This window comes from Neodiprion lecontei, chromosome 7, assembly GCF_021901455.1.
Source record: "Neodiprion lecontei isolate iyNeoLeco1 chromosome 7, iyNeoLeco1.1, whole genome shotgun sequence".
Lineage (NCBI taxonomy): Eukaryota > Metazoa > Arthropoda > Insecta > Hymenoptera > Diprionidae > Neodiprion > Neodiprion lecontei.
In genome coordinates, this window is record NC_060266.1 from 14,437,955 (window position 1) to 14,582,133 (window position 144,179).

Consider the following 144,179-nt stretch of genomic DNA (forward strand, 5'->3'; position numbering starts at 1 on the left):
TGACATGGACTTCCAATGAAAGGTGACGGTAATATAAAAATGTTTCCTAATCTGTCCTCTGACTGAAATGTTGCTGACTTGTTCAAAACACTTTTTTTAACATGGTCTAGTAAACCTTGATAACATTCAATTTGTAACTGTTGTTGGTTTCTGCGGAAAAAATCTAAGCGTGTACTTTCAACCATTATACATGCACGAATAACGTATTGTTGCGTTAAGCGACCACCTTTCAAGATTGGAATGAAGTGCTCGTCTGGTCTATAGGCTAAACGATAAGAATAAAATTGTAATATGGATAGACGCTTAAGGTTATTCGTCTGCTTCATTTCTGGACTCCACCCTAAATCGCCAGATGGGAAAAGAAGAAAGAACGTCATTGGGTCGACATAGGACGATAGTTTAATTGAAATCCGAATTGTCTTATTTTCCCTATCGCAATATTTAGGATATACGCATAATAGTAGGGGAGCCCAAGAGGGGATTTTGGGTTTTATTCAAGCGCGACAGAACAATATAAGGAAGGCAACCTTGCACCCTGTTATGAACGACCACCATATATGAACCTTTAATATACAAGGGTGCGTCTAGGGTAGCCAATCAGATTAGTAAAAAAAAATCGATCCTCAAATTAATTCGAGCTCGTCAGATTAATAGAAGGTAAGTTAATTACATGGAAAAAAGCGTCAATTTCAATATTCTGACGATTTGATCATGATATAAGAGAATAAGCGAGTAATTAGTTTGCAAAAAAAAAACGTCACCTGGAAGTATTCGAGCGCGGTTATTTTTTTTTTTTAATTTGAAGGAAATCATGTAAAAATTACGGATATAATATAATCTGACGGTTTCTACAACGTAAAAAAGCTAAAATTATTGATAAAGTGAGGTACGTGCAAGTGCTGAGAACTATGTATTTCCCACTCCGCGCCTCTCTCCCCTTCTCACTCTTTCTCTATTTCTCACTCTCTCGCACCGTCCCCCCACTACCTTCTGCGGCCATGATGCCATCTCAGCTGATGGCTAGTCGTACATTTAATATGTATTCCCTATCCGTAGTTAGAGTAGTTAGAGTGAGCATTTTATTTAATAACAGCCATATTTTTCTTAGGATTGTTTTCAAAAACTGAGAATTATTAATTGAGGATATAACAAGTAATTTTTTTCAAAAAAAACATAAACAAGCAGTATTTATTTTTTTGTAAATAACTTTTGAAGTTGGTGACTTGCGATGATTCACGTGAGTGGAAGTAAGTGAGCGATAGTCGGTAAAGAAAGACAGCACTAGTGAGTGAGAAAGAAAACAATAGCCATTGACTATTGGTGTCCTTTACATGTCACGGTACTACCTTAAGCTGTCAGAACAATGAAATTCCTCCACATAATTATCAGATTATAGGTTAGCACAACAAGGACATCGAGCTGAACTGTCTGCATATAAATCTGATGAGCTTGAGTATTTCAAGGTCACTATTTTTTTTTTACATTTTCAAAAATCGGCTGTGAGTTCTGACCGCATCCAAATCGTCAGTCTTTTGAATAGGATACCTTTTAGAGGTCACTTAACATTCCCCCTGAATATCTGATGAGCTTAAATAATTTTTTTTTTTTTCATTTTCTACCCCTTTGTGCTGCCACCCCCGACTTGTAAGCCGGCAGATTAATACTTCTCTGTTACCGGAAGCACATAGGGCGTATACGATATTAATGTCTGACGCACTCGAGTATTTCTTTATAATAAATTTCTTTTACATTTTTGAAAATTAGTACCTACTTCCCCCGGCAGTAAAAGAGCATATATCATATGAACTTTTTTTCTTTTTAGTATCTAATCTTTATGATCCAATAGGTTCTCGCAGCGCTAAAGTGACTTACCATTTAGCCTCTTGGGCTCCCCTACTATAAGTCGAAATGAGGAACAGTTCCGTCTTTAGAAATAATTAACGCTGCACATTCAGTAGCTGACGGTTTGTTATATCTACGCATGTCCACATTCGGATTCCGAATAAAATATAAACAATAATTTTCAAATTTTTTCGAGTATTGATGTAAAAGCTTATACTTTTTAACAAACTGATTAATTTTTTTCAACTCGGAATTAATTTTTCTCGTTGTTGAATATTTTAACTGAGGGTTGTTCAATAATATTTCTTTCACAGCTTCATAATCTTCGTAGATATGAATTTGACCGCATTTCGGACTTTCGTTTTTCTTTGGATATAAAGTAGTAGGTGCATAATGATAAACCTGACCCTGAATTTTCAGATTATAAACACCATGCCCAGAATTTTTCAAAAAGTTTTTTTCAACGTTGTAAAAGTAAATTTACTGTTATAGTAACGAATTGTACTCCGAAACACGATATCATCAAAAAATTTGCTTAACTTTTTGGGATACGGTGACAATGAAGGTAAAGATACTTTACCTCCATGGCAACAGTTTTTCTTCGAAAAATCGTTAATCCAAAGTACAGCATTGCAATACTCACAAACATATGCCATATCACTAATATTATAGTATTGACTATTGTTTGAAGCACCATCAAGGGCGATACCATTTCGTTTCCTAATAAGATTTCGGGTTCGTATTTCCATCTTTTTTTCCTCGCATGTCAATCCATTTGCGGTTTTGTTGCGTTTCAATTTCAGCAATGCTCATGTTTACGATACGTTTTTTCTTCAACATCATTTACCTATTTTCTTTACGATATTTGCGTTTACGTTTCAATTCCGTTGACCGATTTTGCTGTGCATATTTTTCTTGGCATTTGCGTCGTTTATCCCTCGAATCCATTTCGATGTTTTTTTTTCTTCAACACTATTTCTCGATTATTTTCAAGATATTTGTATAGCACGATTTTGCAGTCTATAATTTTTGACGTTATTTATTCCTCAAAACCATAGTAAAAATGTGAAATATGCAACTGTTCAAATTTATATTTTGACAAAGCTGCTTATCATTAATCAAATAACGGCCCGAAATTAGCGTTATATTGATTTGTTTCGACTTTCAATTTTAATTTACACGTCAAGACTGACACTATTATTTCATCCAGTTTCTGACAGCTTATATGACCGTTTTTATATACGGCCCGAAATCAGCGTTGTATTGATTTGTTTCGACTTTTAATTTCAATTCATACTTCAAGACCGACACTATTCATTTCGTCCAGTTTCTGACAGTTTATAGGACCGTTTTTAAATAATTTTTTTTTTTGTAAATTTTACATAATGACCCAATATGAAAATAAAAATGAAGAGTACGGACCTGGCTCAAGTCGCGAAAAGTGCGAAAAAAGTGATGAATATGCATCTACTTCAAAAGATAATTTAAAGAAAAAAAATGAAACACCCATACCTTTTTCGAGCACGGATTACTTGAAGAAAAGTAAAATTGGTGACAAATCTGTGTTAGTTTCATTCTGTCTTGTAAATGAAAAGTGCTCCTTTGATATTTTTTGAAATGAGATATTATATGTTCAAAATTAATTAATTCGTGATTTGGAATTCCGTAAAAAATTTGATTTGTAATTCTTGTTATTTCACTTTAATATTTAACATTTTAAGGAATTCTTTGTTATGGAAAATGATTTCTATCGTGTTAAATGAGATGCCAATTCCATATTCCAATTTTTTATAGATCTATAGTTGGGTACATGGAAGAAGTCGATCGACCGAGAAAAATCGAATCGAAAGATTTATCGAAACAATTTGAGGTATTTCAATTCATCATTAACAATTCCGAAAGGACCACAATTCAATGTGTCATATGGAACAACGATATTGAAGTCGTTTTTGGAAGAATAAATTTGAATGAGGTATTTATTGAAGAACCATTACAGTGTGACTGACTTGAAAATCGCGGATATTTATGATTTTTTTGTTTCGAGTAAAATTTGATAATCAGTTCGATTTTTTTTCCTTCATTCAAATGACATACCAAATGTTGATAAAAGTTCATATTTTTGGATAATGGAAAAAAAACGTTCCCAACAAATTTCACACTGAAATGGTCCCCTAATCGACACGATTTAAATATCAATTCCCATGATATTTTCAGTTCCCATAAACAATTATTTAGGTCGTCCTTGTCGAAACGGTAATTGCAAAGGAAACAAAATTTAACAATGGAAATGTTGCTTACGAACTTCTGGTCAAACCTTATTCAAAAATTACAAAATTAGATTCCTACGACGCCGAACCAGATCATGCAAAAATGATCACAACCGATTTAAAAGATATATTTACGACTTCTGATTATGTTCGTAAGTCATTACGAAATAATAAAAATAAAAATTGAAATACACGTCCTTATTAGCATCATACAAGTGAATAGAAAAAGATACAAAAACATTCATTCATCTATACAAATATTAATAGATACAGGAGTCAAGGGATACATACGGAATGAGTTTGTTTCAACAAACATTCGTAAAACGAATCAAGTTTTTGGGGCAATCACTGATGGCCGATATAAATTGGAAGTGGTAATATCAAATTATGCGAACGAAATTTCATTGGACAGAGGGCGAAATATTGAACTTATAGGCAAAATAGAAAACAATGGTAATACTTCAGAACATGTCTTATTCATTCTTTTTTACTATCTGTATTTTTCGATTTTTCGAAAAAAAAAAATTCGAAAGCTCCATGTGTATGCTTTTCGCCCGGTTCTTTCCAAGACTGCCCAGAGTATACGAATCCTTAGTTACGGAGGCGCAATTATTTTTACAGAGACAACGTATTTTGATGTCAACAATATGAAATGTGTAGAAAAATTGGATTCAGAAATGGCGTTGTTACGTCCAGCATACCACTTCTCTCTATTTTTCCTACTCGCTAACTCTCCCACAGTTCTTACATTAATCTCATGGTCGCTGTCCTGTCCTCTTATCTCTACGTAGTCTCACGCTATTCACTATCGCGCTTACTCATCAAATTTCATTCCCTACTTCTAGCATTGTCACACCTTTTCTGCACCCGTACGTTTCACGTCTCAAGGGACACTCCTATTCTGACTCTCGACAACCCCACATCTAGACTTCTTATATATCTTTCCGTACCACACAATTCACTCCTACCGGTATCTCAAGTTCTACGCAATAAACATATAATCGACATATCAACATACTCAAGTTTATTCAATCCTCATCCTGATTTCCGGTTGACCTGAAACGTAAAAGCGAAGCCAACCAGGTTACTCCTTCCGCTCAGGAGTAAACTCTACTCACGGACGTAACAACGTTAAAAAATCTTCTTCTGGGAAACGAACAACCGAAAAAAAAGCCACAGATAACCTTTCCACTGGCGTCTCAAAGGTTAAATAATGAATTTATTAAGATCTTAAGATAGGAAAGAATAATAAAGATATAATGATTTAATGAAAGCCAAGCCAATTTCAATCATTCAATTTTAGCGAACAAAACGGGGATAAAATGCAAGAAAAGCCCTCTCCCACACCACGGAATGCTGCTATACAATTCATCATCTGGTCTCCATCAGTCTCTCCAAATTACAGTGAAGTCCAACCAAAACAACACAAGTATCGCCCAATTGAACCCAAACAAAACCACAAAACAAAATCCAACCCAAACAACACAACGACTGACCCAAACGGCTAACCCAACGGCTGAACCAAACGGCTAACCCAAACGGCTGACCCAAATGACTAACCCAAACGGCTGACCCAAACGGTTAACCCAAACGGCTGACCCCAATGGCTGACCCAAACGGCTAACCCGAACGGCTGACCCAAACAATGATCAGGACCCGGAGGGAAACTATTCTATAATATAGTAAGATATATATTTATTTTAGATTCATTTACATAAATTATATTACTTAAAATGAGGTGTAACTGTAATTCGAAATATATATACACATATATATATATATATGTATATATATATATACAGGGTGTCCCTAAATTGCCTCCCACGGACTTGCCAGCATGATACCTCGTTAAAATCCAACCGAGAATTTTTTTTCCGGAAGCTCGTCCGACGCGTAGTTTTTGAATTATAAGCGATAGCGCTAGGCCAATCAGAGTGCACCATTTCATCTAGATTTGCCGCCACGGATATTGCTGTTTTGTTCGTCTGGGTGAATTATTATTATTCGTTTACAAATTAAATATCGGCACCTCCCCTCTCTCCCTGTTGTACCCCTTCTCGAGCGCTGACCTCGGTATTGTTGCCGCGGCATACGCTGCCGGCCGCACATCCATGGGCGCACACTTGTGTGTGTAAACAGAAGCGCATCCTCAAGCATAAGGGGTACAGCAGCGAAAGAGGGGAGGTGCCGATATTTAATTCGTAAACAAATAATAATAATTCACCCAGACGAACAAAACAGCAATATCCGTGGCGGCAAATCTAGATGAAATGGTGCACTCTGATTGGCCTAGCGCGATCGCTTATAATTCAAAAACTATGCGTCGGACGATCTTCCGGAAAAGAAATTCTCGGTTGGATTTTAACGAGGTATTATGCTGGCTAGTCCGTGGGAGGCAATTTAAGGACACCCTGTATATACTACAATAAATTCTATTCACATTTTTTTCTTCGCATGATATTTACATTTTTTTTTTTTTTTGTTTTGTTGAATTGGTCGAACGATTTCACGAGAGAGACCCCTTGCACTCCTTGACATACCACTTCTTCAACCGCTAAAGATTTGCGAAGGCACAGTTGTATCCCGTTTAACCGTTTTCATGATAATCAACGCACCAACCCGCCTCTTCCATATGTTTCAGTTTTTCCAGTGATGGTGGTGAAAAGTTGTAAATCTTCCATGTTTATTACTCGTTTTGCCCAGTCAAGGATCTTCGTCAGCCACCGTTTCTTCTCCTCACCTTCGACATATACATAGCATGCATATTTAACAGCCTTTGTTACAACTTTCTGCACCTCAGTATAAGGTTCGATTCCTGCATTCCATAGTATTCCCTGAAAATTGTGTGTTAGCCAAGCGTTAGTAGCTTTTTGTTCAGCTGGTAGATCTGCCCAAGCGTTCGGTGGTTTAAAGAGAATGCGACTCAAACCCGATGAGTTTATGTTTATGATGCAAGTTCCTTGGGTATAAAAATTTATTGCCGGGGCCAACGAAACTTTGAACATCCATGATCATCTCCATATTGCAAGTTGGAACAGTGTTTTTTGTTATGCTTTTGCTGACCGTGCTCATCTGTCACACAAAAATTCAAATTTGTTGTATTCGCTCCCATAATATTTTATTCGTGGAATGCCCTCGATTATCGTCTTCTGCATTCTGTTAAATTGCACCACTTCATTTTCCATGAGACTTACGATTCGAGGGGGTGCAATTATTTCGAATTGCTCATTTAGCGCGAGCAGAATACTCGTGCCGTACTTAGTATTGACAAGTCTTACCCCCGTCACGTTGTACTCCTTCCCAACCTCCAGTTTCGACATTCTCTTAGTGGGCAGCGTTTCCAGGCGACAGACGAGGTTGATTTCATTCAGATCCATCACGTTCGATGTAGATTTTATAAATTATACGTACTATGGATACTGAAGTTCACAATAGGAAAACTATGACAACAATATAACGTGTTGAATAAACTCGCAATTTGTATACCAACTAACCACACTCTCCCCCCGTAATAAATTCTTGCGCGTGAAAGTTTACGGGTCATCATCAACATTCCCAGCCTATCTAATTGCGGTGTCGCCATCTGGTCAATTAGCACAAAAGAATGTATTCGAAGTATGCCGAAAATATTATTTTTGAAACGATATATTCCGCCAGCCATTTTGCAATACCGCCCCATCATCCTGCATCGTCATCCTGCTTTGCATTCATGTCCGCCATGTTGTTGTTTACATGCGTTAGGCTGGGCTGGGTAAGGTTAGGTTAGCAACCTGCTTCGATATCATGTCAGCCATCTTGCGCCCCGCCATCTTGTTTTTCACATTGTTTAGGTGAAGTTAGGCTAGGTTAGGTCAGGTGAGGTTAGATTGGATTAGGTTACGTTAGGATAGGTCCCCCCCCCCACGTCGGTTGTCATCTTGTCGTGGTGTAGGGGCTTGATGGCCGCGATGAATCTTGAGGACCCGACGCCCCAGGACTTCAAAATCCCGGGGCGGGAGTGATTCGAGACGAGTGTCCACTAAGAACAGCCGGCCCAGCCCCCCTGGGGCTGGGTGTACGAATGGCGGTATGAATGGGCGATGTGTACATGGGATGCGGTTAGGGCCCCTGGGGCAATTTCTCGGAGACTAATCAAGGAAGGAGTAGTAGCCGACCGACCGGGGCTGCGGGTGAAGTCAGTACCTTTACCGTACCTCTGTGGCGTACTACGGGTAAACTTCAGTCTACGGAACCTCGGTTCCATGGCGAAGGTCCCAGAAAACCATATGCCCATCGTGGGAGAACCGCTCCCCGCGGCTGTCTGGAGCCAATCTGGGAGTCAAACCTGGTGCCCTGGGCGCATGCTTGGAGGATTATCTGGTCAATATTTCCTTATACCCGACGTCCGGTAGGAGGTTAAATCCGGCAACGTCTTACTGGGTCGGGGCCTACCCTGTTTCGGATTGACAGGGGAATCCCCGCCTGGCGACACTAAAGATGTAGGGATGGAGGGGTCGCGCGGATAGGGCAGACCATCCGACAAGTCGATAGCGGCTTCCACGAACCAGGAGATGGAGAGGAACCGCTCTTCACGGCATCGGATGCCACACCGCTTTCGCAAAGGAACGAGCGGAAGGGATAGGAGCTGACCCCACCGGACGGAAGCCCAGGCTCGGACGAAGAGCTGTTCCAACCGAGGCAGCTAGGGGGAAAGGCAGGGTGTGCACAGGGGGATGGGACTTCCCGGCAACCAGAACTCTCCACATCGGTGGAGGAGCTAAAGGAGGGGGCCTCCTCGGAACAGGAGGAAGAGGGAAGGGTGCGGAGGGGCCTGCGCCTCAAGGGCAAAAAGAGACGCAAGGCCATACCTAAGGTAAAGCCCAGCGAGGGGCCCGCGGGGATGGCGAATGAGAGACCGGAGTGGGACAAGCCGGGTCCGAGCACGAGGGCGGAGACGGGGCCCGCCCCGCCAACACTGACAACGTCGCGGCAACCAAAACCGCAGAGGAGAACGGTCGCAAGTTCGCTGAAGGGCTCCCCAGAGGGAGTAGGCCCAGTAGAATACCGGATCATGTTGTGACGTTGCACCTAGAGTGCAAGTCACAACAAACCCCAAACCCGCGGGGAAGAGCCGAACGGGTGAGCCCTGTCCCGTCGGGAAAGACCCGAACATCACCGAAGCCCCCCCGACGCTCGGCAGAGCCGAGCGCCAGATTCAGTACGATCACGGCCTTCCAAGCAGTAACCTCGAGGAGCCAGGAGAACGCGAGAGAGAGAGAGAGAGAGAGAGAGAGAGAGAGAGAGAGAGAGAGAGAGAGAGAGAGAGAGAGAGAGAGAGAGAGAGAGAGAGAGAGAGAACGAGAGAGAGACCCAGTTACACACCGCTACACACTGTTACACACACGCACACGCCGACGACCCCAGGTTAGCCTGCATTCTACCGCCGATCTGCTTCTCCCCTCGCAATACCACCCTGTCTACCACACACTCCCCGTCACTCTACACCACCCTCCCCTCGCCATATCAACCCTTCCGAACTCATATTCCCCGTCACCTCCCGCACTCCTCCCCCCCCCCCCCCCGCGCGCGTATCTGTAAGTTAGTATTAAGTAACGCTAAGGGCTGAGGCGTGATCAGCCACCGCTCAAGTCTACAACCCTTTTGTACCCCTTAGGTTAAGTCGACCCCCTGGTGCAAAAATACACACACTAAGTTTTACCAATTATATCCGCCCCGTCTCTAATTGTCTCCCCCCCCCCATATTATTCGTGCGGACTCAAAACCCGTCACAATGTCAGCGGCGGACCTAGGGACCCAGATACGGGAATGGCTGGAAGAGACGGATGCCATCCGGGTCAAGTGTCGGTCCATCTCAGGAAGGTTGAGTGGTAACATGAAGAAGCGACTAAGCTGGGCGAAGGAGGCACTGCTAACCCTCACAGGGAAGGCAGTATCGGCTTACGACCCTGCACCACTGAGGGCGCAAAATACAGAGCTCTTAGCCCAGCTCCGCAAGGCTGATAGGGAGAAGGGGAAGCGCTGCGGGAACTCGCGGAGGTAAAACGGGAATTGAAGAGAGCCAATGAACAGGCGGTCGACCGTAGTGTAACGACCTACGCCCTCGTGACCAGAGATGGGGGGGAAGGAGGAGGGGCGAGAACCACCTCACGAGCCGATAGAATGGGACAGGGCCGAGCGCTCACCCCGCTCATCATAAGGGCCGCTAAAAGCAGACACGAATGCCTCGACCCAGCAGCGGAAACGCCGGCGTCCGGCAGCGCCCCGGAATCCAGGCTGCGACTAACGGAGGACGAACTTGGGCTCCTCCCGGCCAGCCTTAGAGAAAGGGAGACAGCTCTTGAACGGCAGCTGACTTCCATCAGCGAGGTCTGGAAAGAATTGAGGAAGATGTTGCGACAGATCCAGCTTCTGGGGAACATGAACAGAGAGAGTCGCAAACACCGGGTGAGCCCGAACTCCCCGCGACAACAAGCGGGATAACCGAGACCCGCGGAGGAACAATCGCCACACCAAGGGAGGGTGGCGAAGACGTGTGGACAACCGTTGGTAACGGTAGGCGGAACCCAAGGAGGGACCAGGACGAGGCCGTCAGAGTGGAGCCACCGGCAGGTGCTCCCGCCGCGGCCCTGCAAAATGCCGCCAGGCCCACTGACGGACAGCAGCGTGAAGGAAACATCAACGCACAGGCGACGGTGGTTGCAAAGAACGCGAGTCGGAGGCCCCCGAGATCAGCCGCCGTGGCGATCAAGGGGACCCGGGAAAACGTTAACTACGGGGACATACTGCGTAGGGCGAGGAAGAAGATCTCTCTCACGGAGCTGGAAATGCCAGCAACAAAGATCCGGCGCTCTGCCAACGGTGGAGTACTGATCGAAGTAGCCGGCCCAGACGGAGCACAAAAAGCCGACGTACTGGCGGCGCACCTCGGCAAGATGACGAAGGGCGAATCTGGGGACGCGGTTCGAATCTCGCGCCCCATCATCAAGGGTGAAATCCGAGTCCTGTACATGGACGACTCCGTAACGGCGGAAGAGCTTGCCGCCATAATGGCTGCAACAGGAGGGTGCGGAATCAAGGCGATAAAGGTCGGACCCCTGTGGGAGATGACCAACGGCCTGCGGAGCGCGTGGGTCCAGTGTCCGCTGACAGCGGCCACGAAAATAGCCGCAAAGTGGAAGGTACGAGTAGGATGGACGACGGCGTGAGTCAACCTCCTCGAGGTCCGACCGCGGCAATGCTTACGGTGCTGGAAATTTGGACACATCGGGGCGACCTGCAAGGTACCCAAAGCACGCGGGGCGGCATGCTACGGGTACGGCGGCGAAGGGCACCAAGCGCGAGCGTGCACGGCGGCCCCCAGATGCGCCATCTACGCAGAGAAGGGCGGTAACAGTGCGCACAGAATGGACTCCGGACAATGTCCGGCAGTAGAGGAGCGGGGTCGGAGGCCCGCGGCGGTGACAAACCGAAATGGCTAGGCTGCCCCAAGCACTACGAATGTTGCAGTGCAACCTCAACCGTAGCTGGCGGGCCCGGGACCTGCTGGCACAACATACGACAGAGACAGGGACGGATGTGTGCCTCATCTTTGAGCCACTCACCGCCTCGGACTCGCCGCGCTGGATCAGCAGCATGGATGGACTGACCGCAGTAACCTGGGGGTCAGGGGACTTTCGGCAAGGTTGCCGCTGAGGTAGCAGAGGAGAGGGGTACGTTTCCGTTATATGCCTCCAGATAACGGTCATTTCCGTGTACATCTCCCCAAACATCACGCTGGAGGAATTCTCCGCACGCCTCGATGACCTAGGGGAGGCAGTTCGATCGGCAGACCGTATGCAGGGAGTAATAGTGGGCGGGGACTTCAATGCCCGCTCACCAGCGTGGGACCCCACAGGCGCGAACCGCAGAGGAGAGATTCTGAAGAGCTGGGCAGCATCCCTCGGGCTCCGCCTACTCAACAACGGCGCAACAGCGACCTGCGTAAGACCCCAGGGGTGATCAGTCGTGGACACCACCTGGGCCACGCCGGGCCTAGCCGTAAGAGTAATGGGATGGAGGGTTCTCGCGAGGATCGAGAACCTCTCGGACCATCGATACATCGCCTTTGAGGTGGCGGACCGTCCGCGGGCCGGTGAACCTCCCCCCCCCCCCCCCCCCAACAGAGGAACGACTAGGCGCCGATGGAACTTGAACAAGTTCAAGGAAGAGAGGTTCCACGAGTCCCTAGCGCCACAGCTGGCGTGGGACCGACCGGAACGGACCGCACAACGGCAAATGGGCTTGCCAGGTGGATCAGGCAGGCGATGGCAGAAGCCTGCGTCGCGGCGGCGCACAGGTCCCGCCCACCTCCGCACAGGAAATCCGTACACTGGTGGACGGACGAAGTAGCCGAGCTGCGCAGGACCTGCATCCGGACTAGGCGACGGATGACAAGGTGTGACCACACCCTGCGGGCGGGCTCGCTGTGGGAGGCGGAACACAAAGAAGCCAAACGCAGACTGCGAGAAGGTATCAAGGCAGCCAAGGCTCGGGCCTGGCAGGACCTAATCAGTGCAGTGGAGACGGACCCCTGGGGACTGCCGTACAGAATGGTGTTCAACAGGCTTCGGGGGTCCTCACCGGAACTGACGGAGACCTTGGACCCGGTCATCACCGGGCGGCTGCTGTCCTCCTTATTCCCGCATCGGGCTCCGCGCGACGAAGACCAACGGGAGGAGGAGGTGAAGGCACACGGAGAAAAGGGATGGCGAGACGAGTGGGCAGTGAGCCCGGAAGAGGTTCGCACGGCCCTCAAAAAGGGGGGGGCAAAGGAGCACGGCACCGGGGCTGGACGGGGTAAAGGGGAGGATCTGGGCTATCGTCCCAGATGGCATAGTGGCCCTCCGAGCGAAGTGCTACTCGAGGTGCCTGCAGGAGGGGGAGGTTCCCTGGGAGTGAAAGACGCCATGACTGGTGCTTATCTCCAAAGGGGGAGCTCGGCGGGGGATCCGCTGCCAAAGGTTAGGCCCAATGCCTGCTGAGCGAAATCAGCAAAGGCTTCGAGCGAGTGGTAGTCGAGCGGCTGAAAGGGTGGATGGCGGAAAACCCCGCGGCGGATCTCGCGGAGGGTCAGTACGGTTTCGGGGAGGGCAGGGCAACGTGCGACACGCTGCTGAGGGTGCGCGGCTTTGTGGCGGGTGCGTGGTCAAGGGGGAAGGGGGGGGGGGGGTGGCCATCGCGGTCTCCCTAGATGTAGCTAACACCTTTAACAGCGTACCGTGGGGGGCCATACTGACGGCCCTAAGGGACAGAGAGGTGCCGAGGTACCTCCGAAGGGTGACGGGGTCGTACCTGAGCGATCGGGAGGAACCTCTGCTTCGACGGGGTCCTTCGGGTACGCAGGGAAGAGTGGTGCGACGTCTTGTATTACGCGGACGATACGCTGGTTCTCAGCTCGGCGGGGCACATGGCGACCGCGATCGTCTTGGCTGAGGTCCAGGTGGCAACGGTCGTGAGGCGGATCAACCGTCTGGGGCTGACGGTGTCGGCCACCAAAACCCAGGCGGTTGCGTTTGCCAAGGGCCGGGAACGGCGAGGCTGGGCAACGCAGAGCCCATGCCTTAGAGTAGGGGGGGAGGCAGTAGCGATAAGTGCCCACATACAGTATCTGGGAATTACGCTGGACGCCCAGCTTAACTTCCGAGAGCACTTCGCGCGAGAGGAGACCAAGGTAGCCAAATCGACTCGCGCGTTATTTAGGCTGATGCCAAACCTGCGGGGGCCCACGGAGCAGAGGAGGAGGCTGTACGCGGAGGTGATCTACGCGATCATCCTCTACGGAGCCCCAGCGTGGAGCGATGCGACGTCCAACCGCGCCGTTAAGCGACGGCTACAACGGATGCAACGTAAGGTACAGATAAGGGTCGCATCGGCGTACCGTACCGTATTGCTGGTGGCAGCATCCATGCTGACGCGATCTCCGCCGCTGGACCTGGTAGCGAAGACGCGAGCCCGCACGTTTCAAAGCCTCCGGGAGCAACAAAGCGCGAGAAGGACCGACACAGCAAGCACGCGCGCCTTGGCGGCGTGGAACGGGCAGCTGTAGCAAGGGAATGGAGGGCGGACCTGAGCAGGCCCAACCTCCCTAGCGGGCGCCTCAGGGGTGCCATATTGGCGAATTGGGAGGACTGGTTCAGCGCAGAACACGGAGGGTTAACTTTCCACCTGACCCAAATCGCGACGGATCATGGATGCTTCGAGGGCTTTCTGCACAAGATAGGCAGAGCCGCGGACCCGGTATGCAAGCAATGCGGGGGGCCGTGGATACAGCGGAACACACGGTGGAGGCGTGCCCAGCCTGAGAGACGAAGCGAGAACTCCTACGCGGAGTCACGGGGGCGGACCTGACGCTACCGGCGTTGGTCAAAGCTATGACGAGGAGCAGGGAAGGGTGGGCAGCGGTCACATGGTTCGCGAACGCCGTCATGACGGAGAAAGAGCAAGCCGAGCGGATGCGCCAGCGGGGTTTGGCGCGCGTGGCGGAAAGAGTCTCCAGCGACACGGTCTCGGGGGGATAGAGGAGTGGGGCATCTCATAAATGGGAAACGGGATGAGAGGTGGCGCGAGCAGATCCTGGTAACTACGGGTAGGGGCCCGGAAGGGTTGGCGGGGTCGGATGCCGGCGGGCCTTCCCTCCGCCCTTTGCGGTGGGGCTGCGGTGTGAGCGGGGCGGGGGTGTGGATCTCGGCGGTTGCAGGGGTGGGGGCGGGCGGGGGCGCTCGTGGCGTCGTTGATGCTAGGGTAGCAGGTGACAGGTCGTAGGGTATCGTCACGGACGCCCGTGCTTCATCTCCTCCCCTTTCCCCTCCGCCTTTCCCCTTCCCCGTTTCCCTCCCCGCGGTTCCTGCCTACACGGGGGCGGAGAGGGACGGCCTTGCTGGTGCTTCTGTTTCCCGGCACCCGAGGTGATGGGCTGCCAGCGGAGGGGTGCAGAAACCAAGCCGCTAGCGCAGGGAGGCGGCGTCCGTACGCTAAGCGACTCCAGCGATAGAGCGTCAGCCAACAGCGAAAACCGGAGCTGGTCCCTAGGTATGACGCGAGCAAGGTATCGTGAACCGAGTGGATTGGGAGGGATGGGAGACGCAACTGCCAAGCTAGGAGTGAGCGCACGCGCGCTAAGGTGCCGGGAGACCCCCCGAAGTTATGCTTCGGTGGTTCAGGGGAGTCTCTCATCCTGTACCAGGGTGGCCGGTGGGTTTTTAGTGGGGGCGGCCTCCACACTACCCTGTGTCTCTTGCGTGAAACACAGGGTGTGTATAAGGCATTTTCCCATCGAAAAAAAAAAAAAAAAAAAAAGGTTAGGTCCCCCCACGTTGGTTGTCACCTTGTCGTGGTGTGGGGGCTTGTTGGTCGCAATAAATCTAGGGGAACCGACGCCTGGAATCTTTAAATCCCTAGCCGAAGGCGAGCCTAGAAGAGCGACTACTAAGAGCAACCGGCCCAGCCTCTCGAGGCTGGGTAAGGAAATGGTGAGGAATATATGGAAGATAAGAGAATAGGATGTGGTCGGGGTGTTCGAGGATATTCCACCGAGACTAGCCAAGGTCGGACTAGTAATCCGACCGACCAGGGCTGCAAAAAATGTCTGTATCTTTTCCTGCAGCTTCCTAGGAAGCCACTGGTTTGAAGTGGGAAAACCGCTATTTGCAGCTGACTGGAGCCAAGCGGAGGGTTGAATTTTGGACCCCGGGCGCATGCATGGAGGATTACCTGGTCAGTATTTCCTCATACTCGAAGCCGGTAGGGTATTTCCGGCGAGGTCTTACTCGAAAGGAGGCCAACCCGGGCTCAGATTGACAGGGGAATCCCCCGGACGAAACACCCTAAAGAGGTAGGAGGGGTGGGGGGGATCGCACGGATAGGGTTGACCACCCGATAAATTGACAGCAGCTTCCGCGCGAGTACGGGGGTAGAGTTCTTCCCGGCGGGGATAGATGCTGCACCGCGGTGCAGCTACCATGATGGCTGAATCGTCGTTAGACTTAAAATAATCCAATATGGATCAATTCTAAACAAAATCAACCGATAACAAAATAGAGTATGAGGTACTACAGGTGGATCCCTCCGCAAGAAGGTCTAGCATTCACCGGTCACCACCACAGCCCAGGCGGATCACCAGCCTGGAGCTGCAGATGTGGGAGCTGGCGCCTGTCCAGACGCCGTTAGTCTTTATCGACGTAGAGGCGACAGAAGGGGACCGAAGGTCGGCCAGCGGACCGAAGGGAGCGATCCCGAGGACCGTAACGAAGGAGGGAAGGACGAACAGCTACCCCAGTGCGTCGCTAGGCTTGTCGGAGATAAGCGGAAGGGAGTACCTGAAGTCGCTGATTGCCCTCGTCGAGGACATAGAGGGCTTCGCCCTCGTGCATAAGAAAACCAGCTTGACGCTGAAAGAGGACACGACGAAGGCGGCCATCGTCGTGAGGCAAGTAGAAAGGGCGTCGAGGCGCATGGAGGAAGAGTTGGCAGCGGCTAAGGCTCCACGGGAAACCGCGGTCAAGTCTGTCCAGATGACGAAGGAAGGGCCGCAGGATTAGCTACAACAATTAAAGCAGCCACGGACAAAAGACGTAGCAGGAACGAAGGAAAAATCTGCCAAAAGGAAGGAGATCTCGCCATCTGTAGGTGCAGCAAAGAAGTGGCCACGCCCCGAGGAGAAGCAGAAGGACAAGGGACTCGACGGATGAAGCGAGGTGGTGGGAAGAGGCCGACCGAAAGGAACGGCGAAACCCACTGCCGCGGCACCCCAACCAGCATTCCTGCGGAAACCGGCGGCTGCGGCTCCATCGAAGGGGGGGCCAAGAAGAAAGCCGATTCGGCCGGATGCCGTCATCATCAAGGTAGCGGAGGGATGTAACTACGCAGACGTCCTCAAGAAAGTTAAAGGGGAAGTGGACCCCGAAAAGGCTGGTGCCAACGTTACGGCAGTGAGGCGGACAAGGGGGGGGGGGGGGGAGATGTCCTCCTCGAGGTGAAGGGGTCGAACGGCGGCCAGGCCCTGAGGGAGGCGGTCGGGGAGGTTTTAGGGGAACAGGCGAAGGTCTCGACCCTGGAGCCGATCATGACCGTCGAGATCAGGGACCTGTACGAAGTGACGACAGACGAGAAGGTAAGGGCGGCTCTCTCCAGCGCCCTGAAAGCTCCGCTGGAGGTCCCAATCAAGATGAGGGTAGGCTTCCGGGGTACCCAGGCCACTTTGTGCAAAATGCTAGAGCGGACTGCCCGGAGGCTATTGGCCCTCGGTAAGCTCAAGATGGGGTGGACGGCCTGCCGGATCCGGGAGAGGATCACGGTGGACAGGTGCCACCGGTGTCAAGGTTTTGGGTACCACGCGGTCCGATGCCTGGGTATTGACAATGCAAATGCATGCAGAAGTTGCGGGGAGAACGGCCACAAAAAGCAGGAGTGTGGGAGGACCAGCCCAAGATGCGTCGTGTGCATCAACAGCGGGGCAAGGGCGGACCACTTCTCCGGAAGCGGCCAATGCAGAGCCTTCAAGGTGGAGCTGGAGAAGGCTGAACTACAGCACAGCAGGAGAACCGCAGGGGGGGTGCCCAACTCCACGGGTGTAAGGGGAGCAGAAACGGCGGGCGTGGAGGCTGTAATGCTCTCCCTCACCACGCTAGGCGCTTCGTTCGGGTGGAGGCTCGGAAATAATACCCCAGCATGCAGAGAGTGAGAGGAAACACCAGCACGGGACCCGGGGGCAGGCCTGGGGTAGTAGTACTCCAGGTCAACCTCAACCGGAGCCGGGCCGCCCAGGACCTGCTGACCCAGACCGCTGCTGCTCAAAGGGCCGGGATCTTAATCGTTCCGATCTAAATCGGAACCCAGCGACGCGGGAGAGCAGGGAAACTGGCTGGTGAATCAGAGGGGGGACGCGGCTATAATGGTGACGAACAACCTCCCGGGCACCCTCACGCTGGGGGGAAGAGGGGAGGAGTTTGTCTGGGCGAGAACGAGTGGCTTAACCATCTTCAGCCGCTGTTTCTCGCCCTACGTCACGCCCAGCGACTTCGAGGCCTAGCTGGATGGCCTGGAGGCCAGCATCCGAACAGCAGAAGGCAGGATCATCATTGCCGGGGACTTCAACGCGAAGTCTCCGAGCTGGGGGTCCTCAAAGCTGGACGTGAGGGGCCAGGCCGTAGTTGAGCTCCTGGCAAGGCTCGACCTCCACCCCGTCAACGAAGGCGGCGCACCGACATGGCAAAGGGTGAGTATTGGCTCTAACTCAGTCATTGACATTACGGCAGGTAGCCCGGAGGTAGCGGCTAAGTTGCAGGGGTGGAGGGTCCTGGAGGACGGAACCCTCAGCGACCACCGCTGCATCGCCATGAGGTGGCTACCTGCCAAGCCTGGTAAACCACTAGGGACGCGGCTCAAAGGCGGATGGACCGTCCATAAATTAGACAAGGAGGCCATGATGATCTGCCTCCGCAAGGAAAGGGAGGAGCAGGCAGACAATCCAACTGACTCAGAAGTCAACAGGCTTATGGACATCTTGACTAAGGCGTGCGACGAGGGAATGTCCAGGAGAAGACCCCTCAAGGCAGGACCACCACACATTGGTGGATTGAGAGGATTGCACCGTGGCTCGGAAACAAGAAGGTCGACGGGAATCACGCCTGCCACCACCAGAACGGCCTGTGCTGAGACCGTCCGACGGGAACAAGCAATCCTCAACGCGCTTCGTCTCTGTACCGTCGACATTGCGTGACAGTACTACTCACTCTTCAGGGAGTCTGCCCAGATCTCCGCACCGTAGTGGAGGATCGAGTTCACCGTCGACATCAAAAGTCTACGTTTCCCTGGTCTCGGTCCGTTTGTGTTTGCCATCAGGCGGCTTAGGGATGCTATCTTTTCAGCCGCCTTCTGAGCCGTTCGTCGTGTGTGAGGCCAGAAGGTCATCTTCGTATCCAGGGTCACCCCCAGGTACATACTTGACCTCCCCTCTGGTCTCGATCTCGTCCGTCCCGACCGTCATGCGTGATGTGGTCGGTATTCGTCTTCTGGTGAGGAGCACCAGTTCTGTCTTTTCCGTCGCGAGTTGCAGTTCGTGGTCAGTCATCCACCGTCCGACTCGTCTCATTGTCTGTTTCAGTGCGTATTGTGCCAGATCTGGAGTTCACTCGACTATCAATGCCGCCACGTCGTCAGCGTAAGCGACCAGGCAAACGCCAAGTGGGAGCTTCAGTCTGAGCAGGCTGTCATACATCCGGTTCCAGAAGTCAGGTCCTAGTATGGAACCTTCAGCGACCCCCGCGGTGATCTGTCGCGTCACTTGGCCTTCGGTCGTTTCGTACGTCAGCCGTCTGTTTCAAAGGTAGTCTTCAACAACCCGGAGCAAGTAAGGCGGGACCCCGAAGTCGACTCTCAGCGACCCTAGGATATCCACCCACCTGGCTGAGTTAAAGGCGTTCTTGACGTCAAGTGTCACCAGCAGCGCGACGGGTTGCGCAGCGTGGCAATGTCTGTCTGTCGACCGGAAGGAGTCAACCACCTCTTGGATCGCTCCGATCGTCGATCGACCCCTCCGGAATCCGAACTGCTGGTCCGAGAGGCCTCCGCCGTCCTGTATCGCGTCCGTGAGTCGTGGTCGCAGAAGTTGTTCGTACAGTTTCCCTGTCGTGTCCAGTGAGCTCAGCGGCCGGTAGGCCGATGGCGTGCCTGGGTCACCCTTACCCTTTGGGATAAGAACCAGCCTCGCCACCTTCCACCGGTCGCTAAATGTCCCTTTCATAAGGCTGTTGTAGGGGTCGAGAAGTATCTCCGGCCTCAGGCTCGCCATCAGCCGAAGAACCTCCGCCGGTACCCCGTCCGGTCCTGGCGCCTTACCCCTCTTCATTGCTTTGGTCGCTCCAACGACCTCCTCGGCGGTGAAGACGGGGGACACCGCCGTCTCGTTGTCGTTCGTCGCGTCCGTACGCGTAGGGTGCGTAGGGAACAGTCCGTCGACGATCCGTCGTGCGGTTTCAGTATCCTTGAGTTCGGGCGGGATCCGGGCCCCCAGCCTACCGTTTGAAATCTTGTAACCGGCACCCCAGGGGTCGCGATCCACCTCCTCGCAGAGCTTCTTCCAGCATCGCGGCTTGCTGTCTCTGATGGCACACGGCAGTCGTTTTCGTTCAGTCTTGTACTCGGCCTGAAGGGTTTCCCTCTCGGATCTCCCTCCAGCCCTCGTAACCCGTCGTCGTTTTGCCAGGCAACTCTTTCGCAGCTCGGCTATCTCGTTCGTCCACCAGTATTGTTGTGGTCTGTTACGTCAGTACTGTCGTTTTGGCATTGTGCTGTCGCACAGCCGGGTCGTCAGTTTGGCCGTCTCGTCTGCTAGTCTCTCCGCCCTTTGCCGGCCAGTCAGCTCTGGGGGGACGTCGGCAATGGGGGCCGGCGCTGCCGCCAGCCCCGCCGAGAACCTCGGTACGTCGAGTTTGTCTACGTTTCACCGGGGGGGGGGGTGCAGGGTCCTCGTCCGTATCGTCCTTGTCTCCCCTGCCACTTCGAAGGCGATGCAGTGATGATCACTGGCCGTGTGGCCCTCGAACACCCATTATGATTATCAATATTATTATTATTATTTTCATAGTACAGAGTATGGCACATGTGCGTACAAAGCAGATAAAATGTGGAAATATTTGTATATTCAAAATCTTTCATTGTCATTCGGAAAATATAAACAAATTATGTCACATGTCTGTTTTATTTATCCAACTATTGTGCGAATTATCGCATCCTAACCACTTCACATAGAACAGATTCCCCCGTTTGCGTAATACTTTCTCCACAAGGTAGCCGTCGGGATATTTCACTTTGCTGAGCTCTTCCTCGTAGAAGCCCCCCTCGATGGGGTGATATTGATAATCTGTAAGTTTGTAGATGGGTGGATTGCTATTTTTCACCTCATTCACGGTGAATATTTCTGTCGTCCAATTGAGTAATTAGCCTTTTTCGAATACATTCTTGTACTTGCTGGTTCGAACTCGATCGCCTACACTGAATTTCCGCTCTCGATCACTTCGTTTGATTTGCCGAGACTTGTATACCCCTCGATACAGTTGTTTTTCATTGTCCGTGCAGGCATCCACCGGTTTTATTTGAATCGTGCGATGCTTGGCGCTATTGTAGGACTTCATTAAATCAACCCAAAATATCAATCCACTTGTGAAATCCTAGGAGCGTAAACCGCTTTCACATTCTATTTTTTCAATGATCGACCGAAACGTTCGCATTTACGCCTTTAAGTTGCTAAGTGTCAAATAGATGTTCATATTGTGCTGCATTATGAGAGCTTTCAATTTGTTGTTCTGAAATTCTTAGCATTCATCAACGTATAGATGTGCAGGTATACGGTTCTGGGTCAGTACAGATTTCATAGCAGCAGCCGCAACTTTCCCCCACCACGGATGAGAATGAAATAAAAATGTGACAACGGTGTTAAAGTGGGTAAGCGTGTCAAGGATGTAAAAATTCTACGATAAATAGCATTACGTTTAACGATTATAAGAACTGTCTGAGAGCATACCAAGAGGTGACCCTTCCCCGCTGTTCCATACGTAGTACAAAACATGAAATTAGTCCCATTGTACTGAAAAATTGACGTTGAGTTGGCAAGACGGCAATATGCAACTGATACCTGGACAAACAGACGTCATACCGTGATGGGTGTACCGCTAGCCCCCCCCCCCCCCCCCCTCCCCCCTCCCCCTCCTCAATAAACTACCCATAAGATAGAATTGTGGGCAAAGAGCTGTCGTAAGGACAACCCTTCATCAATCAGAGACATTTCTTCAGCAATACGATAGATCCATTCAAAACTGTACACATCAGCACCATGGATGAGGACGAAAACGAAACGTATCAACATTATCAAAGTGAACAAACGTGTCAAGGGGTGCCAAAAGTTCAACGTTGATCACATTCACGTAAAACGATTTTAAGCACCGTCTGGAGGCTATTAAAGAGTTGATCCATACCTCAATGTCTAATATGTACCAAAAAAAAAAGAATAAAAAAAAAAAAAAAATGAGAAAACAAAACACAAAGTTAGCTCCATTGTACTTGAAAAAATTGACGCTGAGTAGGTAAGACGTTAATATGCAACTGATACCTGGACAAACAGGCACCAAACCTTGGGGGGGTGTGCAGCCACCCCGCAATAAAATAGCCGTAGGCTGAAACTGAGGGCATAGAACCGTTGTAAATATATGCGTTTGACACCCAGGGCAATACTTCATGAAGTAGAGACGTTTTGCCAGCAATACGATATTGAGCAGATCGAAGTTTTAAAATTTGAATACCGTGTGAATTCATGTATTCATCAATTATTTATTTATTTATTATTAATATATTGAGCAATTATTCATATTTTTTCGTTTTCCGGGAAACATTTTTTCATTTTCTGACAACGTTTCTTTGTTTTCTAGAAACTTTTTTTCATTTACTGAGAACTTTTCTCGTTGTAAACGGATCAATATGAATAATTGCTCAATACATTATTAATTGATGAATACATGAATTTACATGGTATTCATATTTTGAAACTTCGATCTGCCCAATATCGTATTGCTAGAGAGACGTCTCTGTTTCATCAAGGATCGCCCTGGGTGTCAAACACATATATTTACAACGGTTCTGTGCCCGCAGTTCTATCCTACGGCTACTTTATTGCGGGGTAGCTGCACACCCCCCCAAGGTCTGGTGCCCGTTTGTCCAGGTATCAGTTCCATATTAACGTCTTACCTACTCAGCGTCAATTTTGTTCAGTACAATGGAGCTAACTTTGTGTTTTGTTTTCTCATTTTTTTTTTTTTCATTTATTCTTTTTTTTTTATTACATATTAGACATTGAGGTATATATCAACTCTTTCTCAGCCTCCAGACGGTGCTTACAATCGTTATACGTGAATGTGTTCAACGTTGAACTTTTGGCACCCCTTGACACGTTTGTTTGCTTTGATAATGTTGATATGTTTCGTTTTCGTCCTCACCCATGGTGCTGATGTGTACAGTTTTACATGGGACTATCGTATTGCTGAAGAAATGTCTCTGATTGATGAAGGGTTGTCCTTACGACAGCTCTTCGTCCACAATTCTATCCTACGGGTAGTTTATTGTGGGGGGGGGGGGGCTGGCGGTACACCCATCACGGTATGACGTCTGTTTGTCCAGGTATCAGTTGCATATTGCCGTCTTGCCAACTCAACGTCAATTTTTCAGTACAATGGGACTAACTTCATGTTTTGTACTACGTATGAAACAGCGGGGAAGGGTTACCTCTTGGTATGCTCTCAGACGGTTCTTATAATCGTTAAACGTGATGCTATTTATCGTTGAATTTTCACATCCTTGACACGCTTACCCACTTCAACACCGTTGTCACACTTTTGTTTCATCCTCATCCGTGGTGGGGGAAAGTTGCGGCTGCTGCCATGGAATCTGTACTGACCCAGAACCGTATATCTGCACATCTATACGTTGATCAATGCCAAGAATTTCACAACAGCAAATTGAAAGCTCTCATGATGCAGCACAATATGAACATCTATTCAACACTCAGCAACTTAGTCGATATGCGAACGTTTTGGTCAAACATTGAAAAAATAGTATGTGGATGTGGTTTACTCTCCTAGGATTTCATAAGTGGATTAATATTTTGGGTTGATTCAATGAAGTCTTACAATAGCACCAAGCACCGCACGATTCCAATAAAACCGGTGGATGCCTGCACGGACAATGAAGAACAATTGAATCGAGGCGTGTACAAGTTTCGGCAAATCAAACGAAGTGATCGAGCGTGGAAATTCAGTGCAGGCGATCGAGTTCGAATCAGCAAATACAAGAATGTATTCGAAAAAGGCTAATTACCCAATTAGACGACAGAAATATTCACCGTGAGTGGGGTGAAAAATAGCAATCCACCCACCTACAAACTCACCGATTATCAATATCACCCCATCGACGTGGGCTTCTACGAGGAAGAGCTCAGCAAAGTAAAATATCCCGACGGCTGCCTAGTGGAAAAAGTATTACGCAAACGGGGGAATCTGTTTTATGTGAAGTGGTTGGGTTTTGATAACTCGCACAATAGTTGGATGAATAAAAATGACATGTAACATAATTTCTATGTATTTTCCGAATTACAATAAAAAATTTTGAATATACAAATATTTCCACATTTCATCTCCTTTGTAAGCATATGTGACATACTCTGTACTAAGAAAATGATGATGATGATGATGATGATGATGATGATGATGATGATGACGATGACGACGACGACGACGACAACGATGATAATGATAATAATAATAATAGTAATTACCGCAGGTGGCGGGGGGATTGAATCCCTCGTTTGGGACGTGACGACCCCGCGTACATCGAGTAAGTCAAGGAGGACTAAAGTTGGCACAGGCCCAACAAATGACCCCTAAGGCGGCCTTGGGAGGCGGATTGGGCGTAAAAACCTGGATTGCTAGGAAAGTGACGACGCCGGGGTTTCCTCGTAAGTTAAAGGGGACGGAAGTCGACGCAAGCCCAACGGAAGGCCCCCCAGGCGACGTCAGGGGCCGTGCTATGTTCCGGCACGGTACGGGGAGTCGCGCCCTCGAGAGACCCGTAGCACGTAGGAACGTTTATGGAGATGTACAAGGGTAACAACGTTATACCTCAGGTATTAGCCCCAGCACAGGGGAAATTCACCCTGGGTTCCGACCGGGTGAAAGCCCCGGTGACACATGGTAGCGGCATGGATTCTTAGGGACGCAAATTGTGCAAAGACCAGGTGACAACGACGGAAACAAAGACAGCGGACACGAGATCTGGAACAACGGACAGGACGACACTGGGACACCAACGACGAGACAGGACGGACAGCGTGTCGAGCACTGGTAGCGGAGCGGGATGCGCTTTCGCTGTATCCACGATCGGCACGAAGACACGAATCACGGACGATATGGACCTGACGGACGTATTGTTACTGATTCACAATACAGCAACAAGGATAGCCAAGGCAGCGGCCATCCAAAAAACTCAAATATGTCCGTCAAACTGGGCATGAAGACCGTCCTCGAGGCTGCCGACGTTTCGCTTGACAGGCGCGCTGAAGCAGCCACGAAGAATCACAAGATGAACAACGAGACGACGGAGACGGACGTTGAGACTGAACAACGGACACAAAACACCCCGCGGACCAAACGAAAACGGGTGGCGACTGGAACCACTCCGGAATCCTCTCAGAAGAGCGTAACGATTGCGGAACCGGTCGCTGACTGGCAGACAGTGACAAGGAAAAAAAAAGATGAAAAGGAACGGAAGACGCGGACGGACGGGACGAACGCGACAACGGACACGACGGCCGGGGCTGAGGGGCGCAGAGCGGCTCCCAAACACTGGGGGACGGCGGTGCTCGTCAAACCTGGGAACGACATGACGTACTCCGACATCGTGGGAAGAGTCACGTTGAAGTGACGACCCTCAGGTAGACAAAGAATGGTCTGTGTCTTCTGAAGATGAAGACAGACGCCAACGGACGAGACGACTTCAGACGCGTCCTGCAGGACGCAGTCGACGACGCAGGCAACGTCAGGACCGGGACCTCTGGGTGCAACTGGAGATCATGGATCTTGACTGTGTCACGACCGGAAAGGACGTAATACAGGCACTGCGACGAGAGGCGGGACGAGACGCGGACTTTGGGGTCCACATCTTCGGCCCGAACTAGGCAGAGCAGTTTATGGCCGTATGCGACCTAGAGTCGCAGGAAGCCAGATAGCTGCTCGGCCGGGGACGGATCGGGATTGGATGGGTGGGGTGCCGCGTCCGACCACGACTGACGGTGACGAAATGCCATAAGTGCCTTGGATACGGGCTCAGAAAGGCGAAATGTAAAAATACAGACCGGACGGAGTGCTGCAGGAAATGTGGCGAGACGAAACATTACGCCACGAACTGTAAGAACAGACCGGCCTGCCCACTGTGCGCCAAGGCGGGCCACGGCGATGCGGTGCATCACGCGGGCGCCAGGAGGTGCGCGGTGTACCGGGTCGCGCCGGAGGACTGCAAGAAGCAGGCCGGAAGACGGACAGGATAGTTCAGGGCAACCTGAACCGCAGTAGGACAGCAGACATGCTACTACCACAGATAGCAGACGAAAACGACGCCGACATTCTGATCCTGTGCGAACCGTACAGGGTGCGATAAACGCAGGATTGAATTACGAACGAGACCAAGACAGCTGCTATCAGGGTGAGGGGCGCTGCCCGAGCCCGGATAACCGCTCGTGGCGTCGGGGACGACTACGTCCGGGCTGGCAAGGGCGCTGTCACTTACGTCAGCGTCCACCTGACCCCAAACTGCGCCGCGGCGGAGTCCCTGGCGAAGGTTGCGCTCCTCGAGGACGGACTCAGGGACCTGCCCGGGGACCTCGTGGTCGCGGGGGACCTCAACGCGAGGACGGTCGAGTGGGGCATGACGGTGACGAACAAACGCGGACGGCTGCTACTGGAGATGGCCGTAAGGCTGGACCTAGTGGTGGCAAACACAGGAGACATACCTACGTACGGACGGCCGGGATTTGGCGACTCCATCCCGGACGTAACGATGACGACGGACAGAACTTTGCCACGGATCGGGCGGTGGCGGGTGCTCGAGGGCTACACGGCCAGCGATCATCAGTACATCGCCTACGAAGTGGCAGGAGAGACAAGGATGACACGGACGAGGACCCAGCACCCCCCGCGGTGGAACGTAGACAAAGTCGACGTACTGAAGTTCTCGGCGGTGCTAGCGGCAGTGCCGGCCCCAATTACCGACGTTCCCCCAGAGCTGACTGGCCGGCAAAGGGCGAAAAGACTAGCAGACGAGACGGCCAAACTGACGACGCGGCTGTGCGACAGCACAATGCCAAAACGACGGTACGGACGTAACAGACCACCACAATACTGGTGGACGGACGAGATAGCCGAGCTGCGGAAGAGTTGCCTGGCAAAACGACGACGGGTTACGAGAGCTGGAGGGAGACCCGAGAGGGAAACCCTCCAGGCCGAGTACAAGACTGAACAAAAACGACTTACTCACGCCATCAGAGACAGCAAGACGCGATGCTAGAGGAAGATCTGCGAGGAGGTGGATCGCGACCCCTGTGGTGCCGGTCACAAGATTGTGACCGGTGGGTTGGGGGCCCGGATCCCGCCAGAAGTCAAGGATGCTGAAACCGCACGACGGATCGTCGACGGACTGTTCCCGACGCACCCGACGCGTACGGACGAGACGAACGACGACGAGACGGCGGTGCCCCCGTTTTCACCGCCGAGAAGCTCGTCGGAGCGACCAAAGCAATGGAGAGGGGTAAGGCGCCAGGACCGGACGGGGTACCGGCGGAGGTTCTTCGCCTGATGGCGAGCCTGAGGCCACAGATACTTCTCGACCTCTACAACACGTGCCACACAACAGGGACATTCAGCGACCGGTGGAAGGTGACGAAGTCGGTCCTTATCCCAAAGGGTAAGGGTGACCCCAGTACGCCGTCGGCCTACCGGCCGCTGAGCTTACTGGACACGACAGGGAAACTGTACGAACACCTTCTGCGACCACGACTTTCGGACGCGATACAGGACGGCGGAGGCCTCTCGGACCAGCAGTTCGGCTTCCGGAGGGGTTGATCAACGATTGGAGCGATCCAAGAGGTGGTTGACTCCTTCCGGTAGACAGACAGACATTGCCACGCTGCGCGACCCGTCGCGCTGCTGGTGACACTTGACGTTAAGAACGCCTTTAACTCGGCCAGGTGGGTGGATATCCTAGGGTCGCTGAGAGTCGACTTCGGGGTCCCGCCTTACTTGCTCCGGGTTGTTGAAGATTACCTTCGGAACAGACGGCTGATGTACGAAACGACCGAAGGCCAAGTGACGTGACAGATCACCGCGGGGGTCGCTCAAGGTTCCATACTAGGACCTGACTTCTGGAACGGGACGTATGACAGCCTGCTCAGACTGGAGCTCCCACTCGACGTTCGCCTGGTCGCTCACGCCGACGACGTGGCTGCAGTGATAGTCGAGAGAACTCCAGATCTGGCACAATACGCACTGAATCAGACAATGAGACGAGTCGGACGGTGGATGACTGACCACGGACTGCAACTCGTGACGGAAAAGACAGAACTGGTGCTTCTCACCAGTAGACGAATACCGACCACATTACGCATGACGGTCGGGACGGACGAGATCGAGACCAGAGGGGAAGTCAAGTACCTGGGGGTGACCCTGGATATGAAGATGACCTTCTGGCCTCACATACAACGAACGGCTCAGAAGGCGGCTGAAACGATAGCATCCCTAAGCCGCCTGATGGCAAACACGAACGGACCGAGACTAGGGAAACGGAGACTTTCATGTCGACGGTGAACTCGATACTCCTCTACGGTGCGGAGATCTGGGCAGACTCCCGGAAGACTGAGAAGTACTGTCACGTGATGACGACGGTACAGAGCAAGCGCGTTGAGGATCGCTTGTTCCTATCGGACGGTCTCAGCATAGGCCGTCCTGGTGGTGGCAGGCGTGATTCCCATAGACCTTCTCGCGTTTCAGCTCGAAAGGGTTTACGGAAGAGACGCGGACGTGAACCGACGGGATGTGGCAACGACGGAAAGAGCCGTGACGATGGAGACGTAGCACGAACAGTAGGCGAGAGAAACCGACAGGAAACTGGACGAGACGACTTATTAAGTACCTGAGACCGTGGATCCAGAGGGGCTTTGGGGATGTGAATTTTTACGTCACCCAGCTTCTGACGGGCCACCGTTATTTTAGACGGTACATACACAACTTGAACCGAGTACGGACGCCCAACTGTACGTCCTGCGGACACGAACGAAACGACGCGGAACACACGTTCTTCGAATGTTACCGCTGGACAGAACTGAGAAATAGACTGGAGAAGGTCGTGGGAGGCATCACTCCCGACAACATTGTCGGGGTGATGCTCCATAGTACAGAAAGGTGGCGACTTGTTGCCACCCACACACAGACAATCCTACGACGTAAGAACACGGACGGCTGCCTGACGTAACGTAACTGACGGACTGTATGCACGGGACGGACGGACGGACAGACCGACGAGACACACACCGACAGAGCTCCCAGCTGGAAGTAATATCACTATAGTCCCTGGCTGGGAGCGTTGCACAGTAGGTGGCGGTTTAGTGGGTAGGCTACCCTGGAATCCCACATACGCGCTAGCCTCGGTAAAAAAAAAAAAAATAACGACGACGACGACGACGACAACGACCACCACCAACAACAACAACAACAACAACAACAACAGCAACAGCAACAGCAACAGCAACAGCAACAGCAACAGCAACAGCAACAGCAACAGCAACAGCAACAGCAACAGCAACAGCAACAGCAACAGCAACAACAACAGCAACAACAACAGCAACAACAACAACAACAATAATAATACTAATAATAATATGCAATTTTTCCGCACGATTATTGCACATTTCATTTGTTGTAAAATTTTTTTTTTTTTTCAGGAAACTTTTTTTCATTTTCTGAAAACCTTTTGTCGGTTTCTCAAAACTTCTTGTTTTTCGGAAACTTGTTTTACGTGTTATTCAAATGGAAAAAAAGTTTTCGGATATTTATTTTCGTTTTCTGAAAACTTTTTTTCATTTTGTGAAAACTTTTTTTCGTTTCCCGAAAAATTTTTTCCACATTTTCTGATACCTTTACTCGTGGTGAAAGAATAAATATAAATAATTGCACGATACATAATTAATAATGAATAAATAACTTTTAAGTATTTAAATTCACATTTTTGAATCCATTGAATATCGTCTTGATGGTAAAACGTTTCAGCCCGATGGTGGATCGTCCGAGGCGTCAAACATTAAATATTTACATCAATTTTACGTCTACGGTTTTATCCCATGGCTATTCGGGGGCTGGGACAAACCCCCAAGGTACGGTGTCAGTCTTTTCAGGTATCAATTGTCGCTTGTCATTCTGCCAACTCGGAGCCAATTTTTATTGTACGATCGTGCTTACTTCGTGGTTTTTGCTGCGTATTAAACACTGTGGAAGAGTCAACTCTTGGTAGCCTATCAGATAACGCTTATAATCATCAAACGTAATGCTATTTATCGATGAATTTCTCACACCCTTGGCGCGCTTACTCACTTTCACGCCACCGTCGTATTTTTCCCCATCCTCACACATCGTAGTAAATGTGTACAGCTTTGCTCGCAGTCCCACAAACTCTGTCATAATTTTACCATTATTTTTATCCTTCATTAGCCTTAGTTGATTCTTGTTTTTAAGGGAAATACCATACACATTGTCGGGCGGATAGTCAGAGGTATCAAACATTGTATCTACATCACGTTTGATGATATCGTAGATAGTAGGGACATTGAATTGATAAATAAGGCTGTCTGTGTCGGTATGCATCAATTTAGCTTGGTTATTCAAAAAGTTGGTTTCAATATAATCATAGTGAAAATCGTAGCGAAAGATTTTTGACAGATCTAGAATTGATGCGCCGACGTAAATAGGTTTGGCGAAGTGAACTTTGACACGATTCATTCCAATGATAACCATGTCGGTGCCAAATACGGTGCAGCTGTGAAAGTTTGCGCGGGCAATAAGCGTTCTCGCACCACCTCTTCCCTCCCATTTTGTGACCGATTTAACATCTTTGTGATTCCGCACATTCTTCATAGTCTTGCCGAACACAGCGTTGTTCATTAGTTTCTGAAAGTTTCTCTCAAATTAATTTCTAGACCGCTTACGCATGTCTGTGTTGAGAGTGATGTACGGCTCGAGCCATGGAGATTGTGCAAACTTTGAAATTCTATGCACTTTCGTTAATTTCAATCGTAAAATCAAACACTATTTCAAATTTCTATAGTGCAATATATACTTTGTTTTGGGGTAAAGGGTGGTCGTGAGTTTGGCATTTTTACTACCTGGAGGAGTAAAAAGTTTAGAACAAAGAGGCAAGTCTTTGTGATCCTCGTGGAGTTCTACAGGGTAGTCCAAATATACCTCCAGAAAGTTACCAATCGGTGAATCGTCCGGATGGCTGGTTATATCGATGTGCTGATACTCCCACTCAAACGAGCCGATTGGTAAATGCACGCTCATGGCTGCACCGTACAGATTATTCACGTCAAAATACGTGAGATATGATTCACGTCACTAGGATCAAAATCTTTTCCCCTGAATTTATTATTGGCCCGAGCGTATCAATTAGAACATTGTGCTACGCCACCTCGAATGGCTCTTCCGATAAATAACACCATTTCAGGGTTGTCTAAAAGTTGCAAATTTACATAAGTATCCTTGGGCATCGTGTCAAAAGCAAGTTCCGGTGCAGTGTAGTAGTGCAACGAATCTAAATCGTATATTTTGAAGCAGCTAGCGCGGAAATTTTCGAAAATATCGGCAAGCAAAAGAACATCGGTCTTCAAATATGAATCTGAATAGTCCCGCAATGACTCCAAATGGAATTCCCCCCAAACAGTTTTCGCGTGGTCGTAATCAGCGTCTCTAATATTTGAATTGGTGAGATGAGAGTAAAAATGCGTCTTTGCAGGTATTCGCGTTTCGTTGAGTTTCCTCCAACAATCGACGTATTTATAGGGAAAAACGCCTTTGCGGGTCATCAAACTGAACTGAGTCGGGTTATTATAAAATTTACGTGTTATGCGTTTATCCGTATTGGTCAAATATGTAGAAAGTTTATCGGTGCTGCTAGCCATAAATCAAAACGAATCGATGAATCTCAAGTGCATCATTGTCCCATCGACGCGTTTTGTGAAGGATATATATTTTTCCTCATTTATGGGTAGCAGTGTAGTTTTACCGGGGAAAGTTGACGCAAGGGATTTTATTAAAAAGTGAGAATCGTAACCGGACAAATTGTGGAAAACTATTGGAATTGTGTGCGGCTCTCTGAAATTCAAATTACACCGATTATGAGCAGGACCACGATATTTACTCGTGAAGTGACAGTGATCGTAACACTTTTTCTCCTAAGGGTTAAACAGTTTTTCACAAATATAGCAATTCTTTGCACGCATGTAGCGATGGCGTTGCACTTGGGTGAAAGCCTTTATCGGAATTATGTTTTTGATGCGTGACTCTACTTGAATTGATAAATCCATAAGCTGTTTCATAAACCAATCTATGCAATCGACGCCACGTTTACCGTGGAACTCCGATAATCTCTCATCGTACGCGCAATGTACGTAGTACCCCACACTGTGCGGGACATGCTTTTGAATTCCACAAGTCTTACGAGTTTCAAATCCATCTACGGGTTCGGAGATTAATATAGATTCGAGATCGGCGTATACGACAAACGGAACGATGCTTTTGTTTTGAAAATCGGAAAATACTAAATCTTTGCACTTGGGAAACTCCATGCGTACTTTATTTAGCATAATACAATCTTGTCGATGATTGTCGTAGGCGTGTTTTACGCTAAAGTGGCACAAACATTTGTCACATAAAAACAGTTGACCATCACGATTAGACAATTGTTTGCTTACTAATCGGGAAAAATCTTTAATCCAAGCGAAGTGGAATCTCGGTGCAAACTCACCAGTCACATCGTCTTCCAGATTACTCTCAACCATCAGAAGATGGATCGTGCCAATGTTTACGCTATGCAAATTCAGACTTAAATAAATTGGCACGATGACGCTTTCATTTGATTTTGCATGATGCGAAAAAGTTTGAGATTCTATACCATATACATTGATGCGCAAATTATTCAATCTCTCAAGCTTTTCCACATCACGTAGAGTAGCAGGGAATTTGATACCTGTACAGTCCAACTCGGAAATATAGCGACGATAGTTGTGAGTCCTATCGGTGTTGATGTTGACCGGGTGGAGGGCTGCTACGACGGACCAGAGAAGACATCTTTCGTCCTCGTTTCTCACGTTGATCACAGCCTCTTTATGTCCAATGTCCTGGGGCAGCTCCATGAATGTTAAAGCCCCCGCGGTTAGAGGCTGGTAGCGATTGATATTTACAGCGATGTTGAGGATCTGAATCATACTCCAGCCGGAATCGTGTTGCTCGAAATCTTCCACCTTTGATTGCAGATCACCCCGTACACGTGTAAACCAGCCATTTACATCGCTCGATGGGAGAAGAATCGCCACGTTCGAGGTGTTGAAACTCTCAACTTAGGTGGAGACCTCTTTGTGCTTAGCATTTTGGAATTTGCACGATAATACGAGGTTGTCCTTCACGTTTCCCTTTTCGCGCAGTACCAGCTCCAACTTCTCGGTGACGACGCGCTGCACATCGTTTAGAAAGGTGTCCGAATTTGTAAGACGGAGATTTGTGACAACCCCCGTTCTGATTCGGCTGGCAAAAGCACTATCCACATCGTCCCACTGTACACCCGCAGGAGTACCGATATTTCCACCCATCACCACTGCGCGCTGCTGCAACTGCCTGATCTCCGTCACCCAAGATTGCAGGAGTGCGATAGTATATTAGATCCGCATGTTCGCACTAACGGTTGTTCCTCGTTGCATAGAAATATCACGTAGAACTTGGATATTCGCGATTCCAATATCAGTCCTATGATTGATCACAGCGTCATTCTCCTTTCCGGGTGGTTGCTCTCTCAGCACATTACACGTCCCCTCCATCTGCTCTGCAAGTCCCATATACGCTTCGACGATCATGAGTCTAACGGTTATGGGTAACAGTTGTATGTCAGAGAAATGAAAATTACAGGCTTTTGACTTGCACGTTTTATGTAAGACTAACGAGTCTGCATCGGATGCGTTGAGCTTATATATAGGCCAATAGATCGCAATAATTTGGGAACGGTGCGCACTGCGTTCTGCGCATATCGGAGGGAAAAATGACGTCAGAGATGCGGTGCGCACTGCGTTCTGCGCATCTTTGAGGGAAAAGTGACGTCAGAGACGACTGGGTCCACCCTTTACCCGACCCACTATCCCTAAATTTTTGGGTCTTATTGCTCTCCCGGCTTTGCAGAGATGATGCAATTCATGTAAAAAAATGACGTTAAAGACGGCGGGGTCCCCAGTCCCCCTCCGACTATCCCTAAATTTTTGCGGTTTATTGCTCGTTTGAAGTCACCTGGTTCCGCAGCTGCATCTTGCCTAAAAGCGTGTTGGAACAGATTTTCACCCTCTCCCCCTCTCCGTCTCTGCGAACCCATCGCCGGCTACGATGGATGCCCACCCAAGGATAAAAATCTGCGCAAATGATGTAAGTGAAGTAGCAATATATAGTTTCCCACGCATGCAATGGAAATCGGTTAACGAAGTGCAGGTAGTGAGCGGTGCAGGTATAAAAAATCGGGGCCCAGAGCCCTTGCCCCGAATACCTACGTTTATGACGTCCGGCGGAAAACAAGTCTCGACAGGAATCATTTTGTGTGTGTGTGTGTCAAATCCTATGAAAATAGCCATCTAGCGGCAAACCGCGAAAATGAACAAAGGGCGAGGGGGAAGCGAGGGGGGAACAAGGGGGGTGAGCGTGAGAGAGGGAGAGAAAGAGAGAGAGAGAGGTAGAGAGAGAGAGCTATTGTATGATCCAGAACTGTCATATATACACTACTGACGTCCAGCGGGAGGCGATATCGACGTCACCTGGAGGAGGGTGGATGACCTGGCGTGCGACCACGCGGCCAGACAGATCAGACGAGGGGAGCCCCGGCCTCTAGCGACCAGGCCAGAGGAGGTTGGAGCGATGGTCCGGATAACCTACGGTGATGTAAATTACCTCGGTAGTAAACGGGCCATCCTCTACCTCAAGAGACGGCAGGGGGGGACCCAGCAGCTAGTCAACTCGACCAGCCCGCTAGGGATGCAGCCCCCCGGGCGTGACACGGTGGTGCTGGACGGGACGGTGTTTACCGCCAGCTGTCAATGTGGAAGCTCGGCGGAGCACGAGCGCATGTTCCCGCACTAACGCACCACCGTGGAGGACGGGGTGACCAGATCTGACTGGAGAATCACCAAGGAGGTCCAACAGGACAAAGGTCCCCGCAAAACCGCGGGTAACATGCTGGTGAGGTGTGGCCACAAGGAAGCCAATCAGACGGGAAACAAAGGAGCAGGAGGGAAGCGAAGGCAGTGGTAACGGTGGTGCAATGGGTATAATAGGTGCGGATAGACATCTCAAACCCTATATATGTGATAAAGTGTAGTGAGCAAAATCAGTGGTGACAACAGGTTTGAAAAGACAGTCAATGCTTAAACCTAAGTGATAAAGGAAACAATTAACTAATGTGTGAAGTGGGAGCAGGCCGCCGGAGTAAGCGCGTCAGCAAAACACCGGTGGCAGTGGGTCACGGGCCGAGCGGCGTTAACCGGCGGCAAGTGACAGGCGACAGAGCACGGGCTGACAAACTGCTGAGCCAACAAATTCCGGCCAGCAGCATCACGTCGCAAGGCAGGCCAGGCGTAAGTAAATAATAATTAATATAGAGACACCCATTATATATTATTTTACAATGCTAACATGACTAACAGTAGGGACAGTAGGTGTAGTAGGTGTAGGAACAAATAGTAAATATATTAATACTAGAAAGTGGTAATTATTAATTATTATTTGTTGATCGTTAATTATTGACTATTGTTAATATAGGAAACTACGCTTGCGTAGGTAGCTAATGATAATTGACAGGTGGTGAAGCTAATCACAGAAGCAGGTGTAGACGGGCCGGCTCAGAACCCCTGCGTCAGCAAATTCCGAGCCAGCAGTAGGTCGTGTGCCGCATGTACGCGGAGTATTACGGACAAGTGGAGCAGTTAAGCTAAACACTCTTAGACAACTGGACACTAACAAGTAGTAAATATAACAAATAACTAAAGTAGATACTAGACACTAACAAGTAGTAAATAAGTGATAACGCTATTGCGAATAAACGGGGGTTGGAAGCATATTACAAATAACTATTAAAGTAGATAGGGCATTACATGTAGGTGTAACGGGAGCGGAGGTGTGGGTGTTGAGGGGCCGGCGAAGAGCATGCGAGGGCAAGGTTCCTCGTCGGCAGTGGGTCAAACCACGGGATGGAGAGAGAGGTCATGACAACAGGCCGGCCACAGGGACGAGGTGAAGTAATGCGAAAGCGGTTCCGCCTCGTCCTGGGTGATAAGCGGCGTGAGGGGTTTTAGCCGGTGAAAATCCGGCACTATCCAATGGCATCCATCGGAACAACCGGATGTCTTTTAAAGATTTCCCCTTCGCCGCTGGGAAAAAAAAAAAAAAGGTTACGTTAGGTCGGTAACGCACCAACTACATGCCCCGTCATCTCTTCCGCCATCTTGCATGCTAGTCAGCCATCTTGCATGTCAGTCAGCCATCTTGCATGCTAGCTTGGGCCGGTAACAAAACGACTACAGGCGAGGCGCGTCCTGCAGCACCATATGAGGTTGGTGAGTCAGGTTGAGCCAGAACCCCCCTTATATAACTACTGCTGTCTGCCATTGTTTTTTTTTTTTTGTTTCAACTAGGGGCTTCGCCCCTGCGCGTTTCGCGCCAACCCTACCTCGGCGCTACGCGCCTTGTTGTTCGGAGCTTCGAGCCTCACTATCGGTTGTTTCCGATCAACCCGACATTGCTATTGGCTCCGTATGCAGGTCTGCTCAGATTGTTTTCGTAAACGAATCCACTCACATGTACAAAACCCCCGATGCCATGCATCCCCAATTGCATTTGGCGACTTATTTTGCGATAGTTATTATTCTTCCCATAGTAGAAGAAATTCATAGCTTTGCTATAAGTAGAACTTCTATGGCTTCAGGCAAATTAAAAACTCGTTATGATATTCGAGCCAGGGATATAAAATTTGATCCTGGAGATTCTGTCTGGCTCTTTCAGCCGCGAAGACAGAAAGGACGATGTCTGAAACTACAAAGAAACTGGGAAGGCCCTTACCTAGTGGTTAACCGGATCAAGGATTTACAGGATCTGAAAGAACCTATTTCTTCTCTGATGTAACTCTCCTCGCGTTCTGTTTCATTACTTCTGCTGACATGTTTGCCAGTATAATATTGTTACAAAGGGTGAAATCACCCGTTTTGCCCTCTCTTTAGTGATCTAGTAGTCAGCATAGATAAAAGACGTTTATAAACCTCTTATGTCTTTCAAAAGAATAAGGTTGCTGCGTCAACCAACATTATTGCAAAAACAGTCTTGTTTCAGACTTTAAACGACAAACACATGTCTTGCATTAAAGCATTTTCACAATATTTTATTCACGCTCTTGATTTCTTTTGACTTGATAATTAAACTCGCGGATCCATATTTATTTTCCGTAACGTCAAAGTACGTTACAATATATTTGAAACGATACTCAGTCTCACCTCTGCGTGTCGATCTTGAGTGCCGTATACACAATACGCCAGCGCGCGAAAAAGACAATTGCCGCCGGGAATCATCTTGATAATTCTCGTTTGCATGTTTATTTTTCGCGTATCAGAAATAGATACCCATAAAGATATTTGTCAAAGACTGTCATAAACAGCCGATGATAGCTGTCAAAGGAAGTTTTGTTTGTTAGATGCTTTTTGTTTTGTTTTCGGCATCTCACTCCAACGCTAACTTCATCCGTATACTATTGTTATTATAATATTTTTTATACTATCGTTATTATAATCTTCTTCACCTGTTGCTACTTTTTTTTTCATTTGTTCAGGACTTTTTTATTAGATAGAGAGATAACAGTGATTGAGTATTTCAAAATATCCAAATGGCATCCTTGTCGCTATGACCTTAAGCTAGGGTAGATTTTTACACTTTTCATACCTGAATGACACTATAGGAACGCCGCGCGCCGGTTGGATTAACGAGTCCCCATCTCATGTATGGCACATATAAGAAAGTAAATGTAAAACGTATACGGTCTGCGGCCCCTGGCTCTTGGACTTTATCGAAAACTGACCAGTCAAGAGCGATGGCGCAATCGTCGGACGTGTAGTATTATCGTCGTCTTGGCCGTCATCGCTGTCGTGTCGTCCATGTACGTGTATGCGATATCGTTCTCTCTCGTTACTTACCTCGGGATTACTCGGTCACACTACTCATGGAAACGTCTCAGCTGCTAGAGTAATGGTACTGCCCAGCTCGTTACAGTAGTTGTTACGTTAGTAGTATCAAAACGTCATTACAAAAGCTGCGTTTCTGATCAGCACATTAAATCTATGTATTTTAATATTATTTTCAGCATTTTTATTCGGTAAATGTACGTAAACAGTTAAGAACCATATCTTACACAGCAAAACTTTTGTATAAGTGCAGGTACATTTAAATTGTGATACCAAAGGTATAATAATCATGTAATTGATCAATTCTTATGAAATATCTCAACCAGAGATGAAAATTTTCCAATCTACGACGCACTTTTTTTATAATTGAGTTTAGCAATACGCAGTTACAAGCGTATTCTACGGAATTCTATTAGATACAGTACTATTGTTTTTTACTGGTCATATTTCAAAGAGTAAATTTTGATAGAAATTGCCCTCTTTTACTTTTCAAGTGTGACAACTTAAGGGTCGATTGTTCATGAGCGGCAAACATTGGATGCGCGACTAGGTTCAACTTTGATTTTGCGTTTAAGAATAACCAGAATAAGGATTTGTGATTAAGGTATTTATAGTAAACATGGGTTTTGGAGGTGATTGATACTTAGTAGTTTCTCGATCATAATCGTATGCAAGATATCAAGTAATTAGAGAATCGCAGAAAGAAATGCGTAGGTCAAGAGGTGAAGACGAAGTGTTCAGATGAAAGATATATGAGACGGAATTTGGAATGAGCAGAATATACATATAAAGCGTAAATGAGTGCAGGAAGCAGAGTACAATGTCAGGAATTTGGAAATGAAAGGAGGTCCTACGGTATGTACAAGATGATCGAGAGATTGTTTAGTATGTGCAATGTAGGTAAGTTGGCAACACTGTTTGAAAACGGCAAGGGGGTAGCAGGGTAAGAGGTGTGTGCGTCGAGGTACGCATCTGTACGTTCAGTAAAAGACGCTACCACTGTATCTATATACGTATAAACATATCCTCAGCATAATACAAAGTACTTAGATCGTTAACCTTCGGCCAGTACAATATGAAGAAATCAAGGGGCTTTCAGATAGGAGAGTCGAATAATGAGTTATGAGCGCAAAGAGAGACCGAACACTTAGAAAAAATGTTTGTCATAAGATACATTCTACTTCTTTCCACAGTTGTCGTGCTTAGTATTGACAATGAGTTTAGCGTCGACTGTTATGTTTTGAAAATCATGGTATCTATTCATATCATACATGATTATTTTCTAGGGAGCATCAATACTACACTAGTCTTGATTTTACACAAAGGTAATTTCAGTAATCTCCAAACAAATATGGAATATACAATATATATTGCAGATTCACCAGATATACGAAAAATATTGCAGATTTGTTTAGTCCTTTTTACTCGTTACAAAACAAATTGCACCGCCTAGGCGCCCGTAGCTCAAGCCATTGTTCCTGGTTTGGGACATACATTTCCGCCGGCATTCGTTCCAGACCCAACGATTCTGGAGACGCAGTTTCACTGTTTAGTTGTGCTGAAAAAAAAAAAAAATTTAATCTCACTACATCATTCAAAACAGTTTGGCGCCTAAGCAAAATAAAATCGCATCCTACAATTTTTTTTAAAAAGATAGTACATAATAATAACTTTTACTGTTTCGCTGTGCTAGAAAAAGGGAGGAGATATCAATTTCACTATGTAATTCAAAATGGTTCGTTGTTTGAGCAAAACAAGATTATATCTCACAATATGTTGCAAAGAGATAGTACACTTTTGCGGAAAAAACCAACAATTTGACACTCAAAATAACCCCCAAAATAACCCTTAATCTCTCAGGAGTAAATTCGTATCCCTTAATTCAGGGTTAACCTCGAAGTCGACGGTTTACTCCCAAGTCGAGGGTTTACTCCCAAGTAGAGGGTTTACTGTCAAGTCGAGGGTCTACCCCCAAGTAGAGGGTTTACTCTCAAGTTGAGGGTTACCTCCCAATCGAGAATTCACTTTGAAAGAATTTCATAGTCAAGAGCTTATTACGTCATTTTATTGGGATTATAAATGTAACGGTATTACAAAAGTGCATTATACACCATTAGTGAATACAATAGAAACTGACTAATCAAAAAGTTATCTGGTTATTTCTCATTTGATATCTTGAGGCAATCATATACATATATTATGTATGCATTTGGATATTCATTTTTATCATTGAACGCCACGAAAATGATATATTAACATTATTAAATTCTTGTATATCTATACGAATTCGCGTTCAATATAGAAGGAGGGTTTAATATATCCCCACGCAGAAGAATAATCGTAAATAAAATTTGATGTACGCATGTATAATTCATATAGCCGTGAAGAATTATCTATACTCAATGCATCCATTCATTATTATATTATAATGAAGATGTATGCGTACATGTACATTAGGGTGTTTCAAAATGAAATTTTTTTGGATTTTCATGGGGGCGCAGGGCTAAATTGTTATTTTGTACCAAAAAAACAGAGATTCTTAGAAGGGGAGTGTTGTAGCTCAAGTGCTAGGGTATCCTGAATCTTTTTTTGCAAAAAAAAACAGTGAAAAATCTCATTAAATAAGTTTTGAATCTAGGTTATTGACTTTTTTCTCTCACTAAAGTCTTTGGGGTCCTGAAAAAATTATTTGAGACACGTCACACAGAGAATGCTGACGTGAAAGGATCGCAATATTTAAAAAAAAAAATTTTTCAAATAATTCCGGCCCAGAATAAAGAAAAATATTTTAGTTTATACATTACATAAACTTAAATTACTATAAAAAATATTTTACTTCATTCTGGGCTAGAATTATTTGAAAAAAAAAATATTTAAGTTTATATATTGTAAATAGTACTCAGTACCTCTAATAAATAGGGGGTGAAATTAACAAGTCAATCAATCAAATTTTATTAAATTTTATAAGCTTTGAATCGATCAAGTTAGTTTACGAAAGATAGCAACAATCCGTAAGTTAAGAATAGTACACAAGATTTTCGATAGGATAACGTTAAACGGTAGTTAATATTTGTTATATAAAATTTGTTAACAACGACGATAGTTAACAAAGAGAACTGAACGTAGTGGGGAAGAAGCGATATAATGTAGAAGCTCATTGAAGACTACACGTCACTGGGCGACATGATTTTATCCAATTTCCAAAGAACGACACTACCATAATTATTAGTTTGTTGGTTTGAAATGAGAGTGAAAACTTGAGTAGAAATAGATAGTTAGAAAAATTGACGATAGCTTGGACGTTAGTAACAGAAGAGTAAGATCGACTTAATCATAGATTTTAATTTGGAATGCGAAAGATTGACGTCAATAAATGATTTACGTAAATCGGTATCTCAAACGACAGAATATTAATTACAGTAAATTACGAGAGACAATATACGAGAGCGCTACCGAAAGATAATAGAATTAATAATTTACATGTCTAAAAATTTCAGAAGATTCACAGAGAAACCTTCAAACATGATTTTCGAAAGAATATATATTTGTGAATAAACGCAAGATTCACAGAAGGTTTTGCAAGATAGAGAATACGCTAAATACCTTAGTACTATAGGAGCAAAGATAATAAGAAGAACTTTCATTGAAAAGAAATACGGTCTTGCAGAGAAACACTAAAAAAAAATGTAGCAGGTGAAACCAACCGATTTTCGAAGCAGAACTTTTTTATGTCGAAAAAACCGATTTTGCGTTGGAAAATTTCAAAATATTTTTTCACAGTAAAAGCTGTGGTTATTTTGCGCCATAACCTCAATGTTAGATGAGAATCGATAAAAAACGGGTACAGTTGTTACCCGCAAACAAACATTCGCTCTCAGTCCGCTTACGCGAACTCCTCGTGTGAATATTCATTTTTAGTCACTTGCAAAGTATTTTGCCAACAACAATAATTGTTGGAAACATACTAACCATATTGCCCACATTTTATGGTCCAAAAGTGGTTTAAAAAACGAAAACATTAGGTGGGACGTACTTGAGTCAGTTGAATTCAGTTAAAAGTATTTGAAACCGAATGCCCGTGAGGGGCGGTGGAGGCTAGCCGCATGACCCGCCCCACTCCGGCGACAGCTTGGCTGCTCCGTCTCACTTGTTTATTTACTCTATTCCTCGCCACGGTTAACGCGGGAAGTGGAGTAGCCCGCGCTTTCTAGCTAGGCAACGCCCTTAATATCAGAAGAAATATTTTGATAATTCATAGTCTTATTCAAAATATTCTCAAGTTTGATAAATTTCGCGTAATTGATACTTGAATCACATACATCGATACTGTATTGCATCGTTCGTGTGAGTAAACAAGCGGCTTAAGGCTGACCGTGAGCCAGCCCTCGAACTTCCCGTTTTCACACTGCAAATTCAAGGTTGATGGAACAAATAAATATTAATATCCAATTCCAATTTCTAACTACAAATTCAGAGTCGTGATTGACGATTCAAAAGCCCTTGCATATTATATTACATGAAGAAATAATAAATATTTTTTTATTTTGAACCACTAATAATGGATCGACCATCATAAATCTTGGAAATCTGACCTTGGATCGGTAACTGGTGACCAAAATTACTACCAAAATCCGAATATTTCAAGTTTTTGTTTCACCATGTAAGTTCGCCATTTTGAATTTTTCAAATCTGACCCCAGACTCGTGATCAGCAACGCCAAAATCCTTATGGTACCAGTTTTCATTCAAATCCGTGAATCCGTTCTCAAGATGTAAATTGTTTTTCTCACGAAATTTGTTATTTAATTAATTCAAAAAGTACCAAACCGATCGAAGCCAAAATCTCATCAGCTCTAAGTTTCAAAAAGCTGCGTCAATTAAGACTGAAATCATTGGAATCCAGTCATTTGTTCTTGAGATATGGTCGGAAAAAAAATTTTATCACATACATACTGTGACGTGGATTTTTCCCGCTCCTCGGTCACTCGGAGAAAATGACCGAGAACTTACCGCGTGCACAATAATTTGGCGTCCACGATGTACCCTGGATCTAAAAACAATATCGCGAAGTTTTGTTAGGCGCCTGGCGTGATTAATAAGCCTCGAAATCATTAATGAATTTGTCATGCGAATATTACGCAACGATTATGTATATATTCATACGTTTATTGAAAACAGAGAATTACGTTATAATCGATAACAACGATGGTGAGTGCGGGCGTTAACGTTATATTAAATTTGTGTATAAGCAAAATTAGGCGTGCATTACGCCGGGAAGCAGTATTGAGACTGCTCACACGGTCTCTCGCCGGGCTCGGCGACAGTGCATATAAAGTGCATATAATCGCGTAATTTGAGCACTGCTGCCGATAAGGAAGCCAAGCGCGCAAGGCGGGCTACGCTGCACGATGAATTTCGTATTCATTTAAATGATCCCCGGCATGTTCCTACGAGAGGATATAATCCTGTTACATTTTATGACAAATGTTCCAGCTCTATCACACGCTATTCCTCGGGCATATGCTCGATAGCTCAGTACCGCGGAGAGGGGAGGGGTAATTTTTGGAGAGAGAGAGAGAGACACTCGAAATACACACGCTATTTAACAAAAGAAGTAAGATAAAATCTTATGTTTCCCAATAGCGGTGATACAAAACAATAAAAAAAAATAATCCAAAAGTCGCTCATCGCGAGTCTAAAAATAAATAGAAAATTACACGTAACCTACTTTATTTCTTACTCTAATGAGCTCGCGGCTCCCGAACTAAAATGTCACTCAACGATCACAAAATCCTCATACGCAATTCTGAATTTGCATATTCGCCATTTGTTCTCCATGGCGATTATTGCTCGAAACCGAAACTAGAATTAATTATTCGACGGTGCGCCGTCGGGCTACCGAACAGACGGCGTCCTCAATCTCGCCCGAGATCTCACCCGACTCGGAGCTTCGACGCTACCGCGAGCTGCCCTAAATCTAAACGAATCCGCAAACGTTACTATATTTCAAACGCAACCAAAACTCAATGTTCAAACTCCTCGTCTCAACTGCTGCTCAACGCAACGGTAATTTCGACTATACATCACCTCAACTCGACTAAACACTATCTTAACTGAACGGCAACTTAACTAAGCGCAAGCACCACTACATTTAACTTCAACTAAACACAAGCTCAAGGTAACGCAACTCAATTTACATTATCTGAACTACCGGGTACGGAACTCAATGCAGGCGCAACTGAACGTAACCTAAACTATACGCTACGCATCCGAAATCAGCCCTTCTCAAAATCCTCCAAAACGTTATCCGCTAATCCGAGCACTCCAATTCGGCACTTCCCGACCTACTCGAGAGTTGACACTTAAAAACCCGATAAAGCGGCTCGACCCGGTACAGCGAAATTCAGCTATACTTGATTTCACTAACGAGAAAGACTTAACTTAAACCCGTGACTCTACTCAACTTTCTCAGGAACTCAAAATTTACTCTACTCTAACACGCGTACTCAGGCTACGGTCATCAAGGAAAAGAATCGGCAAAAGAATTTCGAGTACTTCTCTACAACGCAAATCCAAAACGGCAACCGGTTACTCGGCAAGCCTTTTCACAATTACGCTCGAAATTCAATCGCGGAGATAGAAGCAGCACTTACCTTCTACATCCTTGCAACCCCCTTTCCATTTCCCTCGCGATTTTTGGGCGAGTCCATTACTTCGCGAAACTCCCCAAAACGTGACTACTTATCACGACCGCCAGAACTAGGGTGGTTTCAAAAACCTATTACCTGCCGCAACACGGATCTCGATACGCCATCCCATACGTGACGTCATACTTACAAGAATACGCAATAATCGATCCGTCATCGATTTCGTTGATCGCGCAACTCGACGCGCACCTTTAATAGCATCGCTGCGCAGAACTCAAAGCTAGATCGCAATCTCGTCCTCCGCGCAGCTCCATGACGTCTTGGCGGTAGGCGTAGTGCTCCCTCGTCGCTAGTCGGTCCGTCGCAAGTTCGCTGGTCAATTGTTGGCGGGGTGAAGGGGGAGAGGCTGCGGCGCGCTGGCCGCCAGCGGGAATCGCGTCCACCTTGGATTCCCGCGATGCGGGGATCTGCGTCGGCTCCCCCTACGCAGCCTTGACATCCTTCTTTCGCAATTGTCGCTAGTCTGCCACTTCGCAATTTCCTCGAATTCGGTGTCGACTTCTTGCCTGATGCCGTTGTTATTAGGAAAATAAAAAAAAAAAGAACAAAAAAACCTGAAATATCTTACGCCATTCGCTAAGGTGTCCCCTCTCGTAGTTTCGGATGCGTGACTCTAGTCGTGGCGCTCTTTTGCAAAAACTTCGCGACTCAATTTCGGAAATTCCCAAATTTTGGTTCCGCCCAGGGTTCAAGGAGCCCCTTGTAACAGGCATCAAAAATGCCACGTTACAATACGTACATACTAGGATACACTAGGGTGGTTGGTAAATGGCTTTCTTGGAATTTTAATGTTGGATGGTCGTGGACAGGCTCCAAACCTAGAAGAAACGTTTTTCTTATCATTTCCGATATTTATTTTGACTCTCTATCACGCCTGCATGCTGCTGATTATCTTTTCAATTACAAAAATCGGGAATTTCACGATTCCCGGGATCTCGCTTGTTCACAGCGGTTTCGGATTGGAAATTCCCTCAGGGTTACGAAAAAAATGAATAACAAAATCCCACTGGTGCACAAAGTTGTTAAAAATCGATTTTGATACCAAAAAATTGAAGAAATTTGATTTTCTCAATACGGAATACCGAGGCCTGCTGATTATTATAATTTTTTGCTAACCCGATTCACTCACTAAACGCTTACGTGTGTGCGAGATATCGGGCTAGATTTGGTCACGTGAGGCTGGCCAGGATTGCCAGTACCCGAAAATTCAAAATCCGCATGTACGGAGCTGCTGAGACCAAGCGAGCCAAAAGACGATTAATCGGTCACCAACCACCTATCCGAAAGGACCGCATCATTTCTTATATATTTCACGCAAACTGATTATCCCGTTGCCGAGTAGTCTGGAGGACAGGAGATATTTTGTGATCAAGAAGAAGGAACCTGGCCTACAAAGAAGACCCCGGGGTTCCCAGTAGCTCTGTGTTGTTTTGTTTTGTCCCTTTTATTATTTATACATATTTATTTCGTTCTTTTTTTTGGTTCCGCTCTTTTTAATTCTCTTTTGTGACGCCTATTGGCTCATTTTATCTTTTATAACCTCAAGCCCGGCCATTTTTTTTGTCGTTAGATTTTAGTTATATATGGATCGGCCATTTTAAATTTATTTATTAATTTATTCTGTCCTTCTATTTTCTGTCCCTGCTATATCTTTTGTTACGACTTTTAGCGTTCTTTTCGATTTTACAATCGGACACGCCCATTTTAGAAAGATAAGTTTACCTTTTTCTTGTTCTGTAGTGTATGTTGTTCAATAATAAATAAAACGAGGTGGCTATTTTAACTTTAGGTACGACCCGCTTACAATATTATAATTACTGATAGAAAATCATAAAGAATCATTACATAAATGGCGCCCAACTAGATGGCCAGAAAGGAAAATAGCCTTACCTCAAAATTTGAACCTATTAAATTATAGACATATAGATATAAGTCCTAATGTTAAATGGTTTTAACTAGGTTGGAAAAGCAAAGGAGTCAGGCGAACGTTGAAAAAGGTGGAATGTCGACAGGTACGCAAACTGAAAATTTGAACACAGAGGTCATGCCAGATAACGCGTCACTTGGTAGTAGTCAATCGAATCGTGTTGATGAGTTGGCTGAGTCGGCACACGACCAAATCAGGAGTTTACAACAACAGATTATGGACCTAGTCGCAAGGTTGGATAGGTTGGGTCGAGCTACGGTAGAAGCATCGGCACCAGCATTGCCACAGGCAGGTGGGGGTGAGTGTTCTTCGCGTTCGCACGTAAACAATATTGAAATTAAGCTCCCGCAATTCTCTGATGAAAATGCATATCATCCAACGGAATTTCTATCGGATATTGAAAGGTGGTTTACGCTTAAACAAATTCATGAAGATTTAAAATTACCGATAGTAGAAACAGCGTTAAAAAGCAGAGCAAAGCTATGGTATCAGGCGAATAAAATGCAATTTGGCAGCTACATTCAATTTCGAAGAGCTTTTTTAGAAGAATTTTTTGGTATCGAGACGCGAGTTAAATTGAAGGCAAAGTGGTTGTCATCGCGCTATTCACTAGCAGAGGGATCATTAAGCACCTATTACTATAAGCAAATTAAAGCTGCAAACTACTTCGAGCCTCGTTTGGATAGATATGAAATGAACTATATTATTGTAAAACAGTTCCCCCCGAATATTCAAATGGCTTTGGCGAGTGTCGATTATAATAATTCAAAAAGAGTTGCCCAAGTTTTATCTTCATTAGATGCTGTAGAGGAGGACAAAGATAATAAGCGCGATCGTCACAATACGACTTCACAGCGAGAAGTGCGGGCAATACAACAAAACGATCCGTCAACGTCACACGCGCATCCGTCAAACTACCGTAGTACGAAATCAAAACAAGTAAGGAACTCGACAATGCCGCGGTATCCCGAGTATCGACAATCGAATTACGATTATAGCCAGTTTCGAGGTGGGCCAACAAGCGTTGATCAAGTAGATTTTTCAATTCCCCCGCCAACGTACGCAAACGGATTTTCACCCGAAAATCGTAATTTAAACTAAGCCATGACTCGCATCGTTATGGTCCGTATGTGGGTCAGAATATTCAAACCATTGTTGAGGACCTGAGTTTTGATATAACGAATGAGGTGAAGGATTCTCTGGATACATCACCACAGAAACACCGTGACACCTGTCCACATGTGGAATGTAAATTTAACGAAGAAAAAATTGTTGCGCTTTTAGATTCAGGCAGTCAAGTAACCTGCATTGCAGAAAGCACTTTTGAATGGCTGAAAGAGCGTGCCAAATTTGATGAATTACCGATGAGTAATGTTTCTATTTGCCCCGCTTTTGGAAGAAAACCTCTAACAATAAAAAAACAAGTTTTCACGAATGTCCAGATAGGTGATCGTGAGTTTTTTACCATTTTTATTGTTGTTCCAAGGCTGGTATATCCTGTCATTTTAGGATCAGACTGGTTATCTGAGAATGGTTTTGTACTTGATTTTTATAAAAAGAAGATATATTGTAGTGATGCTTGTCTAGGCGATCTGTACGCGGGTTTCGGTCGATCCTCGGCGGACAAGTTGTGTGTTAGTGTTAGGATAAATTCTCCAACGTGTAATGGGATCCCACTGGAGTACGGAAATACCGGTCAGAATGATTCCCAATTTTGTAATGATACTAAACATGTTGATAATTATGTAACCATTTGTCAGGAAAACTTAAATGAAAGGATCACAAATCCTGATCCCATTGAAAATTTTTGCCAAGTTGTTTCCTGTGACCTAGAGAATAAAACTTGTACTAACGTAGCTCAACCCTCTGAGACGCGAGTCGATCACGACACGGACCGTCCGCGTCGTGAAGACTCGCTGATCGTACCAGATGGGTTACGCTCTGTGCAAAATCTTGTCGAATCTTCCGACTTCGGTCAATCGAATGATGAAACTGATTTGGAAGGTGACATAGAGAATGATTCGGTCTCTACCATGATAGATGCCGTTTTGTCTAATCATTGTTCTTACGTATCGGCAACTGAGCTGATTGAAAATAGTTTGCATAATGTAAATGTGTGTAAGATAAACATTATTAGAGATAAGTATAATAGTAATCACATTGATGGGTATCCCCGTACTACCGACATTATGGGGGATAAAGAAAAAATGAACGCGCGAACGGTGGAACATGCGTCATCAAACTATTTATCACAGAATATCTCTGATGTCGTACGTCATACCAACCGTTCAGAAAGCGAATCATTTCAACAACGTCAATCCAATTCCGAAGACCATAATTTTTTTACCGAGGCGCGACGGATCGGGCAAATGCTAACCTGTCTAACGGAGACGCAGAGATCAAGGTTACTCGATGTATTGATTCACAATCGCAGGGCATTCTCTGATAAAGCAGGGTGCACTCAAATTTACGAGCATAAAATTGACGTCAGGCCACATAAAACATTTGTACACCGAACCTATCCGGTTCCGCTAGCTCACCGACCTGCAGTCAATGCAGAAATTCAAAAAATGTTACAGGACGGTATAATAGAATTGTCAAACAGCCCATATTGTAGTCCGATGAGAATAGTCTCCAAGAAGCTCGGTGGCATACGCATTTGTCTCGACGCGCGTTTCATTAATGATATCATTTTAGCTGACAACGAGAGTCCGCCGCCTATAGAGGTGCTGCTAAATAAATACGAGGGCGTTAAAGTAATTTCTACCACGGATTTGACTACCGGATACTGGCAGATACCGCTCGAGGAAGAATCGAGAAAATATACTGCTTTTTTGTATAACGGGACGCTCTATCAATTTTGTCGAGTCCCTTTCGGCCTAAAAACAGCCGGGAGCGGGTTTATGCGCGCGCTACGAATTGCATTACGAAACGATTTCGATTCGTCGGTGACGTGTTACGTTGACGATTTGCTGATAACTTCCTCATCTTTTGATGAACACATTGATCATTTGGATAAATTATTTACGCGTTTAATGCTCTGTGGGTTTACCTTAAAATTGAACAAAACGTTATTTTTTAGGGATACGGTACCTTTTCTCGGTTTCATACTTTCGCCAAGCGGGATCAGACCAGCTCCAGAAAAACTTGCCGTTATAGAAAACTTTCCAAAACCTGTGGATAGAAAACAGCTACGAGGATTCATAGGCGTATGCACGTTCTATCGACGTTTTACGGTCAAGCATGCCGAAAAAATAACTCCATTCAGAGATTTGCTTAGCGAGCGCAAGCCATGGATCTGGAAACCCGAACATGATATAGCTTTTCAGAATCTGAAAGATAGTTTCCTAGACTCAGTAACTCTACAGCATTACTTGCCTGATATCCCGTTTCGAATACAAACTGACGCCAGTGATCTGGGCATTAGTGCGATCCTTTATCAAATCGATTCAGACGGTAATCATCGAATAATTTCGCTCATTAGTAAATGCTTAACTCCAGCCGAGACTCGATATACCACTACCGAGAAAGAGCTACTGGCTATAATGTACGCGCTACTCAAATTTCGAATTTATCTCTTGGGGACGCAATTCCACATTATAACCGATCATAAAGCCCTCACGTTCATAAAAACATGTAAATTTCAGACCCAGCGCATTTCAAGATGGGTTCTGTTGCTTAATCAATACACCTTTCGAATGGGGCATTGTAAAGGAGTCGATAACATCGTCGCCGATTTTTTTAGCCGAATTTTCCCGGATCGTGTAGACCATTCCGATGCCGAAAAGATAATAATCGCATCCCTGCGCGACAATTTTCATGATCTCGATGCAAAGGGTGCTATATGTATCATATCAGCACTCGAAAGTGTAAAAACAGATAAAAATTTTAGCAAGATGTTCAGAAACCTACGACAATTACAGGATAAAGACGAGAGGTTGCTAGGTCATATACGATCAATTGAGCGAGGTGAACGAACACCTAACTACATCATTTGGAATAATATTTTGTTTACCAAAACTAAAGCGGAGTCAAGATGGAAAATTGCCCTTCCCGAAGTTTTAGCTACTGAGCTCAGCATGAGTATTCATCAACAATATGGTCACGTCGGAGTGTACAAAACCTATCAGGAAATTTGTCGATATTATTTGTGGAAAGGAATGAGACGTGATATCAAAAGGTGTGTGATTTCATGCGACCTGTGCCAGCGGGTAAAGCCTCTTAGTTATGCCATAGAGGGAACCTATCAATTAGTCGAATCAAGCGGGCCGAATGATTTGATTTCTGTCGATTTTTATGGGCCCTTACCGAGATCTCGAGGTGGAGTGCAGTATATCTTTGTAATAGTCGATGTTTTTTCAAAATTGGTGACGCCTTATGCCCTTAAACGAGCTACAACTAAAGCATGTGTCAATAGATTGCTTAATGATTACATTGTGAAATATGGAAAACCGAAACGAGTCTTGTCAGATAACGGTTCGCAATTCGCATCACCGATGTGGAAAAATCAATTAGAATTAAATAATATGCAGGTGATTAAATCGTCTATCCGACATCCAAAATCTAACCCCGTGGAAAGAACGATGAGAGAACTGGGTCGTTTCTTTCGGACATATTGTAGTGAGACGCATACCAAATGGGCGTGCTTGTTACCTGATATACGTAAATGGCTAAATCTGACGGTGCATTCCGTCACTGGGTTCACACCGTATGAGTTGCATTTTGGAAAAAATCCAGCTAGTAAGATTGCAGAGATTGTGAACTTTCCACCTTCTACCGAAACTCCCCATCGAATCAAAATCATGCAAGCGACCGAAAGGATCCGTAAAGCGCATGCAAGTCGTGGAAAACAACAAAAAGTAACCTCGCGCGTTGTGTTACAGAAAGGAGACTTAGTACTGTTGAAAATCCCTTATCCCTCTGATGCTGTAGCCTGCAAGACGCACAAATTCTTTCATATTTATCATGGTCCATTCGTGATCACTAAAATATTTGAGAACAACGCCTTTCAATTATCGCAGGTAGAGAATCCGGATAAAGTTCAAGGGATCTATAACAGATGTAGCTTAAGAAAATACGTGCAACCCGAGGAATGCTAACCTTCCGCGTGTTGTGCCGGTTTTGCGGTGTGCATTTTGTAGTCGATGCAAAGACCGACAGTTTTATTCTTTTGTTTTATTAGCAACCATTGTGTTCACATCTTCAGCTTGCGAGCCGCCTACGGTTTCCTATTAATTTTAAGTTAAGGAACTTGTTGAGTTGTAAAATAATGCTATTGTAAGAAAAATGTCATTTTAATATGTTAAAGTTTAAGAGAGGGGTGTCAAGTGTTTGTCTAAGTGTTCCCCCAATTTCCACATGTTTTATGTACCCATATATCTCCGTGCGCCGAAGCACCAGCGGTCTTTACGAAACTCCACGCAACGACGGAGAGAGTGATCCAGATGCTGCCCGTTTTCTTCATAACCGTTACGACTGCTGCAACGAAAAAGGCATCCCTTCTAACCAAAACGTCACCATCTGTATGGGGGATTGTGTGCGAGATATCGGGCTAGATTTGGTCACGTGAGGCTGGCCAGGATTGCCAGTACCCGAAAATTCAAAATCCGCATGTACGGAGCTGCTGAGACCAAGCGAGCCAAAAGACGATTAATCGGTCACCAACCACCTATCCGAAAGGACCGCATCATTTCTTATATATTTCACGCAAACTGATTATCCCGTTGCCGAGTAGTCTGGAGGACAGGAGATATTTTGTGATCAAGAAGAAGGAACCTGGCCTACAAAGAAGACCCCGGGGTTCCCAGTAGCTCTGTGTTGTTTTGTTTTGTCCCTTTTATTATTTATACATATTTATTTCGTTCTTTTTTTTGGTTCCGCTCTTTTTAATTCTCTTTTGTGACGCCTATTGGCTCATTTTATCTTTTATAACCTCAAGCCCGGCCATTTTTTTTGTCGTTAGATTTTAGTTATATATGGATCGGCCATTTTAAATTTATTTATTAATTTATTCTGTCCTTCTATTTTCTGTCCCTGCTATATCTTTTGTTACGACTTTTAGCGTTCTTTTCGATTTTACAATCGGACACGCCCATTTTAGAAAGATAAGTTTACCTTTTTCTTGTTCTGTAGTGTATGTTGTTCAATAATAAATAAAACGAGGTGGCTATTTTAACTTTAGGTACGACCCGCTTACAATATTATAATTACTGATAGAAAATCATAAAGAATCATTACACGTGCCATGAGTGTTTTTATGGTCGCGTTTTATTTTTTATTTGAGGATATGTGTTGGACACTTTCCTGGTGAAAATTGTATTAGATCAGAATTTTTGTATTTCGGGATTCAATAAATATATAGAGAAATTCAACTTCAACTAGGCATGCTATCGACAACAATTATCAATAATAATATCGCCAACTAATCATTTATGTTTCGTGGGGCGCGTCCTCTTTAATAAAAACGAGGCGGCGTATTTTTCAATTTGGTCACGATTTCCAACTCTGGAAAACAACGCTCTAGGGGATAGGAATAAATAAAATGAACACACATTTTGAGTTATCAGTTCTATGTTTTAGTATGGCTCAGAGAGAAAAATCTTTGAGGTATGAACCTCAGAGAAAAAAACCCCTCGCAAATGTTGAATTTACAATGTGTATAGGATATTTATCATATCAAATATATTTCGCACAATGAATTATTTCGGAGGTGAAATCTACGATTAGGAGATATTATATATATGTGGTTGTATTGATTGCTGGTTTCATTCGAAACTTCTGAAATGAATCTATATATTTATGTATATTCGCGCTGGGCGTTTGGACTGTTTCGTGCAGTACAATCGTGGTAAATGAAGTCGCTGGCGACTGCGTGTAAGCATTACGCTTGTGCTCGGGTATCACCGCTTGATTCGGTGTACCTGAAGGATTACCTTGTACGAATCCAAGTATGTACAAGCAATCGGTAGATTACTTGCGTCAAGCTTTGCGCTTGCTCATTGGTACAACCGGGCTACGTCGGTGTGTCTGGCGGGACGTACCGCTCTTGTGTTAATGTACTTACGAGGTTATTGCGGTTCCCCAGCATCAACAATCAGGAAGCAAGTGAAAATACAAGACACCACAAGATCCGAGTATCAATTGAATCGCAGTCAAAACCTTTCGATTTATCCATCTCTCCGGAAACGCACACAGAAAAAAAAAGGCAAGAGGAATGAACCGACTGACCCCGAGTCGCTCGAGTACTTGACTGACGCGGCCTGGCCCGCGCTATCTCCTCCACCTTCATGCTCGTCCAAATAAAACACATGCAAAGACATAACAGAGAGAGTCGGCCGCGCGACGCATGTGTTCGTATACACGCGTGAGCGACCGTTCGTGACTGGGCACCTCTGACTATTCGTTCGACGGAACAGACTCCTCCCCGTTGCGAGGAGAGCGAGCAACATGTTTTTCTTTTTTATAATCGTATATTCTGGAAATATGTAACTGGTTACGTAATGATACAATTGATATTGTTTAAGGTTTGTCTGGTAATGGACACAGTTGAGTACAGTTTCGTTCGTATTCTCCTTGCATCGTCTTGACAGTTGCGACTCTAACGACTCCGTCGTCGCCAGGATAAACCTTGCGGATTATTCCCAACGGCCGCCGCATACACAGCTGGTTCTTCTCGATCAGAATTACCACAGCCCCTGGATGAAGTTGGCCTGTGGTTTTCTGCCGTTTTTGCCGCTTCTGGAACTCGCTCAAGTACTCGAGGTGCCATCGGTGCCAAAAATCCTGACGAGCCTTGGAAATAAAATTCCAGACCGTTAACCGATTGTTTGGAACGTTGGACAGATCGGCTTCTGGCAACCTTGTGAGAGGACGTCCTATAAGCATGTGAGCTGGCGTAAGGGCCACTGAATCATTTGGATCAGAGGAGAGAGAGCGGAGAGGTCGTGAATGTAAAATCGCTTCGATCTCTATCGCCATTGTACTGAACTCCTCGATAGTGAAAGCCTGATCTCGTACGACCTGTATGAAGTGGTGTTTGAAGGACTTCACCGCGGCCTCTCACAAACCTTCGAAATGCGGCGACAACGGAGGGTTGAATGGTCATATGATGTTGCGCTGAGTCGCGTATGTGGCAACGGTCTGTTGCAGCTCTTCGGTCTCGAGCAATGCATAGAGTTCGCGCAACTGTTTGTGTGCTCCCACGAAATTTGTCCCGTTGTCCGAGAACACGTGGGTGGGGACCCCACGACGACCGATGAAACGGCGAGACGCCGCGAGAAACGCGTCAGTACTGAGATTGCTTACAATCTCTAGGTGGACGGCCTTTGTAGCTATGCAGACGAAGACGCAACCGTACGATTTGATAAATTTTTGGTTCTGGAATTTCTTTTCCTTTACCAACACTGGCCCAAAGTAATTCACGTCCACACGCAAAAACGCCGCCGTCCCGTTCACACGTGCCTGAGGCAGATTAGCCATTTGGCTCTCCAGCGGAACCGGCCGGTGTCGGAGACATTGGACGCATTTCCGGATGATGTTTCGTACCTGGTTTTTCCCATGGAGCAGCCACAGCCCTCTATGTCTTATGGTGCGCAGTGTGCTCTGAATGCCGGCATGATGTGCACGTTCGTGCGTTTCCTTGATAATCATGTCGGTAACGGGATAATGTGTCGGCAACAAGATCGGGTGTTTTTGCTCATAGGGAATCTCAGCCCTTTTCAGATGTCCTCCGACACGAAGAAGCCCATTCTCGTCGACGAACGGATTCAGCGACTTTGTAGTCTTTGAGAGTTTCCTTGTTCATGATCCTGTCGATGTCCTTCGAGAATTGGTTTCTCTGGATCAATTGCAAAATTTTATTTTCGGCGGCCATCTTTTCCGTCGTCTCAATTTCTCGTTTTGTTTACTTCTTGGGCGTTCGTATACGCAAACAATATGCAACTGCCCTCGTTAATTTCGAATAAGAAAAAAATCGGGTAAACAGGTCGTAACTCTCCGGTTGTAAAACGAAGCATAGATTCTTTTTGAAACCGAGAAGGTCGGTGACGGTGATTTCGATGTTCTCTGGCTATTCCTCTTCAGATTTGTTCAGCCAACTCGGCCCTGCAAACCATGAATTGTTCCGAAAAAATGCTTCGGAAGTTGACCGCGCGATAACCCGTCCGCGGGATTTTGCTCACCCTTCACATGACGCCACTTTACGTCGTTGTCGAGAGTCTGAATTTCGGCAATGCGGTTCGATTCGAAGACTTTCAGAACTTCCGAGGGTTTTTTGAGCCAGTCAAGTACGATGCTCGGGTCTGACCACAAGACAACGCGATATACCTTGGAATCGAAAACCGATCGCACCACTTTGTATAATCAAGCTAAAATCAACGCACCACACAATTCGAGACGAGGGATGGTATGTATCTCTTTTTCTTTCTGCTCCACCGGAATTCCTTTTCGCGCTATACGTCTTAATTTCAACGGAGCGACACGAGATTTGGCGCACGCTAGGGCCGTAGAAATTTGGTCGTGCGGGTCAACCGATCGCACATGTATGCAGGTTCCATATCCATTCTTACTAGCGTCGCAGAATCCGTCTATCTCGGTGGATTTTGAATCTTTCAATAAAACGTGACGTTTCACCGACACTTCGCGCAAAAGTCCGAGCTGGTTTTGAAAACGAAATCCAGTCCGCGTGCAGATTCTGTGGTTAGGATTCATCCCAATAACCCTCCGCTCGCCAACATTTTTGAAGAATCATCTTTGCGAGCATTATCATTGGACCAAGTAAACCCAATGGACCAAAAATTTTCGCGATTTCGGATAACACGTTTCGCTTCGTTATTGTTCCTGGGCACTCGATCGGTTTGACTGTGAACCCGTATTCGTTGCGTAGGGAGTCCCAGACGATGCCGAGTGTTTTCATGACGGGGTTCGGCTCGATTGCCCGGTGGAGATCATGAAATCTTTCCTCCAAATTATCGAGTGCGTGCCGATGATTCAAGGCCTATTGCCGGATATTGAACCCTCCACGCCGCAACAGTTCAATGGTCCTGTCGCGTATTTGCAAAATTTCCTCGAGCGAGTCTGCGCGAGTTAAAAGATCATCGACATACATATCGCGCTTTAAAACCTCCGACGCGCGGGGGAAGTTTTTGTTCTCGTCATCCGCGAGTCGGTGAATTGTGCGTATCGCTAGATAAGGTGCAGCCGAGACTCCGAAGGTCACCGTATTCAATTCATACGTTGTAATCTCATTGCCGTGGTACCAAAAAATTCGCTCAAATTTCCGGTCATTGGGATGCATGAACATCTGCCGGTACATTTTCTCAATATCGGCCGTAACGACGTACGTATGAATTCGGAAACCTAGTAGATGACCGAAAAGCTTATTTTGTATGACCGGACCGACCATCAACGCGTCATTTAACGAAAAACCCTTGCTGGATTTCGCCATGGCGTCGAACACCACGCGGACCTTGGTCGTGTCGCTGGAGGCCTTCACTACCGCGTGATGTGGCATGTAGTATCCGTTGGTCGAGTCGTCATGACATAAAGATATGTGTCCGAGATCCGTATATTTCTTCATGACGACGGCGTACTCTTCCTTGAGGATCGGATCCGAGTTCAGTCTCCTCTGGAGAGAATAAAATCGTCGCAGCGCTTGAGACCGTGAATCACCGAAGTCCTCGTCTGCGTGTCGAAACGGTAAACGCACGATGTACCGTCCCGCGTCGTCACGCGTCGTGTTTTCGACGTAATGTTCCTCGCACAACGAGTCCTCGGATGAAAAAGATGCCTTGGCGTTGATCTCTTCGATTTCCCAGAACTTGTCGATCAACTTCGACAGGTTGGTCAGGTTGCAGGAAATCCCCCGACCCTCCCGTTCTCTTTTCACCCCTTTGGCGATTGCCCATCCCATGCGCGTTTTCTGTAGAATCAAATCAACTCCGTTTTTTGACAAATTTATCTGTCCGACTGACAACATGGACATCGGGGCACCGTAACTGACGAGAATATCTACTGGTCGAGGTAAGTGGAATTGTGGGTCCGCCAACCGTAAATTTGTCGAGATCTTAATCAATTCGCGTGGAAACACCGTGTCCGGCACTGAACTTACGATTTCATCGATTGTTAGACAATTCACGGATTTTGTGAATGTGCTGTCCTTTGACTGAAATTGTATCTTGACCCAACCTTTCGTTTGCATCTGTGTCCCGTTAATCGCGTTGACCGGTGTTATGTACGAGCGCGCGAGAAATCGCAATTTTCGCGCAAAATCTTCCGTAATAAAATGTGCGGTCGAACAAGTGTCCAGCAGGGCTCGGGCCTCGAATAATTTGTTATCGACGTCACGAACATTTATAATGGCACTCATCATCAAATGAGCGCTGGGCGTGCGTGAGGTCGCGCTAAATATGTCCACGCCTAGTCATGTCGATCAGCCTTGGCTTGCGTCGATTTCTTGTTGTCTGAACCCCTCGGCGTGACCCGTGAGGTCCATGATTTGGATGTTCCTGAGTGAAGGAGAGTGTGATGATAACTCCTGCATTTTTTGCAACGTCTAGCGGTAGGGCACACTCCGGCGTGAGTGCGCAAGCAGTTTTGACAGAAGTGTTTGGCCTTCACGAAGTCCCAACGCTGTTGTGTCGTCATTTTCTCAAATGACGGACATTTGTAAATGATGTGCTTGCCGTTGCACTGCACACAGTTCGCGAGTGGGGTTGACACAAACGTGCGCGCCCCGTTGGCGCTCTTCCGCATTTTCGCCGTCTGTGATTCCCTTTCGTTCGGCCGCTTCTCCCCCTTCGAGCGCGCGTTATCCTGTTCCAGGACCGAGAGCCGGTGGGACGTCTCATTGATGAATTTGCAGAATGAATCGAAGCTCAGTAGTGAGTCGAGATCAAGAGACTCTTTCCATCTCTCTCTTACACCCTCTGGAAGAGCCCTTTCGAGAATTCTCACAATAACCCGCTCGTTGGGCGTCACGTCTAAGGATTTTAGCATGCTAAGATGTTGGCGAACCTCGTCTATCATTTTCGCCAGCCCCTCCGACGCTTCCTTCTTCAACGGCTCTATGTCAAGAATCGCGTCTAAATGCCGAGAAACGAGAAGGCGCTTTCTCTCGTACGCGTCAGTAAGTAAGACCCAAGCAGTCCTGTAGCCTTCTGCGCTAGCGTGGTACAAAGAGAGCTTGTTTGCTGCCTTCCCCTTCAGTGAGTTCCTCAAGTGGAGGAATTTTGTTAAATCATCGATGTCCGATCTTCTGTCGACCATGCTCATGAAAGCGTTTTTGAACGTCAGCCACTTGCTGTGGTCTCCATCAAATTTTGGCAACTCTGCGACCGGAAACTTGAGCAAACGCTGTCTTCCAATCATGGTGGTCTCACTGGTCGCCTCCACCAGCCTAGTCGCGCCTAAAATGTTCTCTACTACTGCGGCGAGCTCATAGTAGTTGTCTTGGATCTCGGTTAATTGCCTTAACCCATCATTCGTCGAATCTAAAACGGCAAGTTTGTCGTGCAGCTGCTCGTACGCGTAAAACAAACTGGTCACTCGCGCCATGCGTAGCTTCATGTTCGTCTTGTCGGTTTTTCGTTGAGCCACGGCATTGCGCAGTGTCGTTATTTGCGTTTTCAGCGTCATTCGCTTCTGCGAGATTTGTGTGATACGTGTCGCCAGTTTGTGAAGACGTTGGAATTGTCCTTGTATCTTACAAACGAGTCCACCTCATCCCCCTGACTTACGGTGTAGAGTCGTCCGAATGAGAGAAGACGAGATAAAAACCCGAAAAATCCAGGGCGAGTGTCTCTCAGCACCTTACCTTCGTTGCGGCGGGTGTACTGCTACGCGCGTGACGTCACACGAACGAGAGCCCACGGAGAGAGAGAAGGAGGGAACTAGATAAATACAACGCAAAACACAGAACGGCACACAGTTTCTCCTCCCCTTCTTTGTCACCCAAAAGCGTAATGTTCATTCTGTTTTATATTTCAGATGACCTTAAGGATTGTTCATGTGAACTCTCAAATAGTTGCGCGTAGCACCTAAGAAACAATGGAGAAAATTTTCATCGCAAAAGAGCGCTGGGAAAATTTGAACGGAACGACTGTACAGCACGGCGGACGCGAACAGCACTGCCAGTGTCTGCCAGGCCGACGCTGCGTCGGTGACGCCGTAATAGTCTGGTCGAGAAGTGAGTTCACTGAGAAAAATCGTTAGAATGGTCTTAAAAATATGGCGATTGGTGCATTGGATTCAGAATTTAAAATGACGAAACCGGTATTTTTTAATTAATCTGCCATTAAAAATTTCAATAGTTATAAACAAAAAACGAGAAGAAAAAAAGGGAGTCTCCGTTTTATAGCTATAATTTCAAAAATATAAAAGATAAATGAATTTTGAAAAAAGATCCTAAAAGAGGAGGAAATTTCCGATGAAAAAGTCCGTACTCCCGGAATTCTAGCTTTATTATTTATAATTTTAATTTAACGTTGAAAATAGGGCTCCGCGCGGCCGTTTCGGTGCCTAGGCGTCACCGCCTAGCGAAGCATGCAACACGAAACAATTTTTTTATAACATTCAATATTAATTTAAAAATTTGAATAAATTATAGTGTTATCTAGACACTTGAAGGAATGTAGGCTTACCAAAAAAAAATTTTTAACTCGATTTTCGTTTAAGTTATTTCATTATTAATTAACTCATTTTTCGTAGACTTGACTTTTCATAAAATCACTTGTAAAAGTTTAACAAATGGGTCTATAAATTTTTTTTCTTTTGTGAGCTCTTCTTATATGAATAATAAACAAGATTCAGTGGTAAAAGTTTATAAAAGTTTTTTCATTTGTTTATAATGATTTTTCAAAGTTATCAAAAATGGAAAAATCCGGATAATGTTATGAAAAAAATTTTTTTTCATAAATCTTGAATTTTGGTTGTTTTTAAATTAATATGTTGCGTTTATTAGCTTGGCTGAAAATTTTTTAACGAGTATTGTTTAAAAATTTATTATAAACAAATGGACAAGTTAAATATTTTTGAAAAATTTTTTTTGGTCATTTTATTGTCTTAGTGAAATAATGATTTAAAAAAAAAATTTTCTTAAAAAAATTATCTAATTGTTATAACTGTTTTTTTCATTTATCCACCATTCAAATTATTTATTGAGAAATAATTTTTTTTCTAAAAATCATCATTTACAATTGTTAATATAATTATGAGAAAAATTTTTTTTTCTATTTGAATCTTCATTGTTTATTTTATACACAATTTGTGACAAACAAATTTATATTTTCATTTCATTTTTTTTTCGTTGCTTTAAAAAATTACAAATACAGCCATGTGCACCAGAGTTGTAAAAAAAATTTTTTGGGGTAAAGTATTTAAAAATTCAATAATAAATTTTTTTTACAACTCTGGTGCACATGGCTGTATTTGTAATTTTTTAAAGCAACGAAAAAAAAATGCAATGAAAATATGAATTTGTTTGTAACAAATTGTGTACAAAATAAACAATGAAAATTAAAATAGAAAAAAAAATTTTTCTCATAATTATATTAACAATTGTAAATGATGATTTTTAGAAGAAAAATTATTTCTTAATAAATAATTTAAATGGTGGATAAATGAAAAAAACAGTTTTGAACAATTAAATAATTTTTTTAAGAAAAAATTTTTTTTTAAAATCATTATTTCACTAAAACAATAAAATGACCAGAAAAAATTTTTCAAAAATATTCAACTTGTCTATTTGTTTATAATAAATTTTTAAACAATACTCGTTAAAAAATTTTAGCCAAGCTAATAAACGCAACATATTAATTTAAAAACAACCAAAATTCAAGATTTATGAAAAAAAATTTGTTTCATAACATTAGCCGGATTTTTCCATTTTTGATAACTTTGAAAAATCATTATAAACAAATGAAAAAACTTTTATGAACTTTTACCACTGAATCTTGTTTATTATTTATATAAGAAGAGCTCACAAAAGAAAAAAAATTTATAGACCCATTTTTTAAACTCTTACAAGTGATTTTATGAAAAGTCAAGTCTACGAAAAATGAGTTAATTAACAATGAAATAACTTAAACGAAAATCGAGTTAAAAATTTTTTTTGGTAAGACTACATTCCTTCAAGTGTCTAGATAACACTATAATTTATTCAAATTTCTAAATTAATATTGAATGTTATAAAAAAATTGTTTCGTGTTGCATGCTTCGCTAGGCGGTGACGCCTAGGCACCGAAACGGCCGCGCGGAGCCCTATTTTCAACGTTAAATTAAAATTATAAATAATAAAGCTAGAATTCCGGGAGTACGGACTTTTTCATCGGAAATTTCCTCCTCTTTTAGGATCTTTTTTCAAAATTCATTTATCTTTTATATTTTTGAAATTATAGCTATAAAACGGAGACTCTCTTTTTTTCTTTTCGTTTTTTGTTTATAACTATTGAAATTTTTAATGGCGGATTAATTAAAAAATACCGGTTTCATCATTTTAAATTCTGAATCCAATGCACCGATCGCCATATTTTTAAGACCATTCTAACGATTTTTCTCAGTGAACTCACTTCTCGACCAGACTCTAAGTGTTATTGCTGAAGATAAGCAAGTGAAAACATTCGTGACCGTTGACGCACGGTCCCGGGCTGCTGCTCGAAAACTCCTCTTCTCCCGCGCAATCGGTTTCCCCCTCTACACGTCCCATTTCAATGATCCTTATGAGTTATTTGCATGCACTATAGGACCACCGAATGAAAAAATGAAATGCAGTAGCAAGCGAAAAATCCAATGCCGAATACACCTTTTATCATGCAAGAGAAAGGGAAAGAGAAAAAAAAACACATACAGAAGGGATCGCCTAGATTTCACCTCACAGGAGGCACCATGTTTCGTGGGGCGCGTCCTCTTTAATAAAAACAAGGCCGCGTATTTTTCAATTCGGTCACGATTTCCGACTCTAGAAAACAAGGATCTAGGGGATAGGAATAAATGAAATGAACACACATTTTGAGCCATCAGTTCTATGTTTTATTATGGCTCAGAGAAGAAAATCTTTGAGGTATGTACCTCAGACAAAAAAACCCCTCGCAAATGTTGAATTTACAATCTGTATAGGATGTACGTGTTATAAATTGTGACGTGGTATTTCGTATCCCGTCACATTGTTTAATTATCGCACTTCCCTACGTACAAATATCGCTAAAAATAACGAAAGCACGCCTGAGGCCAATACTCCAAAAATGAACGACTAATTATCTTTAAGTGAAATTCTCTTTATCAATACTTTGCCGTCCGGCGACACCACAGTGGTGACGTGCGCAAACAGTTGGCCAACGGCCGGCGACAACACAGTGGTGACGTGCGCAAACAGCTGGCCAACGGCCGGCGACAACACAGTGGTGACGTGCGCCAACTGTGGGCCAACGGCCGGCGACAACACAGTGGTGTTGTAAGCACAGTATCGCTCGGGGGTCGGTGACAACACTATAGTGTCTTTAGCTTTCTGCTGGTGTTTGTTTCGGTAACAATAAGTTACAATATAATAAGTAACAATAAGTTACAAGTGATCAAAGAGATTAGTAAAATTTAAAAATTTATAATCTCCCGATAATGTCAAGAACGGCCGGCGACAAGTCAAGTGATCCGAATAAGCGCTGCCGGCGCCAAGCGAATAAATATTTATGAATCGTGCGGACGGCAAAGTGTTAAGCTAATTTTATTCTATTTTCTAATTTTGTAACGCTCTACGAGAACCATTTACGAGACCTCCGGTTCGAGATACCAGGATACTGCCTGACAGGGGTCACGTACCAGCTCAACACCGACCACCACCGACTACAGACGAACGAATACCGCTGAAACCACTCCCGATGGATGCCTATTTAAGTTGTTGAACAGGGTCGTGCGTGATGCACAAACAGTACCTCCAACTATTCAAGACTTATTGGCCAGGAGCCGAATCACGAATTAATGCTTCTACCGCTCGGATGTATCGCCAGACGGCGTACAGGGCTGTGCGTCAAAAACACAACAAAGCCTCGCGTCGACGATACTTATCAGCCTGGAGCTGAACCGACCATGACACCTACTAAGTCGTTGTCTATCAAATAGAGGACGGTTTTCTCTTCAAGAACCCTCCTATCGAAGGACTGCGGCGTGGAATAGGCTAGACTATGCTGACCACGTGTATCTGGTGGATATAGTGTGGGGATCCGGGTCCAGGGCCATCACCACCAGATCGTTCCGGCATGAGGGCTGCGATGAGCGAGGGCCGGGATGCAGCGCCAACGAAATAGCTACAACGGGGAGTACCAGTGAAGCAAGGAGTGAAGTACAGTCGGTCGCAAGTCCAAGAGATCGGTGACGCAATATTATCGCACACCTCAATATCGCAACACATCAGCGGTACGACCTCCCCGCTCACCAACGATGCAGCACGCCTGAGGGTAAACATCTCCGACCACCTTCCGACGTCCCGATACCTCGATACCTGTTGTCGAGGAAGAAGAAAAACAAGCGGCGAGGGATTATCGCCGCCTACCCGTAGACCAGACCTACGCGACCTGCTGGCCCAATTAGAATAACGCAAATTTGAGGAAGAATCACGTGACAGCAGCGCGACGAAAATCAGGATCATCGCTCGTCTCGACACTCTACGTTCAGTTTTCGCTCTAAGAAGACGTGCTATCGCTATATCGTACCGCTATTGCTATCTCTTATATCTCTCGTATCGTAAATTCAGTTTCTCGCTTTTGTTGCCGCATCTTCGGTGCCTTCTCTATCTTCCTTTTACGTAAGTGAGGTTCCTTTTCTATTTTGTGAAGCCACGAAATTACTTGCATTATATCGTATCTTTATCTTTCTCTCTCTCTCTCTATCTTGCAGTTGGTCTGCGTGAGCCACCTGGGCTCGTACCTTATTCTCTATTATCTCTTATCTTGTCCCTTTCTATTTCTTATTGCAAGTAACTTCGCGACTGGTTGACTATTACTTACGCATTGTTAGTGACTATTGCTTTATTTTATTATCTTTCTCTTCTAGAGTACCTAAATGTCTAATATCGCTGTATAGCAGCGTGTTCTGTTGAATGATCAACTCTTATCTCAGTCATTGAGCATTACTGTTTCGCTATACTTTCATTGATTAATTCGTAACTGTCTCTTTACCTATTACCTTAGATTGATTTATCTTAGTGAGTGTGCCGCGTGAGCGATCTTACATCGCCGCGTGGTCCCGCGCGTCGTTCATTTGACATTGGAGTATTGTGCCATATCGCATTACATCTTTTTCATTATTTTCTTCGCTAATATCGCTGATCGTAGTTGTCCGTAGTCTCTTTGGTTTGTCGTATGTTGCATATTAATTCTCTTGAATATTATTTGTCTCAATCCCGAAGTTATCTTTTATCGTACCGAATATTACCTTTCTTTCTTCTCGCACTTACCGCAAACTAAAGGCTACGTATTATCTGTTAGTATCTATATTTTATAATAATTTTCTATTCAACCTGTTTCCTTGAATCTACCTCGTAATTTATAGTTCCCTGCCTTTGTATATTTCTGATAATTCTGGTAATGTGATAACTATCACAATTTCTGTATTTCGCATGTGTTTTATAATCGCTTCTCATATTTCATAGTTTACTTGATCAATGCTTAATTCAAGTACCGTATATCTTTTTCTGTCCGGCCTATTCGTTATAAAACCGTGTTAATTATTACCTCGAATCATAGTATAGCGAGCCTACTCGCTTATTCAGAAAACGTTCTGTTATTTGTTAAATCTCTCGCTTAACTTTTCTCTGGCTGTAAATTAATTATCGCATTTATCTTAAATGTATCTCAATCCCTTCAGTTATTTGCTTGTTATTAAAATTTATCGCTTCTTAACCAATATATTCGATATTATTTCTGCTTCACCTGTTTCTTATTTCATCTATTGGATTTAACCCCTCCCCTCTACCATTATCTTGTCTATACTGAGCAAGCTGTGCAAAACCGTCGTATAACCTCACTTCACCTTTATCTATATCTTTTTCTCTAATTATCTATTTTCTGACACATGTGCGTCTGGCGCCTAGCAATCATATCTTTCTCTTCTCTCATCTCTCTCTATGTCTAATTATTCGGGTTAGTAACAGCGCCGTAGGGTAACCGATCATATTATTTTATAACCCTCGTAATATCGTGTTACAATGTGTATGTTGAAAAATAGCTGCACGCTGCAGGTACAGTGGCACCTTGTTATCAAAGCCTCAAGTTGCAAGTTTTTTTCCTTTTGTCACGCGCTCCTTTTCTGAGTTCCATAGATGCGCGAAATTTTGAAATTCAAATGCACGTCGAAGAAATGCGCGCAAATACATAGAGAATATAGGACAGTGGCGGTCAAATAGATCCCCTTAAAGGAAGAGGAATAACGATAGACTAATTTCGACAATGCTCTTTTTTGTCTACAAAAATCACAAAATAGACATTTTAAGCGTTATCGACATTTTTTCAAAGCCCATTCGATTGTACAGAGAGCCCATTTTGCCCGCCTGTTCCCTACATATCTGTTGGCGAGCGTGCTGATCGGACCGGGGCCGGTAGCAGTTGCCGAAACTGAGCGGCAGTAATATTATGGTTGTGATGGTGAGAATTTGTCGCACCGCGATTGTACCAATCGATCACCAGAGAGCGGGTCCTCTGTGAGTGCCCATCGCGTGAGGCTTCAAAGCGGAGCTTGACTTGCTACGACAAGGGCAACCAGTCGGATCCAATAGTTGCATCCTCCAACTCTCACCGGTGATCGACGAAGAAGGTGTGCTAAGAGTTGTCAGTAGAGCACAAAAAGCAAAATGTGTCGCCAGAACCGCTAGAGCACCGATAATCCTTGGCGGACGGCACAATTACACCAGGCTCCTAGTAGATCACTACCACAGAAACATGGGACACGGAGGAAATAGGCATTGAGGAGGGCTGTGACTGTTGCGTTGCACAGGGATCATAAACTAACGAGTGTACGGGCACGCAAATGCGAGGGAGAAGAAGCGAAGGCGTGCGGGTACGGGCGTTAGGCGAGTGCCTTTCGATGAGAGCCTCTGTTTGGGACGTTTGGGCGAACAGTAATCGAGAATAGAAGCATTAGCGGTTTGTCCGTCGTCGCGTGATCGGTGGGTGGTTAACCGAGCCGAGGGGTCTCCGAGGCTGGTCATCTCAAAGAGATGGTTTCCCCCTGGGAAGGCTTACAAGGATCCGCGGTCAGGGTGGATGCCAGTCCTCGCGAGATAGCGGCTAAGCGTGAAGGTCGATACAAGATCGCACCACGCTTCAGCCCACGCCTCGGTCGGTCGGTGGATATTATCATCGATAGCTTCCCTGAGGTCGAACATGCTGAAAACGGCGTGTTTCAGGGTAACGGAGCGTGGGTCGGTCTCGAAATAAAGCGACGCGAATTGACGAAATGGTCGATTGGTGCATTCACGTATATATTGTCGAGATTGTCAAAGAACTAGAGTAATTAACGAAATGAGATCAATAAACTCCTCTGGCCAGAAATCAATGTTTTCGATTTAATCATTTGAATATCCAGGATACCCCTTTCCCTGCTTAGAGTCCCTGACGGTGTCGGCAACAACATCTTAATGTATATAATTCCTCTGTGTACAAAATATGGAAATTCAGTACTATCGTAACTATCACAGAATTTATTCAAGTGATTTTTGTCCAATACATGTGCACATATAGCGATATTCAAACGAACAACGATATAGTATGACCGTTAGTTAATTTCTATAATTATTATATAACATATTTGATCAATAACACTCGTGAATCATATACTGAGTCTGCGTTACGAAGAAAATCGGTAAACTAATTTTAGATTTGAATCGACGAAGAATTTGATGATGGCTCGTATAGGAAACAAATGAATACCAAAAAAAAAAAAATAGAATATTTCACCCCATTTTCCGTTATTCCATCGCCCTCGATCTGTTCCCTTTGATTTAAAATCCGGGGCGTGGTTAATGTGAATGGGGCAGTGGGGCCAAGAATCTGAAAGCGGCTTATATTGTGAGCAAATAAATGAAAAAAAAAACCGGTGCACCCCATTTTTTGAAATTCCACCGCACTCAATTTTTTCCTTTCGGAGTCAGAATTCAGAGGGTGGTTACTTCGGATGAGGGGTGGGACCAAAAATATGAAAACGGCTTATATCGCGAGAAAACAAATAGCAAAAAAAAAAAAATAGTGCATTACATTTTTTGAAATTCCAGCGCCCTTGGTTTCTTCCCTTTAGATTCAGGATCCAGAGGGTGTTTACTTCGGATAAGGGGTGGGGCCAAAAATCTGACAACATGTTATATCGCGAGCAATTAAATATCCAAAAAAATGGTGCACCTCATTTTTGGAATTCCCACCACCCTCGATCTCTACCCTTTTGAGTCAGGATACAGAGGTTGGTTATTTCGGATGAGGAATGGAAAAAAAGAATCTGAAAACGGCCCATATCGCGAGCAAATAAAAAGCAAAAAATAATGCTGCACTCTGTTTTGCGATACTTCGACTCTTTCGGCGTGTTCTGTCTCAAGTCAGGATCTCGGGGATGGGTTGTTGGTATGGGGAGGAGTGAAAAAATTAAAAGTGGTGCATGTCGCGAACAAATGAATTGCAAAAAAATATGCTCCTATTGGAATTTTTTCCCAATTATCCTATATGTCTTTTTACGTATGCCTTGGCCGGCCTAAGATAAAGTTGGCAACGCCAAACATTTTCGATTAAGGGGTGAGGGAAAAAAATCTAAACCGCGGCAGAAAAATATCAAATTAAAAGCAATCAAATCACACAACAAAAATAGGACATTTTGAGCAAGTAGTTGTGACAGTTTAATGGACGTAACAAAAGTATGTCGCAATCATCACATATGTACTCACACTCGCGTGCAATATTTACCTGTCCGTCCTTACTTCAAATCCACCTGCTTGCCCGTGTCGCGACTCAAAACAAATCTGCTTTGTGTCTATGTCCTCTTCTCTATGCTGTTGCGAAATCATATCTGTATAAAAGTTCCGACACCTTTGCGTAGTTCTCGAGTCGCGTTTTATTTTCGCTCGTCACTTTCTTCCATTTTTGCGCTGTATACAATATTGTTACGAAGGAACCGTTTCATCCTTTAAGATTGAACATGGGAATATTACAAAAAGATGAATTACTTGGTTGTTGCGCCGAGCGCTATCATTGTGAAAACAGTCTTGCGCTAGACACAGATTGGAATTGACCTACTTCTCTTTAATATACTGTTTTAAAATAATTTCCTAACGAGTTTTCACTACTCTTTATAATCGAAGAACCCTTTTACTTTAATAGGAGTAGTTGTGACAATATATTGTGACGTAGATTTTTCCGTACCTCGACCACTCGGAGAAAATGATCGAGATCTTACCACATGCACAATAATTTGGCGTCCACAATGTAACCAAAACAAAACAATATCGCGAAATGTTGTTGGGCACCTGGCGTGATGAACACGCGTTGATATCGTTATTGCGCCATACATCGCAACTATGCTCGGTAGCTTAGTACCACGGAGAGGGGAGGGGTAATTTTTGGAGAGTGAGAGAGTGAGATACTCAACATCAACACATTATTTCACAAAACTAAAATAAAATAAAATAATAAATTTCAAGATAACGATAATACGAAATAAGGGAAAGAATAATTATAAATTCGCTCTTCGCGATACAGGACCAGATGCTTAGATCTGACAACACACATTTTGGGATTAAGCAGGAAAATAATTACGCAATACGCGCGAAGGTATATATATATCGGATACTTCATTATATATATGTAAGCTTGTGCGTAATCAAGCTTGGCTGCGTCGCTTATTGACACGCGTGTGAGAGTCAGTATGTAACAAGACTCCGAGCTGTTAGCATCAATGTTATTATATTGATGTATACAAGGGTTTGCTATCGGCAATTGTATAGATTCAGGTTAGCTATAAGATTATTAGTAAATGGTAATATCTCTGTATTTCACTAATTTGTACATATTTTTAATATTTCAGTTGTTAACTGCATCTTACATGTGTAGATTATCACCCTAATCTTCATTCCTTCCTAACAATATAATTATTGGCCTACAAATCTATACAATGGAGAGTAAAGCAAAGTTTTATTTTGTCTCGGAGGCTGGTGTAGATTCAAAAAGCACCGTAGTTAAAGTGAAAAGAATACAGCTGCTCGGCCAAGAGGAAATTTTTTCATTTCCGGCAGATAAGCAGACTAGTGCTCAACATAAAGAGCTTTTTAAAAATTCAATAGTGAAGAATGTTGTTCAAAGTTTGAAGATCCGCAATAAATTTCGCAATGTGGTATTGACCTTATCTGAAGACCTTGAGAATATTTACTTGGATACAGAAGGAAACGTCGTGTTGTTTGATGAATACTTAGAAGAAATCACAACAGAGCAAGAGTCAGAGGTAAACGAACGGTCAACGATCACATTTGAAAAAAAAACTAGCGATTTGATAAAAGATATAGTGATTGAAAAGTTCGACACGGAAAATATAAATGCTAGTGCGTGGATTAATTTATTTGTGCAGGAATGTGACAGAGTAGGGATTGTAAAAAATAAATACGCTGAAGTATTACGATTGTTTTTAGAGAAATCCGCTTTAGATTGGTATAATGTATTTCTTAGGCAGAACTCTTTGTTAAATTGGGAGGCATGGAATAACGCCTTCATTGATACCTTCTCTGTACAATCCTGGACGGATATAGCGTATGCCTATAATTTTAAATTCTATAACGGCTCGTTATTAGAATATGCGTTAAAAAAAAGGAGATTGTTGTTGGAAGCGGATGATAGCTTATCTACAAACACACAAATTAATATGATTGTAATCAGTTTACCAAAATTCATTCAAAATAAGTTAGATAGGAAATCTATCGCAAATATAGAAAATTTAATGTCAAAATTAAAACAACTAGGTAAAATCAACGATCCGAAAAATGATAACATAAACAAGAGAATGCAAAGTGAAAAAAAACCATGCACTATTTGTGAGAAGTTAGGTTTCAAAAACAGATTACATCCAGAAAATATATGCCGTAATAAAGATAGGCAAATTAAAAATTTTAAAAATGAAAATATAAAAGTTACAAATAATAATGAATTACAGGAAGTAGTAGCAAGTTATGAGGAAGCAAAAAACGAATAGTTCTCCCACTTATTAAAATTAAGCTTTTTGCAAATGGTTGCCCAGCAATTGGTTTATATGATTCTGGAACCAACATTTCTATGGTTAACGGTTTTTTTTTGAATGATAAAAGAAATTTTAAACAAATAATAGGTGGGAGAGATACTATTAAAGGTGTAGCTGGAACGGCGAAAACAGAAGGGATTGCAATAATACGGACTAAAATTGGTAACTTAGAAGAAGATTTTCCGTTTTTCATAGTTAAGGAAGGTATTGATTGTGATTTTCTACTGGGATTGGATTCAATAAAAAAATTCAAACTCTGTCAGAGCGAAAATTTGTGTATATCACAGAAACAACAGAAAAATAAAAACTTAGATAAGAAAAGTAACAATAATGAAATAAGTACTAATAAAATAGAGGATATGATAAAGAAACATGAAATAATATTTGCCAAATCAAAGTTTGATATAGGAATAGTAAAAGATTATGAAGCCACAGTGAAATTGACAGAAAATAGATATATTTCAAAGAAACCTTACAGATGCTCTTTCCAAGATAAATTAGAGATTGAGAGACAAATAGAGGATTTGTTGAATGCAGGTTTAATAGAGGAGTCAAGCAGTCCTTATGCAGCTCCTGTAACCATGGTTTTTAAGAGAGAAGAAGGAAAAAGATCACGCTTGTGTATCGATTTTAAAGAGCTAAACAAAATTGTAGTACCAGAAAGACAACCTTTTCCAAGGATAGATGATCTCACAATACGAGCCAGAAATTGTAAATTTTTCTCAAAATTTGATGTAAACTCGGCGTTTTGGTCGATTCCGGTGCGTGCAAAAGATAGATATAAATTGGCTTTTGTAACCCATCATGGACACTGGCAATGGAGATGTTTACCTTTTGGTCTGAAATCGGCTCCTGCTATATTTCAAAGAGTCTTAGCAAGCGTAATAAGGAAAAATAAATTAGATGCTTTCACAGTGAACTACATAGATGATATATTGGTGTTCTCCAAAACCTCCGAAGAACATTTATATCATGTGGAGCGAGTACTGCAAGCATTGTATGAACAAGGTTTCAAATTGAATAAAAATAAATGTCAGTTCGCCCAAGAAAAAATAACTTATTTGTGACACGAAATTGGAAAGAATATGATTAAACCAATAAACGATAATTTAGTGGCTATTAAGAAGTTTCCAATTCCTACGACAAAAAAACAAATTAGACAGTTTCTGGGCAAGATAAATTTTTATCTGGAGTTTATACCAAATCATGTTGGCTTACTAGATCCTTTAAGAAACTTGTTAAGGAAAAATGTATCCTTAGAATGGTCTGAAGAGTGTAGGAACAGTTTTAATTCAACAAAAGAATATTTGTGCACAGTTCCCGCTTTGGCAATTTTTGATCCAGAGGCTCCAATTTTTATTTTCACTGATGCAAGTATCGAAGGAGTTGGGGCAATATTGAAGCAGCCTCAGGAAGATAACTCGTTAAAGTCGGTGTTTTTCTTTTCTAGAAAGTTGACAGAAGCTCAGAAAAAGAAGAAAGCTATCTTTATAGAATGTTTAGCTATTAAAGAAGCCATTTTATACTGGCAATTTCATTTGATAGGCAAGAAGTTCGTTGTATTCACTGATCATAGACCACTGGAAAAATTCAACATAAAAAAAAGTAATGATATGGAACTAGTTCAGATTTTGAATTACATTTCACATTTTGATTTTGAAATTGTGTATAATCCAGGTAAAGAAAACATTGAAGCCGATTGCTTGTCTAGAAATCCGGTTTTGGAATCACACGAGGATACAATAAGTGATTCTGTGATAAAAACTACGAACTTACTAAAATTGGAGGATATCAAAGAAAATCAAAAAAAGTTAAAAACTGATGATAAATATGTTATTAAAAGGGGAATAATTTATAAAATTCTAAATAATAGAGAAAAAATATGGATCACTGAAGAATTTGGAAAGTCTCTTATCATCAAGGTACATGTTGATCAAGGTCATATAGGCACAAAACAGTTAATTTTAACTTTTGGCCAAAAGTTTTATTTCAAAAATATGCATAAACACATAAAATTAACTTGTAGAGCCTATGAAACATGTATTAAAAACAAATCGAGAATAGGCATCTTTAAAGCCCCCTTATCTCAACTTGGACCAGCAAAAGAACCTTTCGAAATAGTGTCTATAGACACAGTAGGAGGTTTCAAAGGCAATAAAAAAAAAAAAAAATATTTACATTTGGCGGTGGACCATTTCACAAGATTTGCATACATAATAACCTCAAAGACTCAAGTTGCAAAAGATTTTATAAATCTAATCAAGAAAGTAGAAAAAAATGGAAGTATTAAATTAGTTTTATCAGATCAGTATCCTGGTATAAATTCAGCACAGTTTAAGCAGTATTTAAATAAACAGAAAATAACATTAGTTTTTACAGCAGTGGATTGCGCATTCTCTAATGGATTAAATGAAAGGACAAATCAGACTTTGGTAAACAGAATAAGATCTAAAATTTATGATGATAAAAATAAATCATGGCCTCAGGTGGCGGAAGAATGTGTAAAGGATTACAACAACACAATTCACAGTTCGACCGGATTCACTCCTAATTATTTGCTGACAGGATTAAACGATTCATTTTTACCCAAAGAAGTGAACGACAATAATTTAACAAACTTAGTCAACAATAGAGAAATAGCTTTTATGAAATCAAAAGAAATTCACAACAAAAATAAAGAATACTATGATAAGAATGTAAAGCAAATAAATTACAATGTAGGAGACTTAGCTTATGTACAAAATGTAAATAAATTAAATAAAAATAAAATAGATCCAATTAGAGTAGGTCCGTTTAAAATTAAAGGGAAAATTTCTGATGTAATGTTCTTGTTAGACAGTAGATTGAGAAAAAGGGAATCAAATATTTTTCATGCTAGTAAGTTGGTTCCTTACACCGACGGAACATACCCTCGGTCTTAAAAAGGGGGGATGTAAGCTTGTGCGTAATCAAGCTTGGCTGCGTCGCTTATTGACACGCGTGTGAGAGTCAGTATGTAACAAGACTCCGAGCTGTTAGCATCAATGTTATTATATTGATGTATACAAGGGTTTGCTATCGGCAATTGTATAGATTCAGGTTAGCTATAAGATTATTAGTAAATGGTAATATCTCTGTATTTCACTAATTTGTACATATTTTTAATATTTCAGTTGTTAACTGCATCTTACATGTGTAGATTATCACCCTAATCTTCATTCCTTCCTAACAATATAATTATTGGCCTACATATATACTGTACAACACGCGTGTTTCATATAGAGTGCTACGTTAGCTTTTGCGACTGTCGATCACGAGCAACAGCTTGCAACCGACTGTAAGACTCATTTACGTATACGCGCAGATGAGTCATTAATAGCTTCGTACAGGTATCGCTAGGGCTCATGTACTTCGCATTTCTCAATAAAACAAAATATATCTCAATATTCGCTACCTGCGATTCGAAATCAAACAAGAGCAAAAGAAAATGTTAACTCTAGAAGAAACTTAAGACTACGTGCGCTAGTCGCTTCCTTAAATAATCAACGCTAAACCAAAAACCAAAACAAAATCTGACCCGACGCGCTAATCGCGACCGTCCTCGACTCATTACAGCGCTAATCGCCAACTTAACGATAACCTCTGGACAAAAGCTGGACACACAATCTCCCTTGATGCGCTAACCGCGATCGTCCTCTACGGTATCGCGCTAATCGCAACCTCGGCTGATACGCTCACGAGCGGAGTCTTTAACAAAAAGAAAACTATAACTGGCCTGGATTGTCGCACTAGTTGCAATCCAAATACTACCTTCAATCATAATTGCGTACTTTCACTTTGCTACCGTTCGCCGCAACGCATCCGAGTTTCTCTTTTCCCGCAATGGCCCAACGCGTTTCGCGAATTTGACGATTCCCGACCTACACGAGTGGTAACATTTCACCTAAATTGACTCAAAGTGACCCCGGGCAACGGAATTTGGGTTGCCCTAAAGTTGACACCATAATGACTGGACTGAAAACCGTGACTCTACTCAACCTTTGCAATCTCTCCAAATTGGCTCTATTTTATCACACGCAGCTCAGGCTACGGTCACCACGCTAAGGTATAGGCCAAAGAATCTCGAGTACTTTCGATAACGCAAATCCTATATGGCTATCCGTTCCTCGGCAAGCCGTTATTGACTGACTATCGAAATTCTTTTGCGAGAATATTAACAGCGCTTACCGCTCCACATCCAATGGCCGAACTCTCCAACTCCCTCGTGATTCTTCGGTGGTGAAATGTTGATTTTCGCAAAATTCTCACAAAGACGAACTCGCTACGACTTTTGACCTCACGACTATCTCGCCCGATCGCCAGAACTAGAGTGTCTCGGAATGGACGATTGGCCGCGACGCCGATCTCGCTACGCTATTTCGTTCGTGACGTCATACCCCTAAAAATGCCTGACAATCGATCCGTTATCGATTTCGGGGATTGCGCAACCTGGCGCGCATCTGTCGTCTCTTCGCGACGCAGAACTTGAAGCTAGATCGCGATGTCGTCTTACGCGCAGCTCTATGGTGTGCCGGGGTTGGGCAGGGTGGTGCTCCCTCGTCGCTGGACGGTGACTCGCAGCTGCCTTGATCCAGTGGCGGCGGGATAAGCGGGGAAAGCTGCGACGCGCTGACCGTCAGCAGGAATCGCGTCCGCCTTGCATTCCCGCACTGCAGGGATCTGCGTTAGCTGCCCCTCCGCAGCTTCGGCATCCTTTCCGCGAGATCGTCGCTATTCCGCCTCGCCGAACTATTCTCGACGTCGGAGTTGGCCGCTGTCCTGGGGCTAGTGTACACGCTAGTGTACGCGTGACTACAGTTGTAGCGTTCTTCTACAATTACTTCGCAACCCGATCCCTGAAACCCCTAACGATTGGTTCTGCCCAGGGTTCAGGGAGCACCTTGTAGCGGGCATAAAAAAATGCCACGTCACAATATATTGTAACGTGGCGTTTCAGAATCGCCCGTCACAAGGGCACACAACCGCTATTATTTTTAATTTACGCGTCCTCAGCAGGGTACTCCAAACGAACTCGATACAAAATAGGCAATATCTACTTTTAACTAATTCTTTTCTGTAAATTCTTTATTTCGCGCTTCGGCGCAAGCTAACAAGGTACTTGGACGACCACGATCCCGATCAACAAGGGACCACTATCTACCGTTTGCAGCTCTCGACGACTTCGCCTACTGACGGTCTCACCAGACTACACTGGCTACCTTGGTGCACCTTTATATACACCTGGGGTAGCATCCATCCGAACCTTCCGTATCGCCTCGACTGCCGGTGAACAGGGAGATAAAAATCCTCCCGGCGGCCGGGGGCATCGTTCTTCAAAGAGGAACTAGCCGCCTCCCTATCGACGAGGACCAATTGTGTGGGTCGTGGTCCACGGTTTGGCCAACCGTCTGACTGCACGACCTCAGGTACAGGCAGCTAGCTACTGCCTGTACAAAAGCCGGTGGAGGTGAACAATGAGGCGTCACTCTCCACCCGGTAACTTTGGCCGAGAGGCACCCTGTGTATGCCTCTGCCAAAGAAGTCCCCGATGATAGGCAGCCTGGACTGTAAACTGGAGCGACTATGAAACCGTACGAGTTGGTGTCAACGACGAAATCGCGAGCAGCACATTGCACAACATCTAGCGGTAATTTTTGGAAAACGTACGACCACGCAGTAACCGATATTCGCCACAGGGGGATGGCCTATTTGCGGTGGGGGTCAAGCGACCAATCAAAGAAGAAGAATCACCTCACGACAACCGCGAGATCGGCGAGCTGAACTACGACCTGCTATTCTACGCTCGACCTGTTGAGGAACAGCTTCGTTTTCGATTATTCTCCCGACCATTACTACCGATTTAAGCTGCCGACACTTTTTCCTTCTTTTGCTACCGACCTATCGTTTTTCCTTCTAAACTCTTTGCATCCTTTTTCCTTTCCTTATCAGTTTTGCTTTTGTGAAGTATAATTTAAATTAGACTCAGTTTGTGTGCCTGAGATCGACCGTTAAGGTAAGGCTTTTGCCTTTGAATTGTACCGTTACGAAGTTGCTCACAATTTCTATTCTTTCTCGTAATATTTATCGATTTTGCGTGAATCATGGTCCACGGTTAAAGTTGCTGTAAGCCGCCGTGTGGCTGCATGATTCCGGTCATTAATATTATATTTATTGTTTCTTGATTGCATCGTGTGATGCCATTTTGTGTGAATCATGGTCCACGACTTCCGTGTGACTGCATGATTTCAGTAATTCATTATTTTCGTATCTGAGCGACCTCGTAACTGCCAAATAATTATCTCTTGTATCTATGGCTTTTCTAATTATTTGTGAATCTCCATTATTTTGCTTCCGTATTTTCTATCGTATTTTGAGCCCTATTGGCTTCATATTTTATTCCATACTCTTCTTGTAATAGTAGTGTGTTTTATATTTTATTTCCGTTATTGCTTATTATATTTTTATTTATTTTTGTGCCTATTGTATCGTATATCGAGTTCTACGGAGTACAAGCGAGCGTAGAATCACCCTTAGATATTACCGCATTTTTCTTTGTTACTATTGACCATTTTATATTATTTTTGCCTGTTATTTATTTCCCCGTATTTTGTTAAATTAAGTTCTGTAAACTATTCTTTTGTATTGCGGTGTATTTTCGTATATTTCTTTATTTTGTAAACTCTCCGAAATTCTCTCACTCTCATAACTTTGTATTTTGGTATTCTCTCAAAAGTTATGTTTAGGAATTCACTATTTAATTCCTCAATTATGTAACGATTGTAATTATCGAATCTACCGTATGAATAATTCTACCGAAGGCTACCTAGTCGATCGTTTGCCAGCTTGGTAAATTGTTACTAAATGTCAATCTCTCATCTTGGTTATGATTTATGGTAAATTTGACGTATCATCTATCGAACTACCGTTACGTTGTTTTCTACCGATCGCAGTAAAGCTCTCTCGTTCTAATTAACAGAATAATAATTTTCGTAGCGTCATTTGCAACTTGGGTAAGATCACGTCGCCCAGTGACGTGTAGTTTTAAGTCAAATCTTGCATTATATCGCCTCTCTCGACCTACGTCTATTTTTCTCTGCTAACTACCGTCTCTCGTGTTAAAGCTACCGTTTACTGCTATTCTACCGATATTTTTGTGAACAACGATTATTTATTTTATCAACTACCGCTATCGATACCACCTTATTTGCCTGTCTCACTCATGTAACCTTCTCGACAATATATGATCGATTGACTTATTCATTTCCCTTTTAACTGGAGTTTATTCTTTATTTGGTTATTTTCTTCAATTCTGGAATCACTGCTAGCTGCCTTGAACTCCGCCACTCTACCGGGATGTACGCGATCGTACCTGTGCCTAGCCAGCCATACAACGGGTTCTCTATTTATCCCTTTTGCACTGTCTTGTGTTAATTTTATTGATTTATATTATTCTTTGAGAATCGACGCTACGCGTCTGGCGCCCAACTTAATTATTTTGTTGTAGTTTAATATTGCGGATAAGTAGAGAATCGCGCCAAAGTGTCAACGGTAAGTCCTCATCCGAAAGTAACAACATTTAGCGTTACAAATTAGCGCTCAACGAGGGGCAGAAAAGACTTAACGTTACAATATATATATATATATATATATATATATATATATATATATTGTGACGTGGATTTTTCCCGCTCCTCGGTCACTCGGAGAAGATAACCGAGAACTTACCGCGTGCACAATAAATCGGCGTCCACGATGTACCCTGAACCTGAAACAATACCGCGAAATTTGTTGGGCGCCTGGCGTGATCAACACGCCGCGAAATCGGTAATACGATATACTCGTACCGCGACCATATACTCGGTAGCTCAGTACCGCGGAGAGGGGAGGGGTAATTTTTGGGTAGAGAGAGATACGTCACACGTACGCCAACAAGTTATTTCACAAGGCAATGATAAAATTAGACAATATATTTCCAAATAGCGATAATACAGAAAAAAAATAAAAATAATAACAATACTGCGAAAGTTTTTCCTCGCGCTTCCAAACGCAAACGCTTAGCTTCAGAAAAAAAAAAGAGCAAACAAAATAATCAATGAAAAAAATGAATGGATCCAGAAGACCTCTACGGCCTACGTGCGCTAGTCGCTGTACTAATCATAACCGCTAATTTACACACAAAAAAAAAAACCAAAAACAAAATAGGACCCGACGCGCTGCCCGCAATCGTCCTCTATAGAATGGCGCTAATCGCCAACTTAACACTAACGGATTATACTAAAAACCAAACGAAAACGAGGCTCGTCGCGTCACCCGCGACCATCCTCTACAAAAGAATATTTTTACTAGCACGCACCCGAGCTCAACCTTCTCCGCGACAGCGGGACGCGGTCGCGAATTCGAATGCTCCCCGTTAGACTGCTCGCGACCTATACGAGAACTGAGGCTATATCGGACTAAGTTGAAGTGACCCCGTGTAACGGAATGCGGTTACACTCAAACTCGAGGCAATAATGTCTCGGCTCAACCAGTGACGCGATTCGATCTCCTTGATCACCCAAAATTAACGCCACTTCCTTACGCGCAACTCAGGCTACGGTCACCAAGCAGATGTATCGGCTAAAGAATCTCGAGTACTGTTGCTAACGCCAGTCCTCACTGGCTATCCGTCCTCGGCAAGCCTTTATTAATTATCTCTCGAGATTCTCTCGCAAGAGGGTTAACAGCGCTTACCGCTCCACATCCATGCCACGAATGGATCAACTCCCTCGTGACCCTTGGCTGCCATTCCCCTCGCAATTTCTACCTTCTTCTGCGCGACAAAAAAAAAAAACTAAAACTCGGACACGGATTATTTCGCGACACACTTGCTTCTAGATTGCTCGCCAGAACTCGAGTGATCTCGGATGGCCGCAACGCCGATCTCGTTATTAAAATCCTTCGTGACGTCATCACCCTAAGAATGCGCAACAATCGATCTGTCATCGATTTTGGGGATTGCGCAACCTGCCGCGCACCTGTCGTCGCTACGCGGCGCAGAACTTAAGGCTAGATCGCGATGTCGTCTCCCGCGCAGCTCTACGGGGTCCTGGGGTTGGGCGAGGTGGTGCTCCCTCGTCGCTAGCTGGTCTCTCGCGGTCGCCTCGGTTGGGCGTAGGCGGGGTGAGCGGGGAGGCTGTGGCGCGCCGGCCGCCAGCGGGAATCACGTCCGCCTTGGATTCCCGCGTTGCAGGGATCTGCGTTGTCTCCCCCTCCGCAGCCTCGGTATCCTTCCCGCGAGATCTCCGCGGTTTCGCCTTGCCTCGAAATCTCTTCGGCGTCGGAGTTGGTTACTGGATGGTGGCCGGTGTACTCAAAAAAAAATAAAAACAAAAGCCTGCAATATCTTATTCTTACTTCGCCATTTCATCCCTGTCGAAGCCCGGGTGCGTGACTCCAGTTCTGGCGCTCTCTTTCTGATTATTTCGCGACTCGATTTCCGAACCCTTATCCCGGGATTCCGCCCAGGGTTCAGGGAGTACCTTGTAACGAGCAGGCCTAATTGAAATGCCACGTTACAATATATATTGTAACGAGTGCGGCTTATCCTGAGCCACAGCCTATGTGATAAACCCGTCATTCGAGTGTTCTTTGTTAATTTTAATAGATTTGTAAGGAACCCCCTCCGATGGGTAGAAGCTGGATCAGCTTATCAGACTCAAAAATCCCTGATAATCGAAGTATACGGACTTAGGATTTACCAAAGCCGCCTAGGAATGTGAACAAGCACCTCCGCAGTTGCTCCCTTTGGAAAGACCAGGGCTGGTAGGCCGTTTAGTCTGGTCGAGAAGTGAGTTTACTGAGAAAAATCGTTAGAATGGTCTTAAAAATATGGCGATTGGTGCATTGGATTCAGAATTTAAAATGACGAAACCGGTATTTTTTAATTAATCTGCCATTAAAAATTTCAATAGTTATAAACAAAAAACGAGAAGAAAAAAAGGGAGTCTCCGTTTTATAGCTATAATTTCAAAAATATAAAAGATAAATGAATTTTGAAAAAAAATCCTAAAAGAGGAGGAAATTTCCGATGAAAAAGTCCGTACTCCCGGAATTCTAGCTTTATTATTTATAATTTTAATTTAACGTTGAAAATAGGGCTCCGCGCGGCCGTTTCGGTGCCTAGGCGTCACCGCCTAGCGAAGCATGCAACACGAAACAATTTTTTTATAACATTCAATATTAATTTAAAAATTTGAGTAAATTATAGTGTTATCTAGACACTTGAAGGAATGTAGTCTTACCAAAAAAAAATTTTTAACTCGATTTTCGTTTAAGTTATTTCATTGTTAATTAACTCATTTTTCGTAGACTTGACTTTTCATAAAATCACTTGTGAAAGTTTAAAAAATGGGTCTATGAATTGTTTTTTCTTTTGTGAGCTCTTCTTATATAAATAATAAACAAGATTCAGCGGTAAAAGTTTATAAAAGTTTTTTCATTTGTTAATAATGATTTTTCAAAGTTATCAAAAATGGAAAAATCCGGCTAATGTTATGAAAAAAATTTTTTTTCATAAATCTTGAATTTTGGTTGTTTTTAAATTAATATGTTGCGTTTATTAGCTTGGCTGAAAATTTTTTAACGTGTATTGTTTAAAAATTTATCATAAACAAATAGACAAGTTGAATATTTTTGAAAAATTTTTTTTGGTCATTTTATTGTCTTAGTGAAATAATGATTTTTAAAAAAAAATTTTTTCTTAAAAAAATTATCTAATTGTTCAAAACTGTTTTTTTCATTTATCCACCATTTAAATTATTTATTAAGAAATAATTTTTTTTCTAAAAATCATCATTTACAATTGTTAATATAATTATGAAAAAAAATTTTTTTTTCTATTTTAATTTTCATTGTTTATTTTATACACAATTTGTTATAAACAAATTTATATTTTCATTTTATTTTTTTTTTTCGTTGCTTTAAAAAATTACAAATACAGCCATGTGCATCAGATTTGTAAAAAAAATTTTTCTCTATTTATTATTGAATTTTAAAATACTTTACCCCAACAAAGTTGGAGCTGTCAACTATTTTATCAACTTAATAATTGTTATAACTTCCAAACTATTGATGATACGGTCTTCAACATTCAAGACGATCTTTTAGACAACTTATTGATTTACATAATAAATTTGTTTTCTCCTTAATATCTACTATGGTTCTATTTTTATAAACATTTGTTTATAAAAAAAAGCATTACATCCATTTTTAAATGATGATATCTTGTAAACTATTGAAGTTACGGCTTTTGTGATTGAAGACAATTCTATAGAGTAATTATTGGACTGCTTAAAAATAATTTTTTTATATTTTTTATTCCATTTGTTTATCAGTTTTTTTTATTTATTCAAATCATTACACGGTTAAAGGTACATTTTTTGGATTTTATTGTCCTTATTTTCTTACTTAACGCTAATAATTTATTTTGCACTTGCTGTTTTAATTCAATTTTGGAATATTGAATTTACTCAATGTTTGTCAAAGAAAAAACTCAAAATTTTTGCCAGTGTGCAGCCCGGGAAAAATTTACAGAATTGAATGAACTTTTTACAATTTCCCAATCAGACTTGCGTAAAAAAGAATGAAAATACTTACTTGTGTTTGCTACTTACGTCTATGATTCTAGATTCTGTTGTTTAAATTTTGAAAAATATGCGTAGAACAGAATATTTTCCCATGCAGTTCAAAGTAATTGCAATTTTAAAATTAAAAAGTAAAAATTTGAGAGGAATTTGGAAATAAAGAATTTCAAAGGAGTACTTCAGTAAGATTTTTTCAGAAGTATTTATTATTAACAAAAAAATCAGTGTATTTTAATGCATACAATTGTTTAAAATTGAATTTTTCTTTATTTCGTTTTAAAAATTATTTTTTTATTCGTCGTTTTTTCGCTGGCTGCTCGTCTGATGTTGATGGCTGGCTTGGTAGTTCTTCAGGAACCTCGTGGGGTGGATCTCCCGTATGATCGTCCTCATTTACTTCATCATCACTGTCATCACTATAAGTACCGTAAATGCTCTTCATAATTTCTAGATAGCCAGGTTTAATCACATATTCGGTTTCTTCTTCTAACTCATCAATTTCCGGTACAACAATATCCGCAGAATTCAAGCAAGTTTCGCCCCGGCAATGTTTACAAGCTCTGGTGCAACGTAACCCTGCTTTCTTGCATCCACAATTCTTGCTACGATTAGTAGTGGCGCAAGAACAATGTACTATAGTTAAAAGTTCTGCAGGGGCTAATGGATCTTCTGTACGTATGGGAAGAAACATTGTTTCCGTCTTCTTCCATCCGTAGTTTTCAGGATTGAAAACATTTCCTAACCAACGCTGAACTTGTAAAAAAGTGCGTAATGAATGCTGAAATGTTGCCCCGGATGTTGGTGGCAGTAAAGCTAAGTTGAGGGCAGATGACTTGCGTGCTACATCACCAAAACGATCCACTCGGCATTCACCGATTGTCGCTAATGTAGATTTGTACAACTTCAGCATAATATTTTCTCCAGCCTTTCTGATTTCTTCCCGAGAAGAATTACTGTTGTAGAAAACTTCTGCGTGTTCCTGGGCTGTTATATCATCTTGTAGCAACTTCAACAATGATTTCTTGCCTTTATGGAAAATAGAGCTTACCGTATCGCAGCCAGAGAAAGCATGTGCAAATAGTATGAATTTTTTTATCATAATGTTTTCGTGAGAAGTTATTACACTTTCTGAATGCTTCAAAATTTTCGGCATCAGCATGTCGACGCTTTTTCCTTCGGGAGTAAGAGCAATTACTAATACCGCTAAGTCAACATCGGTACCAACCACGACGACTCGTTTATTAACAGTATTAGCTATATCGATTGCCGTTTGTACAATCAATAAATCTGCATCTTCTGGAGCTTGAAATACTGATAATTGATGACGCCCTTCCAAGTAATAAATCAAATGTTCAACGAATCTAGATTTGTTTTTATAATTTGATAAGAATAGATCTTTCTCTCGTGGCGTTTTCATGTCTGGTGTAAAACTAATTTCAGGCGCTACTTTCTTGTTATAGTAGGGGATCCCAAGAGGCTAAATGGTAAGTCACTTTAGCGCTGCGAGAACCTATTGGATCATAAAGATTAGATACTAAAAAGAAAAAAAGTTCATATGATATATGCTCTTTTACTGCCGGGGGAAGTAGGTACTAATTTTCAAAAATGTAAAAAAAATTTATTATAAAGAAATACTCGAGTGCGTCAGACATTAATATCGTATACGCCCTATGTGCTTCCGGTAACAGAGAAGTATTAATCTGCCGGCTTACAAGTCGGGGGTGGCAGCACAAAGGGGTAGAAAATGAAAAAAAAAAAAATTATTTAAGCTCATCAGATATTCAGGGGGAATGTTAAGTGACCTCTAAAAGGTATCCTATTCAAAAGACTGACGATTTGGATGCGGTCAGAACTCACAGCCGATTTTTGAAAATGTAAAAAAAAAATAGTGACCTTGAAATACTCAAGCTCATCAGATTTATATGCAGACAGTTCAGCTCGATGTCCTTGTTGTGCTAACCTATAATCTGATAATTATGTGGAGGAATTTCATTGTTCTGACAGCTTAAGGTAGTACCGTGACATGTAAAGGACACCAATAGTCAATGGCTATTGTTTTCTTTCTCACTCACTAGTGCTGTCTTTCTTTACCGACTATCGCTCACTTACTTCCACTCACGTGAATCATCGCAAGTCACCAACTTCAAAAGTTATTTACAAAAAAATAAATACTGCTTGTTTATGTTTTTTTTGAAAAAAATTACTTGTTATATCCTCAATTGATAATTCTCAGTTTTTGAAAACAATCCTAAGAAAAATATGGCTGTTATTAAATAAAATGCTCACTCTAACTACTCTAACTACGGATAGGGAATACATATTAAATGTACGACTAGCCGTCAGCTGAGATGGCATCATGGCCGCAGAAAGTAGTGGGGGGACGGTGCGAGAGAGTGAGAAATAGAGAAAGAGTGAGAAGGGGAGAGAGGCGCGGAGTGGGAAATACATAGTTCTCAGCACTTGCACGTACCTCACTTTATCAATAATTTTAGCTTTTTTACGTTGTAGAAACCGTCAGATTATATTATATCCGTAATTTTTACATGATTTCCTTCAAATTAAAAAAAAAAAATAACCGCGCTCGAATACTTCCAGGTGACGTTTTTTTTTTGCAAACTAATTACTCGCTTATTCTCTTATATCATGATCAAATCGTCAGAATATTGAAATTGACGCTTTTTTCCATGTAATTAACTTACCTTCTATTAATCTGACGAGCTCGAATTAATTTGAGGATCGATTTTTTTTTACTAATCTGATTGGCACCCTAGACGCACCCTTGTATATTAAGGGTTCATATATGGTGGTCGTTCATAACAGGGTGCAAGGTTTCCTCCCTTATATTGTTCTGTCGGGCTTAAATAAAACCCAAAATCCCTTCTTGGGCTCCCCTACTATGACACGTCTATATCTCTCATATGATTTGATTCCTATATTCGATTGATTATACCCATCGAAAACTATGGTGGTATCAGAAGAATAATGTTTAATGATAAAAGATTCGTAGGCTGCGAAAACTTCATCAAATGTTGAATTTCTCGGCCAGCCAACTTTGTGAAGTAAGTAACCTCCATCAATCACGAACTTGACATCTACAAAATCTTTTTTAGTGAATGAAGTGCTATTTAAAGATTTATAAAGCTCGGATTTGTTATTTTCGCGCATGATTCCACTCTCATTAAAAAGAGCCATCGGATATGGTGATAACTCAAAAGATATTGCGTCTTTCATCAAATCCTTTTTGTCTACCAGACTAGCAGCAATCTTTTGAAAGAGCAATGTTGTGTTAATCGGAATTTTTTCATTATCTATCTCGATTACAGGGGTAGTTGCAACTAAAGTTTTGACACAGTTTAATTTGCTGTGTTTAAAATTTTCCGCATTAACATCAACCATTTTTGCAATACCTTCAAAACCTTTTTCAAAACCTCGATGGCAATTTATCGTCTCATCACCAACTAGTCCGGTAGATAAAGATATGAGCTTTTCCGGTCGATGTTCGAAGATACCGTGATCATCGAACCAGTATTTAAATATTTCAATATCTTCTGTTTGCGCTCGGCATCGATGGCGGTAAGAGATTTTTTACCAACGAGGGTTGTAAATCCTCGTCAAACCAATCGGGAAAGATTTTCGATGCACTGGCTTCCTTGAGACAATCGGGTTTGACTCAAAGATGATTCAATGTTATAAGGTTTAGTCAACAAATATATTTATTAACAGACTTGAAATAATTTGAATACACTGTTGAGTTCGGTTGTATGAGATTCACGCGGGGTAGTGAGAAGAAGTTGTGGCAGTAGAGTAAGTTGGTCTTCTCTTCGCGTTGGTCGAAACGAATCTGATCTTAAAGGTAGGTTTTAAAAATTAGCTAAGTTCCGATGGCCAAAAAACTACTGGAAGGGGTAGGATTGTCCCTTGAGAGAAGGGATGAATTTTGCTTGGGAGTGGGAGTGAGCACGTGAGCCAGAAGCAGAAACGTACATTCCCAATGTGCGATGCACGTGCGGGCGTTTTAGGATACACGTCATAAAAAAAACAAGGAACGAAAGGTGAAGATTAGAGGATTGGTAGGTAGGCAAAGGTATTTACGAGTAGAAAGTAGAGAATTTGTCGAGATTGCAAGACTCGCTGCCAGATGTGGCAGAACGGCGTAAGGAGTATCCTTTTTTGCAAATCAGTCGACGCAATTCGTCCATAAGGGATGGGAACTTCCAGCAGTTGAATAGTTTATGACCTTAAAACGTGACTAAAATGTCCACGCAGAGATTAGGATTAAAGACTGTAAAACGTGAAAAAGAATGCCGCTAATTTACAGCGCGGATTCAACATCTTCTTTATCTTGTTTTTGTCGACTAGATGTTAATTCGACGTGTTGGTCGGATGATGCGCTTCTGCAATTAGTTACTTGCTCCAATTGATCCAAAATATCAGACGCATAAGGCATACCTAATATAAATCGAGAAACGACACTTTCACTCATAGTACGACCATGTTTGGTTCCTTCTTTTCCTGTTCCAAAGAATCGCATTGCTGTCTGCTCTATTGTCATGTCAGACCATACACCAGACCATGGTTTATTAGTCCTTCTGATTGTGAACAAGCCTCTCTCGGTGAAACTTAGGTATTCATCAGGATCCATAATGTCGCCTAACTTCTGCATATCCTGCAGATAAATTTGTGCGCCTTTGATGTAATTGAAGTGACCTGCAGCGTGAAATATTGGCAACATTTCACGAACGCACAATAAATGTAGGCCCCAATTTCCATTCCTTTCAGCTTCAATAAATTATACAGCAATCATAACGATATGAAAATACTGCAGCCAAAGTTCAGCCGTTGGACCTCGTGATTTGAGTGTTTCCAAAGCACTTGAAAACAAGTTGAACATTGCCCTACAGTCATCGTCCTCGTTTATAGAGTCCAAAGATGGAGGATTATCTTTGAAATCTTGTAACAAAGTTGACAGTTTGTTTTTTTTTTCATTGATAGTTCGCTGCACACTCATGGTCAACGGAGGAGCTCTGCGAGGATCAAAACTTTTTATGCCAGCGATATTGTCATGACTGCAGATATTTTCTTCTGACTCGGCAGTCTTTGCAATAGACTCGCCGATCGCAGTTGCCGCTAAAATATGCGCTCGAACAGCTCTCGAATACACAGTACAATTTAACATTTTTTCCACTGAGTTTGTCGCAAAAACAGTAGTAAATAGTTCCTTAATCCCTGAACCACCCATGATAGTACCCACTGGTTTTAAGTAAGACATGAGAAGATGGAAGCCACCCAAACGAAGCTGTACACTTTTCAACTCTTCGTCTTGAGTATTACAAAGAATTTGTTTAGCTTTGATCCAAAGAGCATAGTCAAACGTAACGAAACACGTTTTCATTTGAATCTGTTTAGCGTGATTGACCGCAAAATGCAAGGCTGTATAAATTGTTTGAAGGTTACAAGGGTCTTGGTCAATTATTGGTAAAATAAGTACTCTCGACACAATGAACTGTATTTTATTAGAAACTTTTTCTAAAAATCCTCGGAGGGTTGGTAAGTTCCACACTTTTAGATAACGACCCCAAATGTAAGTCGTGTATACTGGTGTTAATCCCGGCTCAAAATTACCAAATTTATACTTCAGGACGTCTTCATATATTATGGTTTTTAGTGAAGTACCACAATCATTATACTCTTTCAGCTGAACATTGCCAAAAGAAGCAACTTCAGAGGCTTTAGGTAATTTTTTCAACTTTGGTACCGGAGTATCTGTTCCTAGAGCAGATGGAGGATTAATTGCTACTATTCCAGCAGCTACATGTATTGTATTTTTGCCGTCAAGTGTTTGTGCATTATGATCGGCATTGTCATACACATACTGAGCAAAAACTGGTGGTGTTATAGTTGTTACTTCTGCTTTTATAGCCGATATTTCATGTAAAGCAACATCATAGTACGAAGAACACACCCCTAAATTTGAAAGAAGATTCACAATAAACTTAGAACCACTCTTGCGATTCACGTAAAGACCAGTAGCATGATGGAGAGTTGAGATGAATGACTTGGGACGTAGCGCGCAAATAATTGAATGTGCTGAATAATTTTTTTTTAGCTCCATTTTCTTCTGCTGATCATCATATGACGCAAATTCATCGGTTTTATTTCGATCTAGAAAAAAAATAAATAAAAATAATTGTTATAAAACAAAACAGAAAGTAAAGCCGAGCATTGTAATTTTTACATACCTTCAAGTACGGTATTTTCGTCTGCAGGCAACCCAATATTCGTCGAACTATCCATCCTGAGATTCAATTTATCTTTCTTCTTCGTAAATTTTTCTAACATAACCTGATTCAAAAAAATATTTAAGTAATTGGGAATATCGTCTTCCACATTATCAAAAAAACTTACTGAAGTAGGATACGTTTTGCTATCATAACTAGTGCTTTTAATTTGCCTCGGTATTATTTCTGCAGCAGTTTTAATGATTCTTAATTTTTCATCTTCTTTTTTCTCCTCTCTTTGTAAGTACCAGAACTCATCTACTGGAAATGATCTAATACCACAATAGCAGATAGTGATATCTTTTCGGGGACGTTTTATTATCGTGATGTCTTCGTTATATTTCAGTTTTAAGTATTTCAAAATTGTTCCACCTGATATCTCGTTGTTACCGACTTTTTTCAACTCTTTCGTGGAAAATTGACACTCGTCATGATTTTCAATGTAATTATATATTAACTGTAAGGTATTTTGTACGCGTGGATCCGGGATTTCAGTTGAAGTAGGTGCTTTCGGAATGTATATAAATTTTTTAAAACAACGAGAATGATATCGAGCTTGAACATCGACTAAAGATGGTGTTGTATTAATAATAGAGATTACGTTTGCTGCGAGGTCATCATTACGTTCCTCTGCGACTTGCAACAACTTATCTTTCAGTGAGTCTGTAACAACTATACATTTGTTTCCACGTTCTTTAGCGTAACTTTTTTGACAAAACAGACACAGTAACTTGAAGTCAAAACTATCAGTGGAACTAGCCCGTGAAGATCGTCCCGGGCGTGGAGAATCTGCAGCTTCTGGAATTCTGAAAACCCCAGTCGAATACTCTAGATAACACTGATCGTGAACACGAATTTCAGTCGATTTCTCGAGCAATTTCCACTTGTCATCACCGTACTTTTTACTCTTTCTAATTAATGTTTGAATACCTTGTTTTTTAATATTCTTCACAACACCAACACTCAAAGTTTTCTCACACGCAAAACATAACCTCTTAATGTCCATGTTAATAAATGATACAAACGATTACAATTAATTTAATTAACAATAAATATGTAACGAATAAATTAACTAAATTAGTAATAGATTATCTAATTTACTAATTAGAGTTAATTTACAATATAAAATAATAAAAGTTTTGATACACAACACACGCAACTACATATAGCAACGGGTGTACATTTACTGACTAAAAATATGTACACGAATTCCGCTGTTGTGTGTGTGAATATAAATGTGACGTAAAAATCCAAAAAATGTACCTTTAACCGTGTAATGATTTGAATAAATAAAAAAAACTGATAAACAAATGGAATAAAAAATATAAAAAAATTATTTTTAAGCAGTCCAATAATTACTCTATAGAATTGTCTTCAATCACAAAAGCCGTAACTTCAATAGTTTACAAGATATCATCATTTAAAAATGGATGTAATGCTTTTTTTTATAAACAAATGTTTATAAAAATAGAACCATAGTAGATATTAAGGAGAAAACAAATTTATTATGTAAATCAATAAGTTGTCTAAAAGATCGTCTTGAATGTTGAAGACCGTATCATCAATAGTTTGGAAGTTATAACAATTATTAAGTTGATAAAATAGTTGACAGCTCCAACTTTGTTGGGGTAAAGTATTTTAAAATTCAATAATAAATAGAGAAAAATTTTTTTTACAAATCTGATGCACATGGCTGTATTTGTAATTTTTTAAAGCAACGAAAAAAAAAAATAAAATGAAAATATAAATTTGTTTATAACAAATTGTGTATAAAATAAACAATGAAAATTAAAATAGAAAAAAAAATTTTTTTTCATAATTATATTAACAATTGTAAATGATGATTTTTAGAAAAAAAATTATTTCTTAATAAATAATTTAAATGGTGGATAAATGAAAAAAACAGTTTTGAACAATTAGATAATTTTTTTAAGAAAAAATTTTTTTTTAAAAATCATTATTTCACTAAGACAATAAAATGACCAAAAAAAATTTTTCAAAAATATTCAACTTGTCTATTTGTTTATGATAAATTTTTAAACAATACACGTTAAAAAATTTTCAGCCAAGCTAATAAACGCAACATATTAATTTAAAAACAACCAAAATTCAAGATTTATGAAAAAAAATTTTTTTCATAACATTAGCCGGATTTTTCCATTTTTGATAACTTTGAAAAATCATTATTAACAAATGAAAAAACTTTTATAAACTTTTACCGCTGAATCTTGTTTATTATTTATATAAGAAGAGCTCACAAAAGAAAAAACAATTCATAGACCCATTTTTTAAACTTTCACAAGTGATTTTATGAAAAGTCAAGTCTACGAAAAATGAGTTAATTAACAATGAAATAACTTAAACGAAAATCGAGTTAAAAATTTTTTTTTGGTAAGACTACATTCCTTCAAGTGTCTAGATAACACTATAATTTACTCAAATTTTTAAATTAATATTGAATGTTATAAAAAAATTGTTTCGTGTTGCATGCTTCGCTAGGCGGTGACGCCTAGGCACCGAAACGGCCGCGCGGAGCCCTATTTTCAACGTTAAATTAAAATTATAAATAATAAAGCTAGAATTCCGGGAGTACGGACTTTTTCATCGGAAATTTCCTCCTCTTTTAGGATTTTTTTTCAAAATTCATTTATCTTTTATATTTTTGAAATTATAGCTATAAAACGGAGACTCCCTTTTTTTCTTCTCGTTTTTTGTTTATAACTATTGAAATTTTTAATGGCAGATTAATTAAAAAATACCGGTTTCGTCATTTTAAATTCTGAATCCAATGCACCAATCGCCATATTTTTAAGACCATTCTAACGATTTTTCTCAGTAAACTCACTTCTCGACCAGACTAGTTGCTTCAACTGGAGACAAGTGAAAGAAAGTGTATGTCACCTGGTCGGAGATACGGTTTTCCCAGTACTCCCTTCTAATCGCGAACTCGGAGTAAACAGAGTCGCCTGCCTATATTTTGCTGTGGGTTATTGACCCAAAACCTCGCTAACCTCTCAGACCAGGGAAATCCTTGGCTGACTGTTGGTTTTATTTCCCTCCCCTTTTCAAGATAACGTTATGTATTCGAGGGATGCGTCGACAGCGAGACAGACGAGTGCATGCTTGACTATAACATAAGTTTAATAGCGATCAATCCAGATACAATGGTCTTTGTCTGAAGACAAAATAAGGTTTTACAAAATATAACCGTAGAGGATAAAAATAGAAAAATGAACTTGAAGAAATAATAAAACTAACAGAATTCGTCGTTTCTGCTTCTAAATCTCCCTACAGCTCAAACGTTTATATCTTTTCTAACTCTTTAGCAGTCCCGGGCTATCGTGGACTCTGATAAACAATGTCTTCCCTAATGTTGGAACTAAGCGCTTTGCTTGAGGTTCCTATCCCTAAACTTGAAGCTAAATTCGATAATGTTCTCTAGGCGAGCAACATTTCGTTTTAATATAATGCAGCTCGGCGCTTTGCCGGTCAACTGGTCTAATAATTTTGATTATCCTTCTACACTGTGACGCAGTTCGGCGCTTTGATCGGCAACTAGTAACCGCTCTTCGCGGTGCTCCAGTTTTATACTCTTCCGGAGCTGTTGTTGGATGATATATATGATATATATACATTTTGCGTATGTCACGGGCACGGTTGACATTGTTGCGAATTTGAACAGCTGTCCCTTACATATATATATATATATATATTGTTACAAAGGGTAAAATCACCCGTTTTGCCCCCTTTTATTGATCTAGTAGTCATCATAAACAAAATACATTTATAAACCTCTTATGTCTTTGAAAAGAATAAGGTTGCTGCGTCAACCAACATTATTGTGAAAACAGTTTTGTTTCAGACCTAAAACTAGAAACACGTACCCTGCAATTCAAGCTTTTTCTCAGTATTTCATTAACGTCTTTGATTTTGGCTTGATAATCAAACTCACAAATCCATATTTATTTTCGTAACGTCCAAGAACGTGACACTGGTGTGAAAAGTGGGACCTTGAGTTTCATTTTATTTGAGTCAATTCAGTGCGTGAAGTAAACCATGAGCATCAGTCGTATGACACACTCTCGGCGACGGAAAAGTGGCGGAGAAGAAATTACAGAAAATCCGCGAGTTCCTGAAGCAGGATCGACACCTTCAGTAGACCCTCTTCCCGTGCCTTCGGTGGCCTTATTCTCTCAAATCGATCTCCTGAGATTAATGAACCAACAACACGCAGCCGCCGAACGTCATTAGCGACAGCAACAAGAAGCCGCCGAACGACATCAACGGCAGCTTCTGGATGCGGCTAACCAACAACAAGAAGCCGCTATACGACAACAACAACAACTTGTTCAGCTGCTTCAAGAGCAACAAGAACAGCGAGAACGTTCGGTAACCAGTCTACATGACCTGCTCCGGACGACTGTGGCGGCGCTTCAATCTGTACATCAAATGAGCGGTTCTGGACAGCCGGCTGTTTCTCCTCGAGTCCCAATAGTTGTTACTCCATTGCTTTCCCCTGTTCTCTCTCCTGCTGTCCAGGGAGTCCAACATCCAGGTCGATGCCAGGATGTTCATGACTCAAGGTCGGTGCCTTTTATTAGGGAGTTAGACAATTCCCCAATTTGTAGATCACGGGTAGAAAACAAGGTTGGATTTTCCGAGCCTCCATTTCACGTTCAGCCATGTTATTCTCGTTTGAATCGATTAAATGATTCAAGAATTCCTCGGGTTTCTTCTCAAATATTCGAGAAACCTTTTTGTTCTACAAAACCGCCTGTTTTTGATGGAAAAATTCCATGGTCTGAGTAAGAGAGACAATTCAATACAGTAGCAAAACATAATCAGTGGGACTCCGCCATGAAGGCTCACAGCCCTGCCTCTTGCCTTCGAACTCCCGCTTTGAATGTATTGACAGCATTGTCAGAAGAAGAAATTTCCGATTATGATAAACTCAACTCCACGCTTTAATTGAGATACGGAAATGACCATCTGACGTAACAGTACACAGCTCAATTACAGACCAGGGACAAGGACGAGACGAAGACCTCGCGTCACTCAGCCAAGATATTGAACGGCTTTCTCGTGTAGCTTTACCAGATCACGAGCCGTCTCGTAATTTATCAGCGACTCAAGCTTTTCTAAACGCAATTAGAGATCCGGAAATCAAAATGGCTGTTGGAACATCAGGTTCAACTTCCATGCGAGAGGCAACGGCCGAAGCTCTCGAGGTGGAGGCCATGCGAAAGCAATATTTCGGGTAAGGCGAACTTCGCCAAATTGAAGTGTCCAAAAACACCTCAGAAAGACGGGATTTTGAGCGCTTGGGGGAGACCAAGCCTCAGAATTATAGAAATCGAAATAGTAATAATAATTTTAAACAAGGAAATCGTGGTTTTTTTCAAAACCAGAATGACAAACGCGAAATCAAAAGCGCGGTTACGACAGATCAAACTGTCTTATCTCGTTTATTTTGTAAGAAAGTTGGAAATGACGCCAACCATTGTTTTTTGTTTAAGAAAATTACAGGAGAACCGATGCAAAATTCGAATCGGAACTCCTATAATTGGCAAAAAAAAGATATAGAAATATGGGAGGGAAATCCTCAATCGAGCTCTGAGCAGAAACTCGTCCAAAAAACTAATCTCGCATGAGTTGTCAGGGCTTAAATCATCGCGGATTGCTAAAAGTGAAAGCCCTTTTAGAGAACAGTTTTTAATTGGAAGTCTGCGCAGTCTGGTCTTTACGCGCGCGGTACTGTAAATGGCGTCGATTGTATTCGTGTAATAGACACCGGCGCGGAAGTGACCGTAGTTCGATCGGATCTCTTTGAATCCAATGACCAGATTGTTCCCTCTTTATCACTGCAAACAGCCACTGGAATAACGACCCCGGTTTTAAAACAGGTTACTGTCCAAATTAATTTTTTTGAGTGTATCGACTCTCCACATAAGGTTTTTATAGCAGATATAGAGGATGAAGGTATTTTGGGAATAGACTTTCTCACTGCTCATAACAGTGTTATCTCGACCAAGAGAAATTCACTAGCTTCAAACAATCGCGAAATAGGTCTTTGTACAAATAGGAATGGAATTTATTGGACTCCTCCTCAAATTCGAGAAATAGAACTTTCTGAAGACGATTTTCAACATCACTTCCCTTCACATTTACAGAGCAGTAGATTGGTTATGAGAGTTCTAGACCCAAACATGGCGGCGTGCCCCCCATGCCCCCATGCCCCCCCGCCCCCCCTGCCCCCTCCAATTTTCGATGGCCATTTTGATTTTTTTGATGGCGGCCATTTTGATTTTTTTGATGACGGCCGTTTTGATTTTTTTGATGGCGGCCATTTTGATTTTTTGGATGGCGGCCATTTTGATTTTTTGATGGCGGCCATTTTGATTTTTTGGATGGCAGCCATTTTGACGGCGACTATGATTTTTTGACGGCGGCCATTTTGATTTTTGCTTAGTCAGACGAGTGGCCATTCACACAGCGGCCATTTTGATTTTTGCTTAGCCGGATGAGCAGCCATTTTGATTTTTGCTTAGCCGGATAAGCAGCCATTTTGATTTTTCATCGTACGACAGTTTGATAATATGATTTTCGCTATGACGTCATCAGCATAATCGACCGATTTTGCCGTCTGCCGAGCAGCCATTCAGACGGCGGCCATTTTGATTTTCATCGTCCGACAGTTTGATAATATGATTTTCGCTATGATGTCACCAGTTGGCCGTTTTGATTTTTGCTCAGTCGGATGGGCGGCCATTTTGATTTTTATCGTCAGACAGTTTGACAATGTGATTTATTTCTTGGTCGGACGAATAGCCATTTTGATTTTCGCCGTTACCCGTAAACTTTCGCGCCAATAGTTTGCCCCAGGCGAAAATAATATTTTCCACGTACTTCGAATACATTCTTTTGCGTTAATCGACCGGATGGTGGCATCGCAATTAGATTTCGCGCTAATAGTTTGCCCAGGCGAAAAATAATATTTTCCACATACTTCGATTTGATTTTCGCCGTTACCCGTAAACTTCCGCGCCAATAGTTTGCCCCAGGCGAAAAATAATATTTTCCACGTACTTCGAATACATTCTTTTGCGCTAATCGACCGGATGGCGACACCACAATTAGGTAGGCCGGGAATGTTGATGACGGTACGTAAACTTTCACGCAAATAGTTTACCCCCAGAGCGAAAAATAATATTTTCCATGTACATCGAATGCGCTCGAATTACAGTTGCACTTAATTCTTTTAAGTAAAGCTGGGGAAGTTCGCTACAATTAGATAGATCGGAGGATGTTGATAACGATCCGTAAACTTTCGCGCTAATAGTTTCCCTCCCAGAGCGAAAATTTTACATTTGAAAAATATTAATAGAATTTATTGTAGTTATATATTTCAAATTACAGTTGCACTTAATGTTAAGTAAAGCCGGGGATGTTCGCTGCAATTAGATGGGTTGGGAATGTTGATGGGCGATTCGTAAACTTTCACGCTAATAGTTTACCTCCAGGCTTATTTCCCACTCGGTGGGGTGAGTGGTATATAAACGTAGGCCTATTCCGATGATGACGCCGTTCTCATCGTCTCTTCGCGTCGTGAACTGCTCGTACTAGTGAAAAAAAAAAAACCGATTGAAACGCGATGGATCTAACAAAAGTTAACCACGTCGGTCGTCTGGAGAACCCGCCAACCAAAAAGATGTCAGAACTTGAAATTGGAGCGACGCACAGTGGTCCGAAAGCCCGAATTCTTGGCCAAAACTAATAACTCAAATATTTCTCAGTGAAAATTGCTAGTATTACTATACCTATAGTTTTTTGGCCTGCTGGTTTCAAAAATGAATGCAAAAATGCGAAATTCAAAATGGCGGCCCCAAAATGGCGGATGTTTTTCGCGAAAAATGATACCAATTCGCTGAAATTCATACTAGTAATGTTTTTGGGGTCGCTGATTCCGAAAAAAAAACAAAAATGCAAAATTCAAAATGGCGGCCCCAAAATGGCGGATGTTTTTCGCGAAAAATGATACCAATTCGCTGAAATTCATACTAGTAATGTTTTTGGGGTCGCTGATTCTGAAAAAAAAACAAAAATGCAAAATTCAAAATGGCGGCCCCAAAATGGCGGATGTTTTTCGCGAAAAATGATACCAATTCGCTGAAATTCATACTAGTAATGTTTTTGGGGTCGCTGATTCCGAAAACGAATGCAAAAATGCGAAATTAAAAATGGTGGACCGAAAATGGCGGGAATATTCCGTGAAAAATGATACAACTTTGTTAGAAGTGATATTTTGTAAATTAATTTCTTTAATTCTTACACATTTTTTTCGATGCGAAAAAGATGTGGTGCTTTATTGAGCAGTTTAACGCCCAAATTTTCGATAAGGTCATCGAGATTTTCGTCCCATTCCTCATGCACGGCATCAAACAGTTGCTGTCGTGTCCACTGCACAACCTCCATCTTGGATCCTATCATTGAAAATGCAAATATTTTACTTACTTTTAATAATTTATAAATTAGAATTATTCACTTTCGTGATAATATTCAGTAGTGCGAGTCCAATGAAATTCAAATTGGACACTATGTACATTACATCAGATACATTTGTAACAGTCCTCAGGTATATGTAAACAAAACAAAAAGTCTGCATCGCCGCGCTACACTAATCCCACGAGGCGGGACACGAGGCTCCGATCGAGTCGACAAAACACTGCTTCAAAGAATGCTTATTTTTGACCAATGGAGCAAAAACGAGCAGGCGATGCCAACGGTTTCACATTCTCTATACTTTTTCACACTAGGAATCGTTGAGATCTCCGCAGGATCTCCGGGGATCATAACTAATTCTCTACAGATAGTAATGCAATTCAATGAAATAGGTTATTTTGCAGCACTCGTATTGCATCATTAATATCATCGCCATAAATTCCGAAACTTGGTTCTTTCACAAAATTTATGTAATTCACTTACCTTGAGGAATAATATCCATTTTGGTTGACTCGATTTTGATGCAAATTGAAAAAACTATAGCCTTTTTTATCCCGCGCTCGAAAGCGTGCACACACCACAGTCCCGCGCGAGTCTTGACAAAGGTCACTTTCGAGGGTTTACCACAGGCCATAGAATGAATATAAACATCTGTCCTTTTGGATTTCAAAGCTCTAATGCTATCTATTGACAAATATGTGAAGCTTTACCTCGGATGATAACTTTCGGTTTTGGGGGTTTTGGCCAGGAATTCGGGCTTTCGGACCACTGTGCGACGTACAATATCACGGGCTTACGGTTGGTCAAAACGAAATTTGGGGCACGTGTTCTAGCGATGATCGATGAGGATTACAACGTCTTCTTACCACCGAGAATCGCAAGGGTCCTGCAAGAAGATTCAAATCAGCTGGCTGAAATGTGCAACATGGCTGGGCAAAATCGCCTGCAAATGAAATATCTTGGAGGGGAATTCAACAAACTCGAATTTTCATGCGGTTATGTGCCATAAATAAACTATGCGATCACCAGCCACCACCTCTGCAAAAATTCATCTGCGAGGGGGTGAAAGCAGGCATGCTGGGGATCGAACTTTCACCAACCGGATCCGAGCGGGAGTTGTAACGAATCTCGGAAATATCAACCGATACCAGCCTCTCGGAAATATCAACCGATACCAGCCTCTCGCTGTGGAGCTTTCGACATTCGTTGAGCTGCCCAAGGACATTCAGCGGAAGAGGGTGGTGGTGAACGTGAAAAACAAAGATGATTATTGTGAATATTTACGTTTGATGCCTCTGGTGATCAGTCATCATGCGGAAACGATTTTAGACTAGATTTGAAAATGTGAATTCATATACTTAACATTTATTTATGTACTCATTTATTTATTTATTACCAATATATTGAGAAATTATTCATTTTTATTCGTTTACCGCGAGAAAAGTTTTCAGAAAACGAAAAAAAGTTTTCGGGAAATGAAAAAAAGTTTTCCGAAAACTTTTTTCCCATTTGATTAACACGTAAAAAAGTTTTCAGGAAATGAAAATAAGTTTTCTGAAAATGAAAAAAAGTTTTCTGAAAATGAAAAAAGGGTAATAATCGTATAGAAAAATTGCAGATTATTATTATTATTATTATTACTATTATTATTTTCATGGTATCGAGTATGGCACATGTGCACGCAAAGGGGATAAGTGCGGAAATATTTGTATATTCAAATCTTTTATTGTAATTCGAAAATACATGCAAATTATGTTACATGTCTGTTTTATTTATCCAGCTATTGTGCGAACTATCAAAAACCCAACCTCTTTACATAGACCCGATTCCCTCGTTAGCGTAATACTTTCTCCACAAGATAGTCGTTGGGGTATTTCAGCATGCGGTCATATCGACGAGATCAGCTTGCCAGATCTCATCCAGTTCACGTACATCTACGAATCGGCGCGGATAGTTGCGCCGAGCCTGTCTGTAAAGTTTGGTTGCTATTACAGCCTTCATTGTTCCCCGCTCTTCACCTTTCAATTTTTCGAATCGCCGGCCAACCGCCCTGGTTCCTCAATCGATACTAATTCCCCTGCTGGCCTGCCCCCCCGCGTCGGTGTTGCTTGCTTCCCGACGGTACTAATTCCCCTGCTGGCCTGCCCCCGCGTCGGTGTTGCTTGCTCCCCCCAATATGTTTGAGGCGACTCAACTCATCTTCTATGATTTTGTTATTTATGCGCAGCTGCTTCAACTCCTCGTTGTGATTATGCGCGAAACTCGCAAAATTTGATTGAAAAGTATCCACAATATCCACAGCCATAGATTGTAAAGAGGTATTAAGAACTTTTAAGGAAACCGCATCGTTTTCCATCTGAGGATCGGCGATATTACACAATCGTTTGCTGTCTATATCGTAGTCGTTATCGGCGGTGGTTTTGAATCCAACACCCTGAGGCCCGCGAATAAATGTTTTACCCCCACCACGCTCCGAGTGCCGTCCAAATATGTCTATACTCATCACGGGGCGGTCGCAGAACAAATGATGATTCTATGTTCATCCGCCGCTAATAAACGATTCCAGCCTCACGCAACTCCTCAATAATGGAGACTATTTCGTTGGAATGGCTGGTATTGCCTGCAGCCTGTGACGCCATAAGCAGTCGGAGACGATCTACAATTTCATTCGGATCATCCCAGTAGACGTAATCAACATCTCGGCCAGCCTTTCGCGCAATCTTATAGTCGGGCAAGCCTTTACCCGATTTATTTGGCGAGCCGACGTGTTTTGCAATGAAATTTCTATACTTTGCGCTCTTTAAATCATCTCTAAGGCCTCCATCAGCTTGATAACGTTTTCGATGTGCATTTGTCGTTGTTACAATTTTTATGTAATTATTCTTGTCCGCGTCATTTACAACCGATGCATCGGGCGATTTTTTAAACAATAATTCAAGTAATCCTGGTGTTCTCTCATAACTTTTATCTCCCACATTGACCTGATTATCAATGAAATTGATCGGTGTATCACCAATCATCATGCCGTTCGTTAACTTTCGAACGCCGTATATGGTATCCAAATCCCTCTTTTTGCTTGTGCTAAACATTTTCAAATATTGCGCCATGGAATCCGCTGTTTTTTTCACCGGCGTACTTGTAGTAGAAATTTCATCAAACTTCAGCGTTTTATCGTTTGCATCCGTGAAATTCCCATTACTCATATCCTCATCTTCCGCAACGTCATCATCATCATCATCATCTCTGGTACTCTCACCATCTTTTTCTTCTTCTTCTTCTTCTTCTTTCATTGTAACATGCGGTAGTTCCGTTTTAATTTCTTGTTTAATATGCCGCTGCTGCGGCTTTGAAGTATCCACCAATTGTTGCAACGGCGTTATTAACGGCTTGAATACCTCCCCCATAACCTGTTCGGTCGTGTCCTTGTCCAACTTAAGCATCTCATGCTTCCGTCGTATGATATCGGATGCTTTCGATATTTCACGCAATGTATCGCTATGCTTACGAATCTTGGCACTCTCCATGTTGCCGGACCGATTGTTGTAATAAAACTGTGCAAGTTTATGCTAGTTTATGCTTATAAAGCAGTCAAACCCCTTCCTATATCGTCCCTCATTGATTTCGCTATCCTTGTCAATTACGGTGAAACTGTATTTGTCATCATTCCAGCATGCCGAGCACAAGTCTTTAAATTGCTGATACGTCATGTCTGTGTTCACATGATCACTGTAGATGTGTTTCAGATTCATATCATCCTGTCGAAATAGCACCAATAAGTTTGCATTGTCACGCACTAGGTGTTTTGGAATGCGCGCATACGTTTGACTCAGATGAAAGCTATCGATATCACGATGTCTGCCCATGCTGAAGTATGCTCTGATATTATCTTGCTTTTCACAGGCCACATCGTCGAAAATCATAACAGAGTTGGGGCGAGCATCTTCCGGTTTTACAACCTCGTCGTTCTCACGAAACGGGAAATAACCCACACCATGCACGGGTTCTAGCAACTTTCGCAAAAGTTGATACTTTGGCTGGATGAGAGATTTCGAATAGACGTAGACATTTTCGAATCGCAATCCATTGCCGTGCGCGATGAGTGAGAGAAGAGCATTAGTTTTATCACAATTCGATGGCCCACAAAAAATTGCTCTCACGGTATTTGGTAGCAATTTTCCATGCCGTTTTTCCATCTTCCCCTTTGCGCGTCGAACCATTTTATCAAAATTCTCGATAGGTAGTTTATCGGGCTGATCTTGAAATCTCATGATGCTTCGTGAGCATGACAACGAGAACTGAAATGACGGCATATAAATTCCCCCCTTTTTATAGAAGTCACGTTAGTTGTTGCTGGACTATGAGGACGTGCACACGGAAGAAACGTGGTGATGGTTTGTTAAATAAAATCATCAATCATCTCCCAGTTGAATTGCACGTACCAGGGTATCAGTACTGCGGACCTGGAACGAAATTAGCCAAGAGGTTGGCTCGGGGCGATTTGGGGATCAATCCGCTGGATGTCGCATGCAAAGACCACGACATTGCATACGCAAAGAATCGCGATATTGCGGCGAGAAATCTTGCCGATAAAGAGCTCGCTGAGAAGGCGTGGAATCGCGTCCTGGCCAAGGACGCTAGTGTGGGCGAAAAGGCAGTAGCCTGGGGAGTCACCAACACCATGAAAGCTAAATCTAAACTCGGAATGGGCTTAGCTGCGAAGCTGTCGAAACTTGGAGCGGCCGCGAAGAAGAAATCTGGAACAGGTGAAAAGAATAAACATCGGAAGAGAACGGTGAATCTTAAGTCCATCATCACAGCGGCAAAGGATGCCATGCGACCGGGTTATAAAGCCGTTGAGTCGGCGTTGGCGGGCGCTCGTGCGGCTGCACGCGGGATTGTGAAGAATGGTCGTTTGCCTCGCGTTATACCTGTGCCCGATAAAATTGGTGGCTTCCTACCGTTTCTCATTCCAATTCTGGCTGGTCTGAGCGCTACTGGAGCTCTTGCGGGTGGTGCTGCAGGTATAGCTAAAGCCGTCAACGACGCTAGTGCCAACAAACATCGGTTGAACGAGGCCAAACGGCACAATACAACAATGGAGGCGATTGCTTTGGGCAAGGGATTATACCTGCGACCCTACCGCAGCGGAATGGGCCTGTACTTACGTCCGGCAAAAAACTGATACAGCTACCACACCGAGCTCTCACCAACTTCGATTTACTCAAATATGCTAAAAATATGAAAATTTCGCATTTTCGCGGTGTTTTCATGCGGAATGATCTGCCTAAATCGGGGGCAAAAATGCGGGAATCTGCAATTATTAATCTTGACGATAAAAACGGCCCAGGGACACATTGGGTTGCGTACAAGAAAAATGGTGATCATGTTGCGTATTTCGATAGTTTCGGCGATTTGAAGCCGCCTAAGGAGCTGATGAGGTATCTCGGTGTTGGTAGCGTTGAATACAATCACAAGAGGTATCAGGAATATGATACTGTGATTTGCGGGCACTTATGCCTCAAATTTCTCAGCAAACAGTTATAAAAAGACAAGTGTGACAGAAGCAAGCATCAGTCATGTCGGAATCGTTGACGTTAACACTGTCAGGTACATCCTCCGTGCTGGAGGCTCAATATTTCCCCCCAATCGAGTTATCGCCGGAGAAAAACTATGTTCTCGGACTCGTCGAGTTCCTAACATTCAATTCAATACCCAATATTTATGAGACATGTAATAAATTTTACCTGAAACGGGCGGACAACAGCAGAGAGATCATTACAACACCCACGGGGAGCTATGAAATTGAGGATATTGAAAAATTTCTGCGTAAGGAGCTACCCTCCGACGTCACCCTCAGTCTGAGAGCTAACGACAGCGAGCTGAACAGTGAAGTCACGTGCAATCATGTGGTAGACTTTAAGCCCAAAGATTCCATCGGCAGATTGTTGGGATTTAAAGCGGTTGAGCTAGCACGAGACGTTACTCATAAATCTGAATTACCAGTGGCTATACTGAAGGTTAATACTTTACGCGTTGAGTGTAACATAACCGCTGGGGCGTACATAAACGAGCGTCGAGCTCATACGATTCACGAATTTTTCCCAACCGTTCCATCAGGATATAAGATTGTCGAAGTGCCTGCCAGCATCATTTACCTACCAATCGCCGTACTGTCGATACAGCATTTGCAGCTGAGAATAGTTGATCAAGACGACGAGCTGATTAATTTTCGTGGTGAAACGATTACTGTGCGTTTACACGTGAAAACACTGAAATAATGGAAATCGTGTTTGAGACAAGAAAGTTGGGCAAAAGTTATAAAACTCAAACGTCATGGCCAAAAATCGTCAGTCGCCCGACACCTCTGACAACGTTTACACCCCCTACGAGACTGACACCTCTGAACGTTCGGTTTCTCCAGAGCCTAGGTCTTCGATTACGTGGAAATTTTGGAAAATAAAAATTCGTGTTCGCTGCATTCTGTGTGTGTTACCATGGAAGAAATAATAGAAATACAGAAACCTGTGGTATTCGACGAATCGATCGCGCACTCTGAGATTCATGCTCATCAGCCGTTTGCATCATCCACCTTCCAGTACAACGATGAAATCCGTATTGTTGTTCAACATCAAGACTTGTGTCTACTGCCTAGTAAAAGCTCTCTACACATTAATGGAAAAATCACAAAGGCTGATGGCGTGGCTGCGGTGGCGGTTACGAAATTGATCAATATGGCCGTTTGCCACTTGTTTGAGGAAGTTCGCTATGAGTTGAACGGTGTAGAGATTGATCGGAGTAAAAATGTCGGCATCACCAGCACTATGAAGGGTTACGTATCCTTGAGTCCGGGCCAGCAATATAGTTTGGAAAATACCGGGTGGTTAAGTGGGGATAGCGAACTAACCGATGCCGATGGAAATTTCGATGTTGTTTTACCGTTAAATTATGTGCTAGGCTTCGCCGAGGATTATTGCCGAGTTGTTGTTAATGCTAAACATGAGTTAATTCTCACACGTTCCAACACCGATTTGAATGTCGTTATTCAGACCGCGGCGACGGAAAATTTTAAAATCACCCTAAATAAAATCGAGTGGTTGTTGCCATACATCAAACTGGCGGATAAACCGAAAATCCAGCTACTCAACTACATCGCCACGGATCCCGCCATATCCATGAGTTTTCGTTCTTGGGAAACGTACGTGTATCCGATGCTCCCGTCAACAACGCGACATATATGGTCAGTCAAGACATCGACGCAGCTTGAGAAGCCGAGATATGTCGTTCTAGGATTTCAAACTGCAAGGAGAAACGAGCCGCTGAAAAATGCGGGCGTATTTGATCATTGTCAGATCAGAGATGTAAAACTCTTCCTCAACTCGCAGTGCTATCCTTACGGAAATATGAATCTTGACATATCCAATAATCAATACGCCATTCTCTATGACATGTATGTTCGGTTTCAAATGGCCTACTACAACAAAGAAGCTGAGCCTTTGCTATCGAAGCGTGAATTTATAAACCGCGCCCCCCTTATCGCCATTGATTGCTCCAAGCAGAACGAAACATTGAAAACTGGACCTGTCGACATTCGATTGGAATTTGACTCTAGCATCGCGTTCCCACCACACACTTCTGCCTACTGCATGATCTTGCATGATCGCATTGTTGAATATAATCCGATTAGTGGTACTGTGAAAAAATTGGTATAAGTCAATTTTGAGATGGTATGTTTAATTATTACTATTATTGCATGAATAATGGAGATGTGTGTAAAGTTATTTGTGTAATTTAAAATATGATGATTCATCACCATTATGTCTAGCTGAAAACAGAATGTAATTGTTGATGAATAAAAAATATCTATTCAATGCATCCAACCGCTATTTTAGCATGAAAGTTTACGAATCGCCCAACCCATCTAATTGCAGCGAACATCCCCGGCTTTACTTAACATTAAGTGCAACTGTAATTTGAAATATATAACTACAATAAATTCTATTAATATTTTTCAAATGTAAAATTTTCGCTCTGGGAGGGAAACTATTAGCGCGAAAGTTTACGGATCGTTATCAACATCCTCCGATCTATCTAATTGTAGCGAACTTCCCCAGCTTTACTTAAAAGAATTAAGTGCAACTGTAATTCGAGCGCATTCGATGTACATGGAAAATATTATTTTTCGCTCTGGGGGTAAACTATTTGCGTGAAAGTTTACGTACCGTCATCAACATTCCCGGCCTACCTAATTGTGGTGTCGCCATCCGGTCGATTAGCGCAAAAGAATGTATTCGAAGTACGTGGAAAATATTATTTTTCGCCTGGGGCAAACTATTGGCGCGGAAGTTTACGGGTAACGGCGAAAATCAAATCGAAGTATGTGGAAAATATTATTTTTCGCCTGGGCAAACTATTAGCGCGAAATCTAATTGCGATGCCACCATCCGGTCGATTAACGCAAAAGAATGTATTCGAAGTACGTGGAAAATATTATTTTCGCCTGGGGCAAACTATTGGCGCGAAAGTTTACGGGTAACGGCGAAAATCAAAATGGCTATTCGTCCGACCAAGAAATAAATCACATTGTCAAACTGTCTGACGATAAAAATCAAAATGGCCGCCCATCCGACTGAGCAAAAATCAAAACGGCCAACTGGTGACATCATAGCGAAAATCATATTATCAAACTGTCGGACGATGAAAATCAAAATGGCCGCCGTCTGAATGGCTGCTCGGCAGACGGCAAAATCGGTCGATTATGCTGATGACGTCATAGCGAAAATCATATTATCAAACTGTCGTACGATGAAAAATCAAAATGGCTGCTCATCCGGCTAAGCAAAAATCAAAATGGCTGCTCATCCGGCTAAGCAAAAATCAAAATGGCCGCTGTGTGAATGGCCACCCGTCTGACTGAGCAAAAATCAAAATGGCCGCCGTCAAAAAATCTTAGTCGCCGTCAAAATGGCTGCCATCCAAAAAATCAAAATGGCCGCCATCAAAAAATCAAAATGGCCGCCATCAAAAAAATCAAAATGGCCGTCATCAAAAAAATCAAAATGGCCGTCATCAAAGAAATCAAAATAGCCGCCATCAAAAAAATCAATATGGCCATCGAAAATTCGGGGGAGGGGCAGGGGGGGGGGCGGGGGGGGGGGGGGGGCATGGGGGGCACGCCGCCATGTTTGGGTCTAGAACTCTCATAACCAATCTACGCAGAGCCTTGTTGAGAAATCTGCGATTTCGTTAAATTCAGGTCAGTTAGAATCGTTTAGATCTCTTTTGCTGGAGTTTACAGATTCTTTCGCCAAGGATAGTGGTGATAAGGGCCGATGTACTTCCGTCAAGCACAAAATCGACGTTGGAGAGAGTTTACCCATGAAACAGGCTCCTCGAAGACTCGCTCTCAAAGCCCGAGAAGAGGTGAAGAAGCTCGTGGAAGACATGCTAACGAATGACGTGATCGAACCATCGTCTAGTCCCTGGGCCTCACCAATCGTCCTTGTTAACAAGAAGGTCGGATCTAAACGATTTTGTATCGATTACAGGAAGCTGAACGACATAACAAAGATAAATTCTTACCCTCTACCTAGAATCGACGAGACACTCGACCTGATAGCTAGTGCAACTTGGTTCAGCACTATAGATCTTTAGAGTGAATACTGACAGGTGAAAATGGATCCTCTCGACAAAAAAAAAACAGCTTCTGTGACGGGTTTAGGAGGATTATGGCAGTTCAAGGTCATGCCTTTCGGTTCAAGTAACGCCCCGGCTACCTTTGAACGAATGATGGAAGCTGTTCTTCATGGGCTCACTGGCAAAATATGCCTCGTTCATTCAGACGATATAATCGTCTTTGGCAAGAACTTTGAAGAAGGAGAAGTTCATAATCTTAAACAAGTTTTCACTAGGCAGAAGCAAGCAGGCCTGAAAATGAGCCCGAAAAAATGCCATTCATTCGAAAGCGAAGTAGGCTTCTTCGGACACATCGTCTCAGCTCAAGGTGTGAAGACCGACACGTCCAAAATCGAAAAGATTTCTTCTTGGCCGACATCTAAAAATAAAGAATAAATTCGAAGCTTTTTGAGCCTTTGTACTTATTACAGAAGATTTGTGAAAGGTTTTGCGAGCATAGCTAATTCTCTCCATCACTTAACCGGAATCAAGATTCCTTTTGACTGGACCCCGGAATGCGAAGAAGCTTTCAAGAAATTAAAGGAAAATCTCATTTCTTCGCCGATTTCAGCCTATCCAGAGGACGCACTTCCTTTTAATTTGGATACAGATGTTTCTCTTTCAGGAATAGGCGGGTTCTGTCACAAATCCAGGGAGGTCAGGAGAGAGCGATTAGTTATTTCAGCAGAGTTCTAAGTAAAACCGAGAGGAATTATTGTGTGACTCGTGGAGAACTTTTGGCCGTTGTTAAGACCGTGGTACATTATCATCATTATCTGTACGGTAGGAGATTTTTGATACAAACGGATCATGCTTCCCTCAAATGGTTACTTTCGTTCAAATCCCCTGAAGTTCAGGTAGCTACATCGTTAGAAAGGCTCGGACAGTACGATTTTGATATTCATCATTGAGCTGGAATTCATCATGAAAATGCCGATGCTCTCTCCCGAAGATCCCGTGAAGAAATGCCAGAGTGTAAACAGTGTGCACGATTAGAGAAAAACCAAAACCTCCCTTCTTTAGTACGGAAGGTTTCTCTCGAAGATGACCTGAAGGAATGGAAAAAATCTCAACAAGAGGACAGCACTTCAACTCAAGTTAAGTCCTGGAAGGAAACGGAGACTCGCCCGGACTGGCAGGATATATCTTCAGCCGAGCCAGATTTGAAAATTTATTGGGCTCAATGGAACTCTATCCTTTTAATTGACGGAATTTTATACCGAAAATGGGAATCAGCAGACTTGAAGGAAATCAGGTGGCAACTTTTGGTTCCTAGGAGACAAGTTCCAGAGATTTTTGCTCTTCACCATGATTCTCCTACAGGCGGACACTTCGCCTCGGATAAAACTCTAGGCAGAAAACGTAACTTCTACTTTTGGCCTCGTTGCCGGACGGACGTTGAAGATTGGTGCCGAAGATGTCGAATCTGCACGGCAAAGAAAGGACCTCGAGCTGAAGAACATAGCTCTCTTCAAGTTTACAACGTGGGAGCTCCTTTTGAGAGAATAGCAATGGACATTCTCGGACTTCTTCCGACAACCTAATCTGGAAATAAATATGCTCTGGTTATTGCCGATGATTTTACCAAGTGGCCTGAAGTGGTTCCTCTGGCTAATCAAGAAGCCTCCACTATAGCTCAGGCGTTCGTTAAAGAGTTTATTTGTAGACACGGAGTTTCTCTAGAACTTCATACTAATCAAGGCCGAAATTTTGAGTCAACCTTAACGAAGGAGGTTACTCAGATATTAGGGGTGAGAAAAACTCGTACAACTCCTTTGCATCCGCAATCTGACGGCATGATAGAGCGTCTGAATCAAACCTTACTACAATATTTGTCGTCCTTTGTAGAGCAGAATCAAAGGGACTGGGACTCTTGGATCCCTTTCTTTCTCTTATCTTACAGATCTGCGATTCATGAGACGACGAAACAGACGCCAGCCCTCATGCTTACTGGAAGAAATCTTTGACTTCTGTCAGATTTAGAAAAAGATCCATATCTTCGCTAGGAGTAGAATTGCTATGGCTTTGGACAAATTCAAAAATCGTTACGATATTCGAGCCAGGGATTCAAAATTCAATCCCAGAGATACGGTCTGGCTCTTTTGACCCCGAAGACAGAAAGGACGATGTCCAAAACTCCAAAGAAATTGGGAAGGCCCATATTTAGCGGTTAATCGGATAAATGATGTTGTTTATAGAATCCGAAGATCTCCTCATTCACGTCAGAAAGTGGTACACCTGGACCGTCTTGCTCTATTTGAGGGAGATCAACCTGGAACAGTCTCTCCAAGATCTGGAACATCCTTCGAGGTTAGATCTTCAGACGTACACCCTTGACAACTGTGATTGACTCAACCTTCTATACAGTCGGTCATCGATTGGGAGAAGAATCTGCCTTTTGGAATTCATTTGAGTAAAACTCGACCGCTTACGATCATTATTGAAAGAAATATCGGTTGCGGAAAAACAACTTCCACTAACAGGTTTTCAGCAGATGGCCAGGTCTGTACATTTTTAGAACCTCTTGAGGAGTATCGAGATGTCGCTAGGATTAATCTCTTGGATTCAATGTACCAGGACCCAGGTCCTTATTGATATTATTTTCAGCATTCCGCTCAGATAGTTACGTTAGATAGACGTCTTCAGACAACGTCATCACCTGTAAAGGTGATGAAAAGATCGATATTCAGTAGCAATTATTTAGTAGAAGCTCGTCGAAGGTTGTATAATTTTTGCGACTTTGAATCTCATTTATTGATGAAAAATTTTGATCCACTCATTCGCTCGTCTGAGCTTGGAGTAGATTTGATCGTTTATTTGCGAGTTTCCCCAGAAACTTCTTCCGTCCGAGTCAGTTCCCGTTCTCGTGAGAAAGAGTCGAACATTTCTTTGGAGTTACCCAGAACTATTCACGAGATTCATGAGGATTGGTTAATAAAACAAACCTTTTCTTCTTTATCGGCTCCCGTCTTGGTTATTAATGCAGAATTCACCGCCGACCAAGTTTAATCTAAATTTTGTTTTGCAATGTCACATGAACAAGGTTCAACCTTTGAATAAAAATACTAAAAGAATTTTTTTGTTACAGAAGAAAGTTTATTCAACAAGAAATTTCATTCATTAAACTCAATTTTGATGATAAAAGTTAAACTAGACGGAAATACCGGGCAACATTTAGAATTTTCTTCATTTCTTCTCTGGATTTTTTTTTGGATTTGGGTTGTTCTCCCACCACTCACAATTGTCCTCCCAAACTCTGGGGTGTGCTGTTTCTGGAAGAAGTCTTGGATTCAGTCACCTATTCCTTTTTTCTGATTCCTGAAGCGATTCTCGAAGAGAAACAGCCTTTTCCTCTCCTAGGACCCAGAGTTTTCCCGGTTACGGTTTCCCGCATGGACGTATTTGCCGGAGGAATAGATTTCCTTTCCGATGCCGATCCGGATGATTTTGATTTCTTCAAACTCATGAAGAGACATGACAATAAACAACACTTACCTTTATTAAACGTGGCACATAAATTTTTGAAATTATTTAATGCTCAACTTTCTGCTCAAGGTTTTCTGTGGTTTACCTTGAGACTGTGGGCAAATGCAAGATAGTAAAAAAGAGAGTCTTTAAATTTTTAGAGCCACAGCTCCAACTCACCTTCGAGCACTGACTGCTAGATCACTTTTACAATTGTTTGATCTTTCCCGAGTCAGGACGGCTCTTCTCCTCGGGGGGGAGTAGTGTTACAAAGGGTGAAATCACCCGTTCTGCCCCCTTTTGATGATCTAGTAGTCATCATAGACAAAAGAGTTTATGAACCTCTTATGTCTTTAAAAAGAATAAGGCTGCTGCGTCAACCAACATTATTGTGAAAACAGTCTTGTTTCAGACTCAAAACTAGAATCACGTACCCTGCAATTAAAGCTTTTTTCAGCATTTTATTACGCCTTTGATTTTGGCTTAATAACCAAACTCACGACTCCATCTTTATTTTCGTAACGTCCAAGAACGTTACAATATATATATATATATATATATATATATATATATATATATATATATATATATGGTAGCTTATCTCACACCGCGGCGATTGAGCTTGATGCGAACGTAAGGATAAATTCCTTTGGCAAATTGGCGATATATTCACTCCGTATTTCCTTCAAACCTCCCAATTCATTGAGTAGACAGAACGATATCACGAGAGACCCCGTGCACTCCTTTACACACCACTTCTTCAACCGCTGAACATTTTCGAAGGCACAGTTGTATCCCGTTGAAACGTTTCCATGATAATCATCAGGCCAACCCGCCTTTTTCATACGTTACAGTTTTTTCAGTGATGGTGGTGTAATGTGTGAATCTTCCACGTTTATTACTTATTTTGCACCGTCAATTTTTTTTGTCAGCCACTGTTTCTTCTTCTCGCCTTTGGCATATACGTAGCTTTGTATTCAGCCGGTAGATCTGTCCAAGCGTACGGTGGTTTGAAGAGGATGCGACTTGAACCCGATGCGTTTATGTTTATGCTGCAAAGTTCCTTGGGTGTAAATTTGTAGTCGGGGCCAACGAAACTTTGAATGTCCATGATCATCTCCAATTGCAAGTTGGAACAGTGTTGATTTTTGCTTCCGTTTCCGTTGACGTTCGCTTTCATTTCCAATGCTTCGGAAAGTCCAATGGAAAGTGTGGGGGGAAACAAATTTCCAAGCCTTGAGCGATACCGACTAACAGCTACAATTTTTCTGAGAGAACATACTATTGTCGGGATATCTCTTTCTATACTTTTGCTGACTATGCTCATCTGTCACACAAAAATTCAAATTTGTTGTATTTGCCCCGATGATTTTTTCTTCGTGGAATGCCCTCGATTATCGTCTTCTACATTTAGTTGAATTGCACCATATCATGTTCCATGGGACTTACGATTCGAGGTGAGATCTTTTCGAATTACTCATTTAGCGCGAGTAGGATACTCGAGCAGTGCTTAGTATTGAGGCGTCTTACCCCCGTCATGTTGTACTCTTCCACAACCTCCAGATCCAACATTCTCTTAGTGGGCAGCGTTTCCAGGCGACAGACGAGGTTGATTTTATTCAGATCCATCACGTTCGATGTAGATTTTATAAGTTTCACGTACCATGTATACTGCAGTTTACGACAGGAAACTGTGAGAACAATATAACGTGTTGAATAAGCTTGCGATTAATATACCAACCACACCCTCCCCCATGATAAATTCTTGCGCGTGAAAGTTTATGGGTGATCATCGTTATCAACATTCCAAGCCTATCTAATTGCGGTGTCGCCGTCCGGTCAATTGGTACAAAAGAATGTATTCGAAGTATGCCAAAAATATTATTTTTGAAACGGTATATTCCGCCAGCCATTTTGCAATGCCGCCCCGTCATCCTGCATCGTCATCTTGCTTCGCAATCCTATCCGCCATATTGTTGTTTACATGCATTAGGCTGGGCTGGGTTGGGTTAGGTTAGCAACCTGTTTCGATATCATATCAGCCATGTTGCACTCGCCATCTTGTCGCTTACATTATTTGGGTTGGGTTAGGTTGGGTTGGGTCAGGTCAACTTAGGCCGGTAACACACCGACCACATGCTCCGTCATCTCGTCCGCCATCTTGCAGGCTAGTCAGCCATCTTGCAGGTCAGTCAGCCATCTTGCAAGTCAGTCAGCCGTCTTGCAGGTTAGTTCTCCATCTTGCAGGTTAGACAGCCATCTTGTTGATTACATTGGTTGGGCTAGGTTGGGTCAGGTTCCCCTACGTCGGCTGTCACCTTGTCGTGGTGTAGGGGCTTGATGGCCGCGATGAATCTTGAGGATCCGACGCCCCGGAGCTTCAAAACCTCGTGGCGGAAGTGACTCTAGACGAGTGTCCACTAAGAACAGTCGGCTCAGCCTCTTGGGGCTGGGTATATGAATGGTGGTTTGAATGGGTGATGTGTACATGGGATGCGGCTGGGGCCCCTGGGGCGATTTCCCAGAGACTAACCAAGGTAGGAGTAGTTGCTGACCGACCGGGGCTGCGGGTGAAGTCAGTACCTCTACCGGACCTCTGTGGCGTTCTACGGGTGAACGTTAGTCCACGAAACGTCGGTTCCCTGGCGAAGGTCCCAGGAAAGCACGTGTTCAACGTGGGAGAACCGTTCCCTGCAGCTGACTGGAGCCAATCTGGGAGTCAAACCTTGGATCCCGGGCGCATGTGTGGAGGATTACCCGGTCAGTATTTTCTCATACCCGACGTCCGGTAGGTCAAATCCGGCAGCGTCTTACTGGGTCGGGGCCTATCCTGTTTCGGATTGACAGGGGAATCCCCGGCTTGGCGACGCTAAAGATGTAGGGACGGGGGGTTCGAGCGGATAGGGCAGACCACCCGACAAACCGACAGCGGCTTCCGTGCGAGGGGGTAGGACTCTTACCGGCGGGGATAGATGCCACAGCGCGGTGTGGCTGCCATGATGGCCGAACCGTCGATATAAATTTTCTGTTTTAGCATGGATTTCAAAACACCAATCCAATTAAAACAAGGAGTTGAGGACAGGGAGACACGGGGACGTCCCATCGTAAGGGGAATCAGTTGGCCCCCCCTTACGGCAAGGACGGGAACGGACCCAGCGGCTGAGGCACCTGCGACTGAGGCCACCGGGAAGGAGGAGAAGGAGGAGATCACGCCAATGGCGCGTGTCGATAAGCAACCCCCGCAGCCGCAGTGCCAGCAGGGGAGTAAGAGAAAAGGAAGTGAGCTCACCCCACCAGGAGTCGCGAGTTCCTCGGACGAAGAGGAGCCGACCCTGCCGCACAGGCCGGGAAGTACGCGGGGGGGGGGGGGCAGAACGGGAGCCACAGTAAGCGGGACTGGAGAGGCGAGAGCCGTGCTTCCAGCCAAAGAGAGTGAAGAGGGCGAGCAGAGGAAGAACACAGATACACGCCCTAAGGACAAGAAGAGGCGCGTTGTCCTCAATAAGGGGGCCTACGCAGAAAGGGGCTCGGATACCGATGACACGGGATCCGAGAAAAGTACCCAGAGCCAACGTCCGGGGATGGCAAAAGCCCCCTCTACTACCACGAAGGCCAGGGGAAAGGCCACCGGTGTGGTGACGAGCTCCCCAGAAGATGCTCCAAAGGGGATAGGCCCCGTCGAGTACAGGTACATGACCGCGGCAGATCTGGGAGCCCAGATCAGGGAGTGGATCGAAGAAATTGACGGCATTAGGATGAAATGCAAGTCAATGAACGGCAGAATGAGCGGCGAAATTAAAAACAGAATGAGCTGGGCGAAAGAAGCTCTGCTCACCCTTACCGGCAAAACGGAAATGGCAGCCGGTCCCGCAGAGCTACGGAAAGAGAAAAGGAAGCTGGAGTCCCAGGTCCGGGATGGACTAAGGGAGAGGGAGAAGCTCCAGAAGAAGCTCGAGGAGTACCGGGCGGCCCTAGGGAGAGCCCAGGCGGGGGCCAAAACCCCCGCAGTGGACACCTACGCGAGGGTCACCAGGGGGACAACCCCAACAGCGCTGTCGCTCGACCCCCAGGCGGCGGCGGTAAACACGGCGGGTGAAATCAGCGAGGGCCAGCCGACGGCGACGTCGACCGGCGCCTCGGAACTCGGAATCCGACTCACGGACTCCGAACTGTACCTGGTCCCGGACGAGGACAGGGCCAGGATCGAAGAGCTGGCCAGGCAAGCCGCGGCCCTCAGGCAAGTGCGAGAGGAGGTCAGCCGGATCTCCCGCATGCTGTGCAACACAAGGGACGGGGGAAATCCAAGTCATACCGCGGCCACCCCGGATGCCGTAAGGGAAAGAGGTGCGGGCCTTGGACCACCCAACAGGGCGCACGCGGTACCTAGCGCGGCCCGAGAAACCGCAAAACCCGCAGAAAAAGCCCCAGGCGCGGCAGGCTCCCCAATGGAGGTAGGCGACGACGCCTGGGTCGAAGTGGGACGAAGAGGCGCGACGGCGAAGAGAAAGAAGAAGAAGGAGGAGAGACTAACTAAAGTTAACCCCCCGGAGGGGCAAACTACAGCAGGTCAGCAACGGAGGCCAGGCCAAGGGTCCTACCGTCGACCCAGGCGCAACCAGGCGCGAACAAACCGCCCGGAGCCACCCGCAAGGTCCCGAGAACCGCGGCGGTCGCGATTAAATGCAGAGGAGAGAGCGCCCCCTACGCAGAAATTCTGCAATTTGCCCGCAGCAGGATCCAACTGGAAGAGCTGGACATAGGAGGGACCAGGGTTCGGCCAGCAGCCAATGGCGGGGTGCTCATAGAAATACCCGGACCCGAGAACGTGAAGAAGGCGGACGCCCTGGCGGAGCGACTCTCCAATGCAATCGGGGAAAAATACGGCGACGCGGTCCAGGTGTCGCGACCGACAACCAAGAGTGAGCTGAGGGTGCAAGGGCTGGACGACTCGGTAACGACAGAGGAGCTGGCCCGCACCCTATCGGAACAGGGAGGATGCGGCTCACAGGAGATCCGAGTAGGCCCTCCTCGGAGAACGGCTAGCGGGCTCTTCAGCGCCTGGGTGCAGTGCCCTCTAAGGGCAGCCACAACCGTAGCGGCAAAGGGGAGGATCAAAATAGGCTGGACCATAGCCAGGGTCGAGCTACTGGAGACGCGGCCCCGTCAATGCTACAGGTGTTGGGGCTTTGGCCACATAGGCACCGCGTGCAACGCACCGGCAGCGCGCGGACGCGCGTGTTTCAGGTGTGGCAGCGAGGGACACCAGGCGAGAAGCTGCACATCCGCCCCGAAATGCGCGGTGTGCGATAGCAAAGGAAAGAACAGCGCCCACAGGATGGGATCGGGACGCTGCGCGTCGGTCAGTGAACGGGGTCGGGGGCCCGTAGCCAGGGACACTGTAGATGGCCAGGCTCTTCCTGCAGAGCAACCTGGACCATAGCCGGGGGGCTCAGGACCTGCTGAGCCAGTTTGCGTTAGAAAAAGGGGTGGATGTGTGTCTCATATCCGAGCCACACTCCATTCCGGGCGCAGACAACTGGCTGGGCAGCGAGGACGGCCTTGCGGCCATATGCTGGAAGACACCGGTGCGGCAATGGCGGGTCCTGACGGAGAGGGAGACGCTCTCGGACCACCTCTATATGACGTACGAGATACGGGGCCCCCGGCGCGTAAAATCTGGGGACGGGGGTGGACACGCACGGTGGAACTGGCGCAAATTCAACGCAGAATGCTTCCGGGAATCCCTAGACACTTGTCTGGCATGGGGACCAACGGGAGAGGACCAGACCACGTCGGCCGGTCTCGCTGCATGGGTGGAGAGGACCATGACGCAGGCCTGCGACGCGGCCGCTCCCAGAGCTCAAACCAAGAGCTACAGGAGGACCACGTACTGGTGGAGCGAGGACCTGGCCGAACAACGCAGGCGCTGCGTGGCAGCAAGGAGGCGCCTCACCAGGGACAGGAGAGCAGCCAGCGGCCCCCACCACGACATAGAGGCCGAATACCGGGCCAGTAAGCGGAGGCTGCGGGACAGCATTAAAGCAGCGAAGGCCAAGGCCTGGGAAGACCTCGTGGGCTCCGTGGAATCGGACCCATGGGGCATACCTTACAAACTGGTGCTGGGCAGGCTCCGCACCGCTTCGAGGGTCTGACGGAAACCCTTGACAGCGAAACTCTGGGGAGGCTCCTCACAGCACTACTCCCAAGAGGAGAGGGCAGCGAGCCGGTGAGCCAGGAAGACCGGAGCTGGAACGAGGGATGGGCAGTCACGGTCGAGGAAGTACGGTCCGTGATCAAGAAGGGGAGCGGGCGAAACACCGCCCCGGGACCAGACGGCGTTAGAGGAGCCGCGTGGGCGGGAGTCCCCGAGGGGATGACTACGCTGCTCGCACGGACGTTTACGGCGTGTCTACGGGAGGGGTACCTCCCACGATCCTGGAAGAGGGCTCGCCTAGTGCTTATCTCCAAAGGAGGCACGTCCGGCGGATCTCTTCCAAAGGTCAGGCCTATATGCCTTTTGGGCGAACTGGGAAAGGCCTTCGAAAGGGTTCTGGTTTCTCGACTGGGGAACTGGATGGAGGAGAACCCCCGGGCCCGGCTGTCGGACGAGCAATATGGCTTCCGGAAAGGGCGGTCAACAATCGACGCGCTAATCAGGGTGCACGAGTTCGTCGAGGGCGCTACAAGGACGGGAGGCTGCGCGGTGGCTGTATCTTTGGATATAGCCAACGCGTTCAATAGCCTCCCATGGCCTGTCACCATGAACGCGCTCGTGACGAAGGGGGTACCCGCGTACGTGCGGCAAATTATTAACAATTATCTTTCTCACAGGTACGTCGAGTACGCAACGGAAGGCGGGGGACTGAGCAGCCTGGCGGTGACAGCCGGAGTTCCACAAGGGTCTGTTCTAGGTCCTCTGCTGTGGATCCTGTCGTTCGACGAGGTCTTGCGGGTTGGAGCGGAGCCAGACACCGCATTGGTATGCTACGCGGACGACACCCTGGTCCTGAGCTCCGCGGCGGACCCAGCATCAGCGGTGGCGCTGGCCAACGTAATGGTGGCGAGGGTATGCCGATGCATATCGGGCCTTGGGCTGAAGATATCGGCCAACAAGACGGAGGCGGTCCTCTTCGGCCGCGCAGGAAAAGGGACGGTACGACACATCCCGGACTTGAGGGTGGGTTCGGAGAGGATCCCACTGGCGGGGTCCGTGAAGTATCTTGGGATATGGCTGAACTCCGGTCTCACATTCCGGGAGCATTTCGCGGCCATGGAAGCGAAGATCGGGGGCATCACGAGGGCCCTATCGCGACTGATGCCGAACCTCAGGGGGCCGTCGGAGGCAAAGCGGCGACTGTACGCCGGGACCCTGTTCGCGGCTATCCTGTACGGGGCCCCGGTATGGGGGGACGTGGCGCAAAAGTCAAAACCCATTCAACGAGCCATGGATAAGCACCAGAGGAGAATCTGTACGAGGGTGGTCGCGGCATACCGGACGGCGTCCTTTGTGTCCGTTACACTGCTGGCCCGAACGACGCCGCTACACCTGGTGGCTGGTGCCTATCACCGAGCATATGGCTGGATGCGGGAGACGCGAGCGACGACGGGATCCTGCTCTGCTGATGAAGCAAAGACGGTAAGGGCGAGAGAACTCCTCGCTGCCCGCGAACGTTGGAGAAGGTCCCTGGAGGGCCCCGACCTTCCCAGCGGGAGGTTAAGAGCGGCGATCGCAGATAACTGGGATAGGTGGCACGGCAGGGGTCACGGAATGCTGACCTTCCGATTAACCCAGGTACTGACAGGCCACGGTTGTTTCACCGACTTCCTGCACAGGATAGGGAGGGCGGAACGGCCGGACTGCCAGCACTGTGGGGGGGCCGCGGACACGTCAAGCCACACGGTGGAAACGTGCCCAGCGTGGGCGGTGGATAGGGCGGCCATGCGGGAGGCCGTTGGGGGGTACCTGACCCTGGCCGGGTTGATACGGGCAATGACGAGCTCAAGGGAGGGATGGGCGGCGGTGGCCCGCTTCGCGGAACGGGTGATCGCCGCGAAAGAACTGGAGGAGAGAGCGCGGCAGCAGGCCCCGCAGCGCGGAGGGAATGGGACCCGGTAGCGCAGGCTACACGGGCCGAACGGATAGTTCGGACACGTGGGGACCCGAACGGGTTGGCGGAGTGGGGTGCCGGCCGAGCCTCGCTCCGTCCCTCGGGGCGGGCCGGGGGAGGCGCGGAGAGGCATAGGTGGTGCCAGAGTAGGACAGAGTAGGACGTAGTAGATTCTCGGTTAGGGCTAGGGCCTCTCCGCCGATTGAGGCCAAAGCGTGCCTAATTAACTATGGATAGATCCCTCTCTTCTACTAGGCCCCGGCATCTCTCCTTCTGCCATGTAAATTGCCAGTCGCTGCTGCCTCATATCGACGAGTTTCGCCTGCACTTCATGTCCAAAATTTACCATGTAATCTGCCTGACGGAGACCTGGCTTGAGCCCGAAATTGTGGACAAGATGGTAGAGCTACCGGGTTATGAGTTACTGCGCCGAGACAGGGTGGGCAAACTTGGAGGAGGGGTGGGAATATTTGTGGCTGACAGTCTTCAAGTCTCTGTCTTGTCGGCGTCGCCTGAACTTTACTGCCGCTTGCCTGAATTTCTTATTGTGGAAATCAAGCTTCCCAATGCTCCGGCGTTTTTGCTGGCGGTAGTGTACCGCCCCCCTCATCTGGGCCATCTCTCTGTGTTTGAGGATCGGTTTACTGAGAGTATTCCGGACTACTCTCATGGTATTGTGTTTGGAGACTTCAATGCGGACTTAAACGCGGCCTCGTTCGATACTGTGCACCTCCGCGATTTCTGCACGGCAAATGGACTGTATATTGTCCCTCATGGGGCCACGCATCACATTGCGACGTCAAGTACCCGCCTGGATCTTTGCATTGTCAATGACGCATCTAATGTTCGATCTTTTGGCCAATATCCTGTGCGATTCCTATCTGCACATGACCTTATTTTCGTGGTGCACGATGTTATCGTGCCGGCACGCGAGCCTATCTCATTTACTTGCCGTGGGCTCAGGAGGGTGACGCGGAGGCTCTTCTCCGAGACCTTTCAGCCCTGGACTGGGAGCCCCTGTACCAACTTCAATCCGTCGACGAGGAGGTGGACTTTCTAAACGCAGCTATCTTGGGAGTTTTTGACATTCATGCGCCAAAAAAGCAGGTCTATGTGAAGCGGCGTCCCGCCCCGTGGCTCATCGCTGAATTGCGAGAGTGGATTTGTCGCAGGGATCGGCTCCGTTGAGCCTTCGTGAAAACGCGCCTGCCTCATCTGCATGTCCGATTTATAGCATTGCGTAATGAGGTTAAGGCAATGCTCAGGGCTGCACGTGACAGCTACTTCCTTGACTGCTTCCAAGCTGAAACGGACGATGCGGCGAAGATCTGGTCCAGGCTCCGGGACTTGGGACTACTTACATCAGGAAAGGCCAAGACTGCTTCGGTTTTTCCCCTCGAAGCGCTGAATGCGCAATTCTTGTCCGCCGGCCTTGGTGTGCCTGCATAGGATTTCCAATTGTCTTCAGTGGATGCGGTGGATGCCTTTCGATTTCAACCGGCCTCGCGAGAGAGTCTCGAGGCGGCCTTGCGTGCTACGGCTTCAGATGCACTGGGTATTGACGGGATATCGGCAACAATGCTTCGACTGGCATTCCCTGTCATCCGCGAACATATATTGCACCTGCTGAACTTCTCCTTCTGCTCATCTGAGTTTCCTTTGGCCTGGAAACACGTGTTTGGTTTTCTTATGCCCAAGGTGGCTACACCGACCTCAACTTTGGATTATCGACCTATCTCGCTACTCTGCACGTTGTCCAAGGTTTTTGAGCGTATTGTGGCACAGCAAGTCAAGACTTATCTCGACTCACGTAATCTCCGCGATCCAGTTCAGTCAGCTTACAGGAAGTATCATAGTACGCAATCAGCCCTACTACGTATTGTCGACGATGCTCGTATGGCCATCGACAGCCGGAATATATCTATTGTGCTCTTTTTTGATTTCTCAAAAGCGTTTGACTGTGTACGTCACGACCTACTGCTTGTCACTCTTGCCGAACTTAATTTCTCGGTTTCTGCAGTGCGCTGGTTCGCGTCCTACCTCGGTGGTCGTCGTATGGCCGTGTATGATCATGATGGAAATCGCTCCTCGTGGGGCTCGCTTAGTTCCGGGGTTCCTCAGGGCTCGGTTCTTGGCCCTTTATTATTTGCGCTATATTTGGACGGTTTCAGGGATGCTCTCTCTAATAGTAATTATAGTTTCTACGCCGATGACCTACAGATCTATCTATCGTGTCCTCCCGCAGCAATAGAAGAGGGCATTGCCCGTATAAATCAGGATGTTAGAGCCATCTGTGAGTGGGCTGAGTCTCGTGGCTTACGGCTCAACCCCGCAAAAACTGAAGCGATCATTATTGGATCCGCGTGCTATGTAAGTGCCCTTCAGGAGTCAGTGCTTCCGCCCATCTGTGTGAAGGACGTGATTGCCCCCCTATCAAGCTCGGTATCGTGCTTGGGTGTCATCATCGGGAACACTTTGCCATGGCGTGAGCATTTTCTGCGGACCTCGCGTCGAATTAACAGCATCGTATACCGTCTGCGTTCTTGTCGTAGTAGACTGCCCCGTGATGTTCGTCAAATGCTGGTGAGGTCTCTAGTGCTACCTCATATTGATTATTGTTGTCTGCTATTTACGGATATTACGCTCGAGTTGGACCTTCTCTTGCAGAGGGCATTGAATCGCGCCGTGCGGTTTATATTTGATGTGCGCCGGGATCAGCATATAACACCTTATTTTCAGGCCTTGGGTTGGTTGAAGGTGGCGGAAAGACGTCGCTACCTCCTGGGGTCCTTTGTGTTTGCAACTCGGTTTTTTGGAGCACCGCGTTATCTGCTCGACATTATTGCGCGTCCTGTTCCCGTCGCTTTGCATGGCACTCGACGTGTGCGCTTTGATCTAGACTGTATGGTCCCACCATTCCGTAGGGAGTGTTTCCGCAAGTCGTTCGCGGTTTCAGCCTGCACACTCTGGAACTCTCTTCCAATAGACCTCAGGAGGAGAGCCTCCTTGTAAGGTTTTAAGACGGCCTTTCGTGCTTTATTGCTTGCAGGTGGTGATGCTTAGTCCCCAATGTATGTAAGCTTGTAGAGTCAGCATAATTTAATTGAATTTAATTTAATTATTAATGTACAACTATATCTTATTTTATTTTATTTTTATTTTATTTCATCTTCATTTATCTTTATTTATCTTTATTTCTAGTTTCCATCTAGAGTAAGTGCGTCTTGTGCGTTCTCTCGTGAAACTTTTATATATGTGAAAACTTATTTTCCTTCTTATTCTTTAATACTTATATTTACTATTTCACTGTTTACTTTTAAGTTTTAAGCTTCCACGATCGCCTGTAACCTTTCTACTAAATTTTTCTGTATCATTTTTTTTTGCACGGTGCTCTTAGGGGACCTCAGTCCTAGAGCACGAAACAAATAGCTCTCTCTCTCTCTCTCTCTCTCTCTCTCTCTCTCTCTCTCTCTCTCTCTCTCTCTCTCTCTCTCTCTCTCTCTCTCTCTCTCTCTCTCTCTCTTTCTCTCTCTCTCTCTTTCTCTCTCTCTCTCTCTCTCTCTCTCTCTCTCTCAATACCTTCTCTTCATCATCGGCCTAAACTCTTGGACGGCGACTGGAGCGCGACGCCGCGCCGTCTTGCCCCGACCTCCGCGAGGGTAGTCCTGGTCCTAGAAGACGCAGAGTGGGAATCGCCCTCGGCACTGGGCGGCTTCGCCTCACGAAGCGCCAGCCACAGCGCGGTTAGGGGGAGGTTTCCCACGTGGAAGAGAGCCATAGCAGCTAGTGGGAGGGGGGAAGGGGAAGCGCAAGCCCCAACAGGTAGGACACGCAGTCGCGTATTAGTGCCGGGGGGCTCCCTGAAGTTATGCCTCGAGCGGTTCCGGGGAGTCCCCTACCCGCACCAGGGTGGCCGCTGGTTTTTTGGTGGGTGCGAGTCCCACACTACCCCAAGGGTCCTTGCGCGGAGCCTCGGGGTGTGCATAAGGCATTTTTCCAGCGATAACAAAAAAAAAAAAAAAGGTTGGGTCAGGTTAGCTTAGGTCGGTAACAAACCGACTACGAACGAAGCGCTTCCTGCAGCTCCCGCTGCGGTCGGTTGGTCAGTTTCAGCCAAAATCCCCCCTATATAACTACTATTGACAAATCAATAGTTCGAATTTTTGAAACATCGTCACTTGTTTTCGATATCTCCAATGTGTTTCCTTTATTGATTATTGTTATTCTTGGATATGAAGGTCACAACTCAAAACACTTTTTTATAGTGTCAACGTTTCGGCCCTGATGGGGGCCCTCCTCAGAACCAATTTATTTAAACATCTGTCACGAACAAAATAATAAAATATGGTACAACTCCGGTATAACAAAATTTAACATACGTGGTTTTGATAATAAGCAAGGATGTTTATGCAGATATAAATGAGAGGAATTACCTAGTGTGGGATGACACTTTCAATTACAGCAGACAGGGCACTGTTAAGTAGTGAATGCGTGTTGGTAGATAAATAATAAATAGAAACAGTAAAAAACAAAAACCGAAACACACTGCGATCGCGATACGTAGTTCCCAAGACTTCATCCTTGTAGTTAATTTGATAAAATAATATACACAGCCGTTATAGGTTTAAATCAAGAGCACATTTGCACTTGTGGAACGTCCAGTGTGTAGTGGGGGGAGATCGATATCGATAGTTATCAGAGCAAACGCAGAGTCAACGGGTTCAAAGGAAACCAAAATTTTGTTAAGAAGGTAAAATCGAGAGCAAGCTCAGTCGGTAATGGATAATTACATTGGCTGCATCAAAGAGGTGTAAATAGTACTCAGATGTTCGATGTCTTGTCTTCGGTCGACAGAATTGGGATGTGCAACAATATTGCACATTTCTAACAATAGGCTATTGTAATACAATGATTCAACGTCAATAATGCTGGTTTGAGAATAATTGAAAGAGTGGTCGAAATCGATTGCATGCCTCGTCAGTGCAGTATAATTATCCTCGTGTTCATGGATGGAGGACATGTTGCATTGGTTGGAGGAAATTTTGTAAACTACACCAGAACGCATACCCGGGGGTAAGGGGTCCTTACCCGAATCAAACATCGAGGATAGATCATGTGCACATTTACCCACAAATTGAATTTTGTATTTAAAGAGTGTTCTGTTGAGTGACTCAAACAACCCCGCAACGTATGGGATGGAAATATAGTTTTTTTGAATAGCTTGTGCAGCAGATGCATCGATATTATTGTTGGAGCTAGTCGATGACAGGATGGAATCGTATTTGATACGTATATGTTTGTTGAGCAGACGAGATGGATAGTCATTTTTACTTAGTACCTGCTGAATCAAGGACATATTTTTGTTATGAAATTCCATACTTGAGAGTCGGATCGCTCTGTCAACCAAGCAATTGATCGTTCCAATTTTGTATGATTTGGGATGGTGAGAATGGAAATTTAAATACCTTTGTGACCAGGTAGCCTTATGAAACCAATCTGTTTTGATGAGCTGGTTATTATTAATGATCAAGACATCTAAAAAGCTGATTCGATGGTTGAACTCTATTTCAGAGGTAAATTGTAATCTCGGATGGAATTGGTTGAAGACAGATAGCATTTCTGCAACTTTATCCGAAGGGACAGCTGTGATTATGTCATCTTCATATCTGAAATAGAATGAAGGCTTGAAGTCCAGTTTGTTGAGACAATATTGTTCAAGATCATCCAAAACCAAATCCGACAAAATTGGAGAGAGCGGCGAGCCCATCAGTAAACCATAAGTTTGAGCATATATGTTCTGATTAAATTTGAATGTGGCAGCCTTAAAACAGATGTGTAATGCTTTTATGAGTTCATTAAGTGGGACAGGAATTTTGTCCACCGACTGCTGCCAACGCTGTTTCACCGCGTTGATTGCAAGATCTTGTGGAACATTTGTAAACAATGACACAACATCTAGCGAAACTAATACATGATCAGGTGGGAGACGAAAGTCTCTAATAGCATTAACCAGAGCAAAACTATCTCTTACACGTGACAAGGGAGGGTCGATGTTGTTACCAATACATTGACTGAGGAAGCGAGCTAGATTGATAGTCGGACTATCTGTGAACGAAACTATAATTCTTACCGGTGTATCCGGTTTATGAATTTTAGGTAGCCCGTAGGCTCTAGGTGGTAAACAATCAGTTTTTGCAATTTGACGTCTAAGTTGATCCGAGATGAGTTTACTTTTAGACCAATCCATTGTTAGTTTTTTAACTTCCTGTTGCAAGGTACAGGTAAGATCGTATCTAACAACTTTGTAGGACTTGTTGTTGGAGAGTTGTTGCAACATTTTTTCCTCGTACATTTGTTTGTTCATCACAACAGTCGTGTTTCCCTTGTCTGCCTTCAAGAAAAGTGAATCCTGGTTATTATTTTGAAAGATCTTAGTTTCTTTAATTTCATGGAGGATATTCTTGTCAGCGTGAATGAGAGAAGGGGTGTTGACGAACTTTTTTGTGGCGTTGTTAAAATCTTGGCGGGCCGTATTACGGCAATCAGACGGAATGTAAGAAATCTTTGATTCGAAATCAGAGATAAGTTTGTTGATTGGGATTGATAACAAAAAACGTCCCACTTCTAATCAAATTGACTCGACCTTTGAAAATTGGATTGCCAACCTTAGCAATACGGAAATTCCTGTCAGTGTTACTGACGTTCTAAAAATGAGACCCAAATATGGCATTCCTTTTAAGCCCCACCGCATCACAACCAACAAACTTATCTTTGATTTCGAATCAAAGATTTCTTTCATTCCTTCTGATTGCCGTAATACGGCCCGCCAAGATTTTAACAACGCCATAAAAAAGTTCGTCAACACCCCTTCTCTCATTCACGCTGACAAGAATATCCTTCATGAAATCAAAGAAACTAAGATCTTTCAAAATAATAACCAGGATTCACTTTTCTTGAAGGCAGACAAGGGAAACACGACTGTTGTGATGAACAAACAAATGTACGAGGAAAAAATGTTGCAACAACTCTCCAACAACAAGTCCTACAAAGTTGTTAGATACGATCTTACCTGTACCTTGCAACAGGAAGTTAAAAAACTAACAATGGATTGGTCTAAAAGTAAACTCATCTCGGATCAACTTAGACGTCAAATCGCAAAAACTGATTGTTTACCACCTAGAGCCTACGGGCTACCTAAAATTCATAAACCGGATACACCGGTAAGAATTATAGTTTCGTTCACAGATAGTCCGACTATCAATCTAGCTCGCTTCCTCAGTCAATGTATTGGTAACAACATCGACCCTCCCTTGTCACGTGTAAGAGATAGTTTTGCTCTGGTTAATGCTATTAGAGACTTTCGTCTCCCACCTGATCATGTATTAGTTTCGCTAGATGTTGTGTCATTGTTTACAAATGTTCCACAAGATCTTGCAATCAACGCGGTGAAACAGCGTTGGCATCAGTCGATGGACAAAATTCCTGTCCCACTTAATGAACTCATAAAAGCATTACACATCTGTTTTAGGGCTGCCACATTCAAATTTAATCAGAACATATATGCTCAAACTTATGGTTTACCGATGGGCTCGCCGCTCTCTCCAATTTTGTCGGATTTGGTTTTGGATGATCTTGAACAATATTGTCTCAACAAACTGGACTTCAAGCCTTCATTCTATTTCAGATATGAAGATGACATAATCACAGCTGTCCCTTCGGATAAAGTTGCAGAAATGCTATCTGTCTTCAACCAATTCCATCCGAGATTACAATTTACCTCTGAAATAGAGTTCAATCATCGAATCAGCTTTTTAGATGTCTTGATCATTAATAATAACCAGCTCATCAAAACAGATTGGTTTCATAAGGCTACCTGGTCACAAAGGTATTTAAATTTCCATTCTCACCATCCCAAATCATACAAAATTGGAACGATCAATTGCTTGGTTGACAGAGCGATCCGACTCTCAAGTATGGAATTTCATAACAAAAATATGTCCTTGATTCAGCAGGTACTAAGTAAAAATGACTATCCATCTCGTCTGCTCAACAAACATATACGTATCAAATACGATTCCATCCTGTCATCGACTAGCTCCAACAATAATATCGATGCATCTGCTGCACAAGCTATTCAAAAAAACTATATTTCCATCCCATACGTTGCGGGGTTGTTTGAGTCACTCAACAGAACATTCTTTAAGTACAAAATTCAATTTGTGGGTAAATGTGCACATGATCTATCCTCTATGTTTGATTTGGGTAAAGACCCCTTACCCCCGGGTATGCGTTCTGGTGTAGTTTACAAAATTCCCTCCAACCAATGCAACATGTCCTACATAGGCCAAACTAGTAGGCAACTACACACCAGGATAACCGAGCATAAACGCAATATCCATGAACACGAGGATAATTATACTGCACTAACGAGGCATGCAATCGATTTCGACCACTCTTTCAATTATTCTCAAACCAGCATTATTGACGTTGAATCATTGTATTACAATAGCCTATTGTTAGAAATGTGCAATATTGTTGCACATCCCAATTCTGTCGACCGAAGACAAGACATCGAACATCTGAGTACTATTTACACCTCTTTGATGCAGCCAATGTAATTATCCATTACCGACTGAGCTTGCTCTCGATTTTACCTTCTTGACAAAATTTTGGTTTCCTTTGAACCCGTTGTCTCTGCGTTTGCTCTGATAACTATCGATATCGATCTCCCCCCACTACACACTGGACGTTCCACAAGTGCAAATGTGCTCTTGATTTAAACCTATAACGGCTGTGTATATTATTTTATCAAATTAACTACAAGGATGAAGTCTTGGGAACTACGTATCGCGATCGCAGTGTGTTTCGGTTTTTGTTTTTTACTGTTTCTATTTATTATTTATCTACCAACACGCATTCACTACTTAAGGGCGTTGCCTATGCCTCGAAGAGCGCGCGCAAACAGAGACTCACGATTTTCCTTCTCATTTCCTCATTTTTGAAGATAATTAGGTTCTTAGGGGGTCATTTTGAAGGTAAAGGATAGATCTGTGTCGCCTTTTTTGTCGAATTTTCGATTTCGCTTTCAGATTTGCGTAAAACGTACTTGAAAGTACGTTATGTTTGAAGTGAAACACAGCGGACAGTGAATTTTTTTTCGCGATTCGGCGAAAAAGGCGACACAGATCTATTCTTTATCTTCAAAATGACTCCCTAGGAACCTAAGTATCTTCAAAAATGAGGAAATGAGAAGGAAAATCACGAAGCATGAAACAGCAAATTTTTCGCGCAAAAGGCGGGCGGCTGCTAGCGCCACGACTGCGTTGGCGGGCGACCATGCGAATTACAGGCGAGGAGAGTAGACTCAACACCCCCCACTACAATTCCCCTCCTTCGAATCCTCGTCGCTCGGCACGTGGATAGTGTTCCGCGTTTTTATTTTTGCCTGTGTTTTTCTACAGTGTTTTTTAATATTTCGAATCAGTATTTATTCCCGCTATGGCTAAGAAGAGAGGGAATGTGTCTTTGAAGAAGAAGAAACGACCCGGCATAAAGATTTTGGCTAAATTTCAGGAAAAAATGAGGTAAAGCGAATTATTTATATGATTGATGGTGCACTCTCTCTGACTTCGAGATTCAATCACTTGAGTACGAACAATCGCAGGGCTTCAATTTAAGAAGGTACTTTCAAGAGCCGATAGCGCTGTTCATAATAGCAGTATAAATTCATTCTCTAGTTTCTTTATACATACGAAAACATAAACTAGAATGCATTGTGAGTAGATAAGCAAGGTGGGTTCTGGATACAAACACCTTCTTTACCGACCGAGCCGCTCCGCGCAGCCCAGACTCAAACCCTTTTCCGCGATGACGTCACAGTCTGCCGTACCGAAGGTCAAAACCGTGCAACCTTACCGACAGTTGTATCGATCGAGGGTCAAAATCGTGCTGTTTTACCGACAATCTTACCGACCGAAGGTCTGTAGTGCTCGCCTGTCCCACGATAGGACTGCTGATGTGCAACATGAACCACTCCGAATTCCTTTCCCATGGTAGGACTGCTGACGTGTAACGTCAACCACCTCACATTCCTTTCCCACCTTATCAACCACGTGACATTCCAAAATTAATGGTTCCGAGAATTGTTTGTCTCAACGTCGCACCGAAATCCTTTGACCGCATACCACTCGCCGTCGAAACTTGTCGAACGCATTGTTTTGTCTAACCACCTTATCAACCACGTGACATTCCAAAATTAATGGTTCCGAGAATTGTTTTTCACATACTCGGTTTGATATCCAAGGTCGACCGATAGTCGCGGTACAGAGCCTGCGGTGTCGGGTTACTATCGCTCTTGTAATGCCAAAAGGTGCGCGCGCATCCGTACAGCTGCCCTATAAAAAGGACGCTCATCACTGCAAACGATCATTACGTCACAACCTGTCAAGCATACGTGAGGAAAGAGCTCAAGATGGAATCCGCGAAGTGTTTGAGATTGATCGATATTATGGAATCGGCGTTCAAGATTTTATCGGAAAAATCGTCGCCGGCAGAAATTGCAAAATGGATTCGACTCGGAACCCAAAATATCAGGCTTTTGAATAAAATCTTACGCAACAACGCCTCAACGATCGGGGAGAAGACAAGAATTTTGACTACAATCGGAATTCTGGAATCGTTGACAGTCAAATTTCAACAATTGCAGAAAAAGGGTGACGGATTACGAAGCCGACGAAGAAGCGATCGAGTACGGTGGGAAGATTTGGAATCAGCTTTCGAGAGGAGAATTCGAACTGGATCCATCGTCAATTTGAAGCATAAAGATGTGGAGAGATTTCTAGAAGACGCAAAGGTACTAGCTGTGGCGAGACTGAAAAACGCTCTGAAGAAAGACAGGAGCTTGAAAGCCAACGTTATCCTGGCTTGTAAATTTGAACTCAGAAAAGTTGATCGCACAGTGGAAGAGATCAAATTTTTTAATACGAGAAATGAAATCATCCTCCAGACAACGGATATCAACGAATGGTTCATCGAAAACGCGACGGAGCGTTTGTTGAAAAAGGTGGAAGATTTCCAGGAAAAGGATTCGGGCTGGTCGCTGACCGAAATAATCAATTTGACTGTGAATATCAACAAGTACGTGCCACTACGAGGCGGTGTCTTCACATACACACCACTACCCAAAGATATTCAAGATAAGAAGGCTGTCGTCAACATCTGTAACAGCGACTCGTATTGCTTCCTCCGGTCGGTCACCGCAGCTCTGTTCCCAGCCGACAACAACCCCAGTAAAATTACTTCGTATCCACATTTCAGCTCAGTGCTACGGTATGATGGTATAACGTTTCCTATGTCTCTAGACAAAAACACCATTTCAAAATTTGAGAAGCTTAACGACCTATCAATTAACGATTATGGTATAGACCAAGGTGATCGGAAAAAAAGTGAAATAGTACCGATTCACCTGAGTCAGAGTGAGTCTGATAAACCTGTAATTCATCTTTTGGCGATAGAAGCTGAAACCACTGACGATGACGATGATGATGAAATGGTAAATTATGAAAAAAATAGAATCTTTCATTTCACTTGTATTCGAAATCTGTCTCGATTGACAAGTTCTGAAATTTCCAAGCATAAACGTCAAACTTGGTTGTGCGATAGGTGTCTGTCTCATTTCAATTTCGAAAGATGTTTGTTGAAGCACCGAGCTGATTGCATGAATTTAAACAAAACCAAAGTTATTCTACCTACAGATGAGGAAAAAATACTGAAATTCAAAAATTTCAAGCACAAAGAAACCGCTCCATTCTGCATTTACGCGGATCTCGAATGTTTACTGCAACCCACACATGAAAGTTTTGGGGAAAATAGAATAATTTATCAGAAGCATCTTCCGTATAGTATAGCTTACTATCTGCATTGCGCGTTTGACGATTCGCTTTCAAAATTCAAAATTAATCGTGGAGAAACTTGCATCCAATGGTTTGTGAACGAGTTAAAGGAATTGGCACTTTCGTTAGAGGGATACTACAAGACTGTTGTACCGATGGAACCACTAAATTTCAATCAGATCAACGAATTTGATTTGTCGGCGGTCTGTCATATTTGTGAAAAACCGTTTACGCTCACAGACGTGAAACATCGGGATCACTGTCATTTCACAGGAAAGTACCGTGGTGCTGCTCACCGCAGCTGTAATCTAAATTACCAAAATTCGCACACCATCCCAGTGATATTCCACAATCTTTCGGGTTACGATTCGCATTTTCTGATCAAAGCTCTGGGTACGTCATTCGAAGGTACTGTTAAACTATTACCTGTCAACAAAGAAAAGTACATTTCCTTCACTAAATTCGTTAAGGGAACGGATGTAACGTTCCGTTTCATAGATTCGTACCGTTTCATGCCTAGCAGTCTCGATAAATTATCATCGTATCTGGACGATTGCCGAAAAACAATAACACGTAAATTCTGCAGTAGCTTGAACAAATTTCGGTTATTGACTAGGAAAGGTGTCTTCCCGTACGAATATATAGACAGTTGGGAGAAGCTCGAGGAGAAACATTTACCAGCCAAAGAACAGTTTTATTCAAAATTGAACGACCGGAATATATCAGACGACGATTACGCGCATGCGTGCGACGTATGGCAAACTTTTAACGTCCAAACTTTGGGAGAGTATTCGGACTTGTATTTGCAGACGGACGTGTTTTTACTGGCTGACGTTTTTCAAAATTTCCGACAGAGCTGTTGGACGACGTACAAACTGGACCCGTTACATTACTACACAGCGCCCGGTCTGTCGTTTGATGCAATATTAAAATGTACAGGCATCGAACTCGAGCTTCTCACCGACATAGACATGGTTATGTTTATCGAAAAAGGTATTCGTGGTGGTGTATCACAGTGTTCGAACAGATATGCAAAGGCCAACAACAGGTACATGGGAGAGAAATTCGATCCTGAGATCGAAGAATCTTATCTCATGTACTTTGACGTTAATAATTTGTACGGTGCAGCTATGAGCTTTGCTCTGCCATACAGTTCCTTCGAATGGGTATCAGACTTCAGACAATGCGACGTTCTTACCAACTCGGACGATGCAGAGTTTGGTTACGTGCTGGAGGTAGATTTGGAATATCCTGCGGAACTGCATGAAACTCATAAGGATTTACCATTGTGTCCGGAGCACTATGTACCTCCGATTTCGACCAATAAACAGCCAAAATTGACGCCCACGCTATTTTACAAGAAAAACTACGTTGTTCACTACCGCGTTTTGAAACAATGTTTACAATTAGGTTTAAAATTACTCAAAATTCATAGAGTTCTCAAATTCAAACAAACTCCGTGGCTGAAAAAATATATAGATTTAAATACCGATTTGCGAAAAAAATCTGACAACGAATTTGAGAAAAATTTTTACAAGCTAATGAACAAAGCAGTTTTTGGCAAAACTATGGAAAACGTGCGAAAGCACAGAGATGTTCGATTGATCACCGAATGGGATGGACGGTACGGTGCGAGAGCTACCATAGCCAAGCCTAATTCTCACAGCTGCACCGTTTTCGACAAAGAGATGGTTATCGTCGAAATGAATAAGACGAAAGTCAAATTGAATAAACCATTGTATGCAGGTTTCTCCATCATGGATCTAGCTAAAACATACATCTATGATTTCCATTACAATTACATTAAACAGAAATTCGGCAACCAAGCAAAATTAATGTACACAGATACTGATAGTTTGATTTACAATTTTACCGTCCCCGACATATACGAACACATGAAGGAGGACTTGCACAAATTTGACACGTCTGATTATCCGCTTGACAACGCTTATGGAATGCCTCGAGCGAACAAAAAAGTTCTCGGTTTGATGAAAGATGAAAACAACGGCAAAATCATGCTCGAATTTGTAGGGTTACGAGCTAAATTGTACGCATTCCGAGTCTTGGGAGATGAGAAAGACAGTAAACGTGCCAAAGGAGTCAAAGGATCAGCGTTAACAAAAATAACCTTTAACGATTATTTGGAATGCGTTCTGAACCGTGAAAATTTGTCTACAAATCAGCATTTGATCATGAGTCGAAAGCACGAGGTATACACCGTAGAACAGCAGAAAGTAGCACTGAGCTGGAATGACGACAAGCGGATCGTGTTTCAAAATACAACCGACACGCTTCCGTGGGGCTACAAGCCTACACCTTAGCTTTATAACTGTACCATGTCTGTCGATTGTCTAAAAAATAAACACGCATACTTGTTTTGTGTATCGGATATAAAATAAAGAGGGACATACGTTTTTACGAAAAATTCATTTATTTAAATGTTACATGTCCGATTCGTTTATCCAACTGTTGTGTGTATTGTCAAAACCTAACCATTTAACGTATATTTTCCTTCCACACTTCTTGAGCACCTTCTCCACCAGATAGATATCCGGATGCTTAACCTTGAGGAGCTCTTGTTCGTAGAAACCACCAGCGATGGGTTGATCTCGGTAGTCTTTGAGCTTGTACGTCACAGGATGAGTATTTTCCACTCGACTTATCGTGAATATTTCAGTCGTCCAATTGGGAGTGTAACCTTTCTCGAAGACATTTTTGAATTTGCTGATTCGAACTTTGTCGCCGGATTTGAACTTTGCCGATACGGTAGGTATCGCTCGAAGCCCTCCGTACGCCTGACGTAATAACAGTCTCTCGTTTGCAACGGTGACATCCGACGGTTTCATTCTTATGGTTCGGTGTTTGACGTTGTTGTAAGCCGAAACCAAATCGGATAAGATATCGAGCCACTTGTAGCTTCCTCGCATGCTGAACCGTGTCCACATTTTACCTTTCAGCGTGCGATTGAAACGTTCACAGATCGAAGCCTTCAAATTACTGTACGTGGAGTAAAGTTTGATTCCGTAGCGTGTCATAAGCGATTCGAATTTCGAGTTGTAAAATTCCGTTCCTCTGTCGACGTGTAAATTTCTCGGTACCCGTCCTTGGACAAGCACAGATTCCATTGCCTTCGTAACATCATCTCCAGACTTGCTCTTTATCGGTACAGCCCACGCATACTTTGAAAAGACATCAATGACTGTGAGCATGTACTTGTAGCCTTTGTTTTGTCCAGCGTACGACGTTATATCAACAAGATCCGCCTGCCAGGTCTCGTCGATGCCGCGCACGTCTACACGTCGACGCGGGTAATTCCGGCGTGCAGGCTTATGCAGTTCCGTCACCAGTGCTTGCTTTTCCTCGTTCATATTCCAACGCTATTAGTCTGGTGTCCAATTTGGAAATGATTTCCGCGTTTCGAATCGACAAGTCTCTGCCTGTTTTAAAGTCTGCGTAGAAGGTATCCAAGGCTTTCTCCGTGGTGATCTCCAAAGCTTTGATCATTTGATCGAGGTTGTCGATTCGTTTTTGCAGCACGCTGAATTTTCGTCTCAAGGTTTTTAAAGTTACAGCATTGTTCGGCTCTGCGGGATCTGCGACGTTGCACAGTCTCTTGTTCCGTATATCGTAATGCCCGTCCGCTGTTATTTGAAACCCGACACCCGGAGGACCGCGAGTGTTCGCGGTCGTGTTTTTATTCAGCTGACGTCCAAACACGTCGACGCTCATCTCGGTAATGAATGCAAAAATGACGGGAGCTGCTTAATAAATGATTCCTGCTTCGCGTAGCTCTTCGATAATGGAGATTATTTCGTTATTGTGACTCGGATTTCCCGCTGCCTGAAATGCCAGGAGTAAACGAAGACGCTCCACCAACTCGTTTGGATCATCCCAGAAGATGTATTCCGTTTCAACACCTTGTCGAGTGATCATAGCTTGCGGAAGTAGACATTTACCCTTTCGGCGAGGTGACGGAGAATAATCCATTAATTCGGCAATGACATTTCTAAATTTGTAACTGTTATCGTTTCGAACAGCCCCGTCGGATGAGTAATACTTCTTATGCGCGTTCGTTGCGAGGATTATGATTTTAAAATTTTCCCGATCTCCTGCGCTCACAGAAGAACCGTCGGGCTTCTTTTTGAACAAAAGTTCCAGCAAACCTTTCGTGTTCGGGTAACGCGTGTCGCCAATACGAACGTAGTCACTCTCAAAAGATATCAACGAATCACCGATCATTAGTCCGTTTGAGAGGTTGCGTACACCGTACACGTTGTCCAATTCGCCTTTTGTCTTCGCATCTGTCATCAGTGCAAAATACTCGTCCTCGACCGGTGTTTCTACGACTGTTTCATCCCCCGCCGAAGCAAAGGAATCGTCCATTTCCGAGACAGTTTCATTTTTCGTTTCATTTTTCATCTCCTTTATTTCTTCTTTAATTTCTTCCACCTCTTGTTTGACAGGTTTGGTGTCTTTTGTAACATTCACCAGTTCTTGCAACGGAGTCACTGCTGGTTTGAAAACGTCACTCAATTTCTGAGTCGTAGATTCCCTGCCCGACTTGAGCAATCTGTGTTTTCGACGGATCGCAGCACTTGCTTGAGCGATCTGATGTAGGACATCTTTTTGCTTGGAAATCTTAGAGCTCTGCATGTTGACGCAACTGAGTCTGCAGCGCTATTGCGTCTCTCGCTCGAAAACGGTAAATTTTATTCCTTTTCCAGGCTAACAAAAGAATCGAATCCCCTCCTGTATCGTCCTTCGTTGAGCTCACTGTCTTTGTCGATCACCAGAAACCCGTACTTCTCACCGTTCCAGCATGCAAAGCACACACTTTGAAACTCTGTGTAAGACATATCGGTGTTCACATGATCGTTGTATACGTGTCTCAGGTTCATATCGTCTTGTTTGAATAACACGAGTAAGTTTACGTTGTCGCGCACGAGATGTTTGGGAATACGCGCGTACGTCTGACGGAGATAGAAACAGTCAACGTCGTGATGTCTACCCATGCAAAAGTAGGCTCTAATATTGTCCTGCTTCTTGCACGCTACATCGTCAAATATGATTATTGAGTTGGACCGTGCTTCTTCCGGTGGAATCACTTGCTCACGCTCGGTAAACGCAAAATACTCCGTACTCTCAACATGGTCCAGCAATTGCTTCAACAATCGGTATTTAGGTTGGTTGAGAGATTTCGAGTAAATGTAGATATTTTCAAATCTGAGTCCGTTGGGATGGGTTATAAGTGTGAGCAACGCATTAGTTTTACCACAATTCGACGGTCCACAGAATATCGCACGTACACTGTTCGGGAGTAATTCACCGTGCCGTTTGTGCTTTTCGACATTTTGCTCCGAAAGTTTGTCAAAATTCATCACGGGAAGCTTGGTAGGTTGTTTCTCAAACCGCATCTCGGACATGACTGATCGGATTTGCTATAAATACCCCGTTTTAAAGCACTTTTCTTCAGTCAACGCACGAACATGATCGCGTACAGAAGTAAACGAAGCAGCAGCAGGCGGCAACATCGTGGCAAGGGTCTGGTGAATAGAATCATCAACAAACTTCCGATCGAGTTGCATGTTCCCGGTTACCAATACTGCGGTCCCGGTACAAAGTTGACGAAAAGACTCGCGCGAGGCGATTCCGGTATCAACCCTCTCGATGCAGCGTGTAAGGAACACGATATAGCGTATTCGAAAAATCGTGAGAACCTTGAGGTTAGAAACGAGGCTGATAGGGTGTTGGCTGAGAAAGCTTGGAAACGGGTTTTCGCAAAGGACGCAAATTTGGGTGAGAAGGCAGCCGCTTGGGCAGTAGCTAATACAATGAAAGTAAAATCAAAACTCAGAATGGGAATGCGAAAGTCAAAAAATGTGACCTTGAGAAAAATTGTAAATGCTGCAAAACGTTCTATGGTTCCAAGCAACGATGCAAAAGTAGCTATCGAATCTGCGCTGAAGGGAGCTGAGAACGACGTTAAAAAAGCGGGTGGTAAATGTAAAGTGCGAACACCTCGCGTCCTACCGGTACCTTCGAAAGTCGGTGGTTTTCTACCGTTTCTGATTCCTATTTTTGCCGGTCTTAGCGCTACGGGTGCGTTAGCCGGTGGTGCGGCAGGTATAGCAAAAGCTGTGAACAATGCGAGCGCGGCTAGACGAGAATTGGAGGAAAGCAAACGACACAACAAAACTATGGAAGCTATCGCGTTGGGCAAAGGGCTTCACATGAAACCGTACAAAACAGGTCTTGGTCTCCATCTTTCAAAAAACTAGATGCGACGCTACCACCTCGAGCGTTGACTGATTGGGACTTGTTGAAATTTGCAAAAATCTTGAGGGTTCCGCATTTCCGCGGTGTTTTCATGCGAAACGAAATGCCCGGAAACGGTCCACGAAAAAACGAGTCAGCTATAATCAACCTTGACGACAAAGACGGTCCGGGAACACACTGGGTTGCGTACAAGAAACGCGACAATAATATCGATTACTTTGACAGTTTCGGCAACCTTCAACCACCCTCGGACCTCATAAAATACCTCGGCGTTGGTAGCGTCAAATACAATCATGAGAGGTACCAGGATTACGATACATTTGAATGCGGACACTTGTGTCTGAAATTTCTAAGTGGTGAGCTATATAAACATGGTGCGTGATTCGTCAAAGTCAGTCTACCACTCGCAGTCATGGATGATTCGTTAACGTTAACGATTTCGGGAACCTCTTCGATACTCGAGGCACAATATTTCCCACCGATCGAACTTGCTCGTGACAAAAGTTATGCTCTTGGCTTCGTAGAATTGTTAACCTTTAATTCGATTCCCAACGTTGATGTCGGTCACAATAAATTTTACGTAGCTGACAAAGTGATCACCATACCTACCGGCAGCTACGAGATCGAGGACATAGAGAAGTATCTTCAAAACGTGCTAAGAAATACAGATATCAGGCTCGCCATCAAACCCAACAATAATACATTACGCAGCGAAATCACATGCAACCACACGATTAACTTTGAGCCGAATGATTCCATTGCTCAACTTTTGGGATTTACACCACGTGTACTGGAGGTTGACAAAACTCATGAATCGGACGTGCCTGTAAGTATACTCAAGGTCAACGCGTTGCGAGTCGAGTGTAGCATTACAACGGGCGCCTACGTCAATGGACTCAAAGTACACACTATTCACGAGTTTTTCCCGACCGTCCCACCAGGATATAAGATCGTGGAAGTACCGTCGCACGTCATTTACCTTCCGATCACCGTCAAGACCATAGATCACGTTCAGCTCCGGTTAGTGGATCAAGACGGAGACCTGGTTAATTTTCGTGGAGAAGTTATTACTGTGAGACTACACATCAAATCGCAATAAACGATGGGAATTGTATATAACAGACTGTCAAAGAGTAGGTATATCAGTAAGTCGACATGCCCCGATCAAGTCAGTCGTCGATCGATTCCCGAACCGCTAACACCTCGAAACGTGGAGTTCCTGATAGCTCTGGGTCTGAAACTGACACCTTTTGGAAGAGGAATTTCCGACAAATAAAAATCCGATTTTGCTTTTTTATCATCTGCTACGTGCCATGGAGGAGGAAATCTTGAGCATTCAAACACCAGTCGTCTTTGACGAATCCGTTGCGCATTACGAGATTCACGCTCACAAACCTTACGCCTCGTCAACTTTCAACAACAGCGATGAAATTCGAATCACCGTTCAGCATCAGGATTCATGCATATTACCCAGCAAAAGTTCGGTACATATCCACGGACGACTCCTCAAACCTGATGGTACAGCTACTGTGAACACACAGCTCGTAAACAACGCCATCTGTCATCTGTTTGAAGAAATTCGCTACGAAATTAACGCAGTTGAGGTTGATAGAAGCAAGAACGTTGGCTTGACAAGTCTCATGAAGGGTTACGCTTTCCTGCACCCTGGTCAGACTTGGCTGATGGAGAACGCTGGATGGCTCGATGTGGAAGAGAAGAAAAAATTAACCGATGCCGATGGTAACTTTGACGTACTGATACCGCTCAGCATGATATTGGGTTTCGCCGAAGACTACCGCAAGATAGTTGTCAACGCTAAACATGAGTTAATTTTGACGAGATCAAAAACTGACGTCAACGCAATCATGCAGACTCAAGAGGAGGAATTCAAAATCACGATCAATGCAGTGGAATGGTTAATACCGTATTTGAAACTCGCGGATCAGGAAAAAGTTGATCTACTAAATTTCATTCAGAGAGATCCGCCTGTTTCGATGAGCTTCCGCAGTTGGGAATTGTACGAATATCCCTTACTTCCCACAACATCGAAACACGTTTGGACTGTGAAAACTTCCACTCAGCTTGAAAAACCTCGGTACGTCATTTTGAGTTTCCAAACAAGTAGAAAGAACAAGACCGGCAAGAACGCAAGTCATTTCGATCATTGCAATATCACGGACGTCAAGCTATTCTTAAACTCTCAATCTTATCCGTACGGTAACCTGAACCTCAACATGAGTCGTAATCTCTACGCGCTCCTGTACGAGATGTACGCAAACTTCCAAGCTACCTACTACGACAAGAACCCCGAGCCGTTGCTGACAAAGAGTGAATTCCTTCGAGACGTCCCCTTATTCGTTATCGACTGTTCGAAACAAAACGAATCTTTGAAGTACGGACCTGTCGACATCCGTCTTGAATTTGAAGCTAGAACCAACTTTCCGGCTGAAACATCAGCGTACTGCTTGATCGTTCACGATCGTATTGTCGAATACAACCCGCTCAGTGGTGGGGTGAAAAAGTTTGTACAAAAGCTGACCCGTTTCCACCATCTCGCACACTTCAAAGATGGAGCTCATCGTTGACATACAAGGCTTTCGTAGACCTCTCAACAACACCTTCACGTTAAAAGAATTGGCTGTAATTTCAATCTACTCGGAAGCATCTCCTTCAGTGTTTTTCTTCAAACCACCTTACAAATGGAATTTACTGGACGTCAAATAGAAAAGCCAAAATTCTTGGTTAGAACGCGATTTTCACGGCTTACGTTGGAGCTGTGAAACCATACCTTTTGAGGAAGTTGAGCGGACCATTCAAGACAGGCTGTGCAAAGCTCAAACCGTGTACGTAAAAGGAGAAGAAAAACGAGATTGGTTGCTCAAAATCGTTCCGAAAGTTCAAATCATCGATATGTTGGACTTTGACTGTCCGTCGCTTGAAACCCTGCAAAAAACTTCAGCTCTGAGATGCCACCTTCACACCATACCCAACGCAATCTGTGCAGCACGAAACGTTTGCATACTCCAGAATTGGCTACAAAATCATCGTACTGTCCGGATGGCGAGGCTGTACGATTTGTGTTACTGCGCAGAAGCGTCTACAAGAACGGTCCCGCATTCCTGGCGAATATATCACCCTGGTCATGACACTGTTGAATAGAATTATTGTACTATTTTTTGTGAAGTAATTGTCAACCGTACTCTAAAAATTGTACTCAATAAAACTTTTAAAGAATATTCATGAAATAATTTTATACCTTCACCTTAGCTCTTAAGCGAGAGAATTTTTTTCAGAAGCTTATGTAAGATTCGACCTTGCTCTCCATCCTCGACTGAGCTGTACTCAAACCGAGTTTTGCATTCCTAGAGCGATAGTAACCCAACACCGCAGGCTCTGTACCGCGGCTATCGGCCGACCTTGCACTCCGGTCTGAACCCGTTCAAATACTCATCGTAGAGTTCACATGACGCAGCTCGAAACCCTCCGTCGTTGTTTAGTGGTGTTCGGACATTTTCTTAGATTTTGAGACTTAATTCTAGATACAAAACGTACGTAGGATTAAAGGTATACAATGAAAAAATATTCATAATTTCAATCTTTTTGTTTATTAAACGTAAGACTTACACAGAACATTGTTTGAATATTATACGTATACAAATTCGAGTTGACTGTAGGTTCCGCCAAGATAGCGCATATGCAACCGTATCTCCTTACTGGCTGCTGTCACCTTCTGGAACAAATCTTCATTTTCGTGGAAAGCTTTGTTCAGTCTGTTGGGCAGAAAAATCGTGAAAGCGTCATCTAAGTCCAGAACGATTTTGTCTCCAAATTTCGTTTTGACTCGACGAACACCGCTGACTCTGTATTCGAAGTAGGCTTCAAGATCCGAAACTTTTTTCAACGGCAGAAACGTCTCCAGCCGCGCGATTTCGTTCAGTTTTGAGAAGTCCATTGTCGTTACGGTCCAGTTGTAGGTGCTCGAAATCTCTTGTCAGTTGATTGAGGTCGGATCTGATTTTCAGGAGATGTTTTACTTCTCCGATATTCTTGAGAAGCAGTTCTAATCGTTTCTTCAACTCACGTTGTTCCAGAGCACTTCTCATTTGCAAGAACAGCTTCAGACTGACGATGAACTTTTCACTTTTCGCTTTTATAACGTTCCCCCACCACATAATTTGATGGAGGGTAAGGAATGTCACGGGACTGATATCAAATAGGTATGCGCGCGCACCTGACAAGTTTCGACTTGACGGTGAGCGGCACGCGGTCAAAGGATTCCGGTGCGACGTTGGGACAAACAATTCTCGGAACTATTAATTTTGGAATGCCACGGGGCTGATAAGGTGGGAAAGGAATGTGAGGTGGTTGATGTTACACATCAGCAGTCCTACCGTGGGAAAGGAATGTGGGGTGGTTCATGTTACACATCAGCAAATTCTCGGAACCATTAATTTTGGAATGTCACGTGGTTGATAAGGTGGTTAGACAAAACAATGCGTTCGACAAGTTTCGACGGTGAGCGGTATGCGGTCAAAGGATTTCGGTGCGACGTTGAGACAAACAATTCTCGGAACCATTAATTTTGGAATGTCACGTGGTTGATAAGGTGGGAAAGGAATGTGAGGTGGTTGACGTTACACGTCAGCAGTCCTACCGTGGGAAAGGAATTCGGAGTGGTTCATGTTACACATCAGCAGTCCTATCGTGGGACAGGCGAGCACTACAGACCTTCGGTCGGTAAGATTGTCGGTAAAACAGCACGATTTTGACCCTCGATCGATACAACTGTCGGTAAGATTGTAGGTAAAACAGCACGATTTTGACCCTCGATGGATACAACTGTCGGTAAGGTTGCACGGTTTTGACCTTCGGTACGGCAGACTGTGACGTCATAGCGGAAAAGGGTTTGAGTCTGGGCTGCGCGGAGCGGCTCGGTCGGTAAAGAAGGTGTTTGTATCCAGAATCCGCCTTGCTTATCTACTATTGTGACGTGTGGTACTAGCCCGGTTTGCATTAGTCGCTAAAATGTGTCATCAATTTGTTACGTGTTCAGGTTAAATGATCGAAATCGATATTCGGCAATTAGCATGAGTGTTTACACTTTGTCGATCATAAGGAATATTCTTATCACTTATTGTGACTACCTAAGTATCCAAGGTAAAATTACAATGTACCTGACAGAATTTTCCATACAAAGTAAATACGGCGCGTACGTATTAGGCCACTAAAATACGCGCGTTTTGTTTTCAGAAATAAACTTGACGTAATTCTGGGGTAATCATACATGCACACATTACTTACAAATCAGCCACCTACGAAACTGTCATCAAATCAGATACTACTGCCAAGTATAATTTATTTAGAAACTAATGATGATTTTGATATACTATAACTAATGATGACAAAAAAAAAAAATTGAGATCAAAATTGAAATTCTAAAAAAAAAAAACATGAATTTTGATAAAAAAAAAAAAATTGGAGTACGTGGTACTTGGCGGGCCCATGTTTATATTGCCATTACAACATTGATATAGCTCGACTTGTATTTTCTTGTGCTTGTTTTAAAAAAGCCCGCCTTTACCACTATCTCCAATTTTTTTTTTTTCAATAAAAATTATTTTTTTCTTTCAATTTCAATTTTGATTTCAATTTTTTTTTTTGTCGTTATAGTATATCAAAATCATCATTAGCTTCTAAATAAATTATACTTGGCAGCAGTATCTGATTTGATGACAGTTTTGTAGGTGGCTGTTTTGTGGGTGGCTGTCACATTAATATACTTGGCGAAAGGTTTTTACAACAGAGGTGCTTTTTGGGGATATCAGTACTTTTTGTGGGATTTCGCTTGAACATTTAAAAATTTTTCTCGCTCGCTGCGCTCGCTCGATAGATTTTTGGGATACAGAATTAATATTTGAGACGAAAATAATCGGTGGAGAAGCCAAGTTAGAGCTTTCTCATAATTACATGTATCAGCTCCAAGGTCTTCTACACATTACGAATAGGAAGTGGTGCTATTTTATAGTTTGGACGTCAAAGGGATTGATTTTTGATAAAATAAAACGTGACGATAAATTCTGGACCGAAAAAATGGAGAATAAATGAGCAGATTTCTTTTCCTTTTGTTTATAACCCGAAATCGCAGATTCTAGACGCGCCAGACAACGCTCAATCCGCGAACCCCCTCAAATCATCGAAGCCCAGATAAGGCCGCGCGTAAGAAACAGTAAATTCACGACCGACAGACGACAAAACACTGTAATCTAAATATATGTACATACGTACATAAATATAATAGCTTTGTATATAGCTTACGTGCAATATTTCTGTGATTTATGTTTAGTTAGTTATATATATTACTGTGCTAAAAATATTTAATTTTATTTAATAATTATATATCTGATTATTCATTCCAGGAATACTTTCTGCAGTCGGACCAGACTGCGTGTATACCTATATATTATGTAAATATTCTATAGCCTATTCTTTCAATACTATCTGTGACCTGCACTCGTGACGTACTACTTTCCATAGTTTGCGCTTTCTATAGAATTTATTTAGCCTGTGACGCTGCACCTAGAGTGCAAGTCACAACAAACCCCAAACCCGCGGGGAAGAGCCGAACGGGTGAGCCCTGTCCCGTCGGGAAAGACCCGAACATCACCGAAGCCCCCCCGACGCTCGGCAGAGCCGAGCGCCAGATTCAGTACGATCACGGCCGTGACAGAATCGAGACCAAAAACAGCCTAGGCTACGAGCGAAAGAGAGAGAGAAAGAAAGAACGAGAGAAACCACCACACTCACACCGACACACCCCGCTACACACACGCCGACGACTCCAGGAACCAACGAGACCCAACCACACTCCACCACACCTCGAGACACCCACACACACACGCCGACGACACCAGGTTAGCCTGCATCCTACAGCCGATCTGCTCCTCCCCTCGCAATACCGACCCTTTCTACCTCACACTCCACGTCACGCTACACCACCCCATCCCCTCGCAATACCAACCCTCCCGACTTCACATTCCCCGGCACCTCACCCACTCTTCCCCCCCCCCCGCGCGCGTACCTGTAAGTTAGTATTAAGAAACGCTAAGGGCTGAGGCGTGATCAGCCCCCGTTCGAGTCTACAACCCTTTGTATTTTTCTTAGTTTAAGTCGACCCCTTTTGCTCAAATATACACAACAAGTTTTACCTTTTACACCCGCCCCGTCTCTAATTGTCTCTCTCACCCCCCACATTATTCGTGCGGGCTCAAAACCCGTCACA

The 144,179-nt window shown here is 43.9% G+C and overlaps 4 protein-coding genes across 5 annotated transcripts; 2 read left to right on the plus strand and 2 right to left on the minus strand.

Annotated features, from left to right (window-relative positions):
• Positions 1–25,651: 25,651 nt before the first annotated feature.
• On the plus strand, positions 25,652–27,248 carry LOC107225602. Its single transcript, XM_046745976.1, has 2 exons — positions 25,652–25,791; positions 26,387–27,248. The coding sequence occupies exons 1-2, from the start codon at positions 25,652–25,654 to the stop codon at positions 27,246–27,248; spliced, it is 1,002 nt and encodes a 333-aa protein (XP_046601932.1).
• Positions 27,249–39,279: 12,031 nt separating this feature from the next.
• Positions 39,280–98,230, minus strand: LOC124295364. Of its 2 annotated transcripts, XM_046745071.1 has the most exons (3): positions 97,972–98,230; positions 97,319–97,469; positions 39,280–39,754 (listed from the first exon to the last, which is right to left on the minus strand). In XM_046745071.1, exons 1-3 carry the CDS (start codon positions 98,120–98,122, stop codon positions 39,739–39,741), a joined length of 318 nt encoding a protein of 105 aa, XP_046601027.1. In that variant the 5' UTR covers positions 98,123–98,230; the 3' UTR covers positions 39,280–39,738. The 2 variants fall into 2 exon arrangements, 1 of the variants encoding a protein (XP_046601027.1); XR_006905286.1 differs by lacking the exons at positions 39,280–39,754; positions 97,319–97,469 and adding an exon at positions 97,703–97,849 and having other exon boundaries at positions 97,972–98,010.
• Positions 98,231–124,064: 25,834 nt separating this feature from the next.
• On the minus strand, positions 124,065–125,097 carry LOC124295556. The gene is made up of 2 exons (XM_046745977.1): positions 124,199–125,097; positions 124,065–124,071 (listed from the first exon to the last, which is right to left on the minus strand). Exons 1-2 carry the CDS (start codon positions 125,095–125,097, stop codon positions 124,065–124,067), a joined length of 906 nt encoding a protein of 301 aa, XP_046601933.1.
• Positions 125,098–125,443: 346 nt separating this feature from the next.
• LOC124295557 lies at positions 125,444–126,752 on the plus strand. The gene is made up of 2 exons (XM_046745978.1): positions 125,444–126,618; positions 126,746–126,752. The coding sequence occupies exons 1-2, from the start codon at positions 125,444–125,446 to the stop codon at positions 126,750–126,752; spliced, it is 1,182 nt and encodes a 393-aa protein (XP_046601934.1).
• The last annotated feature ends 17,427 nt before the right edge of the window (positions 126,753–144,179 follow it).

What these genes read in the sequence shown, in the direction of transcription:
- LOC107225602 (XM_046745976.1), top strand. Translation starts at nt 25,652, where the DNA reads ATGAAGACAGACGCCAACGGACGAGACGACTTCAGACGCGTCCTGCAG. An exon ending in GTGTCACGACCGGAAAGGAC is followed by an intron (nt 25,792 to 26,386) that starts GTAATACAGGCA and finishes AGCTGCTATCAG; the next exon opens with GGTGAGGGGCGCTGCCCGAG.
- LOC124295364 (XM_046745071.1), bottom strand. Translation starts at nt 98,122, where the DNA reads ATGGCCTGTGGTAAACCCTCGAAAGTGACCTTTGTCAAGACTCGCGCG. An exon ending in AATGGATATTATTCCTCAAG is followed by an intron (nt 97,470 to 97,971) that starts GTAAGTGAATTA and finishes TTTCAATGATAG; the next exon opens with GATCCAAGATGGAGGTTGTG.
- LOC124295556 (XM_046745977.1), bottom strand. Translation starts at nt 125,097, where the DNA reads ATGAACAAACAAATGTACGAGGAAAAAATGTTGCAACAACTCTCCAAC.
- LOC124295557 (XM_046745978.1), top strand. Translation starts at nt 125,444, where the DNA reads ATGAGACCCAAATATGGCATTCCTTTTAAGCCCCACCGCATCACAACC.